Source organism: Arachis ipaensis, chromosome B9, assembly GCF_059453495.1.
Source record: "Arachis ipaensis isolate K30076 ecotype BB chromosome B9, ASM5945349v1, whole genome shotgun sequence".
Taxonomy (NCBI): domain Eukaryota; kingdom Viridiplantae; phylum Streptophyta; class Magnoliopsida; order Fabales; family Fabaceae; genus Arachis; species Arachis ipaensis.
The window spans coordinates 12748316-12892494 of record NC_142444.1 but is presented as its reverse complement, the minus strand read 5'-3'; the positions used below and the strand labels follow the sequence as shown (position 1 = coordinate 12892494).

General features: G+C 31.8%; 7 protein-coding genes, 1 long non-coding RNA gene and 13 pseudogenes across 15 annotated transcripts; 8 read left to right on the top strand and 13 right to left on the bottom strand.

Annotated features, from left to right (window-relative positions):
- Positions 1 to 10954: 10954 nt before the first annotated feature.
- LOC107616737 (uncharacterized) lies at positions 10955 to 14053 on the top strand. 5 transcript variants are annotated; one of them, XM_088500145.1, is made up of 9 exons: positions 10955 to 11399; positions 11887 to 12036; positions 12203 to 12422; positions 12526 to 12651; positions 12756 to 12812; positions 12904 to 12997; positions 13120 to 13366; positions 13565 to 13645; positions 13745 to 14053. In XM_088500145.1, the coding sequence occupies exons 7-9, from the start codon at positions 13151 to 13153 to the stop codon at positions 13901 to 13903; spliced, it is 456 nt and encodes a 151-aa protein (XP_088356271.1). In that variant the 5' UTR covers positions 10955 to 11399; positions 11887 to 12036; positions 12203 to 12422; positions 12526 to 12651; positions 12756 to 12812; positions 12904 to 12997; positions 13120 to 13150; the 3' UTR covers positions 13904 to 14053. The 5 variants fall into 5 exon arrangements, with proteins under 5 accessions (XP_088356271.1, XP_016174156.1, XP_088356273.1 ...); XM_016318670.3 differs by having other exon boundaries at positions 12203 to 12651; XM_088500147.1 differs by having other exon boundaries at positions 12203 to 12651; positions 13113 to 13366.
- A 9833-nt stretch (positions 14054 to 23886) lies between these two features.
- LOC148543783 (uncharacterized) lies at positions 23887 to 27098 on the bottom strand (annotated as a pseudogene).
- A 3563-nt stretch (positions 27099 to 30661) lies between these two features.
- On the top strand, positions 30662 to 33233 carry LOC107617490 (protein FLOWERING LOCUS T-like). Its single transcript, XM_016319258.3, has 4 exons — positions 30662 to 30862; positions 31804 to 31865; positions 32047 to 32087; positions 32995 to 33233. Exons 1-4 carry the CDS (start codon positions 30662 to 30664, stop codon positions 33231 to 33233), a joined length of 543 nt encoding a protein of 180 aa, XP_016174744.1.
- Positions 33234 to 35920: 2687 nt separating this feature from the next.
- Positions 35921 to 44767, top strand: LOC107617489 (UMP-CMP kinase 3). Of its 2 annotated transcripts, XM_088497962.1 has the most exons (10): positions 35921 to 36401; positions 37393 to 37447; positions 37787 to 37841; positions 40660 to 40777; positions 41434 to 41590; positions 41685 to 41765; positions 41852 to 41959; positions 42049 to 42120; positions 43536 to 43581; positions 44441 to 44767. In XM_088497962.1, the coding sequence occupies exons 2-9, from the start codon at positions 37418 to 37420 to the stop codon at positions 43542 to 43544; spliced, it is 630 nt and encodes a 209-aa protein (XP_088354088.1). In that variant the 5' UTR covers positions 35921 to 36401; positions 37393 to 37417; the 3' UTR covers positions 43545 to 43581; positions 44441 to 44767. The 2 variants fall into 2 exon arrangements, with proteins under 2 accessions (XP_088354088.1, XP_088354089.1); XM_088497963.1 differs by lacking the exon at positions 44441 to 44767 and having other exon boundaries at positions 35993 to 36401; positions 43536 to 43764.
- Positions 44745 to 55060, bottom strand: LOC107617488 (phragmoplastin DRP1E). Its single transcript, XM_016319256.3, has 15 exons — positions 54647 to 55060; positions 54432 to 54495; positions 54185 to 54292; positions 53824 to 53925; positions 52790 to 52840; positions 52643 to 52704; positions 52146 to 52236; positions 51995 to 52059; positions 51603 to 51797; positions 51401 to 51520; positions 51243 to 51313; positions 50303 to 50528; positions 50161 to 50211; positions 49637 to 50074; positions 44745 to 45129 (listed from the first exon to the last, which is right to left on the bottom strand). The coding sequence occupies exons 1-15, from the start codon at positions 54788 to 54790 to the stop codon at positions 45001 to 45003; spliced, it is 1917 nt and encodes a 638-aa protein (XP_016174742.1). The 5' UTR covers positions 54791 to 55060; the 3' UTR covers positions 44745 to 45000.
- A 2516-nt stretch (positions 55061 to 57576) lies between these two features.
- Positions 57577 to 59592, top strand: LOC107616731 (F-box protein SKIP23). 3 transcript variants are annotated; one of them, XM_021111366.2, is made up of 2 exons: positions 57577 to 57984; positions 58275 to 59592. In XM_021111366.2, exon 2 carries the CDS (start codon positions 58337 to 58339, stop codon positions 59417 to 59419), a length of 1083 nt encoding a protein of 360 aa, XP_020967025.1. In that variant the 5' UTR covers positions 57577 to 57984; positions 58275 to 58336; the 3' UTR covers positions 59420 to 59592. The 3 variants fall into 3 exon arrangements, with proteins under 3 accessions (XP_020967025.1, XP_016174151.1, XP_088355975.1); XM_016318665.3 differs by having other exon boundaries at positions 58240 to 59592; XM_088499849.1 differs by having other exon boundaries at positions 57841 to 57984; positions 58359 to 59592.
- Positions 59593 to 70190: 10598 nt separating this feature from the next.
- On the bottom strand, positions 70191 to 72200 carry LOC148543782 (receptor-like protein EIX2; annotated as a pseudogene).
- A 1501-nt stretch (positions 72201 to 73701) lies between these two features.
- LOC148543781 (uncharacterized) lies at positions 73702 to 84215 on the bottom strand (annotated as a pseudogene).
- Positions 84216 to 84281: 66 nt separating this feature from the next.
- On the bottom strand, positions 84282 to 86134 carry LOC148543780 (uncharacterized; annotated as a pseudogene).
- A 151-nt stretch (positions 86135 to 86285) lies between these two features.
- LOC148543779 (uncharacterized) lies at positions 86286 to 88218 on the bottom strand (annotated as a pseudogene).
- A 141-nt stretch (positions 88219 to 88359) lies between these two features.
- LOC148543778 (uncharacterized) lies at positions 88360 to 90307 on the bottom strand (annotated as a pseudogene).
- A 141-nt stretch (positions 90308 to 90448) lies between these two features.
- LOC148543777 (uncharacterized) lies at positions 90449 to 92396 on the bottom strand (annotated as a pseudogene).
- A 34-nt stretch (positions 92397 to 92430) lies between these two features.
- Positions 92431 to 94407, bottom strand: LOC148543776 (uncharacterized; annotated as a pseudogene).
- A 5480-nt stretch (positions 94408 to 99887) lies between these two features.
- Positions 99888 to 100481, top strand: LOC148543775 (uncharacterized). The gene is made up of 2 exons (XM_088498712.1): positions 99888 to 99925; positions 99995 to 100481. The coding sequence occupies exons 1-2, from the start codon at positions 99888 to 99890 to the stop codon at positions 100479 to 100481; spliced, it is 525 nt and encodes a 174-aa protein (XP_088354838.1).
- A 4610-nt stretch (positions 100482 to 105091) lies between these two features.
- Positions 105092 to 106177, top strand: LOC107615028 (putative F-box protein At5g55150). Its single transcript, XM_021111752.2, has one exon. The coding sequence runs from the start codon at positions 105092 to 105094 to the stop codon at positions 106175 to 106177; it is 1086 nt and encodes a 361-aa protein (XP_020967411.2).
- A 4576-nt stretch (positions 106178 to 110753) lies between these two features.
- On the top strand, positions 110754 to 111427 carry LOC107615029 (uncharacterized). Its single transcript, XR_015900002.1, has 3 exons — positions 110754 to 110825; positions 111202 to 111256; positions 111356 to 111427. It is a non-coding gene; the product is annotated as an uncharacterized LOC107615029 (long non-coding RNA).
- A 217-nt stretch (positions 111428 to 111644) lies between these two features.
- On the top strand, positions 111645 to 112828 carry LOC107615030 (putative F-box protein At5g55150; annotated as a pseudogene).
- Positions 112829 to 114530: 1702 nt separating this feature from the next.
- Positions 114531 to 118564, bottom strand: LOC107615031 (uncharacterized; annotated as a pseudogene).
- A 171-nt stretch (positions 118565 to 118735) lies between these two features.
- Positions 118736 to 124490, bottom strand: LOC148543774 (receptor-like protein EIX2; annotated as a pseudogene).
- Positions 124491 to 140479: 15989 nt separating this feature from the next.
- Positions 140480 to 142728, bottom strand: LOC148543773 (receptor-like protein EIX2; annotated as a pseudogene).
- A 908-nt stretch (positions 142729 to 143636) lies between these two features.
- The window catches only part of LOC148543772 (receptor-like protein EIX2), a 2611-nt pseudogene continuing 2068 nt past the window's right edge, over positions 143637 to 144179 (bottom strand).

Below are 144179 nucleotides of genomic sequence, written 5' to 3'. Positions count from 1 at the left end.
TGTCGCTTTTACTAAATACGGAAAAATCTTAACCTCATATTATCGACGAAAAGATTGTCGATTTTATTTAACATTTATCGATGGTTTGACATGCCGTAGATTTTATTAGATTTTTGAAAAAACGACAAGTTTAAAAGTAACATGTTGCGCCGTTGATTTTACCGTTGATTTTCATTGCCCGTCGATTTTAACGGTATTTCTTGTAGTGATGATTATAATTATTATATTTGTTATGGTTCTAAAATTTTAAATATATTTAAATAATATAATTATTATTTGAGATTCTTAGGGTAGTTAATACACTTTTTTTTTTGCCTAAATTTTAATTTTAACATAAATCTAATCTATGGATTTAAAATCTTGAACAAAGATACTGTGTATATATTTATCATTAGATTTAAATTAAATTTAAAGTATATATCAGCGTGGTAATAAAATTCTCATATTTTACTCATACGCTTTATCGTCAAGCAAATATTATGTTAAATTTTCTTGAAGAAATATTAGTGAACACATAATAAAAAGGATAACAAAAATATAGAAAAGCAACATCATTTCTTAAAAAGATATTTTTTAATGTACGGAATCAAAAAAATATAAACACAAACATTTGTAAAAATATATTTATTTTGTCCATATTTTTAAAAATATTAATTAGTTGTTTTTGTGGGTATTTAAAATTTAAAAGTGTGGTTTTCATCAATTATTATTACATGTTTTTTTCGTCATGTTATATTTAAAAATTGCAAAAATTTAAATTGTAAATATTAAAAAAGAAATTTCATCTATTTTTTTGTTCATTAAATAAAAGCATTTAAAAGTTTTTATTGATAATAAACTTATCGTGTTTACTAAATTCGATGTTAGCTAACTTCTAAAGAAAATTGCTTTAGATTCTCTACTAAAGCTTATTCAACTCTATACAAATACACTTTAAATAAGAGATAATAATAGACAAACTTTTTTTATTAAGGTAAAATCAAAAAATAATTATGAATATATTATAATGTAACGTATTGTATTATGTATATTCAATTTAAGATAGGTAACGTGTATTGTTACTATTATTATTATCTTTATTGTTATTAACGTTACATTAATAATATATAATTACAGGGTGTTGGAAAAGGTAAAAAAAAAATAATAAATAAAACACAGAATATGAAAAGATAAAAATTCGGTACTTTTTATTTACAAGATAAAAAATAAGGAACCACTCAGATAAAGATGTTGAAAACGTCTTTTTATAAGGATATTTTTTAATAATTAAAATTTAACACATACAATCGATTAAATTATGTTATTTTTGTCAAAATTAGACTAGATAAATTGACTTGACCGAAAAATGGTGAATCAAATCATGAACTGGTCTAAATTAATATTATTTTTTTATAGAAAATGACTACAATACCCTATTATAGAAAATTACTAAAATACTTCTATTATATATATTAATTTTGAGAATCCTAAATTTTAGTCTTTTATTTTTCTATCGTAGGGTTAGAATTTATAATTTTTAAAATTAATATATATATATATATATATATATATATATATATATATATAAAATAAGAGTATTTTAATCATTTTCTATAATAAAAGTATTGTAGTCACTTTTTATAAAAAAAAATAATATTAATTTAGACCAGTTCAAGATTTGATTCACCATTTTTTCGGTTAAATCAATTTATCTAGTCTACTTTTGACAAAAATAACATGATTTAATCAATTATATATGTTAAATTTTAATTACTGAAAAACATCTTTAAAAAAAGACGTTTTAGGCGTCTTTATCTGAGTGGCTCCCTAAAAAATATTCTTATAAATTGAAGTTCCTTCTTTCATAAAGTAGACATCATAAAATTCCTAATTTTGTTGGTAACAGCCTAACAACTATCTTTTCTTTTTTTCTTCTTCATATTGTTCCCTGCTGACTTCATCGGTCTCTACTCTGCATGTTCCAACAAGAGAAGACTTCAGTCATTTTCCAAAAGGTGATTCAATTTCTGGTTAGTTTCTTGTTATAATGCATCATTTTTTTTCATTTAGTTCTTCCCAGCCTTTTGTGTTGTACATTTTCAAGCAACACTCTTGTTCGTTTCTTTCTATTCGTGTGCAGAGAAACAAAACAAGCTTTTTAAACACTAGTTCGCTACCATGAGTATTATTGCATGTAGAAGTGATCACAAAAGGTAGACATTACATTGTTTGTTGCTTCTTTTAATGATTTCATATTATGTGTTGTAAATATGCTGAATGGATTTGATTTAGGCATTTTTTCGCTACAAGACAACATTGACCCGGTGATAAAGATTTAAGATTCATATTTGGTGTATACAAAGGACGCGTACAAATTTAAAATAATATATATTTTGTGTATTTTTTTAATAACTATGTAGAAACAGATAAATTACATATAATACAAATAATAAAATTTATCATAATAAAATAATAAAATAAATATATGTGATAGCTATCCTTTTTTTAGAGTGATGTGATAATTTCAGATAAAATAATTGCTAAATATGGTGCTGAGTTAAAAAATGAAATTATGTTGATTGATTACCGTGACAATTGTATTAAGGTTAAGATAAAGACCCGATGAAGAAAAATCTGGATACCTTCATATGAGGTAAAAAAGTTAATTACTTTCTATAACTTCAAAAGTATAGTATGGGCGTACTTAATGTATGTCATAAGTGGAATCTTTTTTGTGGCTCTTGTGGATAAATGATATGGTCAAATCTATTTGGATTTTTATGAATCTCATTATGTTAAAGATATTATTGGGGTATTTTTGTTGAAAGTAATTCAAGATAAGTTAGGTTTAAACTACTTTGAAGCATCTAAAAATGTTACTTCTAATATAGAAGAGGATGGAGGAACGCATAGAAATATAAAAATGTTAGAATCTTTATAATTTTTTTGTTTATTTTTATTGTTGACTGTATGTATGTTATATCTTAATTATTGTAGTTATTAACATATTTATTTCTAAATATGTCCATAATTCATTGTATAATATGATTTTGTTATCTGCTTTTTTTATTGTCTATCTTTTTTTCTTATTTTTGGGTTTTTTCATTTTTTTTGACTAATTGCATTTGTAGTTCTAGGTTCCAAAGAATTGCCAATAAGAAGATAGTTCAAAACGTACCTAGATCAACCAAGAAAACATGTGTTGTTCTAGTGGGATTTTGTCATAATATGTAGTCTTATATAACATTAAGAATATTGAATGTTAGTTTTTTTTTTCTTTTAACAAAATTTTTTGTTTATTATTGATTATTGATTTTATATTTATTCTATATTTATTTTTTCTGAGAGTTTATCCACACTATGTTCTCTTGTTGAACATTCAATTTTTAATTTGATTTCCAAATATTATAGAGAGTACGATACAAATAAAAGTACCATAAAAAATAGATCAACAAAAAAAACAAAGGTATATTGATTTTTTTTCTTATTTAATATCATACTAGTATTATATATGTTCTTGATTTTGTCATTGTCTATATAAAGTTATTGTTAGATAAGTATGTTACAAACAAAGTGTATTGAATAAATGAACTACTTTGTATTTTGGGATATTTTGCATAACATTATCCTACATTGTTCATTGTTGTCATTTTAGTTTAATATTTTTTTTTTGTAAATTATCATTGAAATAAATAGATATGTTGTTCTACATCACTGCAAGGCCTTAATTAAATATGACATCAAAGCCGATCGATTTGTAAGCTTTTATAATTATAATTTCGTAATTATTGGTTACTTTATTTTTTATGGACTAATTATTACTTTTTTACGCCGTATATCCCATATCACTTTGTTAGGTTACTACTTGATACTGGTGGATCAAAACACTGAAAGTTGATTGTTGAACTCTCAAAGAATGCTAAAAGTTTTGGAATGAATGTACTGACAAGTAAAAACAGAGAACAGAGAACGGAAATACAAAATTAGTACTAAGTGAAAAGATTTTGTGAAAATGCATAAACTTAAAACCACATATTCATGTGTTTTTAAGATGGTTTCAAAAGAAGATCATCTAATTCAAGTTTATGTAACTAGAAAGTAATTATTTAGGTGGTTTGAAACTTTCTGATATTATTTTAAGTTTATGCATTTTCACAAAAAAAAATTTCTTATGACCAATTTTGTATTTTCGTTCTCTGTTTTTACTTTTCAACACATTCATTCCAAAACTTTTAGTATTCTTTGAGGGTTCAACAACTAATTTACAGTATTCTGATCCTCCAATATCAAGTAGTAACTTAGCAAATTGATACGGGATATAATGTATAAAAACAAGTAATAAGTGGTCCATAAAAAATAAATTAATCAATAATTATGAAATTACAATCATAAAAACTTACAAATCGATCGGTTTGAATGTCATATTTAGTTAAGGTCTTGCAATGATGTAGAACAACATATCTGTTTATTTCAATGATAATTTACAAAAAATATTAACAGATTAAAATGACGACAATGAAAAATGTAAGATGATGTTATGCAAAATATCTCAAAATACAAAGTAATTCATCTATCCAATACACTTTGTTTGTAACATACTTATCTACCAGTGACAAAATCAAGAACACATATAACACTAGTATGATATGAAATCTGAAAAAAAATCAGCATACTCTGTTTTTTTTTTTTTTTTTTTTGATCTGTTTTTCACAGTACTTTCATTTGTAAAAGAAAAAAAAATATAAAAATTGAATGTTCAACAAGAGAACATAATGTGAATAAATTCTCAAAAAAATAAAAAATAAATATAGAATAAATATAAAATCAATCATTAATAATCAATAATAATAAAAGAATTTTGTTAAAGTAAAAAAAAAAAACTAACATTCAACATCCTTATTGTTATATATAGTTATGCAATAAGACTATATATTAGGACAAAATTTCACTACATTAATACACTTTTTTTTTGTAAATCTAGGTACGTTTTCAACTATCTTTTTATTGACAGTTCTTTGCATACCATAACAAATGCAATTAGTCTAAAAATGTAAAAACCAAAAAAAAAGACAATAGAAAAAACAGATAACAAAATTATATTGTTCAATGAATTATAGACATATTTAAAAATTAATATGTTAATAACTACAATAATTAAAATATAACATATATAGTCAATAATAAATATAAACAAAAATGTTGTGAAAATTTTAACCTTTTCATATTCTTATGCGTTCCATCCTCTTCTATATCAGAAGTAACATTCTCGGATGCATCAAAGTAGTTTAAACCCAACTTATCTTTGATTACTTTCAACAAAAATACTCCAATAACATGTTTAACATAATGAGATTCATAAAAATCCAAATGGATTTGATCATATCGTTTATTCATAAGAGCCACAAAAAATATTTCACTTGTGACATACATTAAGTATACCCACGACATGCTTTTGAAGTTATAGAAAGTGATTAACTTTTCTACCTCATGTAAAGGTATCCAAATTTTTCTTCTTCGGGTTTTATCTTAATTTTATACAATTGTCACGGTAATCAATCAACACAATTTCATCGTTCAACTCAGCACTATATTTAGCAATTATTTTCTCTGGAATTAACACATCACCTAAAAAAAATAGTTATCACATACATTTATTTTATTATGATAAATTTTATTATTTGCGGTATGTATAATTATATACTTTGTGTATTTTTTAATAACCATGTAGAAACATATAAATTTTATTTGCGGTATACATATTTGTTTACTTTGAATTGAATTGCACAAACAATTTTCAGCCATAGCAATACAACTTCAAGTGTTAAAGTGTCAATAAAGCCAGCAACATATGATTTCCAGCCATAGCAATTAAAATAAATGCAAGCAAAAAACTATGAAACAAAGAAAAGATGGGCATACTATATTTATGTTCGGAAAATGAGTTGATCCATGAGCTACATATGATTTAATAGCATAATCATAAAGTGAAAAGAATAAAAAGTATGCATTGTGCTATACCTTGCCATGACACAATCAATATTTTGACAAAATCTGCTTAGGAGCTTTAACCAAAAACATCAATCTGTTTATTACCAAGTAAAATTCTAAGAGATTAGACAATGCACCAATATTCTATCCATCATGTATAAAACAATACAGAAAGTAATGAAGAAGTGCTCTCTTTTTAATTTTAATTTTTTGATATTGTAAACTCCACTTCTTTTCACATCCATTCATTCTTCCTACTACTTATCTTCTTTCATAATATTTTTCTACAATAACCCAACTAATGGACAATAATTCTAACTCTAAGATGGTCGCAATCAAATTTTATGCACAAAAAACATGTAATGTGACACTGTAATGCATCATCAGAGTATAATAGATTAAATCAAAGGACTTCATGTTTGAGAATCATACATAAACTGACATGCTTTTCTTCTAAATTATACTTCTTTAGAAAGTTCTTTTTCTATTTGTTAGTTAGAATTTCATGCTTTGGCTTCAATAATACTTTGTAATATTAACAAGCAAGTCTGTGATCTGAACCATAAGAGGAAAAAGTTGCATGACGTTGTTAACTTTGGTAAACACAGATAAGAAAATGATAACTAATTATTTTATACATGTCACTATAATATGCTAATTATTTTAAAGATTATGTTGCACAATTCTAAAGTAACAAGATTAATGTGCACATGAACAAAAAATAAAGATAGTTTTTATTTACCTTTCTTAATTTTCCTTACAAAAGTGAAGGGAAAGAGAATATTATCAAAGACAGTAACTAATATGAAAGATAGCTTACGAACTAGCTCAATTTTGCTTCTGAGTCTCTTATTCAGTTGGAGTTTTAGCTGAACACTGTCTCAATTTATATCAGTAAAAAGCATTTTTATTTTGATACATACATTACTATTATTATTATTATAAACTTGAAATTTAATTTACTTGCAAACCTAGCCACCAGACTAATTAGTAACAGACAACTGCAGATTTTACATTGTTAAATTAAAATCAACTGCAACGAAGAATAATTGAATCAGACAACTATACTAAAATAGCATGCATCTTCATCAATAACATATAGCACGCATGTTATCAAATCACAATTCACAAACCCATATTTCACAGATTATTGTACCGAACCCCAAATTAAAACCCCTAAAATCGGAATCCTAAACCTTTGAAATTTCAGAACCAAATGGAAATCAATACATACCTATTTGACGATGTGAGCACAGAGAAGACGATGAGAAGCACAGAGATGACGATGGTGAGGGCGGTGCAACGATGATCAGTGCAGGACGATGAAGAGGAGCGACGGTCAGTGTAGCGATGTGGTGAGTGGTGAATGGGGCGACGGTCAATGGCGACGGTGAGAATGGCGAAGGTGATGATGTCAATGGTGAAGGGTTTACGCGCGAAGGTGAACTGGTCAGTGCAGCAATGTGGTGAGTGGCGAGTGGTGAGTGGCGGTGAGTGTTGAGTGGGGGGTGACGGTCAATGGCGACGATGAGAATGGCGAAGGTGATGAGTGTAGATGGTGAAGGATTTGTGCACGAAGGTAAGCTCTCTGAAAGTGGAAGGCGCGATCGAATTGAAGGTGTGTGTGCTTTTGGGGGGAAGGGGAAAAAAATTCACTAAGTGTCACCATTTGGCCCTAAATACATTAGTCATTACTTTTGAAGCGTATCCAAAACATAATAAATAAGTTACCCTTTAAAAATGCTCTCTTTGGTACGAAAAGTGTATCTATAGATATCAACATAAGGCTACGCTTTATAAGTGATTTTTATTGTATCTAAGACTACATGTTGTAAATAATGTCACAATTGTGTTTTCTATTCTCTTATAAAAGGGTAATACGGAGAAAAGCGTAACCTATTCATAATTTCGAATGTAACTTAAAAACTGTGTGGCTGAATGGTTTTTTTTTTTGTAGTGTATTTAGTATTTTTGAATATTTATTAAGTGAATTCTACGGTGTTTATAACTTGGTGCCTAACTTATTTTTTATAGTAAATTTTGAATATTTAATAATTATTTACTTTTATAGTTTTAAACTTAAATATTGATTTTTAACCATTTTAGTAAATTAAACAAATATTTTTAGGAATCATAGCAATCACGTATTTATTATAGGATATTACGTCTATATTATTTCGATTCTCTTAGCACCTATAAATATCCTTCTATATTGTATCATTCTACACAACTTGAATACACACAAACCTTTTTTCTATTGCTCTCTCTTACCTTTCTAACATGGTATCAGAGCCATGGTATCCTCCTTGAAGAGGATAAGTTATTTTTCTTTTGAAGAAATTACCGTACTTTTCATACTTTTCCTCTGTGCCATTTTTTTTTCTTGTCTTTTGTCATTGCTTTGATACTTTTTCACCTCATCGATTAGCCTATCTTCTTCGTCTTGTATCTTTCCGAGTCTAATGAATCAAACATCACTATTATCCGCTGCTTATCTATTCTCATGGAGAAACCAGATATTTTTCGTCACCTTCCGACAGTTCGCATCTTTCGGCATTTTACCATCTCTTTGTAGTTTGCCACCTTTCTAGTAGTTTTCGGGTAGTTCGCCATCTTTCTGACAGTTCTCCATCTTAATTTTTTTGGCAGTTCATCACTCTTGTGGTAGTTTTGTCTCCGCTTTCTTGTGGCAATTTCGTCTATGCTTTCTTTGTGGCAGTTTCATCTGCGCTTTTCTTGCACCAGTTTCATCTGCACTTTCTTTCGGCAGTTCCATCTACACTTGTTCCATCAGTTTATGCAGTTTTTTTTTATTTTGTTGTTTTAAATAAGTTTCAAACTCAGGTTGTCACTTGAGTTTGAGAGATGATGTTAGAATATATTAAGATCAATTAACTTTCATTAGAATTATTTAGCATATCTGAATATTTATTATAGAATATTACGTCTTTATTATTTCAATTCTCTTAGCATCTATAAATACCCTTCTATATTGTATTATCTACACAACTTGAATATACATAAACCTTTTTTTATTGCTCTCTCTTACCTTTCTAATTAACAATACTAAAGGTGCCAAACTAAATTTGGTTTCTTAAGGAATTTAATTTGGTTCCCTAATAAAATAAATTTTATAGACGTGGATGGCTTTATTTATTCTATTAAAAAACCAAATTAACTTTTATTTCTCAATAAAATGTGACAAAACAAACACAATGTATCATATTCCATTATGCCTATATTCTACAATTTAATATTTTAATTTACTAAATTATATTTATACTTAAAAAATAAAGAACTGGCCTAACAAACACTACTAGAAATAGGATTTTTTCGGACGAAAATTTCAAACGAAATTTATTCCGTCTGAATGACTTTTTTATTTCGGACAAATTTGAGACAAATGTTGAACAACTTTTAGTGGAGGCATTGGAATAATATATTTTGTCCTAAATTTGTCTAAATTTTGTCCCAAATTTTGGCGCCAAATTTTTTGTGGATGGCGCCAAAATTTTCATACAGATTAGTAACACATTTCGGACAAAAGCTATAATTCGTCTGTATTTCATCTGAATAACTTTAGACAGATTTTGGACGCATTTTGAAAATTGTTAATTCTATCCCAAATTTGTCTATAATTAGTCTTAAATATTTTTACTATAGCTAACCCCTTGAAATAGGCAAAATTTTTTCGCACAAATTTGGAACGAAAATAGCATCATTTGTAAATTTCCGTATGAAAGTGCATCAGTTTTCAAACGGATTTTATATGTTTATTAAAAAATTATAACATTTAGTATAAAAATAATGTTTATACTTTTAAATTTGTCTATGATTTATCCCAAATATTTTTACTATTTCAAATAAAATTTCTTTTCCTTAAAATAACCTTAATTATATATAACTTATAAAAGAGTACACTTTTTGTTTCTAAAATTTAATTCCAAAACTTTTTGATCAAAATATGAAATAATCATCGTATTGATTAATTTCTCATTTATTATTATACATGTTCATAGCCTAACCCAAAACACTAAGCTAGATCTATTAAGCTTAAAGGCCCACCAAGGACTTCGTTCTACCTGACCTCCTAAGAGGTCAAACATATAAAAACTGAACTAAACTACTTTTTCATACAACAATTAAAAAAAAACGCTTAGTTTTAATATTATTGCAGTAAAATTAGATACCAATTTAATCAAACCATAAAAACTGATTTTTAACAAACTAATTTTTATAAATAAAGAAAAAAAAATAAGCATTAATACACACAATGATAGTTACTAAAAAAAGAACTTACTTATATAGAGTTTCTTTCAAGAGACCTCTTTAACAAATTAATCCACATATCGAAGTTCAAAAGAAGAATTCACCACAATTCCTACAACAAGATTTTATATATATATATGTAAATGTAGCTTCATATATGAATTTATCTATTGATTAATGATTGTGTCACGCAAGTAGGAACTATATAAACACCTTCAAGAATTTGAAAAAAAAATTACTTATAATCTTAATTGAAACCTATCACTAAATAGAACATTTATATGCAATTAAACACCTTATCTATATATATATTCCATATTTTCATGCTTTTTTTAATAATTATAAATATTTTTTTTAAATATATTATAAATATCTTTAGCTAGCATTAATATTAAATTTAATTTTACTAAATATTTATTTTTTAAAATTATTAAATAATAAAATTAAAAAATATAACTTAAAATTTAAATAATTTAAAATTAAAATTAAATTTAATTTTATTAAATATTTATTTTTATGTACCAATGTTCTAAAACTTATCTTTTGAATACTAATGATATAATTTTTTTTTTAATTTGTTGGTAAAGTTTAGATATAATTTAATTTTAAAATTTTAACATATGTAGTTGTTTCAAAACCACCTTTCTACTCTGCGCCAAAAAGCCAAATTTTATTCAAACCCGCCCTTTTGTTTCAATTTTTATCTTCTTCTCAAAAACTGCCCTGCCTCCTTACGGTTTTCAGAGAGGCTTCACTCACTCACACAGTCACACTTCTCTCCTACCTGTGGCCACCATCGATCTTCCAGGTCGCACTCCAGCCAACCTCCGCCCTTGCAACTCAGGCGACCTCTACCCTCTCTCGTTCTTCGTGCTCACAGATTAGAGAGCCCTAACTCGCTCACCTGCTCTGCCCTGTGGCCACCGCCGCGCCGCTGATCTTCCGGGTCGCACTCCAGCCAACCTCCGACCTCGCAACTCAGGCGACCACCACCCTCGTGGTTCGCGTTCACAGGTAATAGCTCTCACCCGCTCACACTGCTCTGCCTCCTGCATGTGGCCGCCTCCTCCGATCTCTCGGACCTCGCACCGCCACCAGCCTCCAACCCTTGCCACTTTGCGTCTTTGTGCGACCTCTGTGGCTCTGTCAAGTCCCAATTTTTTGTGAGTAGTGATGTGATTCTTGTTTGTTTCTTTGTCAATTTGCTTGTTAATGATGGTTCTCGTTATCAGACTATGGCTTGGATTTTTATCAATGGTCCTTTGGTCTTTCTAAGGATAAAATTAGAGTACTATTAAAAAAGTTAGGGTTTGTTCTTAACTCTTTGGATATGAGTGATAATCTCTTCTGTTTTGCATCTATTGGATGTCTTTTATTTCATTCTTGTTTCTCCTTTTCTATCACCATTTTAGTCATTATTTTCATTCGTATATACATTCTTTTAAATCTTTCACCATTTAAATTCTTTTTCTTGTTTGTCTTTACACTTTTTGCAGTAACATTTCATTGTCTTCATTTTAGTATTCATCGTAATTTTAGCCAATATTTGCTCATTCTAAAATTTTTCATATGTATGAAAGTTTAGCAAACTGTGTTTATGTCTTAACATTTCTGCCGGTTGATTACTAATATAACTACCGTAACTAACAGTCTCCGACAACCATTATTCCATTCTTCGGAGATCAATTCTTTTGGGGGGATAGAATCTATCAAAAAGGGCTAGGTCCAGCACCAATTCCAATTTCTCAGCTCACTCTTGAGAATTTATCAAATGCCATAAAGTTCATGCTCCAGCCAGAGGTAACTACACAATCTATGACTAGCATTGAAATTGAAAATGGAAACATCTATATTTTCTTGAATGTTAGATTTACTGGTTATAAAATTTAGGTCTTTTTTTCTTATGGTCATGGTTTTTGATAGATTTAATGGTTAGGTCCACTCGATTCTAATAATAAACCTTCAGGTGAAGTCTCAAGCAATGGAAGTTGCAAAGTTGATTAAGGATGAAGATGGTGTTACTGCAGCGGTTGATGCGTTTCACCGGCATCTACCTTCTGAGCTACCGCTTCCAACACCATCTCCGGTGGAGGATCACCCAAATGCTTTGCAGTGGTTTTTTTCTTCAAATATCCAAGTGGTGTTGTGTGCCTTGTGGTGGTGTATAGTGTTTTTTTCCCCACTCAGTAAAGTATTTTCTTTTATTCATTATATAGCAATGGACATATTTTTAGCTGTGCGTGCCTGTATAGCTTAAACTACATATGTACTCATTACCAAATTTTACAGGTGCTCATTGTTTTGTATGAGACATTCCGAATGCATTCGTCAAAGTTTAGCTCTAGTGGCTCTCGTGACCTCCTTATCTGTGATGAGGCTCACAGACTAAAGAATGATCAGACGATAACAAACAGGGTACTGTACAAAATTTCTCCAGTTTAAAGGCATGTTTCTGACTTTTGTTCAAGGCACCTTGATGGCTGTGATTCTGAGTTTCTCACCTATACTTCCTGAATCAGGCATTGGCAGCTCTTCCATGTAAACGTAGAATTCTATTTTCAGGAACTCCTTTGCAGGTGAGATTCTACGCATGTATAGCTCTTTGTGTTTCGGGCTACAATCCTAAATAACCATTTATGTTTATACTTTTATGGACATATTTTGCAGAATGACTTGGAGGAATTCTGTGGAAGTTGAGGCTGAGAAACTACTAAGATGCATGGAATGAATATTATCAACAGTGTCAGACTTTTATGATACTGTAATGCATTATGTTTCTAGTTCCTTCTTACTGCTTGGAGTATTGAATTTCCTAAATATTTCTTGTATAATATTCAAATTTCAGTTAAGTACTTAAATCTCTGTCTCTCGCCAAGGTTGCAGCAGCAGAGGCTGAGCGAGAGAGAAACCAGTGATGGATTGTTTGTCACTTCCATCGTTCATTTGGATTCCATCAACATCTAAGTATGAAAAACACAGCAACCATCAAAAGAAGTTCCGAATTGCGGTGTCTAGGAGAGACACTGACGCTGAATTTTCTTTGTCCTTTTCTTGTTTTCCTTCATTCAATGCTATTCACAAAACAGTTCCTTTGGCTGCTTCAATCGCAATTTTCTCTGGTCACCCCCTGGTACTTTTTTCATAGACCTTTGCTTGTTTGTTATTTCTATAGCAAAATTGTCAAAGACATTACTATAGCAATACCTAAAAAAAATTAATGTTTTTCCCCTCCTGATGAAAAGTGTTTTATTGAAATTCTAACTTTTATATATTTATCGTTATGGGAAGTATTTGCTTGTATGCTTTTTTATCTTAATTTAGTTTTCAGGACATATTGAAGAAAGCTCAGCTTCTTTCCCCTCGTGCTATGGTTGTTGATTCAATACAAACTCTTGATCTTATTAACACTGTTAGTAATTTTCTTTCAATTTTATTAACACTTTTCTTTTTCTACCATTTGTCAATATCTTTGAATTTAACATTTTGTTTTGATTTATGTATTCTCAAGTGGTCAGAGCAAAATGTTAAGTTGAATGATGCTGAGGACAAGTTAAAAGATCAAGAACATCAACTAAAGGTTCAACAGAAAAGAATTGGTTCTACTAAAAAGACAGATGAGCTTGGGACAGGCTCTAGTAATGATGAAGATGATAACATAAGTGATTGATGTTAGGAGGATATGTTTTTTCTGATTTAAATTAAGAAATTTTTAGGTGAATTAGTTAGTATATCTTATTTTATTCATGATATTTGACCTTTTTAAAGGCTTCCTTTGTTTTAGTTTAAGTATTTTTTTTTCTTATTTAGTTTGATTACATTTATGGACAAAAGTATTTTAATAATAAATATTTTTTTTAACTATTTTATGGTAATTAACTTTTTCATGATTTTATTATGTGTTTATAATTTCGATGATGTAATATGAAAAAAATTATTATGATGGTCTTAATATAGAAAGCAGATTGAATACAATTTATTTTCTAAAATATTTATATATTAAATAGTAAATTATTTTGTATGAAAATTGTTTGAAATATTATATTAAATTTGTAGAAAATTTGTGTGAATATAATTTTTTGTTTTGTATGAAATTTGTTTCAAATACGTAAATTCTTTTAAATTAAATTTGTCTGAAATTTAATTGAAAAGAAATATTTGATTTGTCTAAAATTTGTTCGAAAAAAATTTGTTATATTTGACTAAATTCGTTAGAAATTTGTTTGAAATAAAATATATTTTTTGTTTGAAATTTGTCTAAAATAAAATATTTTTACGTTTGAAATTTGTCTGAAATACATTGTTTTTATATTGGCTAATCTGTCTAAAATTCGTCTAAAATACATCTTAATAGTTAGAAATCTAACAGATAAATACTTATTCGAAATTTGTCACAAAATCGTCTGAAAAAAATTTCGGACGAAATTTCAGACAAAATATAAATTAGCAACAAGGCTTTTTCGGACAAAAAAAATTCGTCCAAATTTTGTTTGAAAATTTTTTTTTGTCTCTAATTTGTTCAAAATTCGTCCGAAAAAGCCCTATTTCTAGTAGTGAAACACCTCTGCAAACATTAATTGAGAAAATAAAATTTTAATTTACAGTTAGAAAAATAATAATTTAAAATTATTTTATTTATTTAATATTCATAATTTCATGTAACATCTATAATTATATATTTATTATATATAATATTACTCAATTATTCTAACTATAAAAAATACAAAAAAAAGTTATATAATAATTAAGAAATATAAAATAAAATAATTTTAAATTATTTTAAACTGATTTTATATTAACTCTCAATATTATTGTTAATTTTAAGAGCAAATACCTTTTTTAAACCCATTCTTTTTGAAAATAGACAAGGGACAACCTAATGTTTGGAAAATGCTTTTGTGCATTTAGATTCTATAATTTATGTTACAAACTAACAAAGAGAGAAGTCACCAAAAAAAAAAAAACTAACAAAGAGAGACACTAGCCACACTCTTTGTGGTTGATTACTTAATTAATGTCTTTTTTATTTTATTAAAGTATCCTTCATTCATTAAGATAAATACCAACAAAAATGTCAGTTGCCACTTGCCACACCCATATTTAAAAAATTATACTGAGTAAATTACTAATTCCGCCCTCGAATTACCAGAACGCTGACAAAAATAACCTCCACTTTTATTAACGACAAAAATACACTTAAAATATTGAAAAACGTTACAAAAATACCCGACCGTAAATAAAAATCTATTCCGTTAACAGAATTGGCTGAGCTGTCAAATGGATTCTGTTACAACTCTTCCTCTGCTTTTCTTCATTCTCCCTCCCTCCCTCCCTCCTCAATGCAACTACAACAAAAATAAACATCATCTGCTGTCACTCTTTTTCTCCCTCAAACCTCCCAGAAGCTGCTGCAAGCTGCAACCACAACAACAACATATCTCAGTCACTCCGAAATTGCAACAACGACAACAACATCATCTTCCTAGCTGAAACTCCTGCAACAACAACATTTTCCTCATTATTTCTCTCCTAAAATATGATGTCGCCTCTTCTTCCACGGTTTCTCTCCCTCAAGTACGACAATGGTCTTGCTCTGTCATCTTGCTCATCCACTTCTCCTTCTTCGATTCTTCTCTCTCGCCGCCTCTCTCTTTCTCTCTCCTTGTTGTTCTGCTTCTCTCTCTCCTCAATGACGGCACCTGCAGTGATATTGTCCTCTCCTCCCGTCCTCCCTCACTCCCTAAAGCAATTACAACAACAATAAGCAACATCTCAGTGACTCCCTCCCTCTTCGAAAACTCCCAGAATATACCTTACGCCTCACCCTCTTCATCTCAACCACAGTAATAATCAGCCATAAATTAGTAATAATCCTCCATAATCAGCAATTTTACAATTTTTCATTATATATTTTTAATAATCTAATAAAAATAATAGAATCCAAAGAGAAAGAATGAAAAAGAGAGAAGCTGAAGAGATAGCTCCTCACTGCCCTAGAGAGAGAGGGACTATCCACTGCTGGCTTACTGCGAGAGAGGAGAGTAAGGCGCTGCAAGACAGGTTTTTGACAACAATGGAGGGGCGGCGAGCAAGCAGTGACGGCGATGGCGAATCTGAGAGGAAAGATCGAGAGATCTGCTGAGAGAGTGAAGAGGGCAAGGAACTGTGAGATCCTCTTCTGACGACAACGGAGGGGCAGCGAGTAAGCAACAGTGGCAACAACGAGGTTCTGCCGTTGAAGACAAAGAGACAACGGCGTGAGTCGATGAGAAATTGTTCTGTATATTGGAGAAGTGAAAGTGAGAAGAAGGAAAAAGAAAAAAACGAGCGGGGAGTGGGGTGTGAGAGCGTGAGATAGAGAAGATCGGAAGGCAGCAGCCATAGATTCAGAGTGAGAGTGAAGAGGGTGAGGTGTAAGGTCTTTTTGGGAGGTTTGGAGAGGGAGGGAGTGAGGGAGAATAAAGGAGAAGCAGAGGAAGGAGTGTAACGGAATTCGTTTGACAGCTCAGCTAACTCTATTAACGGAATAGATTTTTATTTACAGTCGGATATTTTTGTAGCATTTTTCAATATTTTAGGTGTATTTTTGTCGTTAACATAAGTGGAGGTTATTTTTGTCAGCGTTTTGATAATTTGAGGACGGAATTGGTAATTTACTCAATTATACTACTTAATGTTAAATTTTACCTATTGTTACGTTACAGCCATTTCTAATTTAATAATTTGTGTTGAAATTAATATAAAAAATTATTTTTTTAATTTTTAACATATATATTTAATTTTCTTTTGATTTGAACTAATATATAGAGTTAAATACAATTTTGGTCCTTAAGAGGTATAGGTTAAAAAAAATTTTTCAACTTTTTTTTTTAACATACAAAATCGTCCCTAAGATTTAACTTGATTTTAAAATCGTCATTCGGACTAAAATACCTTTCTCATTCTTCGCCAAAATACTCAATTTCTATTCTTTTTTTTTCTTCTTCTCCATTACAGCAGCATCTCTTTTTTTTTTCTTCATCACAACATTAGCGACAACAATAAAATTAGAAGCAAAAATAATGTATAAAACATAAAAAATAGAAACAGAAATGAAGCAGAAATAGAAGTAGAAGAATCAACAACAGCAACAAAATCAAAAGCAGATGAATGGAATCAGAATCAGAAGCAGAAGCAGAAGAAACAAAAATAGAAGAGCAATGGAATCAGAATCAACAACAACGGAATCAGAATAAAAAACAATGTGGTTAACAAAATCAATGTAATTAACAAAAGAAACAGAAGCAAAAGAATCAACAAAATCAACAAATTAGAAGCAGAATTGGAACCCTAGGGAGGACCAGCAGCGAGGACCAGCGGCGTGGACCAACGGCGAGGACGCAAAGTAGCAGCGGCGAGAGACGAGGAGCAGCGACGAGAGACGAGAAGCAGCGGCTACCGGCAAGCAAGCTAGGAGGAGGAGCATAAACAGCAACGCGGCGAATGTCTTCCCTCGCCGATCTGCTGGCGTCAACTTCGAACACTGGCGCATGAGCAAAAACGGTGACGTGGCGTGTGACGTCCATCCTCCTTCGCCGGCATCGTCGCCACCTTCCTCTTTCCCTTTCTTCTTCTTCCGTTTCCCCTTCTTCTTCTTCTTCTTTCCTTCCTCGTGGTTCTCTTTCTCTCTCTCTCATCTGTTCTCTTTCTTTTTTTTTCCTTTTTTTTATTTTATAATTTTTTTGTTAGGGATAATTTGTTGCAAAATTTTATGATTTAAGTAAAAATGACGATTTTAAAACTAAATTAAACTTTATGGACAATTTTGTATGCAAAAAAAAAGTTAGGGATAAAAAAATTTTTTTACCTAAAGACTAAAATGTACATAATTCATACTATTCAATTCTTCACTTTTCGCTAAAAATATTGTCTCTTAACGTTCTTTAAATTCCAAAAATGTGATCCTCCAACTTGATTGGGTTTTTGTCTTGTTTATTTTAGTGGATGTAACACTCAACTGTAATCGAAGAATGTTTCTTGCATCAAAATGATGCAACAATTTTTCAATTAAAATAAAGTATTTATACACTAAAATTTTATTCTCATAACTTTTTAGTAAAGTATAGCTTTTTTTCCCCCTTAAAAAGTAATTAGTATAGTGTAATTTATTGTATTTTTTTTTAGTGATTAGTAATTCGTATAGTGTAGTTTATATCATGAGAAATCAATATTATCACTTGATGGATAAAATTAACAACGACAAATAACATAGAATACCTTTAAATTATAGAAAAACCAAAACAAACTTTTTTTTTATGAGGAGCACAACAAAAACATATATGTATGGGTATAAAAAATTTATTGAAAGCCAAATAAATATGTAATAATTACGAATTCGAAAACCAAAAGAAAATTAAAGAATACTGATTTACATTTAAAAAAAAATGCTAACATGTTTATATTTTTCCAATTGTATGATACATTTTGCTGTAGTGTAATCGCTTATCTTATCAAAAATAGGACTAACTCTTTAGCATGCATGTTTAAAAACATATTTATTTTTATTCAAAATACATGTTTAGTATTTATTTATATCATATTTATTGGTTTGTGAGTAACAATGGATGTGAACTACTATAAGAAAAAAGGTTTGTTACCACATTTTTTTTTGTTATACTTCGAAAACGTGGTCAAAAGATTTAATATTTAGCTTGCCATTTGTATTAAAAGATTTTGCTTATGGCTCACAACAGGGTCCGGACCAAAATCTGATGAGAAGACGATGTATTCCGATCCATTAGGACAAGGCTAAAAGCATTCTCTGATTAGTTGCTAAAAATTATAGTATCGGACAAACTTGATGCCATCTTTCCAACTGTGCTACACGCCAATACGCACCATTGGTTGAGGAGTTGTGGAATGATGCAGTCATTAAGGCTACATATGCAAGATGAAGTGAATTAGAAATGTTACCTAGTGTTACTAATTATTTCTTAAAGCGGGTAAGATGAGTTTTATTTTTCATCCGTATTTTACGTGTGTTCTTATAATTTAATTGTAAATTACTGTTTACGAATTTAATTTTTTATTCTACATATGCTGAATGGTGCTGCTGGAAAAATAGATCATAAAAAAAGGAAGTAAAGACTATTTCTTTATAACAAATGTTGTAAGGCTAATACTTTTTGTTGAAAAGTCTAGATGTTGTTTAGGAATTAGATTAGATTTTTTTAATATAGAATTGTAATTTTTTTAAATGTTTATTTTGGAAGTTGAATTTATATTTTTTTAAATGTTTCATTCATATTTTATTATATATATAATTCATATAAATCAATGGAAGATTAATTTTTTAGTGTTTTATTTTATTTTAAAGATTAACTTACTAATATTTTTATTTTATTTTCTATTTTTCTTTTTTTATTTGAAAAGGATTAGACTATGCTTTGAAAGTATAACGATAAGTTTTCACTTTTTGGCACACTTTAAAAGCGTGGCTGTATATCCATTTTTCAGCATGCTTTAAAAGCGTGGTTGTATGTCTACTTTTCGGCACGCTTTAAAAGCTTTGCGACAGGGTTATACATATAGCCATGCTTTTAAGCGTGCTAATAGATAAAAGCGTGGCAAAAAATAAAGCATGCCAATAGTTTGATAAAAGTGTAGCGATAGAGCAATTGGCACGCTTGTAGATGTGACCCTTTTAAAAACGTGTCTATAGTTCAAAAAGCGTGGCGAAAGACTATCGCTACACTTTTTTAAAATTTTTGCCACGCTTTAAATCTTGGTTTTCTTGTAGTAAACTATCAAAACAAGTGTTTATCAATTTTTATAGAGTTTAATTTTGATGTATTAATATAGTAATAAATTTTACACAGTCATCCATGAGATTTATGTGTTAAGATAACTTTTTAATTAGTAAGTTTGAAAATTTGCTATTTTTATCAATGTGATGATGACTATTAAAAAAAATTATTTTTAGTGATCATTTATTTTGCTTTTAACGTCAATAAAAATAGCCACTAATATATTTACCGGCAATTAGATATTAGTTGTCTTATAATTTATCGCTAAAAGATTTTAGCAGCAATTATATAATTGCCAATAAAGATCTTTTTAATAGACGTAAAAAGTATATAATTGTCATTATAATATATAGTAATCGTAATATATAATGTCGCATAAACATAAGTTAAATAAGGCATATAGTGGTCATTATGTTATTAGCTTATTGCCACCAAAATTAAATTTTGTTGTAGTGAATACAAAAATAGAATATTAGATAACTGTATGTGTAGAATTCTTTTACATTATTAATGTATGAAAATTAAATTTATTTTTATAAAGTATATTTATTCATTTTTGTTCAAAATAAATATTAATTCGTCTCTATTTATCATATTCATAAAGAAGAATAAGAGATTAAAAAGGTTTAAACAAGAAAAATGAATATATAATGTGAAAGAGAGGAGAAAAATAAATGAATAAAGAATAGAATTGAATAAAATAGAGTAGAAATGAATAAGAGAAATGAAAGGGGAAAAAAGAAAAAAGTATCATCTATAATTATAAAAGAATTAAGAAAAGATGTGTATTTTTGAATCTTCATTCAAAGTATCTGTCTATACAGTATAACTACAAAAAGTCAAAAAAGAAGGCTTTGTATGGAAAAAGTTTTGTCTGGTCCGTTAAGAACCGTGTCAGAATATTTCAACTGTGTAGTGGATGTTGGTTCCGAACATGGGGTATTAACGTAATTGTGTTACATGTGCCCCTTAATTTAACGTAATTGCAAACCGGTCCGGTTGAATCAGTGAATTGAATATTGAGTAGGGTGCTGATTTTTTTTTTTTTTTTTTTTGTCTTGGGATTAGGGTGCTGATGAATGTGAAATTTTTTTTCTTTTTTGTTGAATGTAGTTTCTTTTTGTATGGATGAATGAAGATAAAAGGTTATTGGGTCTTGTGAGATTTTTTAATAACCGGACCTTTATGACAAAAAATAACTAATTATAGTCCATTGACTCAGACTATTGTAAAGAGATTGATTTGGACCTTTTTTTATTTTTTATTGGACCCAGTCGAATGATAAAATAGTAGTTGTTTGAAGTATATATTTACACATATCCAAAAAAAAAAAACACATAAATAAAGGCAGTCTAGTAATAATGTCCGATAAAAAAAAAAATATTACAAGACCAGAATAGATTACTAGGAGGAAAGAAAAAGATATACTTTAATGTGTCAAATGTATTTAAAAAAAAGGCTAGTGAATCTTAAATTCTTAACATGATTCTTGAATGGTTAGATAGAGAAGATAAAAAAAAAATCAATTACAAAAAAATCATATCATTCTAAATGGCAAACTCTAAATTACTATGGAATTACCTAAATTAGTGGAGAATCAATCTTATTTGTAATTTGCATGAGGTTCTTAAAACATTTGATGGTTATCAGTGGCTAAAAGAAGGGGGTTGAATCTTAGCCCCCTCTTTACTTGACAATACTTGCTGGTCTTTGAAACCACTTCTAAAATTTTTTTGTCTTTTTATCTCGTAACTAGCCACGGGACTTTTTCTTTTGTCTCGTCCCCAGCCACGAGACTTTTCTTTTTGTCTCGTCAGTCAACACGAGATATTTTTGGTTTTATCTCCTGTGCAACAGAAACAGAAATGGAGTAGAAGAGAGAGGAAATTACACCCAGATATATCCTGGTTGAGCTGCTAAGTGCAGTGCAGCTTACATCCAGTCTCCATCACAACTATGATGGAATTTCACTATAATCTTCATGATTACATATACCAATTCTCCCTAGGAACTACCCTTCCTATCCGGGACAAGTCCAGAATCTAAACCCCAACTGAACTTGACTTGGTCACTGCCAAGCTTTCACTGCAAAGTGCTAACCCAACTTGCAAGGGATTCTCACAGAATCATGAAACACAACACAGATATACAAAGGACCTCTAAGAACATCTATGGCTTTTTCTTTTAATTTTGCACTCTCTGCCTTTTTTCGCTCTATGGCTTTTTCATACAAACCTCACTGTTTGCCTTTTCCATGAGACTCAAGACATGACAAAATTAAACAGAAAAATTACAAAATGAAAAACATTGAAGGAGAAGAAATTCTGTTAGCTTAGAGAGCTATAGGAACTCTGTGCTCACTCTTTTCCTTTCCTTGAATCAAACCCTGACAGTTCACCTTTACTTATAGGGAGAAGCCTCCAAGGTTGAAACCAAACAGACCAAGCCAATCTTCTTCTTCTTCAACTAGAACCGGTTCGGCCAGAGAGAGAGAAGAGATAACACATGCAAAACCCAACATGCAATTACCTCTAGTCCTTCCTTGGTCATCAATCTTCATCAATCCGAGCCCTTCATCCTTGCCTTGCTCTCCAAGATGAACTTCTGGCTCTTGATGCTCCATGATGATGATAGCTTCATTTGCTCCAATCTCTGCCTCCTCCATCACGTAGCCACTGTAGCTACCTCCTGTGATGGTTGAGCAGAATCAGAGACAAGTCATCCTTCCAAGATTCTTCTTCTCTGACCGAAATCTTCTTCAACCATTTTTAGTATGGAGAAGTCAAGATCTCTTCACAAAATCTTACCACAAGTGAATGAGAATGTTAGCCACAGCATACTCTTAGTTTGCTTTTTCTTGCCATCATTGTGATGGTCTTGTAGCGTGCATCTTCATCTCTTCGGTGTCTAGCCATAGCCTCCATGCTTTCTCTGTAATGATATGACTGAAGGTAGAAGAAAGATGAGAGAGAAGATAGAGCCAGAAGAAAAGCAATTAGATGTAATTGAACAAATTAATTGAAATGGGATTGCTTTTACTTCCCTGAGTAGCGTGTAGCATTAAAGCCATTCATCAAATCAATGACAATTTCTCTCTCATAGTTTCCATGCATGTATTAACTTCACTTTAATAAAATTTGAATTCCACCACATGGTAAAAATTGAGATCCGTTGGAGGCAAAATATTTACTTTCCCTCAATAGGTTTCAGACCAAGTATTGGATCTTTGGTTTAATATGGGCTTAATGATGATGTTAATAGAAACTGGCCCAATTAAACAATTTAGCCACCATTCATTTCATACAAGGCTGAATTTTGATTTCATACTGGACTTTGGTTTTTCTTTTCTATTCGGCCCAAGAAACAAAAATTTATTTCAGCCATGGTCTTATCAATTTAATACTAAGGCTGAAAAATTGGCCCAATAAAAACCTGCATCAACAAAATTATTAATTAAACAAGTATGAATTAAGATCAAATTAATAATTTTGTAAATAATTATACTAATAATGTTTAGTCATCATAAAAATTAATTTAGAATTTTTCAAACTCATCAACATTTTTTTGAAAATTAAAAACACACCAATCATGTCCACCATATATGTAGTCTAAAGTTATCTCTTTTCACCTATCATCTGCAAAGTAGATTGAGTTTGCATCACACTCCAAGCAAGCTTTAACATCCATTGATACAGACTCATTAGCACCCAAGAACAGAATTTTATCATGTAAAAATCTCATCTTTTTCTATTTCTTGTCTCCAATATCAAGCTTATAAGCAGTAAAAAACTTTGTTCTATAAGAACAAATTAATGGTTGTGTATCCTCAGGTGATAAAAGATCTCCTTCTTCTACTACCAACCTGTCATCATTCACAAAATTTTCAATAAACTTTATCACCAACAAGATTTCTTCTGCAAATACCACAAAGTACAAATTTTTGAGAAGTTATCTCCTAAATATGGTTTCTCTTCTTCATAATTTGCCTCCACATTTGGTGTTAAAAGAATCAATCTTTTAGGAATTTGCCCACAAATATTCCAAACTTCAACAGAACTATCTTGTATCAAAGCATAAAGATAGTTGTTACTGAACACAACGTCACAATAAGATTGCTTATTATCAGAGAGCTCAACCCAAGTTGCAGAATTGCAATAAGTAATTTTGTAGTTGGAACCATATATGATAGCAAGAATGTAGTTTGAAGATGAGGAACAACACATCAAGATTACTTTGACTATGAATATTTTTCTTAAGTATTCAGCAAAGTAAGAATATGTGATAGGGTACAAGAATGAAAGGGGAAGAGGTGGTACATTAATGGTAGTGGAAGAAGAATAGTTTAGAAGAAGTGAAACTCTATTCTGATCCAAAAGCACAATCCAACCATGAGAAGAACCAACACACCATGCTCTAACATGACCCTTCAACATGTTCTTCCATTCATAACGCTTGTTCTCTAATAAACTGAAGATGCTTCGATCAACAGTTATAGGATCATCATCATCATCAAGGATCGAACTCTTGACTTTTCGGATCTAGCGCTCTAATACCATGTCATGATACCACTCATCCCAAAAGTTTCAGCTGATGACAAAAGGTAACACTAATGGTTATATCTCTAATACTCCCTAAACCTCCATTGTACATATTGTATAAATATTCCATTAGCTCCTCATACTTTTCCAATAAATAAATACTATAAATGTTGCCTATTTAATTTATAAAGCAACGCTTTTTCGCATGTATCTTAAATTGATCAAAGAAAACGTTTGTAGTATGTTGGTTAACAAAGAGTTGCAATAATTTTATTTCTTTGCAACAAATCTTAAATGTTGCTTTTGACTATTTTAGATAACACTTTTTAAAGGTTATTTATATTATATGTTGTAATAGCTCAAAAATATTGTAGTGACCTATACACTTGGCAACATTCTAAAAAGAAAAAATTGCAATTTTATTTTATATTTATAAATTGTAACATATGTAATTAATAATAAATAGTTTTAGTAACTAAAAAATGAATAGTAAAATTAACTCAATAAAACATAATAAATAGTTACAGACAGTTAACTTTTAAAGTTAGTTAAATAGTTAATAATCAAATTAAAATTTAATTTTTTAAATATAAATATAATTATTAGTATTCTTTTAAAGTTAGTTAAAATAAAAATATATACTATCGATATTAATATATTAATATTTTTTATTAAAATAATCTTATCTATATTAGTAATTATCTTGGATAAAAAATATTTATACCATAAATGTTATAAGAAATAATATTTAATAATTTTTGTCAAGTGAATTTTTTAATATATTTTTATTGTGAATAATTATATTTTTTAAAATAAAAAAATTAGAGAGAAAATTTTGTTTCGAAATTTTTGTGTACTTTTTAAATATTTGTTCAGATGTTGTTACAAAAATTTAGGTCACATAAATAAGTTGCTTGCTAATTATGAAAGTGATTTTGTTACTTATAAAAAATATAATATTTATTGATTCTTTTAATCGTATTTTTAAATTATTTAGGGACTATTTTGTTGATATCTTTAATCTTTTTGTCAGCGGCTGAATTTTTTGAGTACTGAATTGGTAGTTAGTCTAAATAATTATTTAGAAACACACAGAGAATAAAAATATTTAGATATATTAAAAATAAAAAATTAATTATAAATTATATTTTTTATTATTCTAAATTAATAAGACTAAGTTTTATGAAAAATTTATTTTTTTATTATTTTAGATTAATTATAAATTATTTTTTTATAATTTATTATTCTAGATTAATTATAGATTATTTTTTATTATTCTAGATTAAATATAAATTATTTTTTTAAAAAGACTAAGTTTTATGAAAAAATCGTCAACAATTTTATGACTGATTTGTAAATATAGTTTTTTATTATAAGTTTTCATCACAGAGAAGATAGCTGTCATTTTTTGGGATTTTTGCTAGACCGTCACTAATGTTAAATAACAAAAATAATAAATTAAAAGGGCTCTAAATTTTTTTTTCTACACCTACGTAAGACATAAATAACAACCATTATTCACACGGGTATTATTCATCTTAAAACAAATTAATAATTAATTAATTATCATTTAAAATATACAAATAATAATTAAAAATTAAATACTATTCCATTTAAATTAATAAACAAAATTTTGAATGTAAATATAAAAAATTAAAATTTGATAATTTGAATTATATCTATTTAAATAAATTCATAAAAAATATCATTTTAAAATATTTTTAATTTAAACATAGTTTTTCTATTTAAAATAGACTTTCAAAAATTATATTTAAACTCAAAATACTATGATTTAAATTTTTTAATTTATTTAATTTAAAAAATTAAATAACTAAAAAAATATTCTTTTTTAAGAAAAATAAAAGCTATTAATTTTTTTTTATTTGAGAAAAAAAATTTCAGTGAATTTTAGGATAATAATAAATAGAATAGAATAGATTAAGATCCATCCAAATTCTACCCATAAATTTAAACATTTGAATTTAAATTCTATTCACACTCTAAATTTTTTAACTCGGCCTAAAAAATAAATTTATTTTCACTAAAATATAATATTAATCAATATTTTCATATTTCATAATATTAAATATTCTTTATTTATTATTAGAAAATTAAATTATCAATTACCTTAATATTATTATCAGTTTTCTTTTCTTTTTATCAATATAAAAAAAATAAAGAAATAACCATTTTTTTTTTATCTAAATTTGACATTTACTTATATATATATATTGTTCTTCATAAATTAATTTTACTAAATACATATTTATTACAATACAAGTCCACATTTTTTTTACCAAATTCAAAGTTTTGACTCCATCTATCAATGTAAGCAAACTAGCTGAATAGGCTCACCTGTCCCACATTTCTATGCACCGTTAGGTTATTAGCAGAATTTCATCTCTACCCTCTATTGCACTATGTCAATTGGATCATTCTACAATTCATTTATTATAATTTCACAAACTTAAAGGCCACTCACGCAATATAAAAAGTAGTGTACTGAAATTACCACAACCACAAAAATAACATCTTCCTCCATAGTCCTTAGGCTGCGATTGTTTTCAGAGACAGGACAAAATATGACACTGAGACAGAGACAATAAGATGGAGACACTAAAAATTATTGTTTGTGTATTGTGTTTGAATACGATATACAAAAGACACTACTAATGTAATGTCCAATATTATGTTTGGATACACTTGGACAAGACTAAAATATTATATGAAATGACTAAAATAACCATATAATTTCAAATTTTCTACATCAAATACAAACTAATTTAATAGAAAATGAGAATACGTAGGAGTACAAACAAAACTTGAAAAAATGATTGAAAATAAAAAAATATATAATAGTATTTATATTAAAATAAAAATTATAAATATATTTATTTTATTTTTAAATTTATTATTAATATGTAGGAATACATATGGTTAAGATTAATAAAAAATAGATTTAATAAAAAATTTTGTTTAGGTTAATAAGCCAAATTAATTTTAATTAAAAAATCAGTTTTAAAAAAAATCCGTTTTTACATGAAAAAAATAGTTTTTGCACATAAAAATTTATTTTTATTTAGAAAACCAATTTTTTTTATCTAAAAATTGATTTTTCTTTAAATTATATAAAATCAATTACAACTTATAAATTATTTTTTAGCGTTTTAAAAGATCAATTTTACCTTTAATAATATTTATCTTTCAAAAGTTTTAAGACTAATTATAGGAAAAATAAGAAGGGATAATAGTGGAATAATAAAAAATATCTATGGACAAAAAGGAAAACAAAATTTATAAAAAAGTCCGTGTCCACTCTTCCAAATTTCGTGTCCATCATTGTCCTTTGTAAAAGAGTGGACACAAAAATATAAAAAACTGTCTTGGAGACAATGTGTTCCATGTCCATGTCGCTGCTTCCAAACACATTTTAAACATATACTGTCCATATCTCTATGTCCTGTCTTCGAAAACAAACGCTACCTTAAAGAACATGAGTTTACTTTCCTCATCATAGACAATTTCCTTCTTTACAAAATCAAACCAAAAGTCCAAAATAAAACAAATATAGTACTAAAAATACCTATGAAGTCACTAATCACGACGATAAACCAATCTATTATTTAGAAAAAAGTCTAGGAGACTAGATTTTGTAGTTTTTAGTTATTAATTAGCCATCAATGATATTTTTAATGGTGTAGAATCATTCAATTTTCTTTTGATGATTAAGTACTTACCAAAATTTAACAAAAATACTGCCCCCTAACACTCCTCATTATTTAGACCTTACAACATAGATATTTAATCCACAACCAACTAGAATATGTTTGATAGACTAACATCCATCTTCACAAGACCCAATTGAGTAACATATTCAATTCTTTCAACATTTTTTTATTTATTATTAGTTCATTAAAGATAATTAATATATTCCTGACAATATTTTTTTTCAACTATGCATTACTCAATTATATCATCATTCAAATGGTTAATAATGAAACCAATTGTTGTGAAACATATTTAAAATACGAATGGTAAAATACCTGTATTTTTTTTATATTTATATATGTAGTTTTTATTTGAATATTTATCTAATATTATATGGAGAGAAGGACTATTGTCACACCTCAATTATAAAATTTTTACTTAATTATCTTAAATTACCTTTCTTTTTATTTTACAACCTAAATTAATAATTTATTAAATAAAGATATAATATTATTCAAATTTATTATCACTAATACTATTGAATTAAATAAATATTATTTCCTTTTTCTTTTTAAAAATGCAATAATAATCATCTGTATAATACATAGTAGGAAGTATATGTACATAATAATAAAAAGAACAATTAACAAATGAATTATAAGATACAACATATATATTCATTAAATATTTTTTCACTGTGCTTATGCAATTTAAACTAGCAGCAAATAAACTAAAATTATTAAAAAAAATTTATGTAAATTTAGTTATTTTACTTTATAATTATATGTTTTTTTAGGAAAGAATTTTATTCTAGCACCTAATAAATGAAAGAAACGAATTATGTTGTGGCTGAAATTTAATTAAGTTTAAAAATTATTATTAAATTTTTTTATTTAACTCAATTTTTTCATGTGTAAAAAGAAATTATTTGATTTGATTTTATTTTATATTTTCTTAATTCACCCGGCTTCAAGCTATGTTCAATTGTTCATCATCATATTCATATACCAAGTACTAACCGGCAGCTGCTCTTTGGTCATTACCCTCTTTTTTTTTTTTAGGCTATCATTCCAAGGATCAATTGGGAATTGTCATAGAAGCTAGCTGACAAAAGTTTAACCTACTATTTGCAGACCGATCCTTGTTTTTCTGGTTATTTTCATTTATTTCCTGATCCTTTAAAGTCCGGATTATTCTTTCACCACCGGAAAAAAGCTTCCTATAAGAATTATGTATTTGAATAATTCCGAATGTACGTGCAAGTGTGCAACATGCATAGTTAGATACTTAGATTAGGGTTCACATGTATCCACGTGCGCTACAGTGTCTGTATGTGAGAAAGTATCTATAATTCTATATACTACACTTTATTTGAGATTGTTTGAAATCGTTAAAATAAGACCGTCTTTTACCCAAAATATTTACAATAATACTAGGGGACAGCAAAAAATCAGTCAAATATTTTTGGGTAAATCTAAATTCTCTATGTGAATGGTGTCTATATTAGGTATTAGCATATTTATTTTCTTTGTAAATTGAATGGTTCTAAATCTGTTTTCTGATTTATCATGTTTTAAACATTTAGAGAGAGAATGAAGATAAAGAGACGGAAGCTAATTGAATCAAGTTTTCGTGATTCACATTGCAATGATACTGAACGTATCTCCTTTTAATTTGAATGTGATGAAACATTTAATAACTAATATTTTAAATCATAAATAAATAAAATTAATTACTATATTTATAATTAACTAAGTTGTTTCTTTCTTCGCTAATTTGGAGTTGGTTCCATACTTTTCTAAATATTTATGTTTCAATAAAAATTTTAAAATAAATGATCATTAAAAATAATAATTGAATCTAAAAAATATTTTTAAGTAAAAGCAATATTTTAAAACTTATAATTATAAGTAATTAAAAAGTTTATTTTTCTAAAGATGATAATGGTTTTTATTAATTTGATTTCAAGTATAAAATATTAAATAATATACAGAATTATTTTATATCTATTTTGTAATTATATAACTTAAAAGTGGTTTCTTTTCACACGTTCTAAATACAATATATTATTTTAAAACCATTATTTCAGCTAAAGTATTTAAATATAAATTGATTGTCACATAAAAATATATATACAAATAAAATTACTTAAAGAAATTTCATTTTTCAGCAATTCCAAACACGAATAACATTATTTCTTTTATTTCTTTCAACTTTTTTTTTTCTCTTTGGTAGTCACTACAAAACTCAAAAGGAGACACGCACCCCTTGAAACTATAAATAGCTAGCCCCATATATGTTATACCAAATATAATAATAAACTCGTAGAATAACATCAAAACAATTTAATTATTTGATAGTTAGTATTAGATTTGCACTATACCAAAGTTCCAAGCCATGCCAATTGTTAGTAAGGACCCTCTTGTAGTTGGGCGCGTGATTGGGGATGTTTTAGACCCCTTTGAAAGTTCTATTCCAATTAGAGTTACTTACAATAATAGAGATGTTTGCAATGGCTGTGAATTCAAGCCTTCTCAAGTTGTCCACCAACCAAGAGTAGCCATTGGTGGAGTTGACCTCAGAAACCTCTACACTCTGGTAATTTACTACTATTTTCTTTTGGACACGTGTTAGATTCAACAGTTATCTCAAACATATTAAATCGTTCAATGTTTTTACTTATTATTTTTATTTAAAGATAAAATTTAGGTACGAATTATGTTAAGTAATTTAGTCAAATATATTAAACTATTTAACAATTTTTAGCTATAGTCTTCATGCGAAAGAAGATATTTTTGTGTGAGCAAGCACTAATTTTTGAGAAATAGAAAAATTATGTTTAAAAACGGATCATAAACAACATCGTAACAAATCAGTTTGAGTTAGTTGAATGATTAATTCATTCATCTGCTTAAATAAGTATCAGGAGTTTAAATTTTATATTGGACATAAATTAATATATGACACATTAATCATTAGCTTCTTACACCAGAAAATTTTATGAAAAAAAAAAAAAAACTATATCTTAAGACAAACTAAGGTCGATCTCCTGAAACTAGAACTTAGAGAACCTCAGCTCCACTTCCAATGAACATGGCTCTGCCTTTGCTCAACACCGCACTCTGTCTTTACTTATGCTTTTCTATATATACACATGCCGCATGGAAGAATAAACATCTACAACAATATATAGACAAGACATTGTGAAGAAAAAAGAAACAAACTACTTGTGTAGACAATCTCATTCCTCTTTCTTTATAATTTGGTATTTTATTTATTGGAAAAAAAAACAATATGACAACTTTTGGAATTAAAAGTACTTCTCTCGTTTTTATCGTAATTATTGTTGGGTATATATAATTGCGTCTAATATAACATTTTCATATGTTAGATATAGAACTACTAATATACTTAAGCATATAGCTAAAGCTTGTCAAAAATTGAAAGAAAAATAGTTATGGCATGGGATTATATATGTTTAAAACAAATTAAAGTGATTTTAATGACTTAAATTAATTTTTATTTGATTTTACTTACAGGTTGCTGTGAATCCAGATGCCCCTAGCCCCAGCAACCCTAGTTTGAGGGAACACCTACATTGGTGAGTCACAATAATTATGGTGCAAAATTTGCACACTAATTAAAGAAGACTAATGGTACATGATTAAATAAAGATTAAACTATATTACAACAATTCACGTCTTAAATCAATTATATATATATATTTAGCTTAATACTACTTTTACTTATGTAATATCTCTTTTTGTGTTTATTAACTTCAGGCTGGTAACTGATATTCCTGCCACAACTGGACCTAGTTTTGGTACGTATAATTGTTGTGCATCTATTTAGTCTCTAAACTTACACGTGATTTTGAGATTAGTTATTTAAAATTTTAATTGTTTCTATTTTATTTTCAAACTTTACAAATGTGACTCACATTAGTTCTTTGGATAAATTTTGGTATACAGGTTAATAGAGCACTAATATAGACTACTAGATGTCATGTTGAAATGGCGTCGTTTTGATTTTTGTGCTCAATAGCCCAAAAATAATGTTGTATTCTGAGACTAGTTCTCTAAAATTTTAATTGTCTTTATTTAATCTTCAAACTTTACAAATGTGACTTACATTAGTTTTTTGGACAAATTTTAGTATACAGATTAATAGAGCACTAATATAGACTGCTAGATGTCATGTTGAAACGGCGTCGTTTTGATTTTTGTGCTCAATAGCCCAAAAATAATGTTGTATCACTTTCTTTGAGAGGAAAACTTTTAATAAACACCACTTACGATGTTATTTTTTGATTATTTGAGTGCCAAAATAAAAACAATGTCATTTTGCAGAATTTGGCGTAGCATCTCAGAATTCTGTTAATATTTGTATGTCAAAAGTTGTCCTAAAAACTAACATGAGTCGCATTAATAAAATTTGGAGACTAAATAAAAATAATTAAAATTTTCAGAGATTAAATTAAAATTGGAATGTAAATTCGAGAATCAAATTGAAAATCGTGTCGTTTATTTAGTATAATCTCATTAACATAAAAATTAGCCCTATAGGTATATATAATACATGGACCATTTCTTTTGAAAACATATATACAAATTAAATGAGTTTGTCAGAAAAATATAATGTAATACGTAACAATTTTACCAAAGTACAACAGGTAATTTATTTAATTAATGAGGTTACTAATAAAATGGAATAAATACAACTATGAACAGGTAACGAAGTGGTAGCATATGAAAGTCCACGACCAACGTCAGGAATTCATCGAATCGTGTTTGTATTATTTCGTCAATTGGGTAGGGAGAAGGTTTATGCCCCTGGTTGGCGCCAAAATTTCAACACGAGAGAATTTGCGGAACTATACAATCTTGGTTCGCCTGTTGCTGCTCTCTATTATAACATCCAAAGGGAGAATGGCTCTGGTGGCAGGAGATTATATTCATCATCATCATAATTACATAAATAATAATAATAATCAACAATAATAAATGACTACTTTCTTTTTGGTCCAAACTCAATATAGCTGTATGCATAAATTGAACCCAGCCTAGGCTACTGCACGGTTCATTCTTTACATGTTGTGTATTGGCAACAAAAGTTATAGTATGTTGTTCGATTTTAAAAATGCTATTTATATACTAAAATCAGCCATCAATGTATTTATGCATAAATAAATGTATGGTTCAATTTATTTTTAATGTGTATTTATATTCTAAGCTTCTACTTTTTCTCTGTCGAACAATCTCTCACTTTCGAACTTCCATAGGAGAATACTCGCACCGCATTTTGATAGCTTAGTTCAGCAAGCTCTTCTTTCGTAATCTCTGGCATTGATGCAACATAATCAAGTATCTGCAACAGGAATGAATTGAAGAGTATAAATACATAACCACAAGAGAGAGAGAGAGAGATTCATTTCTATGTGCTTATGAGATCCATATTACTTATTACAACAACCAACTCACCCCACATACAAACCCACATATCTCTCCCCCTCGCCTTCGGCATGCTGAGTAAACATCCTATAATTTGAAGAATGGTTTTGGATGGATTTAATAAGCCAATTCATTTTGCATTGTTACCTACTTTCAAACATGGGATGATTTGATTCCAAGAAGTAAGCCTACTGTCTTATTTTGTGCTAGCTTCACGGATGGAAATATTATCTTTTGGTTATATATCATTGTCCAGGGTTTTCATTATTCCTTATAGTAATAAACAAAATATATACATGATTAAGAGAAAAAAATCACAATCCATTCGCATAAAACATATACAACTACATGGCTGAGTTTTTATAATTGATCTCAACACATTACCATCATTTCCTAGAATACATATACATTACTGTTGTAAATGCAATTAACATTGCCAGCAAAAAACAGAGACTACGAACTGATTTTCTCCTTTCTTTGATTATCCTTCAATTCACTCTATTTGTTCCAATCTGTTTTCCAACACCATCATTCTTTCTTCAATATATTTGTTTTCTTCATAGTCAAAATATTTAGAAATCAGCTCATAGAGCCACACAAAATAGTGTGTGTTTGGATTGTGGTTGGTCAAACTAGAGTTTGAATAAAAGTGATTTTATAGAATTGATTTTGGATAGAAGTAAGTTTATGTCAACATAATTTATGTTTGGCAATTTTTTACCAAAATTGATTTTGATAAAATAAATATTGTTTGGATAATATTAGTTAAAATCACTTTTAGATAGATAATTACTTAAAAGGACATGACATTAAATTATAATATTTTTTTTATACATGTTTAATTTTTTTTATACTTTTTTCTTATATGTTTTTTATATAGTATATTTTTAATACTCTTAGTACTCTTTTTTAGTACATTATAATTTTTAACTATTATTATTATTTATGATTAATTTTTTTATTTAATTTATTTTACTTAATAGGATCAATAAATTCTATTATAAAAAGATAATAATAAATATAATACACAAAAATTATAACTATAAAAATATATAATGTCAAATAAAAAATTAATAAAAAATATAAATAATAAATAATAAAAAAAGAGTTCAAAATGAGAGAAATAATAAGAATTCTATAAATAATGCAATAACATGTATAAAGGATAAAGTTGGTAAAACAAAAATAAATATTGAAGGTATTGGCTAAAAGCACGTTAGTGCAACGGAGAAGCTAGAAATTGTTGCTTCTTGTAAACGTGATTTTATGAACAAAATCACTTCTGCGTTTGTAGAGAAGAAATTTAGCCAAACAAAAAAGTGAAGCTTTCAAGAAGCTCTAACGTGCTTTTTTCCTTCAAACGTGGTTACCAAACACACCCATAGTTGTTGTGTGGTTGTTTAGTCTACAATCAATTATTATGGTCACAATTAGTTAAGACACACAACTAAGTTCAAAAGCAAATACATATCAAAGATGGAAGAACACTTACACAATAGTAGCAATAATAACAAAAGATCATGTCTGAATTCTTAGATGTCCATCATAGTCTTCTTACTATCACGACAAGTCTGAGACGTTGAAGATTGCTTTGTATCATTCATAGTTGCTACTTCTTGTGTTAGGATTAGGGAGAGGTGGACAAAGACGTCGTTTTCCTGACCGAGGAGGGGAATAATAGTTTCAACCAAGTCGTTACTCTCTGCTTAGGACGTGTACATGCCCGCTCACATGATTAATGTCACGTTTTCCGTCAGCTCTTTAGTCTTTACGGTGAGATCTAATGGACTTAAATGTCTAATTAAAAAAAGAGAAAATGTCAATTTATCATTTTCTGAATATTAAGGCGCACAAAATTAATTTAGATTGTTTGAGAAGTCAATTTAAACATCCGCTTAAGTAAGGGTTGAAGGTTCTTGTACATGCAACAACCTATTAAAGTTCTTAGTCTATCAGATTAGAAAACACCATGAACAAAAAAAAAATATTAAAGTGCAACTTTTTATTCAAAAAAGAGAAAGAGACTGAAAATAATATTTATTTTAATTTTAATACCGTTCCCAGAAAAAAATTACACAGGTATCTAATATCTTGAAAATTAACTATTTTGTATACCAATTGCATACATAAATAATTAAATGGCTAGGTGCATTCAGATTAATTTTTTGAAAATAAAACGGAAAATAGGACATGGAAGCCAGAGAATGGAATTTTATGAGCGGGATCTGACGTACTGTGTCTTCCTCTATATAGATCGAAATCCAAATATTATTGTGTTATGGATCGGATTCCTAATAATATTTTGTATTTATTTATTCAATTTAATTACGAGAGGGTGGGTTCTGTTGCGTGGATGTAACGGCTACAACCTACGACACTTTATTTGGGGCGGAAGCATCAGCTCCCACCACCAACAAGGAAGGAAGGGAGGCCAACGTGCTCTTTGCTTTTCAGACATAAAATAAAATAAAATAAAATAAAATAAAAATGAGCAAGAACCGGTACTTTTCCAAATTTGCCCCTACCGACTAAAACGACCTTCATCAACCTCATTCGTTGAGTCCTTCCTATAAATTCAAGCATCAACCATCCACGTTCCTCAGCGCATTTTCGCATCTGACTCCTTTTCCCTCTCTCTCTATAGATCCCTTTTTGTCCCCCTTACTCTTCGTCTTTCTCTCGTTAAGGTATGTTTGCTCTCTGAATCACGTTTGAATTTACGTTTAATTTCACCTTCGTTTAGTGGTTTTTCTGTTGATTCCGTTACTCGCTGTTCGAATTTCGCCGAGATCCGAGTGCACTGCTTTTGGATCTGTGTTTTCCACTTGTTTTTTGTTCGTTTCTCGATTCTCTTGATTTGTTGGACATTGCTTTGTTCTGTTAAGATTGCATGCAAAATCTATCATTTTATTTTTGCTGCGGTTGAAGATTTTGCTGGATTTCAATAGTAGAAACGGAAGTTGATTAGAGGATTTGTGATCTAGCGTTCATTTTTGTAGTAGTTTTCTTTTCTCAGTAGTTTATGGTCCCTGGTTGGTACATTTCATCTGAATTGTCCGAGTTTCAGTACCTGAGCGTTATTTTGCCGCTTTTCTTTAGATCTAAGTTTTGATCTGTTGAACAATCAATGATCTTTGTGAATGAGTTGAGAATTTGGTGAACAGATAGTAGTGATAAGAATGATAACCTGTGAATCTATAAGATCAAAAAGAAGTGTAGCGTCGCTAACACACTACTATTATCTTATGAAGTGGTGGTTGGATGATAGAAGGGGTGTGATATTGATTTTTTAATCAGGCTAATGCCATCTTATACCAGCAAGTTGCAACAAAGTCAAGTATTTTTCTTTTCCAGTATCAAGTCTCCTGTTCTTCGATTTAGCATTGGAAATTATACTCATATTTATTAATTTTTATGGATCAAGTGAGATTATATATTTTTCAAAAGAAATGTTAAATCTGTTTGATTGTGAGTTTTGTTCCCTTATCAAATTTACTTTTTGTCATTGTAGAACAAGCTTTGCTTTTTGGCATCTTCCTTATACTATCTTTTGAAATACTTTAGTAGATAATATGTCTGTCCAAATATGGCTATCAACATGTGAAATAACTTCTGCAGTTTAAATTCTACTTGGCTCATCGTTAAATTTGTGGGTTTTTTTTTGTTTTTGTTTTTCAGTTAAACACACTTTAGTAAGGTACTTATGGGAACTGTTGTTGAAGCTGCTAACAAGGTATTCTCAGTTGTTTTACCTTTGAACTTGCTTTTAGAATTTATCTACTTGGATCTTTTTTCTTCCAATAATGTGATCTGTACTTAGATGGGTTCTGTTTATAAATGTTATAATACACATTACCAAGAGAATTTTAAGGTTTAAATTTCGAAACATAGTTTCCATAGGCAGACTGCTGTTAGCTATTCCTTTGTTATGTCTTGTGGGGCTGTGGACCACTTTCTTTTGCATTGTTGAGATCAGGTCACTTTATTGTATTCCAAACATAACTGATCTCTGATCCCTTTCTTTTTTTTATTTTTGATTTTTTTCCTTTTTCTCCCCTGCATTTGATTATAGGGTGCAAGCGGAAGCATTCTACAGAAAAGAAATCCTACAATCGTTTTTGTGTTAGGTGAGCTCTCATTAATTGCATTGAAAGTCAAGGGTTTCTTTACCTACAATGCGAGAATAATTGGCTTGAGCTATTCTTTTAAGCCACTTAGTTATGTCTTATATGAACCTAATTATTATAATTGTTATTTCAAACATTCCAATACTACTTCTCAAGTTGGTGCATTGATGTCATATACACCATACTTGCTGCAAACATGGTTTATCGGATGACCGCTAAGGGATCATAAGTGCAGTGGAAATTTCTCTAGACTTTCCTCAAAAGTGGCAATTGGTTTTAGCATATTTTATTCTTTTATGGAATATTTGATTCGAAGCTATATACAAGGCTGTTCAATTATGGAACACAAGCTTCATAGGTTGTCACTTTAATTGCCTATCTTTTTTGACAATTCTTTTAGCAACATCATTTCACATTACAATGCAATTGCTCAATACTCAACTTCAGCACTTGATTAAACAATCACAGAATGCTTCATAATTTTCTGAGATATGATATACCTCCAAAGAGAAGTGCACGCAAATTCTAAGGTTGAGGGAAGGTTTGTGATTACAAATTAACCCTCAGCATATATTTTTAATAATTTTTTCCCCCAGAGTTTTGTTGATGTATCTAATTACTAGGATGGCAAAATTAATGTTTGTTCAAGTTATTAAAAAATTCAGCTTCCAAATCATTTTTCTTGAAGTTTTTCTTTACAATATGTAGGTGTATCAATGGTCTTCTAGTTACTAGGATGTCAACAGTAATGTTTGTTCTAGCTATTAAAAGGTTCAACTAGTCATGTTGGTCTAGAAGTTTGACTTTGCAGTATGTTGGTGTATTAATGGGCTTACATCCTATCTGCTAGTATCTAGGAAGTATTGAAGCTTTTACACGATCCTGAGTCTGAAATTGGTTGAAGAGGTATTGCTGCCTCTACCCTTCAATACTGGTGGAATCTTTCCCGACTATACATAGTGATGAAGTTCACTATGGACATGCGAAAATGTTGTACACTAATACTAAAACATTTGAACTAAGTGTGAGGTAATTGTTTGAGAACGCATAATTATACAACTTACAAACTAGTCCATATTCCCTGAACAGAAGATCTAGGCAATTGTTCCATACAGACTTACTTTTGCATGTCTTCGTGAAAAAAGGCATTTTTGATGGGAGCAAATAGAGGTGCTAGTGGTGGATAGCAGCCAATCTAAGAAGAAAATGGACAGGCAATTTCAAACATTGGATAGAAACTTTACTATACTCGAACCATGTATATGATATAGCTTTTTTGGAAAAAGGATTCAAGCTTTTGTGGGTAGTGACTAGTGAGCTTGAAAGGGGGATGTAAGAATAGTTTTGATGCCACAAAAATAAAAAAAAAAATCAATTACCAAGGTCCAAGTGATAGTCGACAAATACAAGCAATCTCACTCAGCGAGATGCGTGGTAAAAGGATTAGGCTAGGAAGGAAACTGCTCAATGACAGACTAGATATTAATAGAGGTGCTAGTGGTGGATAGCAGCCAATCTAAGAAGAAAATGGAAAGGCAATTTCAAACATTGGATAGAAACTTCACTATACTCGAACCATGTATATGATATAGCTTTTTTGGAAAAAGGATTCAAGCTTTTGTGGGTAGTGACTAGTGAGCTTGAAAGGGGGATGTAAGAATAGTTTTGATGCCGCAAAAATAAAAAAAAAAATCAATTACAAAGGTCCAAGTGATAGTCGACAAATACAAGCAATCTCATTCAGTGAGATGCGTGGTAAAAGGATTAGGCTAGGAAGGAAATTGCTCAATGACAGACTAGATATTGTGTTTGGCATTCACGCGATAGTCTCATTCAGGATGATGTGTAATTGGAAAGAATCTAAGAGAGTGAGATAGAGAGAAAGGAGAGTTTTCTCGAGAGTGTGAATATTATGATATTATGATTATGATGATTCGGTGCTTATACAGGGTGCATTGGTGGAATAGTACAGAGGCAGTGGTGCAATTGCACACACTAAACCAGTTAGAGAATTGTGAGTTTTGTTAGGGGAGTTATCCTAGTTGGTAGATCCGTAACTACTTCTAGCTAACTGTTCCTAACTGCCTCTACCTTTTAGGCTCTTCTAGATGCTATCCCTAACTCGCTCTATTATATACAACCAATATCCTTAACCTGACACAAGGAATATTCTGCTTTATGTTCTAAGCCGCACCATCCTTGATTCATGAATCTTATTAATTTATTTGTCACTTCCAACATACCAACATCTTTAGTCATCTAATGATGCTGGCTCTTTGTAATCATATGTATCAGATCTTCGCTATGTTTTAACTTAACATCAGTAAGATTCTAATGGATAATAAGATTATACATTCTTTATTCGAATTATTATAACCTACATAAAATGCTGTACTGTGGGATTTGGAATGTCTTTTCAATACCAATCTTTCATGTTTGTTGTTGCCAAACCTTTCAATGGCCTTTCTCTGTTACTTCAAATCACACATTTATTATCTGTGGTTGTTATGAACTTCAGCTAGAGTGATCCCTTGAAAAACTGCTTTTATTGTTGCTTTGTTTTGTTTATGAAAAGCGGCTTTGTAACTAAGACAATAGAATTTAGGAAGGGAAAAAAAAATTACAGCCTTGGATCTTAGTTTGACATTGCTTCCCATGCGATTGAGCAAGTTGTAATAAGTATTATTTTTCTACAAGTTACCAAGTCCCAACTGTTTCTATTTATCAATAACCATATATAGAGAGTTACTTATCACCGGTTCATGACCTCATGCTCATTTATAATTGACATTTTCTGACTTCTAAGTTGATTTTACAGGTGGGCCAGGAAGTGGAAAGGGCACCCAATGTGCTAACATTGTGGAGCACTATGGGTATACTCACCTAAGTGCTGGTGATCTTCTACGAGCAGAAATAAAATCTGGTTCTGAAAATGGGTATAGTTCCTTCGCTCCATTTGATATGATAGTGAATTAGCGTTAGGTTAATAGTTACGTTGTTTTGAACTTAATCTTCTTGTCTCTTTACAAGAATAAGTGGTTAGATCAATAGGTTGAGCCTTGGCACAATGATAATTTGTCTGCTTTTGGGGTTAAGGTTGTATATCTGCACTATCAAGACCTCATTGTCGGGAAGTGAGTGCATTGCGCTACTAGTCCTGGGATACACGTATTATTTTATGATAGTGAATTAGCGTTAGGTTAATAGTTACGTTGTTTTGAACTTAATCTTCTTGTCTCTTTACAAGAATAAGTGATCAGATCAATAGGTTGAGCCTTGGCACAATGATAATTTGTCTGCTTTTGGGGTTAAGGTTGTATATCTACACTATCAAGACCTCATCGTGTCGGGAAGTGAGTGCATTGCGCTACTAGTCCTGGGATACACGTATTATTTTATGATTTTGTGCATTTGAATAAATCTTGCTAGAATTGGAACAGAACGTGTAGAATGAGAAATTATAGTGAAATGGTATCTTAAAATTCAACTAACAGTTCTGATGCTAATGCCATCTCTTTTTGTTGAGTTTGTGTTGCCTATATATATCTCTTATCATTTTTGCATTTATCTTCTGATGTTTGACAATTGACAGTACAATGATTCAAAATATGATTAAAGAAGGAAAAATTGTTCCATCGGAGGTTACAATTAAGCTTCTGCAACGAGCAATGGAGGAAAGTGGCAAGGACAAATTTCTTATTGATGGTTTTCCTCGTAATGAGGAAAACCGAGCAGCATTTGAGAAAGTGGTAATTGTTAATTCTATTAAATATCTTTTCATTTGTGATTGTTTCCAGTATGGTTGTGCAATCTTGTATTTTGACAATAAACTATGGTCTGCAGACAGGAATGGAACCATCTTTTGTCCTGTTTTTTGATTGTCCAGAGGAGGAAATGGAGAGGCGACTTTTAAATAGGAACCAGGTTTGGGCTCTTTTTCCCTTCCCTTTATATAATTTGTTATAGTTCAGTACTAAATAAATAGCAAATGCTCTTTTTTGATAATAAAGGGGAGAGAAGATGACAATATTGAAACAATAAGGAAGCGGTTCAGGGTTTTCTTGGAGTCTAGTGTCCCTGTGATTAGTTATTATGATGCAAAGGGTAAAGTTCGTAAGGTAAATGATATTTTGTACTTCTACTGTCTCTTTGGTAAGCTTCTTGCTTCCAATTTGTACTAAGGGCGTATCATACTTTTCTGTCATAGATTGATGCTGCAAGACCTGTTGAAGAGGTATTTGCCTCAGTTAAAGCAATTTTTGAACCAAAAAATGAGAAGGTAAACCATTATGTTCGCATTATGTCAAAACTTTATATGTACAAGTTCCATTTTGCAGTGAAGAGAAAATTAATAAGTCTGTGTTGTCATCGTTGTTAATTAGGAATGGGTTATTGAAAAATTACAATATGTTGTGTACTAAAATTTATCTGCTAACTCATGCCAGTGCTATGGGTGTGTGAAAATTGTACAACATTTATAGGTGGATATATATATATTTTTTTCACTTGTACATATTATAATTAATAAATGTTTAAACATCTAGAAGTAATTATTTATTTATTTATTTTTTAGCTTTTACCGACCTCATTTGAAAAGCTAGGTCTCAGTGAGAAAATATAATAATTAAGGAATGGGAGATCCAAGTTAAATAGAGCATCATAACATCATTATTTTTTTGTGTGTGGACAAATAAGTTCCCAACCAAAATTAAGTACTTATAGGGACTTATGTGTCTCTAAGGAAGATGGTCAACGACTTATTTGTCTTTTATTATTATTATTCAAGTGGTACATGCGTGGTTCCTCTTGAGCAATCTCTAGGATTTGAGTCTTGTCGATTAAAAGAAACCCCTACTGGGAGAGCTAGCCCCACCATGGCATGGATATTCTTGGCTTAAATAGGATTGTCTCCTATGAAGAATACTTGTAGTTTCGACCAAAATGGCATAAGATTATTTCATTCCCAAGGAATACTCCAGTTTAACATACGGTCATACGAATGCATTAAGCATGCTTTGAGTCTTGTCGATTAAAAGAAACCCCTATTGGGAGAGCTAGCCCCACCATGACGGGGATATTCTTGGCTCAAATAGGATTGTCTCCTATGGAGAATACTTGTAGTTTCGACCAAAATGGCATAAGATTATTTCACACCCAAGAAATACTCCAGTTTAACATACAGTCATATGAATGCATTAAGCATGCTTTTGAAACAAGACAAGGAAAAAAAGTGATAAATTTCTAGAGTAGCAAAGAAGACTCTTAACCTCTAAAGTTTAAACTTCTCTAATTGAACTAGTTCTCTTATCAATTGTTGTCACCATTGTATAAGTGTGAACCCTTGGTTGAATGTTGTTGACTTAAATTATATGCCAACGTGTAACCAGTTAGATATTAGATGTTTGAGGATCTGCCTACAATTACTGGGTTCTTAATGAAATTGCACACTATTAAAATTGTTATTAACCTCAGCTGAATCGCAACTCACTGGTTGAACAAACTTGAAATAAAATTTTGCATATCTGCAGTTCAACACCTTTTTTTTTTTTTTATAATATAGTTTTGCTTCTCTGATGTGTAGAAATTACTCTCACATATACAAGGCAAAAGCATATTGAAATTATAAGTGAGACTGTTTAATTGACAAATCACGGTCATGCTATCGAATTTGATGTTTCTCTCTGATTTTTGTAGGCTGATTGAGCATCTTGCATCCTTGGATTCATGCTGGAATCTAGAGGTAAAGTTGCATTCTGAATGACAAGAACTACCAAATTTTATTTATTTTTTAACAGATGTATTTCGAAATTCCATTTCAAGTTTTTTGATGTTTTAGTGGAAGCAATTAAATTCTAGCAGGTAAGATATAACCAATTGAAAGTTACTCTCTGAAGTACATATAGCAATAAATTAGTAGTTCAATTTCATTTTAAAATGCTATTTATTTAAACCCCTGATGTCCTTCCAAGTGGTAAGGTATAATACTTTCTAGGTGTAACCTTCCAGATGTGTCTAGACAAAATCTGTTAGGACAAAACTGCACACACCAGCTATCTTGTTTTATACTCGCATGATATTTGTAATATTGTTGTAAGCGCTGAAAAGCAAAGTATATTCTTTCAAGATTGATAAATGAAAGCACATAATTTCGGTTATTCTTACATCCTGTTCTGTTCTTTTTAGCTACAAAGAATATATTCTGATAAGATTGGTAATAAAGATTCATGATTTCTGGTTATTATCAAATGTTGAAACATCAAGTTTACTGTGATTCTGTGGAGGCTCAAAGTCTTTCGCATCTTTGGAACCGTAGAAGTCAATTTCTAATTCATGCTTATTTTCATGTGAAGTGATAATTAAATCTTTAGATAATAATTTAGTCAATCCTATCAAATTATATAACGATTCTTAACTATCAACTTTATATGAAAATAACTGCACGTGAGTATTCACCTATTTTCATTATATATAAATGGCCATTATATGCAAATTGATGGGAAGTTACTTCATTCATTAAAAAATAGTTAAATTTTGTGGATGATACTAAAGTATCTCTCGCGTGGATAGTGATTTTTTGTTTAACTGCTGTTTTCTTTCAGGTTTTACTATTATATTATTGGCTGCTTCTTCGTTGCCTCACATTTTGGTATTAAAATATAGAAAATTGTAGTTTATTAGTTTATACCTGAGATTATCCCCTTCTTATGTTGTACCGTGTTGACTTATTCGTTGATTGTTCCAATAAAGCATTTTGTGTCTACTCTCGTAGTTCATATGGCTCCTTTTAAAGGTGTAATCTCTCTTCCCCTCTCCTATTATTATTTTTTGGATAATTCAGATAGAGCCACAAAATAGAACTTTTATCATCTTTCTAATGTATTATAAATTTGTACAACATTTATGTTATTAGCACCAGTTAACTGTCATTGAATGAGTTTAGAATTAAGAAGTTCGTACAAATCTCGTAAGTCACTTAATAATGTAGGAGGCATAAAACAATATGTAAATTTCATCTTAAATATCAATCCAAATTCCAAACTCCTAGGTACGTCACTCACCACATTAACCCCTAAGAATAATCTGAGCTATCAAAAATAATAATACAAAAACAATCGATGTTATATGATACAAGGCAATGGGGACAGCGAGGTAGGCATTCTCATCTTGCCCAAGAAACAGAATCAATTTCGTCCCTTGCTGCCTTATATAGTTCGAGCCTTTTAGCACACTGTTTTCTCCTCTCCATCAACGCAGGATCTTCATCTAACAAATTTAATAGCTGTTCAGCCTGCACAAAACACCAAAGACAAAATCAGATGACCTTGTAAATCATTAGTCAATACGGAAAAAGTACTACATATATTCCTACAAAATTGAATGGAACTCATAAAAAGACCAGGTGAACTCCACATTTCACACAATGACTCGATCTATCTATTCTTAATATATAAAATTTATCCACATTACTTTTAAAACATTTTTCTCGTCCTACTAATGCCATGTCAAGTTGTCAACATCGCTTATTTGGCAAAACTTTAGAATCAACCACTCAATTTTTGCTAAATTAAATATTATTTCCAAATCAGCAAAATATATGTATACAATAGAAATATATGCAAATTAGGTGCTAAATTACCAATGACAATAATTAGAAATTAATAGTGTCTCACCAAATTTGTAACCTACAAAGACATTGAATCTATATTCCTATATTTATTATATCTTACCATTATAAACAATACAATAAATAAAATTATTAATCTCTATAAATAACTCATCAAATGTAATAAACATCCATATTACAAATGTCATAATAATATTATTAATCATAATAAATTTTACATTATAAATATTCAAATTTCATACTATTTGAACTACTTATATAAGTCTCTTATCACTATTCTTTCAAATAATATCAAATTTAGCAAGAAAAATTTATTTCCAAACTATACGACATCTCAAACTTACTCAACAAACAGACAATTGGTTGGTTTATTAAAGTTCGCGTGGTTCGTCTATAGAAAATATTAATACCCATAAATGAAGAAAAGTCTCTTTGCTTAAAAATGATTATATTAGATAAAAAGGTACAAAACAAACATATTTATTGTATTTTTAAATTGAATTTACAAAAAAAATACTTTAATTATTTTTGTTGTTTATACTTTTTATATTATTTTATAATATTTTATATATAATTGTAATTTAATATCGTTAAAATTATACTTTTTTTCAATATGCTATTCATTGTTCCTTTTCTAATAACTTAAAAAAAAATAAATGTAATCAATTTTTTTTTACTAATTATTAACTATGATTTACTAACACTGCAGGGAAACACCTCTTCATGTAATTGCGAAAAAAAATATGATGAACAAATTCGAACATTTGTTACAAAAAGAAAAAGTCTATACTATAAAAAAAATTGAAAATAAAATATGCAAATGATTTGTATAGACCAATTAAAAATACAATGAAAGCAAACTTTTTACTCACAACTATTGGGAAAGAAATTAAAGATCCAATTTTAAACATTCCCCAATACTATTTTGAATTTGAATCATTTGAGACACTGTCTAATAAAGTGAGTCAAAAAAACATATTAACAGGTAATTTTACTTTATACTATTTTAATTATTCTTATTAAAAATAACTTATTCAAAAAATTTCTATACATTTTTATTCTTTTTATTGTAGATGTCGATTAGAAAGCTGTATGCACTAAGAGAAAAAAAAAACAAGTAGATGCTAAAGGAAAACCACAAAAATACGAAGAATGAAATTAATACTAAAAGAGAAAAAAGATATACAAACAATCTATTTTCATTTACATATATAGTTATTAACAAAATACTAATAATTTTAGAAACATCATGTTAAAAATTACATTGTGAAAATCCAACATTTAAATCTTTTATATTATAAATTATTTTAAATAAAATATCTTTTAAATTTAACTTTAGTTTACACATATTTAATTTAATTCTACAAAACATAACAATTTTTAATATTTATTATATACTATCATTAATTTACCGCCCCGTGATGCGCAGATCTCATTCTAGTTTTCTTAAAAGCAAAATCCATGAGCGCAGAGATAGCTTTTCTCTTTCCCCCAAGATACATTTAAAGATGCATCTTTTTGTTCCTGATATGATTTTTTCATATCTAGAATTTTGGTTAAAAAGAGAGACCCTTCCATGGCTCCCAAAAACAAATATAATCAATAGTAAAATGGACAATTAATAGTCAAGGATGAGTACCCTCTTGGTCCCCAAGGATTGGGTTAGGGGTGTACAAGACCCGATCCGGCCCGAAGATTCGGACCGGGTCCAATGACTTCGGGGCTAATTTGGCCCGGCTTGACTCGAGGTTTCAACAGATGATCCCGGTTATTTATTAAATCGGGTTCGGGCCAAGTCTCGGGCCACCCGATCCCAATCCGTTGGACCCGTGTAGTTGTTTGTTACTTAATATTTTGTTGTTATTAGTTGGTATGACAATATAAATTATTATTATTATGTTAATCTTGTGTTGGTTGTTAACTTTGTTTTAATTGTCTTTTGAGCTTTGAATGTTTAATGTGTAATTGATATAATTATTATTATGGAACTTTAAATTATTATTGTTAGATTCTAAATTATTATGTGAATGTTGCAATGTTATGGAATAATTATTTTCTAAAATTTAGAGGTTCAAAAGATGTAGAATCTAATTTTTTTGTGATATCGTAATAAAGATCAAGACCCGGGTTTCACTCGGCTTAAGTGTGGCCGGAAAATAACACGATTTCATCGGAGGTCTAGAATCGAGTAAGAATCTCATAAATAGACCCGGTCATTATTTAGGGTCGGGTTCGAGTCTCCTTAAACCCGACTTCACCCGGCCCCATGTGCACCCCTAGATTGGGTCGAAATCAAATCATCCCTAGTCCTTTTTTTTTTTTCGAAATCGGCTCCAACATTAAAATTATTTTTAAAATCACCCTTTTATTAAAAAAAAAAATCATTTTAAGACTATTTTACCATTTATAAAATTTTATTTTTCTCACTCTCGACCTCCCAAAATACCATTGGAAACAGAGACAAAAAAAACCAATGAAGAGAAGGGAAAGAAAGAGGGATAGGAGAAGTTAACGGCGGAGCAAGGAGCCACCGCTGTTGCCACCGTCAACTATGGAATACGAGAGAAAATGGCGCCAATGGAGAGAGAAGCAGATCGGAGAAGAAAGGAAGAGAGAGAGAAAAAGTTGAAGCAAATGACGGCGGCGATGGCAGTGAGAAGGGCCGTCATCGCCGCGGAGCTCGCCAGAAGAAGAGTGGTAGAGGAGAGAGAGGAGACCGAACCAGAGAGAAAGAGGGAGAGTTCGTAGAGAAGGAAAGGAAAGAAAGAGGCGACGGCGTGGGAAGCCACTGCCATCGCCGTCACTGCTGCAGGATAAGGCGTGACCGCCGGCGCCATGCTATTCTTCTTCACCTCCTTCCTCTGTTTATTATTGATGGAAGTGTTTTATTCCATTCTGTGTGAATGATTGCTGTTGTTGATTGTTGATCGAAGTGTTCTTCTCCCTCTATTCAATTTTCATCTCCTCTGTTCTGTTTGGGTAAGGATGAGAGGAGAGGTATTTTTTTTAGAACAATGCTATGTGGCGGGTAAATATTATTATTTTTATATGGCTAGTAAATATTATTATTTTTCTGTTTGGATAAGGATGAGAGGAGAGGTATTTTTTTTAGAGCAATACTATGTGGTCAGTAAATATTATTTTTTCGTCAACACTTAGTCAGCAAATAATTTGCCTCTATATTTATAGATACTTTGTGCCCAGGTATATAATTTATACTTATATTTATTAAAGTTTTGCACACATAAATTAATATATTTTGCACCAATAAGTCAATATAATTTGCACCCATATTTTTTCAGAAATTGCACACATAAATTAGTAAAATGACAATTTAGTGTTTGTGCTGGTCAAACAATGACAAAAAATACTAAAAGTTATTGGCTCCTAAGAGTTTTTTTTTCTCTTTTTTTAATTATTTTCAGCGACAATTTGGTCCAAAAAATACTAAAAGGGGTGATTTTGAAAATAATTTTAACATTGGGGACAATTTCGAACTAAAAAGAAAGCTAGAGACGATTTTGATTTCGACCCAAAACCTTAAAAACCTTAGGAACCAAAAGAATACTTGTCCCTAATAGTCACAAACTCAATTTGAACGTTTATTTTAGGCTAATTTTTTTTTATATTGTATAAATATATGTGTAATACATTGTTATGGGAAGATTAGGTGTTTTTTTTTATATGGTGTTTCATTCAAATCGGACGGTCCGATTTGTTTGAAAAAAAAGTAAAATACAAATCGGAGGGTCCGATTTGTTTGATAAAAAAAAAAACTACAAATCGGATGGTCCGTTTTGTATTTTTTATTTTTTTTTATTTTTTGAAATAGAAATCGGACGGTCTGATTTCAAAAGTAAAAATTTTTTTATTTTTAAAAACACAAATCGGACCATCCGATTTGTGATTGTTGATTTTAAAAATGAAACAACTCGGAGGGACCGATTTGTTCACACCATAGCAATGAAAAACTCATCTCTTCTCCCATCATTGTGAGATGCACTCAGCTCTCCTCCACACAAAAAATAATAAGCGTTTATTTTATCCTATTTTAAATGTTTGTATTGTCTCTTAATAGGAACATGAAACGATGAGCAAAGTCAGGAATCAAAGCTATGGCAGAGGAGATTTGTCATTGAAGGCGAGAGTGAAACAGAGTGAGAAAGCGTACCTCTTTCTTCCCCATTTGTACATAGAAACGATTTAGCAATGCCAGCTTTGCTTCTCTAACTTGACAATAAACCACCGCCTTTGGAATTGTGTTCCTGAGTGTGTCTGACACCATACCAATATAAGATAACACGTTTGATCCAATCCTCCGGAAATGGCCCTCTCCATAACGATCGACATTTGGGCCAGCATACCGATCCCCATCTGGCGCAGCTGGATTAGCGGATTTAGTTGAACTAGGTGGATTAGCTGAATTAGGTGGATTTCCAGCTCTCTCCACTTCCTGAGGAAGTTTCCGGAAGAACTCCACAGTGAGATATGAAGACTCCATATCCACAAGCCGAAGAGTTGCCTTCTTACTCTCTTCACGGAACCTCTCTAAAGCCTCATTTGTAGCAGCAGCTAATTCGGCTTGAAGAGTTGGAAAACGCTTTAGTTCCTGTTTAGCAAAAGATTCATAGGCTTTTACAGACCATTCAACCTACATGAACATAATAACTACAAAATAAAATCCACAAACATTACCTCGGTTTCAGCTATTGATTTTCTCACAAGTTCTTTCAAGACATAGTGAACCTACGTTGAAATCATACACACCCAGCTTAATTCTTTTAGTAAAGTTAGCTTTAAAATAAGAACTACGCAGAATAAAATCATGATTGCTTACTGCATCAACTGATGCCTCAGCTGGACCTCTGAAGTAACTCAGAGCCCCTTCAATCAGGCGCCGGTACCCTTGCTCTGGGGCAATTAAGTGAGGCTGGTAACCATCAGCTTCTGACACCACTTTCTTCACATTCTGAAGAGAAAGATGTCGGTCAAATGGTAGTTTCCGTAGAGCAGCAGGAAGCTGATTGTCAAAGACATTGTATATCCTGTCTCCTCCTGCCCGCCTAAGACAATAAAGCAGAAAGATCATATCTTCAACCACTGGATACCAAGACACTTCATGACAATTATTCAACATTTATTAGGCATGTCTAGGTTGTAATCTTTGTCATTCAGAGCTTTTGTAAACACACACGACACGAGTTTATTTATTTCAAAAATTATCATTTAAATATCCTAGATATTAACGTAAATAGAAAACATAGTGATTAACATTGGTTAACTTTATAGCAAAATAAGTGAAAGAAAGGTTGTAAAAATATATCGCAATATATTTTTACAACTCATATATTAATCAATTGTTATGTTATGCCATACTTCAACCATATGTCTATTCTTTCGTTGTTTCACATAATATACATACTAAATTTGTAAAATTAACTTATTGATTGAATCAAACTCTTATCAATGTTGATATAGTTTATGTTTCTTATACAACTATGATATATGAGTTTTTTAAGAGCATTACCAGCTCCAATACTAATCCAAGACTTAAAAGGTTCAATATAATAAATTAAGAACTATTGCAATTGAAAAGTGCCGTGGATCTTAATTTCTAATTTAAAAGACTAAACTCAAACACCATAGAAATATGTATAAAACCATCAAGGATAAGTCAAGAACAGTCAAGTTGCTATCCCAAAAACTATCAACTCTAAAAATTTATGAGAAGCCAGTAATTATAGAGTATAAATTGAAAATGATAGCATATATTTTACCCTCCATCTAAATGCTCCTTGAATATCCGTTCAAATGCACGGCAGAGGTCGAGGATGGTGTATAGTTGAGCCTAAAACCAAAAATACAGTTGAAATATTCTTCCGAAGAACATTGTAGAGATATTTTGCTCATCTATTCACAAATTTAAACCACATACCCCAGCATCCATAGAAATTGGTCTCCCAATACGATCCATCTCTGCTTCCAGCTCTTCGATGGTTTTGTTTATCAAAGATATAATACTAGGTATCTGTGCCCTAATTACTGACTCCAAGTACTGTAAAAAAAAAAATCTAACATAATTATGCTGGCCCTATCTCTTTAAGAGAATGAGAAATAGCAGCTACCAGAGAGCAAACCTGAGAGAGAAGTTTTGCAAGGTATTCTGAACCCATTTTATGTGCCAAGTGCCCATACTCAGGACTGGTGGCAAAATACTCTCGCTCCTTGCGCCTAGAAAAAATCATATCAACGTTTCTATTGATATCAGCTTGGGATCGATTTACTATACCAACCCAAGGATGTTGCAGACGATAGGATCTTCCTTCAAGGACCTTGATGCAATAAAAGGGTAACATCACAAAGTAAATTATAAGATTGTAGTCTCATAGGTTCAATCTTCAAACTTCCAAGAATTTCAAAGGGATATATTTCACAGCTGCATGCGCGCGCGCGCACACACACACACACACACACACACACAGAGAGAGAGAGAGAGAGAGAGAGAGAGAGAGAGAGAGAGAGAGATTACATCCAATGCATTAGTTCCTTTGTCCATCAAATCCAGCTTTGTCAACACTCCGAATGTTCTCTCACCTGGACAGGTTGCAGACAGGAAATTAGTGAAAAACAGACGTCAGGGCTTCAAGCAAAAGGAACAAACAATTACTCCATGTAAGTACCTGATGGGTCCACTTCCCTTGCAATTTTAATAGCATCAGAAGTTGCTATATCTTGATTGGCCGGAGATATTGCCAGTATAATACAATTTGGCTGTCAAAACGCATTAAATATTGGTTAATGGCATCTCAATTGCAGACTAAATGATTCATCAACAATACAAAGTCACAAAATGGTTCCCAGAGGCAGAGAGAAACACAATAAAGGTGTCTTTTTGGAAACAAGGAATTCATAATTGTCACCCAGTGCAATAATAAATATAAAAAAGAAACGCATGCTAAACGAAAACAAAAATCTAAATCTAAAATTTAACACCAGTATAAGAGGAAATAATAAAAGCATTGCAATACTACAAATAAGTCATTGACTCCCTAAGTCTTTATGACCTTATCAAAACAATCTACACAAACTGAAGAAGTACCCTTTTATATTTTTCAGTTTTGTCTTCTATATATACACACACACATACATATATTCTTAAAAAAAAATTTCATTTTACCTTCTCAATGTAAGATCGGACCATATTTTCAATGTCTTGAACAATACTCTCCTGCTGTCCTTCTGTAAATGGCATAGTAATCAATGACTGCAAACTATAAAGGAGCAAAATATCATACCATATAAAGCAATTGAATGCAAATCATACCTACAGCAACTTTAGTCAACCCTGGTAGATCAACCAAAGTTAGGTTGACAACTGCTCAAAAAAAAGAGAAAAAAGGATAATTTAATTAGGGGGGGAAAAAAAAGAACAGCAAGAATAGTTATGTAATAGCAAATGACAATTTAACTACTAGTTCCAGCTTATGCAATATGATAACACTTTACAGGAATATAAATACCAATGTAATTAACAAAAGAAAGAATACAAATATAATGTACAAAAAGAAAATAATAAAGGGAAAAAGACGACGATGCAAATTAAATAAATGAAATTTAAAAGCTTTTAAGAAGTGCCATTGTTATAATCTAAAATACAACAACAAACAGAGAGATTCACAATCATATTTGCAAATGAGGTAGCTGCATCTTAGTCAGAAAAGGGTTACAGTGTAGCTCCTACTAAAGGAGGTACTAACCATTCTATATAGAGCAGCTTCCGAAGAAGTAGAAGGTCCTGGCAATGTCTCTAGGTCTAGAATACAAATATTTAACTCTAGAAATACGTTAAGTTGGTCACTTTTATTTTTATATTTGCTGCACAATATTCATTTCCTAAATGTTTCCATGCTCACCTAGATTCATAGAATCTGGCAACATCTCTAAAAATTTTTAAATTTCAGGGACCACAATCATCTTCGTTTGTGAGTTGTGATTTGTTCTACTTTTCCTTAGTTGAATCTGCTTACTTATTTACTTTCCCATGAAAAAGAAATGTTAACAATGAAGCGACTCAGTAAGGATGAGATTTTGTTATATTGATTGATAACCAGAAGATTAGCTACTGTACATTTTCTTTACTTTCAATAGGGTAGGGAATATTATTGCCTCTGATTTTGGACTCTCTTCTCCATTACAATATAGTATCCTCAGGAATTCAAAGAGGAAAAAATATACCAGCTTAAAACAAAAAACAATAATAAAACAAAAACAAAAGCACAAAAATCAAACTGGAGTTACAGCAAACAACCATCTAGTGAATATTTCGGAGAGTTAAAGACAATAACAATTAGTGCGCACCTTTTGGAGAATAAATGCTAAGATGAATCGGAACAGGGGATATTTGTTTCGTCTTTCCTGTCAATCTGTCAGTTTCATCCTGAATTTCCTTACGCACTAGAGCTGCAATAATAATAGTAATAATAATAATAAAAATATATAAATAAATAAATAAATAAAATTAAAAAAAAAAAGTATAGATAAGAAGGCATGAACATTTCTTCAATTCTGTAACAACTAACAAGTAAAGCAGTAACCACTATATTTCTATAATTAGCAAGTGTCCGCTACACTACAAGACCGCTCGTTGAAAGCATCAACATGGAAAATTGAATGCTTGAGTACATTATATGGAAGTAACAAGGTGCATTCGGCACGTTACCAAAATCGGTTAACTTTCTCCCAGGCATGTGAAGAAACTCAGCATAGTCTTGTGCATCACCTTCCACCTGATGAAGCTGCAACACCAATGGACGCCTTGTCACAATCCCTGCAATTCAAACACAATTCAAATTCGTTCACATAAAAACACAGAACCGCCAAACAAATCACAAATCTAGAACAAAAAAATAAATAATTGATAATTAAATAAATGAATAAAATAAAAAACGAAGTAGTAAATAACAAACCTGATCCTCTAGGCAGAAAGTCACGGCCAACAATGCTCTCAAGAACCGAAGACTTTCCTGAACTCTGCTCACATTTCCAAAATTAGAAAGAAAAAAATCAAGAAAACGGAGAAAATTAGAAAACGTAAACGAAATTCCATTTCCAACGGTTTTCTCCGCCACAACAAATAGTTAATTTCAAAGAAAAAAAAATCGACGATGATGACGATGATGACCTGGCCACCAACCACGGCTACTGAGGGAAGAGCTTCCCAGAGAGAAGAGAAGGCGTTGTTGTCAGCGCCGCCATAATCGCCGAGAACGGTGCAAGCTCTCTGAATTCTGTTAACCAAACCAATCAAGCTCTCCATCGTCGCCATGTTAGTTCTTGAACGAAGATCACGCTTACTCTTCAGCTACTTCAACAGCAGCAACCTTTCTCCTCCTTCTACTGTGAATTCTGAAAACCCTAGATTCTAAGTCACGAGCTGTTGACGTGAAGAGTAAGAGAGAAGAAGCGAGGTAGAAGAAAGAACGAAAGAGAGAAAGAAAGAGAGTTCTAGAGAGAGAAAATTCGTGCAATTTTTGCGCCTTTTTTGGACAAAGTAAAAGAGTCACGTACTCGGACCGGTTAGAGAGGGGGGTTATGATATGTTGGTTAAGAATTTTTTATAATATTTATAAAAAAATTATTTTTAGTGTAAAAAAGTTTTATAGTTATAATTAACTTTTAAATTTATTTAAAAAAATTTAAATATATAAATTTAATTGAATAATTATGTAAAATTTTTTTATATTATTAATGTATTAAAATTAATATCTATTTATGAAATATATAATTAAAATTAACATTATACTCTTTTTTAATATTTTTCAATGTAAAATATAAAAAAATAAAATATGTAATTAATTAAAAAGTATTATTAAAAAATAAAATAAATGATTTCACTATGATTAGCATAATTATAGTTACCTTATTAATATAGTATAATAAACGATAATTAATTAATTGTAATAATTGTATAATATTTTTTAGTTTTATATCAAACAAATGTACTGTATAACCGTATAATAAAATGGGAGAGAAGGAAAGAGGATTTGTTGAAGTTTGAAAGTTCAAAGTTTTGAATAGAAAAGAGTTTGGAGGAGTGTAGGGGATGATGATGATGCAAGTGTGGGGACAGTTGTTTTGAAAACAAAATATGGTCAAGCCTCGGAACAATGGCGGCGCAACGAGTTCAATTCCATGCCTTTCGTTATTTTCGTCTTTCTTAGAAGGTTCCGTCGCGAGTTTCTGGAAGAAGACAATATTAAGTAAATTCTTAAAAAAAAATTGTGATGGATTTATTGGTTTTTGAAAAATAAAAATACAAATTACATCGTTTAAAAATTATATTACCGATATATCTCACACATTATTGACAGAGACATATAAGGCTATTGTAAAATTTTTCAACGGACATTTTTTAATAAAATATATTCTTGATTTATTGGTCTATGTTATAAATATATGGTCGAAATTTAGACATGTTAGTTTTTATAGATTTTTTTCAGATTTGAATTTTGGCCTATTTAAAAATTCTATAAGTTCACAAGCTTATTTAAAAATTGTATTTTATGAATTATAATTTAAAATAATATATTTAAAAAATATAAATTGACATTCGATGCGTTTTAAAATTTATAATTCATGAGTCAGACATCATATTTATAATCTATAAACATATTTTTTTTTAACAAAAAACACTACAATTTTAATTAGCCATAACTATTAAATTTTTTAGTTTTGTTTTGAGTTTACCGTGAGGAAATAGTTGAAGGTCTAAATAAAAATAATTTAATTTTTTTACAAAAATAATATTTTAACAAACCAGATCCATGAGTTTTATAGATTTTTTTAAAGCATAGGTTCTGACATTTTTAACTAATAAAATTTAAAATAATTTAATTTTTTTTTACAAAAACGCTTCCAATCTTATCTCTATTGTATTTAGTTTTGAGAATAAGAAAAAATAAGACACCGAAAATAAGACAATATAAAAGACGGATTATTCTCTACATATAAGTTATTTACACATACAAGTTCATACAAGTTATTTATATTGTGTTGTTTAAGAATTTTTTATGTATGTGTATTGATAAGTTCTATATAATTCAAAACTCTTCCTCTTCTTCCTTGCATTATAAAAGTGGATTTTATTGAATTAAGGTTAACTTGTATAAACTTGTATGTCAAAAAGACTTGTATGTGTAGCAGGTCTCATAAAAGACAGATACAATATGTTTTTGTATTTTATTTGATAATAAATTAAAATAAATTATAAAAATTTAATTTATTATTATTTTTCTCTATTCAAAAAATTTGAAAAAAAAATATAATTATAAAAAATTAATAAAAATAATAAAAAATAAAAAATAAGTTGTATTTTTTAGTTAATATTTTTGTGTAATGGTCACACGATGCATTAATCGAGTGTTTCTGAACACAAATATCTCTCATATTTTATCTACTAAATACAATTTTATATTTCTATATTTATGTCTTAATATTCCGTACCTATAAACAAATACCGCCTAATATATAAGATCTAAAAAGAAAACATCTATTGCATAAACACCTCAAAAAATATTTTTGAGTTAACGCCATCAGTCTACTTAAAAAAGATATGAAGATTTAGTTCAAACACCTCACAAGTAAAAAATATATCATCATATAATTTCAAAAAACAAAATAAACGTTTAAATCAATAAATATATTTTAGCTTTAAAATTTAAGATAATAAACTCATAATTTCTATCTCAATTTAAAGAATAAAGTAGAATTATAACTTATAAAATTGTAAGGCGTAATGTAAACATGATTTGTATATTCTAAAAAAATATTTAAAAATTTTGATAGCATAAAAATTAATTTATAAAAAGTTTAGCTAATCAAACTTACAAGTTACAAACACAACTTCAAAAGAAAACATTAAATTAAATCCAATGATTCAAGAATAGCAAAAGCAATTAAGCAAAGATTTCATAACATACCAAAATTAATTAAAAAATAACAAAAGCAAATGAGCAGAGATTTTAGAATATAACAAAAATTCAATAATTCACCAACAATTATTATCTTGATATACATGTACTATATAAAACCTTAGAAGAGAGAGTTAGAAATGTTTAGTTTTTCTTTATTTTTGGCCCTTAAGCACCTTTTGACTATCAGAAAATATAAAAACTTGGAAGAAACCAGCAAAAGAGGAGAGGAGGGAGGCAAGTCATGCGAAGTCGCTGGCGGTGGAGGCGCCGAGACCGATCCACGGAGAGAGCCAGAGTCAGACAGATCGCTGCGGGAGGGAGTGGAGCTTCGAGTCTGCAGCCGTACGGAGGCAAAGCATCATTAACCAATGGAAGTCTTCGCTCAGGCGCTGGTAGGGGAGGGAAGTGCTGTTTGAATCGCAGACTGAAGCCGGGTCGGGTGGAGCTTCTGTGTTGGTTGGGTCTGGGCCAGGTTGTTGGCCCGTTGCACTGAAGCCGGGTCGGGTGGTGCTTCTGTTTGAATTGCATAATCGTACGATTTTGCGAGGTATGTTGCCATTTTGACTCCCTTGCTATAATGTGAGCATGTTAGTTAAGTGTCAGGCCGCTTGAGGAGTTGAGGTCGTTAAGATTGACATATTTTTTTACCGGATCTTTTTTAATCTTTTTCAACAATATTTTATCTTATTAATGATATTTTAATCAGATTTAAGATTTAATCTTTTTTTAAGTTTTTTAATCTTTTTTAATCTTTTTAATCTTTTAAGATTTAATCAGATTTTAGTTTCCTATTTTAATGTAGATATCTCAGTCTATTTAAAGTCTTAATCCTCACAGTTCTCTTCCATGAAATTAAAGAGCGTCAAAAAAGAAGAGTGAAAAACAATACTCACACTTCAATGGCTTCTCCTTCTCTCTCAGTTCCCTACGCTCTTCTTCCAAGCCTTCAACAAACACACCTCATTGATGATGATGATCCTATAACTGTTGACCGAAGCATCTTCAGTTTATCAGAGAAAAAGCTTTATGAATGGAAGAACATATTGAAGGGTCATGTTGGAGCATGGTGTGTTGGTTCTTCTCATGGTTGGATTATACTTTTGGATCAGAATGGAGTTCCACTTCTTCTAAACTCTTCTTCTTCCACTACCATTAACGTACCACCTCTTCCCCTTTCATTCTTGCACCCTGTCACATATTCTTACTTTGCTGAATACTTAAGGAAAACCTTCATAGTCAAAGCAATCTTGATGTGTTCTTCCTCTCCCTCAAGCTACATTCTTGCCATCATATATGGTTCCAACTACAAGATTGCTTATTGCAACTCTGCAACTTGGGTTGAGCTCTCTGATGATGAGCAATCTTATAGTGACATTGTGTTCAGCAACAACTATCTCTATGCCTTGACACAAGATGGTTCTGTTGAAGTCTGGAATATTTGTGGGCAAATTCCTAAAAGATTGATTCTTTTAACACCACCTGTGGAGGCAAATTATGAAGAGGAAAAACCATATTTAGAAAATAATTTCTCAAGAAATTTATACTTAATGGTATCTGCAGAAGAAATCTTGCTGGTGACAAGATTTATTGGGAATTTTGTGAATGATGACGGGTTGGTAATAGAAGAAGGAGATCTTTTATCATCTGAGGATACACAACCATTGATTTGTCCTTATAGAACAAAGTATTTTAGTGTTTATAAACTTGATATTGAAGACAAGAGATGGAAAAAGATGAGATCTTTACATGATAAAGTTCTGTTCTTGGGTGCTAATGAGTCTGTATCAATGGATGCTAAAGCTTGCTTAGGGTGTGAAGCAAACTCGATCTATTTCACAGATGATAGGTGGGAAGAGATGACTTTGGACTACATGTATGGTGGACATGATTGGGGTGTTTTCAATCTTCAAGAGAAATGTATTAAGAGCCTCATGCAATGTGCAAATAGGATTGATCCTCCACCAATTTGGGTAGTTCCATAGTAATTTAGAGTTTGCCATTTAGAATGATATGGTTCTTTTGTAATTGATTTTTTTTTTTTTTGTTTCTTCTGTATTTGACAATTCAAAAAATCATGTAAAGAACTTAAGATTCACTGACTGTTTTTAAGTACATATGACACATTACAATATATCTTTTTCTTTCCTCCTAGTAATCTATTCTGGTCTCTTTATGGTAGAAACCTGTGTATTATGTGGTACCGTAATCACCTTTTCTTTTTTACTTATAATTTAAAGAACATCATAAGCAAATTGAATTGAACAGTGTTAAGCATTGTGTGTCTCTTATTATTCATGCTTACAATAAATGAAGAAAACATTTGGTTTCATATATATCGGAATGGGAAAGGAAAAACTATTGTTGTTTCTTGACTAAGGTCAATGTATTATTGTTGTACTTGTATATGCAGCAATCGCAGTTGCTGATATGGTGTTCTGTTTTAACTCATCACCTTATTCGGTTATTCCACTTATATTTGGTTTTGTGTTTATGTTTTGCTGCTTTACACAGTCATGGAGTTCTATTCTTGCTACTCCTGAGAGTGTAGAGGTGAAGTTATGATTGGATAACTAAAATTACTACATAAAATATTTTTGCACTTGACAGTGGTTAAAAAAAAAAAAGGTATTAAATCTATATTTTTTTAAATTATATTTTGAATAATTTCTAGAGGTTGTTGTTATGCTGGGCTGCTCTTTAGTGGATGATGTTGGATTGCGGTATCAAAAGAGTTTTGAGGGTAAAAGGAGTTTGATATTAGAAAGGAACAAACAAAGTGTAAACCTTTTAAGTTATTGATAGCTTGGATTGGGAGCTATGTATAAAGTAGCTTTGTTATCACATTATTGTTTGTGAAATCCCTCCAAATTGAATTGCCAATTTTGCTCTGAATCAAAGCTGCACTACATTAGACCAAGCTATGTTGACAGGAAAATTGAGACCATATAGGACTTTGGATTTCAATGAAGTTGTAAGCCAAAAACCACTAGCATTTATGTTGATATTTACTGTATTGCTTTATTGCTTCTTTGATTTTATTTTTATTGTTGCAGTGCTGGAATTGGGGTTCTCAATGCTGCAAGAAAAACAATCGCAAGGATGTTGGGGAATAATGAGATTGCTTATGAGAGTGCAAAGAGTCAATTTTGGGTCGTTGACGCAAAGGTATTGTGTTTCCTGGTACTTGTGGTTTAATTCTTGTTTTCCCTATTGGTATAAAATAGTTCTTTTTAGTTTTGATAATTGATGATTTATACTTATGTTACATTAATTAAATACTTACATTTTTAGTTTAGTTCTTGTATTTTAAATACTTATTTTATCATTAATTGAACTGATTACCCTGTCCAGCTGCAATCTAATAATCATTGATATGACATACATTTTAGAAGTTAATTTGTAAACATTTTAAAAGTCCAAAAATGTTTTAAAAATTCAGAAGGGAAAAAGAAAAAAACTCACTTGCTTTCTATCATGATATGCCAAAATGCATTCATGGTTGAAAAGTTTCTAATACGCCTCCTCACATAATAGGCAATCTTTTTGTCTTGAGGCATGGACAAAATTGCACAGGTCCACAGGAACCTTGTGTTAATTTTGATATTTATTCATAAGAATGGGAGAAACAGAAATTGAAATTTATACATTTTTGTCTCAGAGGCTTTGATATTATGTTATGAACCATCTCTTCCAAAACTTAAAACTGTTAGGTAGTATATCTAATGGAAAATCAAACTTATTTAACCCTATTTTATTGTATATATTTAATGAGTTATTATTTATTCAAATGTCCTGTAAATGACTTGTTATTTAAAACAATTGATATCATTAAATATACATACTTGTTTTGCCTTTTTCACAATGAAAGCATTTTATTCTTTTATCACACTGGCTTGCTTTAGATTCCGGTTTTGATTAGTCAATGATTCACTGTTTTTCATCTTAAACATCACCTCACTTTCCCTGTTTTAGCACTTTTGAAGATGTCAAAAAATATTAGCCCGTAAAATTTTAAGTTTTTAACTAGAGTTAGATTTTTGGCAGGTTTTTATGGATTACAATGTCTTATTCAGTTTGCTTATTGTTTTTACCAAATATAGGGGTTAATCACTGAAGGACGGGAAAATATTGATCCAGATGCCCTACCTTTTGCAAGAAATTTGAAAGAAATGGATCGTCAAGGACTCAGGGAAGGAGCAAGACTTGTGGAAGTGGTTTGTGAAAATTATCTCTTTACTTGATTTACCAATTTTGAAAATCAGTAATCACAATATGAGATTGATCAATGTAATAATATTGACAGTTTTTCCCTCTAGAATGTCGAGACTAGTTTCACTCAGTTTTTGCCCTGTTTAAGTAAAGAGGGCAATTCGGTCAATTTCCGAATTTCAAGTTCCAATCTTTCAATGCTTCATATATTTTTTTTTCTTGTGTGTATTGTTTGCGCAGCTGAGTGTTAAAGTCGTTATCTTTCTTCTCAATTTTGATTTTTGAATGCATGGTTCATTGCAGAGGTTCCTCTTTGTTTGATTTGATATTCCTCTTTTGCATTCTCTGCTTCTGAGAGGTGAGTTTTTGAATAACTGTTTCTCTTTTTTATTAATCTCAAACGGGTTTTCAAATTCAGATTGTTTCTGGCAGCTGGTTTCATTGGATTCTCTCTGTCTGTCTCTTAATCCCAATTCAACCATTTTATTCAATTTCAAAAAGATTGTAACTTTGTTTCTGTGTTTCTCATGGTGCATGTGGGTTCTTATACCAGCTAATTTAGCTCTGAACTTGATTGTATTAGGTGAACTTCTGAAAGCTCAATTTTATATTTTTCGACATTAAGCAGTGCGAATTTCACATTAGATCATCAATTCTTTTTTAAAAATAAAAAGTTGTGTGCAGCATTGCTCTGAAAGTTTGTGGGTTTCTCAAAACTGGGTGATCTTTGTCTTTTCCTTTTTTTCCCCCTCAATGGTCTTTGTGGTGCATGCATAGAAAGAAGTTAGTTATTTGTTTTGATTTCCTCCGTTTTTGATTCAGACAAATCTCTGGTTTTCCCCTCTTTGGTTTGTGTTGTTCTTTCTTGGTCCCATCACGATGATCATGGAGCTGATGGTGGAATGTTATTCATGGAGATTTGAGCTCAAAAGACCAAAACGTCTTCATCCTCATGCATCACACCGGTGGTGCCCACACAGCTTCCACTGAGACCATCCGTAATGCCTTCCAAATTGAATTCCAAAACATCTCAACACAAGAAAGAACTTTTGGATTAAACATGGCTATACATAATAATAATAATAATAATAATAATAATAATAATAAAAAAAAAAAAAGGATTTGAATATAGTATTGAAAATTCATATTTTAAATTTAAAATTTTTAATCCAAAACAAACTTTTAGATAGATTTAAGAAATTTTAGTTTGCATATTGGAAGCATAAAACTGCATAGTTACTCTACATTTTTAAACGCGGATAGACTGACTCTACAAAGACTGACTTCACATTTCTAGAAGCGAATAGACTGACTCCACAACAACTTGGAATTGGCCCTGATAATTTGTTATTTGAAAGATCCAATATCTTTAGAAAATCAAGCTTGCATATTGTAGTAGGGATATTACCACTAAATAGGTTGGATCGTAATTGGAGTGTAATTATATTTTGTCCCACCCAATTTGATATAGCTCCTGAAAAATTATTTTCACCTAAATTAAGAATTCGAAACTTTTCACAAATTTTTAATGAAACGGGCACTTCTTTAGATAATCTATTATTGAATAAACTAAATGAAACTAGGTTGGACAAAATATTAATTGAGTAGAGAATTTGGCCTCTAAAATTATTGCCTTCCAAGTTAATATATTCCGATGATTTTCAATGAATCCAATAATTTGGAATCTCTCTTGATAATAGATTATGAGAGAGATCCAAATATTTCAAATCATTTTTTTCTTTTGTCTTGCGACATAAAAAATGAGAAATGGTTCTAGACAAAGAGTTGTAGGATAAATCCAAAAGAGTGACATTTGGAGATATTTGAGGCACATTACCTCTGAAATTATTGCTACTTAGCATGAATAGTTTAGAATGAAATAACGCATTCGAAATACTGCAATTGATTGAACTATTTTGCAAAACAAGATACTCAACTTGATCAGAAAAAAATTTTCAGAACTTTTCACTTGGTTCTAATGGGGTTCTTGAATTCAAAATGTTTAAAAGTGGCAGCGAGTCCTGTCTATATATCCATGAAGGAAGTTTGGGCCTCACAGCATCCAATATCAAAGTTTGGAGTTGAAAAGGAGGAATTCATTGAGAATCAAAGTTAAACAACAATAATTCTGAGCCAAATCCTAAATATTCTAGGTTTGAAAAGGAGTGAAAAAAATTTTCAGAAATATTGCCAGTAAATAAATTTGATTAAAGTGATAAACAAGTTAAAGATGACAATTTTTTTAAACCTGTAGGAAAATGACCTGAAAATAAATTTCTAGGAAGATACAGGATTTTTAATTTCTCAAGTTGACCCACCCAATTTGAAATGGATCTATTGAAATCATTGTCATCCAAAAAAAAAAAGGAATTAAGGCTTTGAAAGTGTGGAAATGTTTGAAGAAGTTGGCCTTGCAATGAATATTTTAAGAGAAAAATAACTAATATACCAGAACTGAAATTGAAAATCCAGTTTGGTAACTTAGCTGGAACAAAATCATTGTTGGAAAGATCAAAAACGTCAAGTGCAGTAAAATTGGCGTATTGCAGGGATGGATAAATGTCCCGAAGTCCGCAATACTCCAAATATAACTCTGAAATAGAAGGAAGCAATCTAACTAACTGAAGCCAATTAGTTTCATCTTAAAGATTAATTCCAGTGAGGTCCTGATACTGCAGAAAGGAAAGATTAGAAATCCAATGAAGCATATGATCAGCTTTAAGATTGCCATTATCTGACAAATCAAGGTAGTAGAGGTTGTTGGAAGAGTTTTCCCCCTGACTATGATAATGGATGATGCTGATGTCATTGTTGCCCAACTCCAAAAAACTTAGAAATTGAAGCTCAAATAAAGAAGAGATGTTGAGCTCACCTGTTAGGCAATGCAGTTTGTTAACATCATTACCATAAACATTGTTTTTGTCCTTCTCATCACAAGGAAGGACTTTTGGATTACACATGGCTCTACAAAATAATATAAAAAAAACAAAAGGATTTGAATATAGTATTGAAAGTTCATGTTTTAGATTTAAAATTTTCAATCTAAAACAAACTTTAGATAGATTTGAAAAATTTTTGTTTGCATATTAAAAATCTGAAATATGGGGATATATATAGCAAATTTGGAAGCGTAAAAGTGCTAAAACTGCATAGTTACTCCACATTTCTAAACACGGATAGACTGACTCCACAAAGATTGACTCCACATTTCTAGAAGAGAATAAACTGACTCCACAACAACTTGGAATTGGCCATGATAATTTGTTATTTGAAAGATTCAATATCTTGAGAAAATCAAGCTTTCATATTGTAGTGTGGATATTACCACTAAATAGGTTGGATCGTAATTGGAGCACAATTATATTTTGTCCCACCCAATTTGATATAGCTCCTGAAAACTTATTTTCACCTAAATTAAGAATTCGAAGCTTTTCACAAATTTTTAATTGAACAGGCACTTCTCCAGATAATCTATTATTGAATAGACTAAATGAAACTAGGTTGGACAAAATACTTATTGAGTAGGAAATTTGGCCTCTAAAATTATTGCCTTCCAGGTTAATATATTCCGATGATTTTCAATGAATCCAATAATTTAGAATCTCTCCTGATAATAGATTATGAGAGAGATCCAAATATTTCAAATTATTTTTTGCTTTTCTCTTGCGACATAAGAAATGAGAAATGGATCCAGACAAAGAGTTGTAGGATAAATCCAAAAGAGTGACATTTGGGAATATTCGAGGCACATTACCTCTAAGATTATTGCTACTTAGCATGAATACTTTAGAATGAAATAACACATTCGAAATACTGCCATTGATTGAACCATTTTGGAAAATAAGATATTCAACTTGATCAAAAATAAATTTTCAGAACTTTTCACTTGGTTCTAGTGGGATTCTTGAGTTCAAAATGTTTAAAAGTGGCAGCGAATTTTGTCAATATATCCATGAAGGAAGTTTGGGCCTCACAGCATCCAAGATCAAAGTTAGGAGTTGAAAAGGAGGAATCCATTGAGGATCAAAGTCGAACAACAATGATTGTGAGCCAAAAGCTAAATATTCTAGGTTTGAAAAGGCGTGAAAAAATTTTTCAAAAATATTTCCAGTAAAAGAATTTGATTCAAGTGATAAACAAGTCAAAGATGATAAATTTTTTTAACCTGTAGGAAAAGGACCTGAAAATAAATTTCTAGGAAGATACATGTTTTTTAGTTTCTCAAGTTGACCCACCCAATTTGAAATGGATCCATTGAGATCATTATCATCCAAAAATAGGGAATCAAGGCTTTGAAAGTGTAGAAATGTTTGAGGAAGTTGGCATTGCAATTAATTTTTTGAAAGGAAAATAGCTGATATACCAAAACTGAAATTGAAAATCCAGTTTGGTAACTTAGCTGGAATAAAATCATTGTTGAAAAGATCAAAGACGTCAAGTGCAGTAAAATTGGCGTATTGCAGGGATGGATAAATGTCCCGAAGTCCGTAATACTCCAAATATAACTCTGAAAGAGAAGGAAGTAATGTAACTAACTGAAGCCAATTAGTTTCCTCTTGAAGTTTAATTCCTGTGAGGTCCAGATACTGCAGAAAGGAAAGATTAAAAATCCAATGAAGCATATGATCAGCTTTAAGATTGCCATTATCTAACAAATCAAGGTGGTGGAGGTTGTTGGAAGAGTTTCCACCCTGACCATGATAATGGATAATGCTGAAATTATTGTTGCCCAACTCTAAAAAACCTAGAAATTGAAGCTCAAACAAAGAAGAGATGTTGAGCTCACCTGTTAGGCAATGCAGTTTGTTAACATCATTACTGAAGGATTACCATGTGTTCATAACACGCAGCGGAAGAAAAGAAAGTAATTATTAAAGATCTATTTTGTGCTTAAACTTTTATTCCAATAATAAATATATAGTAGATCAGATCTAAATACTTGAGTACGCTAGTAAAAATCTTTTTCTCCTTCGATGGTACGAAGGCGCTATGCGTATCCACACCAAAATCAACCTTTGCCGTCAACTCTTTGACCAATGGCCATCTGATATAAATTGAGAAACCTCTTGCAACTCTTTGCATGCCATAAAATTCTTCTCCAAGAATTAGGCTCACATACATTTATGTGTGTAGAGGTAAAGGAATAAAACTCTTGTTATTCTCTCGTCTGTCATTCCTTTACTCTTGGCATACATATATATAGTATGAGATTTGTTACTGATTTTAAATTTGAATCTTAATTCAAATTTAAATCATATCTTGAAATTCTAAATCTGAATCCTTCAAATTTATGAATCATATCATAACTCAATTTGAAAACAGAATCAGTTAGAATCTCATCCAAATTTAGAAATAGAATAACTAATTATTCTCAAATCTCATTTAATATTCTCAATCATCATACTATTATTATATTTTTGGTGCTATCAAAGAATATAATAATATTCCATTTGAATTAATATAATTATTTATTTGATCAAATCAAAATAATAATTAAATAATTCTACAGCAAAGATTAGAACACTCGTTAGTGTGTGACCCCATAGGTTCAATACTAAGCGGATAGTAAATTAGTCATACTAAATTTACTAATCAAGGTTGGCATCTAGCAACACTCCTCAACGACCCGATAGTATGAAGTAATATATTTTTACTAAGAACCTTAGAAGAACAAAGTATAATTCCTTCTATCTTTCCAGCTCTTGGTTAACCTTTAGAGTATGGTTTAATTGTCAAACTCTAACTTGTTACCATTATTATAATGAACTGTGAATAAACTAAGAAACTCATTTCTTCATTCATTCAATCCCCTTGGACAAGATTTTATTCATCTCAGTCATCATAATCAGAGCTCAAACTCTTTACCGAGAGTTGACGGATTTCTTATTGACTAATCATTAATTCTACAAGTATTTAAATCATACTCAATATCCATTCAACTAGCACCCTAGGGTATTAGGTGTCCGGAATCAAAGTATAATAAATACATTGTTAATTACTATGACAGTCGCAGGTCAAAGGAAACTCTATTACTATGTTCATCTTGAGAATATCCTATTAACAAATATGCGGTAATTATAACCATTAGGAATTCTCAGAGTGAGTCAGTTCAATGGTCATATCTCTATATGCACCATCTATATATATATATATATATATATATATATATATATATATATATATATATATATATATATATATATATATATATAAAATTTAATAAATGAGATCTATTAATCTTCATCCAATGAAGACCATTATATATATATTGATCTATCCGGATTATTAATGTCATTTTTAATAATCCTCTGATCAAGAACAATTTAGATTAAATTATAAAAGATTTATCTCTCAATATTATGATCATTATCACAATGATAAATCTCTAAATTTAATCAAGGACCTTATTATATTAACATTTTAATATAATAACAATAACAAATTATTTGACACATGATTGATTGGATTGTAGTCATATTGCTTATTCCCAACAATTACCATCATAGTTGTCAGAACCGACCCGGTGATCGAACCGGTCAAGTCACTGGGTCACTGGGTCACTGGTTCAACCGCTGGGTTACTGGTTGAACCGGTTGACTCGGTCCTATGTAAATAAAAAATAAAAAATAGTTAAAAGTTTAAAATTAAAATTTAAAATACATATTTTTACTAACATTTTAAAATATCAAGTTATTTTAAAACAATATGGAACATGAACAATAAATATTTTATTATTTTTACTCTATCATAAATATTTTTATTTTGTTTTTATATTAAAATAACTATTATTTTTAAATTTTAATAATTTATTAATTAGTTTATATCTTTTATACTATTATATACTACAAGTATTTATTAAAAAATAATATTAATAGATATTATATAATTATAAAAAAATAAGTGAGTTTATCATTATTGTTAAATAAAAATATAATTAATTTAAGAAGGAGTGAATTTATAATTAAAATTAAAATAAATTAAATAAAAGTAAACTATTTGATAGAAGATATCTATATGTATTATAATTTGCATATGTTTTAATCGAAAACATAATGGTCTGGTGGTTGTGGAGCATTTTGGTTTCCTTGAGGACAAGGGTTCGAACCCTACCTCAAGCATTTTGGAAATATTTTCTTCCAAACGGTTCGGTCAGACCACCTCACCGGTTTTGACCGGTTCGCACCGGTTTTGACCGGTTCGTACCGGTTCACACCGAGTTTGACCGGTTCAATTCCTTGTGCGGTTCAAACACTGGACCGGACCGGTATAAGGTCCGGTTCACCGGTTTTCCGGTCGAACCGGCCGGTCCGGTCCGGTTTTTACAACTATGATTACCATAAACAGGATAAATTTGATGACAAGTAAGACTGAGCCCCGTGACTTTGCTAGTAGTGTTGTCACAATGTACTGCTCTCCATTGGCAACAATCTTTTCTTCCAATGGACCATAAAAAAGTATTTCGGAGGGATCAATAGCTCCATGTTTGAACATGGTTAATGTGTTTTTGTCCTTCTCATCACAAGGAAGGACTTTTGGATTACACATGGCTCTACATAACAATAATAAAAACGGAAGTGGACCGCACACAAAACTTACACGGGCTTCTCGTCGTAAACGCCGCCCATATACTACGAAAACTAAATTATGAACCCTGCGAGGTGGACGTTAAGAATGTAATGTCTATCTTCCTCGTAGATTATGAAACAACTGACTACCTTAGCTTACTCCCCCACTTTGTACGGGCTGACCCTCCTTCCCCCACCCTTTTACAATTTATAGAAACTTGGGAGGACTTTATAACAACCACCCATACGGAATTCCTTTCAAATATTTTGGGGACCCCATTTTTCTAGTTTTCGCGCATTAAGCTCATGAATACGTTTTTTGCTAATATGATGGCCGGTCATAGTTCAGTAAAGATTTTAAGTGGGTCCTCTTGGACTATGCTATGTATGAATGATCTTTTCTATTTCATAGGAGATCTTGGTCCTTTATTTATAATTCTTGCATTAACCGGTCTGGAATTAGGTGTAGCTATATCACAAGCTCATGTTTCTATGATCTCAATCTGTATTTACTTGAATGATGCTATAAATCTCCATCAAACTTTCTTGTAATTTATAATTGAACAAAAGCGAGGAGCGAACTGCGCCCCAAACTTCATTTGTCTTCGCCATCATGACATGGAATTATGGGCTGTTGGAGGAAGGTGTCCAATTCCGGAGCAATCGACTACAGCAACGATTCCCTCTTATTGGTAAAGTTTTCAGTCTCTATCGAGAGAGAGAGTCAAGGGTAAGATAAGGCAAGTGTAGGATTGTAAAAGCCGTTTCAAGACAGGTCTATCTCTGAAAATGGAGTGCACTGTCGCCGTTGAGCTTTGTGAGAAAGTAGAACCTCCGCTACATCCTGAGAACAATGGATCGACGAAGAAGGTGAAGATAAGAACTGAAAACAAAAATATTTGAATATAGTATAGAAAATTCATGTTTTAGATTTAAAATTTTCAATCCAAAACAAACTTTCAGATAGATTTGAGAAATTTTAGTTTGCATATTGGAAATCTGAAATATAGGGATATATATAGCAAATTTGGAAGCGTAAAAGTGCTAAAACTGCATAGTTACTCCCCATTTCTAAACACTGATAGACTGACTCTACAAAGACTGACTCCACATTTCTAGAAGTGAATAGACTGACTCCACAACAACTTGGAATCGGCCGTGATAATTTGTTATTTGAAAGATCTAATAACTTTAGAAAATCAAGCTTGCATATTGTAGTGGGGATATTACTACTAGATAGGTTAGATCGTAATTGGAGGGGAGTTATATTTTGTCCCACCCAATTTAATATAGCTCCTGAAAACTTATTTTCACCTAAATTAAGAATTCGAAGTTTTTCACAAATTTTTAATGAAACAGGCACTTCTCCAGATAATCTATAATTGAATAGACTAAATGAAACTAGGTTGGACAAAATACTTATTGAGTAGGGAATTTGGCCTCTAAAATTATTGCCTTCCAAGTTAATATATTTCGATGATTTCCAATGAATCCAACAATTTGGAATCTCTCCTGATAATAGATTTTGAGATAGATCAAAAGAGTTCAAATGATTTTTTTTCTTTTGTCTTGCGACATAATAAATGACAAATGGATCCAGACAAAGAGTTGTAGGATAAATCCAAAAGAGTGACATTTGGGGATATTCGAGGCACATTACCTCTAAAATTATTGCTACTTAGCATGAATACTTTAGAATGAAATAACACATTCGAAATACTGCCGTTGATTGAACTAGTTTGGAAAACAAGATATTCAACTTGATCAGAAATAAATTTCCAGAACTTTTCACTTGGTTCTAGTGGGATTCTTGAGTTCAAAATGTTTAAAAGTGGTAGCGAGCCCTGTCTATATTTCCTTGAAGGAAGTTTGGGCCTTACAACATCCAATATCAAAGTTTGGAGTTGAAAATGAGGAATCCATTGGGGATCAAAGTCGAACAACAATGATTGTGAGCCAAAACCTAAATGTTCTAGGTTTGAAAAGGTGTGAAAAAAATTTTCAAAAATATTTCCAGAAATTGATTCAAGTGATAAACAAGTCAAAGATGACAAATTTTTTAAACTTGTAGGAAAAGGACCTGAAAATAAATTTCTAGAAAGATACAGGTTTTTTTGTATCTCAAGTTAACCCACCCAATTTGGAGTGGATCCATTGAGATCATTGTCATCCAAAAATAAGGAATCAAGGCTTTGAAAGTGTGGAAATGTTTGAGGAAGTTGGCATTGCAATGAAGTTTTTGAGAGAAAAATAGTTGATATACCAAAACTGAAATTGAAAATCCAGGTTGGTAACTTAGCTGGAATAAAATCATTGTTGGAAAGATCAAGGACGTCAAGTGCAGTAAAATTGGCGTATTGCAGGGATGGATAAATTTTTCGAAGTCCGTAATACTCCAAATATAACTCTGAAATAGAAGGAAGCAATGTAACTAACTGAAGCCAATTAGTTTCCTCTTGAAGATTAATGCCAGTAAGATCCTGATACTGCAGAGAGGAAAGATTAGAAATCCAATGAAGCATATGATCAGCTTTATGATTGCCATTATCTGAAAAATCAAGATAGTGGAGGTTGTTGGAAGAGTTTCCACCCTGACCATGATAATGGATGTTGCTGAAGTTATTGTTGCCCAACTCTAAAAAAGATAGAAATTGAAGCTCAAACAAAGAAGAGATATTGAGCTCACCTGTTAGGCAATGCAGTTTGTTAATATCATTACCATAAACAGGATAAATTTGAGGACAAGTAAGACTGAGCCCCGTGTCTTTGCCAGTAGTGTTGTCACATTGGACACCTCTACATTGGCAACAATTTTTTTTTTCAACGGACCATAAAAAAGTATTTCGGAGGGATCAATAGCTCCCTGTTTGAACATGATTAATGTGTTTTTGTCCTTCTCATCACAAGGAAGGACTTTTGGATTACACATGGCTCTACATAATAATAATAAAAAAAACAAAAGGATTTGAATATAGTATTGAAAATTCATGTTTTAGATTTAAAATTTTCAATCCAAAACAAACTTTCAGATAGATTTGAAAAATTTTGGTTTGCATATTGAAAATCTGAAATATAGGGATATATGTAGCAAATTTGGAAGCGTAAAAGTACTAAAACTGTGTAGTTACTCCACATTTCTAAACGCGGATAGACTGACTCCACATTTCTAGAAGCGAATAGACTGACTCCACAACAACTTGGAATTGGCCCTAATAATTTGTTATTTGAAAGATCTAATATCTTGAGAAAATCAAGCTTGCATATTGTAGTGGGGATATTACCATTAGATAGGTTGGATCGTAATTGGAGCGCAGTTATATTTTGTCCCACCCAATTTGATATAGCTCCTGAAAACTTATTTTCACCTAAATTAAGAATTTGAAGCTTTTCACAAATTTTTAATGAAACAGGCACTTCCCCAGATAATCTATTATTGAATAGACTAAATGAAACTAGGTTGGACAAAATACTTATTGAGTAGGGAATTTGGCCTCTAAAATTATTGCCTTCCAAGTTAATATATTTCGATGATTTCCAACGAATCCAACAATTTGGAATCTCTCCTGATCATAGATTTTGAGATAGATCAAAATAGTTCAAATTATTTTTTTTCTTTTGTCTTGCGACATAATAAATGACAAATGGATCCAGACAAAGAGTTGTAGGATAAATCCAAAAGAGTGACATTTGGGGATATTCGAGACATATTACCTCTGAAATTATTACTACATAGCATGAATACTTTAGAATGAAATAACACATTCGAAATACTGCCGTTGATTGAACTATTTGGAAAACAAGATATTCAACTTGATCAAAAATAAATTTCCAGAACTTTTCACTTGGTTCTTGTGGGATTCTTGAGTTCAAAATGTTTAAAAGTGGCAGCGAGCCCTGTCTATATTTCCCTGAAGGAAATTTGTGCCTTACAGCATCCAATATCAAAGTTTGGAGTTGAAAAGGAGGAATCCATTGAGGATCAAATTCGAACAACAATGATTGCGAGCCAAAACCTAAATAGTATAGGTTTGAAATAAATTTTCAAAAATATTTCCAGTAAAATAATTTGATTCAAGTGATAAACAAGTCAAAGATGACAAATTTTTTAAACTTGTAGGAAAAAGACCTGAAAATGAATTTCTAGGAAGATACAGGTTTTTTTGTATCTCAAGTTAACCCATCCAATTTGGAGTGGATCATTGAGATCATTGTCATCCAAAAACAAGGAATCAAGTCTTTGAAAGTGTGGAAAAGTTTGAGGAAGTTGGCATTGCAATGAAATTTTTGAGAGGAAAATAGCTGATATACCAGAACTGAAATTGAAAATCCAGGTTGGTAACTTAGCTGGAACAAAATATTTGTTGGAAAGATCAAGGATGTCAAATGCAGTAAAATTGGCGTATTGCAGGGATGGATAAATGTCCCGAAGTCCACAATACTCTAAATATAACTCAGAAAGAGAAGGAAGCAATGTAACTAACTGAAGCAAATTAGTTTCCTCTTGAAGATTTAATGCCAGTGAGGTCCTGATACTGCAGAGATGAAAGATTGGAAATCCAATGAAGCATATGATCAGCTTTAAGATTGCCATTGTTTGACATATAAAGGTGGTGGAGGTTGTTGGAAGAGTTTCCACCCTGACCATGATAATGGATGAAGCTGAAGTCATTGTTGCAAACTCCAAAAAACATAGAAATTGAAGCTCAAACAAAGAAGATATAGCTCCTAAAAACTTATTTTCACCTAAATTAAGAATTCAAAGCTTTTCACAAATTTTTAATTAAACAGGCACTTCTCCAGAAAATCTATTATTGAATAGACTAAATGAAACTAGGTTGGACAAAATACTTATTGAGTAGGGAATTTGGCCTTTAAAATTATTGCCTTCCATGTTAATATAGTACGATGATTTCCAATGAATCCAACAATTTGGAATCTCTCCTGATAGTAGATTATGAGAGAGATCCAAATATTTTAAATTATTTTTTTCTTTTGTCTTGCGACATAAGAAATGAGAAATGGATCCATACAAAGAGTTGTAGGATAAATCCAAAAGAGTGACATTTGGAGATATTCGAGGCACATTACATATGAAATTATTGCTACTTAGTATGAATACTTTAGAATGAAATAACACATTTGAAATACTGCCATTGATTGAACTATTTTTTGAAACAAGATACTCAACTTGATTAGAAATAAATTTTCAGAACTTTTCACTTGGTTCTAATGGAATCTTGAGTTCAAAATGTTTAAAATTGGCAGCGAGCCCTGTCTATATATCCGTGAAGGAAGTTTGGGCCTCACAGCATCCAACATCAAAGTTTGGAGTTGAAAAGGAGGAATCCATTGAGGATCAAAGTTGAACAACAATGATTGTGAACCAAAACCTAAATATTTTAGGTTTGAAAAGGTGTGAAAAAAATTTTCAAAAATATTTCCAGTAAAAGAATTTGATTCAAGTGATAAACAAGTCAAATATGACAAATTTTTTAAACTTGTAGGAAAAGGACCTGAAAATGAATTTCTAGGAAGATACAGGTTTTTTTGTATCTCAAGTTAACCCACCCAATTTGGAATGGATCCATTGAGATCATTGTCATCCAAAAACAAGGAATCAAGGCTTTGAAACTGTAGAAATGTTTGAGGAAGTTGGCATTGCAATGAAGTTTTTGAGAGGAAAATAGTTGATATACCAGAACTGAAATTGAAAATCCAGGTTGGTAACTTAGCTGGAACAGAATCATTGTTGAAAAGATTAAGGGCGTCAAATGCAGTAAAATTGGCATATTGCAGGGATGGATAAATGTCTCGAAGTCCGCAATACTACAAATATAACTTTGAAAGAGAAGGAAGCAATGTAACTAACTGAAGCCAATTAGTTTCCTCTTGAAGATTAATGCCAGTGAGGTCCTGATACTGCAGGGAGGAAAGATTAGAAATCCAATGAAGCATATGATCAACTTTAAGATTACCATTATCTGACAAATAAAGGTGGTGGAGGTTGTTGGAAGAGTTTCCACCCTGACCATGATAATGGATGAAGCTGAAGTCATTGTTGCAAATTCCAAAAAACTTAGAAATTGAAGCTCAAACAAAGAAGAGATGTTGAGCTCACCTGTTAGGCAATGCAGTTTGTTAACATCATTACCATAAACAGGATAAATTTGAGGACAAGTAAGACTGAGCCCCGTGTCTTTGCCAGTAGTGTTGTCACATTGGACTCCTCTACATTGGCAACAATTTTTTTTTCAATGGACCATAAAAAAGTATTTCGGAGGGATTAATAGCTCCCTGTTTGAACATGATTAATGTGTTTTTGTCCTTCTCATCACAAGGAAGGACTTTTGGATTACACATGGCTCTACATAATAATAAAAAAAACAAAAGGATTTGAATATAGTATTGAAAATTCATGTTTTAGATTTAAAATTTTCAATCCAAAACAAACTTTCAGATAGATTTGAAAAATTTTAGTTTGCATATTGAAAACCTGAAATATAGGGATATATATAGCAAATTTGGAAGCGTAAAAGTGCTAAAACTGTGTAGTTACTCCACATTTCTAAACGCGGATAGACTGACTCTGCATTTCTAGAAGCGAATAGACTGACTCCACAACAACTTGGAATTGGCCCTAATAATTTGTTATTTGAAAGATCTAATATCTTGAGAAAATCAAGCTTGCATATTGTAGTGGGGATATTACCACTAGATAGGTTGGATCGTAATTGGAGCGCAGTTATATTTTGTCCCACCCAATTTGATATAGCTCCTGAAAACTTATTTTCACCTAAATTAAGAATTCGAAGCTTTTCACAAATTTTTAATGAAACAGGCACTTCTCCAGATAATCTATTATTGAATAGACTAAATGAAACTAGGTTGCACAAAATACTTATTGAGTAGGGAATTTGGCCTCTAAAATTATTGCCTTCCAAGTTAATATATTTCGATGATTTCCAACGAATCCAACAATTTGGAATCTCTCCTGATCATAGATTTTGAGATAGATCAAAATAGTTCAAATTATTTTTTTTCTTTTGTCTTGCGACATAATAAATGACAAATGGATCCAGACAAAGAGTTGTAGGATAAATCCAAAAGAGTGACATTTGGGGATATTCGAGACACATTACCTCTGAAATTATTGCTACATAGCATGAATACTTTAGAATGAAATAACACATTCGAAATACTGCCGTTGATTGAACTATTTTGGAAAACAAGATATTCAACTTGATCAAAAATAAATTTCCAGAACTTTTCACTTGGTTCTAGTGGAATTCTTGAGTTCAAAATGTTTAAAAGTGGCAGCGAGCCCTGTCTATATTTCCCTGAAGGAAATTTGTGCCTTACAGCATCCAATATCAAAGTTTGGAGTTGAAAAGGAGGAATCCATTAAGGATCAAATTCGAACAACAATGATTGTGAGCCAAAACCTAAATAGTCTAGGTTTGAAATAAATTTTCAAAAATATTTCCAGTAAAATAATTTGATTCAAGTGATAAACAAGTCAAAGATGACAAATTTTTTAAACTTGTAGGAAAAAGACCTGAAAATGAATTTCTAGTAAGATACAGGTTTTTTTGTATCTCAAGTTACCCCACCCAATTTGGAGTGGATCCATTGAGATCATTCTCATCCAAAAACAAGGAATCAAGGCTTTGAAAGTGTGGAAAAGTTTGAGGAAGTTGGCATTGCAATGAAGTTTTTGAGAGGAAAATAGCTGATATACCAGAACTGAAATTGAAAATCCAGGTTGGTAACTTAGCTGGAACAAAAAATTTGTTGGAAAGATCAAGGACGTCAAATGTAACACCCTAATATTCAAATCCTTATGCTCGAGTCATAAGTCAATGATATTACGGTGGTACGACTCTCAGGTGGATTTTTAATAAATAAATATAGGTAATTTCGAAAGGAGTATTAATCGAGAAGCCTGAAAAGAGTAGAAATAAAATCGCGAAGACGTATCTCTCACGTTTCGACAACAAAAGATAAACCGTGAAGCCGAAAACGATATATGGACAAGGCGTAGAGGAGATTAAGAGATAGATAACAGATAGATATATATAACATAAGTAAATAGCTACTAGTCGCGACCCGCGAAGTTTAGGTCGGCTAGAGTACATTATGAAATTAGTTGACAACAGTATATCCTAATCTCTCCCGAAGGAAACATGAGAGCCTCTATAGGCAAATTCAAAGAGTTCAATACATAATATAAACTTTCCAAAACAAAGGTGGAGAGATTCTAATCAAAACACAAAGTAGAGGAAATAAAGATCTTCGCCGTCTCTCAGACGACCCACAACTCACTTCTGAGCACCTGGACCTGTATCTGAAAAACAAGAGATATATACGGAATGAGAACCCCGGGCCCATGGGTTCCTAGTACGGTAAAAGTGCCAAATAAATTCAATGTACTGCAACAAAAACTCACTAAGCATCCTAAACTTCTTCACCAATTATTCATCCTAGGTTCTCGCTAATCCATGAATAGGCAACTGTCATAAGGGAGTGCTAAATTCAATTCATGTTTCACATGTTTCCCAACTCGCTGACTCTTCCACGAATCAGACTCAGAATCATAAGCAAAACCATCACCAGTTGTTCTGCCTCAGCAGTTCTATATCAATACATCATCATGCAATCGCATCATCAATTCATCCCATCAAGAACAGCCCTCACACCCACCGACACCAGCATGAGGGGCCTCTCAGTTGTACAAACACAAGCAATACAGGCAAGTAATACACAAACATGATACAAGTAGAACAAGTAGCATATAGTCAGGTAACATGGCATATATGATGTAGAAATCCAAGACAAATGGTAAACCCAAACAATTCAAACATATGCAAATGATGAATGCCTGCCCTATGGCTGATGATATCATCTGTCGGTTATATAGCCAACCCAACATGTCCTGGTAGCTAACCATTGGACAGAAACACCCCTTGCGGAGCAAGTAGGTTTGAGCTACAACCCCCTTGCTACTGCCCGCTCAACCCAGAGCCAGTGAAATAATCACTACTGCGGCTACTACCCAGGCGGGTGTCTAAAAGCTCAACCTGGAGCGAGTGGATTCACCACTACTGCCGCTACTACCCAGGCGTCGCAATCTCTGACCTGGAGCAAGTGGGACGAACCACAACCCTTGCTACTACCCAGGTATCTCAAGCATTGGCCCGGAGCAAGTGGGACGAACCACAACCCTTGCTACTGCCCAGGCATCTCAAACATATATTCATTCAATCTCAATTCATATTATCAACATTCATTGTTACCAAATCTCAAACATTAACTTGGAGCAAGTGGGACGAACCACAACCCTTGCTACTACCCAAGTATCACAAATAAACATTTATTCATAATCACCCTTCATTATTATCAATCCTCAAACAATGACCCGGAGCAAGCGGGACGAACCACGACCCTTGCTACTACCCAGGTATCACAAATACACATTTATTCAAAACCCCATGATTAAACTCGTTTATCATAATCCTCCTTTCCCGTCTCATACCCGGAGCAAGTGGACAACGCCACTGCCTACTACCCGGGGTCGCACATCACATTTCAATATTTTTTCATTATTATCCATTTAACATATTCATTCATTAATCATATATGCATTTATACTCAGCCATAAACAATAATGGCTTTGCCGTAACCCGGCAATAACTCAGCCATCCGGCTCATGGTCCAATCAAGAACGGGCCATTTATCAATAAATATAGCCCTCCGGCTCATGGCATACACGGTACTTCCACCGTCATCCTCCATATCTCATATAATCATCTTTGATCATCATTGATCATAACTTTTCCCCTTGCTTCACTCGCAAGTTATCACATCCCCTAGCTCATTGCTAGGCATATCAGAATGATTTAATACATAAGAGGTGAGATCGGAGGCTTAGAAGTATGAGATTTGGCTTTTAAAACTCAAAAATCAACTTTGGCATGAAAACAGGGCCACGCGTACGCGCACTCCACGCGCACGCGTGGATGGCCACAAAACTCATCGACGCGCAAGCGTCATACGCGCGGACGCGCGGGTTGAAAAATAGCCAAACGACGTGCAAGCGTCAGCCACGCATACGCGTGGGTGCTCTTGCGCCCCAGGCACAAAACTGGCACAACTCTCGGGAAAATAGCTGGGCATTTAGTGCAGCGCATCGATGTGCCCGCGCACACCACGCGCACGCGTGGATAGTGCCTTCTTGAAGAACGACGCGTACGCGCCAAGTGCGCCTACGCTGGAGGGTCATTCTGCTAAAAATTTTCTAAGTTAAAAGCTGCAGAATTTACAGATTCAACCCCCAATCTTCCGACGGACATAACTTTCTCATTTTAAATCATTTTTCACCCGTTCTTCAAACGGCATGGACATCCCAGATCCAATTTCATTTCTAAACAGATTTGGCACAAAACAGAGATCCGTAGTCCAAGTTATGTCCCGTCAAAGTATGCCCAAAAACCATGTTTTCATACAAAACCACTAGGTGCCATTTTCAAAACAAGCCATTTTCAACTCTTTTCAAAATCAACCAAAACATGCCAATTTCAACCCTTTTTGAAATCAATCAAAATATACCAAAATCCACATCAAGCCATCCTCAACTCACACATTGACACTTTACCAAAAATTCCCAAAACCACATCTAACCATTTTAACACTTCTCAATCAAATGGCTAAAGGACAAACACAATATCATGTCATACATCCTTCCTCATCCCAATTTCCAATAATACCATTTGCAATCAACCATCATTATACGTAATCAAAATCATACTCACTATCACGTGATTTCACCCACAAATCAACCTTAATCATTCCCCAAGCATATATCACAACATACATATCTCTAATGCATCATCATACCATCAAGGCATCAATAATCATAATCACATATATGATCACATAATATATCTCAACCGAACCAAACATACCTCGTCTACATAATTTTACCCAAAATTACCAAATTCCACACTTCAACTTCTCAAACCTTATTATTCAATAACCAACCTAATCATTCATATATTCATTATCTGAAATTCATCCAATCACTTGTGCCATCATACAATGCACACATCGACTTATCTTTCTTACCTCTTTCCGGCCTCCGACCCAAAATTCACGGCCTCCGGCCCAATTTTCACAATTTAAATGCATAAACCACAAATCAATACTCATTACCCAATACATCAAATTCTCAATACACCAAGCATACAAGGTCACACAATTCTCAACCCAATAATTGATTCACATTACATATCAACTATGCATATTAGCACCAACCATTTACACAATCCAAACTTAATCCTAGGGGCATCTAGCCTAGGAATTCTCATCACAACACACGGTACTTAAATGAAACTTAAACCGTACCTCTTGTAGCCAAACCAATTGAGCCTCTTCTTTGGAATTCTTCATCAACCTTAGCTCCAAGCCTTACCAAAGCTCCTCAAGCAATACCAATCTCCCAATTGTGCCCAACATCACCAAATACACTAACATAACCAATGTCACATACATACATCAACCTAGGGCTCATAAAAATGACAAATCACAAGGGTTTGAGCACTTCTTACCTCAGCCCATATGAAGTAGGGATAGAACCCACTTAGAATCCATGTTGGAGTATCCCTAAACACCCAAAATCACAAGATTTCAACACTAACTACCCAAAAACGTGTAACAGTGGGAAATTTCGAAAACTGGGCAGAGATGAATGAAATACTCACCACCAAACTTAGATAGAATTGTAGAGGATGATAAGAGCAACGCGTGGCCGCAAACGGCTCGTCAATCGGAGCTCCGTAGCTCAAGTTATGGTGGTTTGAAGATCAAAGAGAGTTAGGTTTTCTCTCTTCTCTTCTCTCTTCTCAAATCAGCGCCCCAACCCTTCTTTTTAGGGTAAAATGAGCTGAAATGCTCACAACTAATGTTTATATATGTTGGGTCTTGGGCCCACTTAGGTCCGGTTCACTTATTTTTGCCCATTGGCCCAATTTTGGGCCAAAACCTTTAAGATTAGCGCTCTAAATCGCACTTTAAATATTTCTACCTTCCCTAATTATAATTCCTCATTTCTTAGTCTTATTTACCCATAATCAATTTCCTCAGTTGTAGTACCAGATAGATCTCAGCTGGTACTGCCGGTCAAAATTCCACTGCGCACTTTTACGCAGAAAACTATATTTTCCGACTCGGAAAAATTCACTGAATCCAAATATCATATTTAAATTATCAAATTCCAATTGCCAAATCTTCCAACCATATTCGCTCCTATTTAACTTATTATTTACTAAATTTTGGTTAGACCGGGTATTACATCAAATGCAGTAAAATTGGCGTATTGCAGGGATGGTAAATGTCCCGAAGTCCACAATACTCTAAATATAACTCAGAAAGAGAAGGAAGCAATGTAACTAACTGAAGCAAATTAGTTTCCTCTTGAAGATTTAATGCCAGTGAGGTCCTGATACTGCAGAGATGAAAGATTAGAAATCCAATGAAGCATATGATCAGCTTTAAGATTGCCATTATTTGACAAATAAAGGTGGTGGAGGTTGTTGGAAGAGTTTCCACCCTGACCATGATAATGGATGAAGCTGAAGTCATTGTTGCAAACTCCAAAAAACATAGAAATTGAAGCTCAAACAAAGAAGAGATGTTGAGCTCACCTGTTAGGCAATGCAGTCTGTTAACATCATTACCATAAACAGGATAAATTTGAGGACAAGTAAGACTGAGCCCTGTGTCTTTACTAGTAGTGTTGTCACATTAGACTCCTCTACATTGGCAACAAACTTACAGATAGATTTGAGAAATTTTAGTTTGCATATTGAAAATCTAACATATGGGGATATATATAACAAATTTGGAAGCGTAAAAGTGCTAAAACTGCATAGTTACTCCACATTTCTACACGTGGATAGACTTACTCCACAAAGACTGACTCCACATTTCTAGAAGCGAATAGATTGACTCAACAACAACTTGGAATTGGCCCTGATAATTTGTTATTTGAAAGATCCAATATCTTGAGAAAATCAAGCTTGCATATTGTAGTGGGGATATTACCCCTAAATAGGTTGGATCGTAATTGGAGCGCAATTATTTTTTGTCCCACCAAATTTGATATAGCTCCTAAAAACTTATTTTCACCTAAATTAAGAATTCAAAGCTTTTCACAAATTTTTAATTAAACAGGCACTTCTCCAGAAAATCTATTATTGAATAGACTAAATGAAACTAGGTTGGACAAAATACTTATTGAGTAGGGAATTTGGCCTTTAAAATTATTGCCTTCCAAGTTAATATAGTACGATGATTTCCAAAGAATCCAACAATTTGGAATCTCTCCTGATAATAGATTATGAGAGAGATCCAAATATTTTAAATTATTTTTTTCTTTTGTCTTGCGACATAAGAAATGAGAAATGGATCCATACAAAGAGTTGTAGGATAAATCCAAAATAGTGACATTTTGGGATATGCGAGGCACATTACATATGAAATTATTGCTACTTAGTATGAATACTTTAGAATGAAATAACACATTTGAAATACTGCCATTGATTGAACTATTTTTTGAAACAAGATACTCAACTTGATTAGAAATAAATTTTCAGAACTTTTCACTTGGTTCTAATGGAATTCTTGAGTTCAAAATGTTTAAAATTGGCAGTGAGTCCTGTCTATATATCCGTGATGGAAGTTTGAGCCTCACAGCATCCAACATCAAAGTTTGGAGTTGAAAAGGAGGAATCCATTGAGGATCAAAGTTGAACAACAATGATTGTGAGCCAAAACCTAAATATTCTAGGTTTGAAAAGGTGTGAAAAAAATTTTCAGAAATATATCCAGTAAAAGAATTTGATTCAAGTGATAAACAAGTCAAAGATGACAAATTTTTTAAACTTGTAGGAAAAGGACCTAAAAATGAATTTCTAGGAAGATACAGGTTTTTTTGTATCTCAAGTTAACCCACCCAATTTGGAATGGATCCATTGAGATCATTGTCATCCAAAAACAAGGAATCAGGTTGAAACTGTAGAAATGTTTGAGGAAGTTGGCATTGCAATGAAGTTTTTGAGAGGAAAATAGTTGATATACCAGAACTGAAATTGAAAATCCAGGTTGGTAACTTAGCTGGAACAAAATCATTGTTGGAAAGATTAAGGGCGTCAAATGCAGTAAAATTGGCATATTGCAGGGATGGATAAATGTCCCGAAGTCCGCAATACTCCAAATATAACTCTGAAAGAGAAGGAAGCAATGTAACTAACTGAAGCCAATTAGTTTCCTCTTGAAGATTAATGCCAGTGAGGTCCTGATACTGCAGAGAGGAAAGATTAGAAATTCAATGAAGCATATGAACAACTTTAAGATTGCCATTATCTGACAAATAAAGGTGGTGGAGGTTGTTGGAAGAGTTTCCACCCTGACCATGATAATGGATGAACCTGAAGTCATTGTTGCAAACTCTAAAAAACTTAGAAATTGAAGCTCAAACAAAGAAGAGATGTTGAGCTCACCTGTTAGGCAATGCAGTTTGTTAACATCGTTACCATAAACAGGATAAATTTGAGGACAAGTAAGACTGAACCCCGTGTCTTTGCCAGTAGTGATGTCACATTGGACTCCTCTACATTGGCAACAATCTTTTTTTACAATGGAGTATAAAAAAATTACTCTGGAGGGATCAATAACTCCATGTTTGAATATGATTAATGTGTTTTTGTCCTTATCATCACAAGGAAGGACTTTTGGATTACACATGGCTCTATATAATAATAATAAAAAAACAAAAAGATTTGAATATAGTATTGAAAATTCATGTTTTAGATTTAAAATTTTCAATCCAAAACAAACTTACCGATAGATTTGAGAATCTTTAGTTTGCATATTGAAAATCTGACATATGGGGATATATATAACAAATTTGGAAGCGTAAAAGTTCTAAAACTGCATAGTTACTCCACATTTCTAAACACGGATAGACTGACTCTACAAAGACTGACTCCACATTTCTAGAAGCGAATAGACTAACTCAACAACAACTTGGAATTGGCCCTGATAATTTGTTATTTGAAAGATCGAATATCTTGAGAAAATCAAGCTTGCATATTGTAGTGGGGATATTACCACTAAATAGGTTGGATGGTAATTGGAGCCCAATTATATTTTGTCCCACCTAATTTGATATAGCTCCTAAAAACTTATTTTCACCTAAATTAAAAATTCAAAGCTTTTCACAAATTTTTAATGAAACAGGCACTTCTCCAGAAAATCTATTATTGAATAGACTAAATGAAACTAGGTTGGACAAAATACTTATTGAGTAGGAAATTTGGCCTTTAAAATTATTGCCTTCCAAGTTAATATATTACGATGATTTCCAATGAATCCAACAATTTGGAATCTCTCCAGATAATAGATTATGAGAGAGATCCAAATATTTCAAATTATTTTTTTCTTTTGTCTTGCGACATAAGAAATGAGAAATGCATCCATACAAAGAGTTGTAGGATAAATCCAAAAGAGTGACATTTTGGGATATTCGAGGCACATTACATATGAAATTATTGCTACTTAGTATGAATACTTTAGAATGAAATAACACGTTTGAAATACTGCCATTGATTGAACTATTTTTTGAAACAAGATACTCAACTTGATTAGAAATATTTCAGAACTTTTCACTTGGTTCTAATGGAATTCTTGAGTTCAAAATGTTTAAAATTGGCAGCGAGCCCTGTCTATATATCCGTGAAGGAAGTTTGGGTCTCACAGCATCCAACATCAATGTTTAGAGTTGAAAAGGAGGAATCGATTGAGGATCAAAGTTGAACAACAATGATTGTGAGCCAAAACCTAAATATTCTAGGTTTGAAAAGGTGTGAAAAAATTTTTCAGAAATATTTCCAGTAAAAGAATTTGATTCAAGTGATAAACAAGTCAAAGATGACAAATTTTTTAAACTTGTAGGAAAAGGACCTGAAAATGAATTTCTAGGAAGATACAGATTTTTTTGTATCTCAAGTTAACCTATCCAATTTGGAATGGATCCATTGAGATCATTGTCATCCAAAAACAAGGAATCAAGGCTTTGAAACTGTAGAAATGTTTGAGGAAGTTGGCATTGCAATGAAGTTTTTGAGAGAAAAATAGTTGATATACCAGAACTGAAATTGAAAATCCAGGTTGGTAACTTAGCTGGAACAAAATCATTGTTGGAAAGATTAAAGGCGTCAAATGCAGTAAAATTGGCATATTGCAGGGATGGATAAATGTCTCGAAGTCCGTAATATTCCAAATATAACTCTGAAAGAGAAGCAAGCAATGTAACTAACTGAAGCCAATTAGTTTCCTCTTGAAGATTAATGCCAGTGAGGTCCTGATACTGCAGAGAGGAAAGATTAGAAATCCAATGAAGCATATGATCAACTTTAAGATTGTCATTATCTGACAAATAAAGGTGGTGGAGGTTGTTGGAAGAGTTTTCACCCTGACCATGATAATGGATGAAGCTGAAGTCATTGTTGCAAACTCCAAAAAGCTTAGAAATTGAAGCTCAAACAAAGAAGAGATGTTGAGCTCACCTGTTAGGCAATGTAGTTTGTTAACATCATTACCATAAACAGGATAAATTTGAGGACAAGTAAGACTGAGCCCCGTGTCTTTGCCAGTAGTGTTGTCACATTGGACTCCTCTACATTGGCAACAATTTTTTTTTCCAATGGAGCATAAAAAAATTACTCCGGAGGGATCAATAACTCCATGTTTGAACATGATTAATGTGTTTTTGTCCTTCTCATCACAAGGCAGGACTTTTGGATTACACATGGCTCTACATAATAATAATAAAAACAAAAGGATTTGAATATAGTATTGAAAATTCATGTTTTAGATTTAAAATTTTCAATCCAAAACAAACTTACAGATAGATTTGAGAAATTTTAGTTTGCATATTGAAAATCTGACATATGGGAATATATATATATATATATATATATATATATATATATATAACAAATTTGGAAGTGTAAAAGTGCTAAAACTGCATAGGTACTCCACTTTTCTAAATGCGGAGAGACTGACTCCACATTTCTAGAAGCGAATAGACTGACTTCACAACAACTTGGAATTGGCCTTGATAATTTGTTATTTGAAAGATCGAATATCTTGAGAAAATCAAGCTTGCATATTGTAGTGGGGATATTACCACTAAATAGGTTGGATGGTAATTGGAGCCCAGTTATATTTTGTCCCACCTAATTTGATATAGCTCCTAAAAACTTATTTTCACCTAAATTAAGAATTCAAAGCTTTTCACAAATTTTTAATGAAACAGGCACTTCTCCAGAAAATCTATTATTGAATAGACTAAATGAAACTAGGTTGGACAAAATACTTATTGAGTAGGGAATTTGGCCTTTAAAATTATTGCCTTCCAAGTTAATATATTACGATGATTTCCAATGAATCCAAAAATTTGGAATCTCTCCAGATAATAGATTATGAGAGAGATCCAAATATTTCAAATTATTTTTTTCTTTTGTCTTGCGACATAAGAAATGAGAAATGCATCCATACAAAGAGTTGTAGGATAAATCCAAAAGAGTGACATTTTGGGATATTCGAGGCACATTACATATGAAATTATTGCTACTTAGTATGAATACTTTAGAATGAAATAACACGTTTGAAATACTGCCATTGATTGAACTATTTTTTGAAACAAGATACTCAACTTGATTAGAAATAAATTTTCAGAACTTTTCACTTGGTTCTAATGGAATTCTTGAGTTCAAAATGTTTAAAATTGGCAGCGAGCCCTGTCTATATATCCGTGAAGGAAGTTTGGGCCTCACAGCATCCAACATCAAAGTTTAGAGTTGAAAAGGAGCAATCGATTGAGGATCAAAGTTGAACAACAATGATTGTGAGCCAAAACCTAAATATTCTAGGTTTGAAAAGGTGTGAAAAAATTTTTCAGAAATATTTCCAGTAAAAGAATTTGATTCAAGTGATAAACAAGTCAAAGATGACAAATTTTTTAAACTTGTAGGAAAAGGACCTGAAAATGAATTTCTAGGAAGATACAGATTTTTTTGTATCTCAAGTTAACCTATCCAATTTGGAATGGATCCATTGAGATCATTGTCATCCAAAAACAAGGAATCAAGGCTTTGAAACTGTAGAAATGTTTGAGGAAGTTGGCATTGCAATGAAGTTTTTGAGAGAAAAATAGTTCATATACCAGAACTGAAATTGAAAATCCAGGTTGGTAACTTAGCTGGAACAAAATCATTGTTGGAAAGATTAAGGGCGTCAAATGCAATAAAATTGGCATATTGCAGGGATGGATAAATGTCTCGAAGTCCGTAATATTCCAAATATAACTCTGAAAGAGAAGCAAGCAATGTAACTAACTGAAGCCAATTAGTTTCCTCTTGAAGATTAATGCCAGTGAGGTCCTGATACTGCAGAGAGGAAAGATTAGAAATCCAATGAAGCATATGATCAACTTTAAGATTGTCATTATCTGACAAATAAAGGTGGTGGAGGTTGTTGGAAGAGTTTTCACCCTGACCATGATAATGGATGAAGCTGAAGTCATTGTTGCAAACTCCAAAAAGCTTAGAAATTGAAGCTCAAACAAAGAAGAGATGTTGAGCTCACCTGTTAGGCAATGTAGTTTGTTAACATCATTACCATAAACAGGATAAATTTGAGGACAAGTAAGACTGAGCCCCGTGTCTTTGCCAGTAGTGTTGTCACATTGGACTCCTCTACATTGGCAACAATTTTTTTTTTCCAATGGAGCATAAAAAAATTACTCCGGAGGGATCAATAACTCCATGTTTGAACATGATTAATGTGTTTTTGTCCTTCTCATCACAAGGAAGGACTTTTGGATTACACATGGCTCTACATAATAATAATAAAAACAAAAGGATTTGAATATAGTATTGAAAATTCATGTTTTAGATTTAAAATTTTCAATCCAAAACAAACTTACAGATATATTTGAGAAATTTTAGTTTGCATATTGAAAATCTGACATATGGGAATATATATATATATATATATATATATATAACAAATTTGGAAGTGTAAAAGTGCTAAAACTGCATAGGTACTCCACTTTTCTAAATGCGGAGAGACTGACTCCACAAAGACTGACTCCACATTTCTAGAAGCGAATAGACTGACTTCACAACAACTTGGAATTGGCCCTGATAATTTGTTATTTGAAAGATCGAATATCTTGAGAAAATCAAGCTTGCATATTGTAGTGGGGATATTACCACTAAATAGGTTGGATGGTAATTGGAGCCCAATTATATTTTGTCCCACCTAATTTGATATAGCTCCTAAAAACTTATTTTCACCTAAATTAAGAATTCAAAGCTTTTCACAAATTTTTAATGAAACAGGCACTTCTCCAGAAAATCTATTATTGAATAGACTAAATGAAACTAGGTTGGACAAAATACTTATTGAGTAGGGAATTTGGCCTTTAAAATTATTGCCTTCCAAGTTAATATATTACGATTATTTCCAAAGAATCCAAAAATTTGGAATCTCTCCAGATAATAGATTATGAGAGAGATCCAAATATTTCAAATTATTTTTTTCTTTTGTCTTGCGACATAAGAAATGAGAAATGCATCCATACAAAGAGTTGTAGGATAAATCCAAAAGAGTGACATTTTGGGATATTCGAGGCACATTACATATGAAATTATTGCTACTTAGTATGAATACTTTAGAATGAAATAACACGTTTGAAATACTGCCATTGATTGAACTATTTTTTGAAACAAGATACTCAACTTGATTAGAAATAAATTTTCAGAACTTTTCACTTGGTTCTAATGGAATTCTTGAGTTCAAAATGTTTAAAATTGGCAGCGAGCCCTGTCTATATATCCGTGAAGGAAGTTTGGGCCTCACAGCATCCAACATCAAAGTTTAGAGTTGAAAAGGAGCAATCGATTGAGGATCAAAGTTGAACAACAATGATTGTGAGCCAAAACCTAAATATTCTAGGTTTGAAAAGGTGTGAAAAAATTTTTCAGAAATATTTCCAATAAAAGAATTTGATTCAAGTGATAAACAAGTCAAAGATGACAAATTTTTTAAACTTGTAGGAAAAGGACCTGAAAATGAATTTCTTGGAAGATACAGATTTTTTTGTATCTCAAGTTAACCTATCCAATTTGGAATGGATCCATTGAGATCATTGTCATCCAAAAACAAGGAATCAAGGCTTTGAAACTGTAGAAATGTTTGAGGAAGTTGGCATTGCAATGAAGTTTTTGAGAGAAAAATAGTTCATATACCAGAACTGAAATTGAAAATCCAGGTTGGTAACTTAGCTGGAACAAAATCATTGTTGGAAAGATTAAGGGCGTCAAATGCAATAAAATTGGCATATTGCAGGGATGGATAAATGTCTCGAAGTCCGTAATATTCCAAATATAACTCTGAAAGAGAAGCAAGCAATGTAACTAACTGAAGCCAATTAGTTTCCTCTTGAAGATTAATGCCAGTGAGGTCCTGATACTGCAGAGAGGAAAGATTAGAAATCCAATGAAGCATATGATCAACTTTAAGATTGTCATTATCTGACAAATAAAGGTGGTGGAGGTTGTTGGAAGAGTTTTCACCCTGACCATGATAATGGATGAAGCTGAAGTCATTGTTGCAAACTCCAAAAAGCTTAGAAATTGAAGCTCAAACAAAGAAGAGATGTTGAGCTCACCTGTTAGGCAATGTAGTTTGTTAACATCATTACCATAAACAGGATAAATTTGAGGACAAGTAAGACTGAGCCCCGTGTCTTTGCCAGTAGTGTTGTCACATTGGACTCCTCTACATTGGCAACAATTTTTTTTTTCCAATGGAGCATAAAAAAATTACTCCGGAGGGATCAATAACTCCATGTTTGAACATGATTAATGTGTTTTTGTCCTTCTCATCACAAGGAAGGACTTTTGGATTACACATGGCTCTACATAATAATAATAAAAACAAAAGGATTTGAATATAGTATTGAAAATTCATGTTTTAGATTTAAAATTTTCAATCCAAAACAAACTTACAGATATATTTGAGAAATTTTAGTTTGCATATTGAAAATCTGACATATGGGAATATATATATATATATATATATATATATAACAAATTTGGAAGTGTAAAAGTGCTAAAACTGCATAGGTACTCCACTTTTCTAAATGCGGAGAGACTGACTCCACAAAGACTGACTCCACATTTCTAGAAGCGAATAGACTGACTTCACAACAACTTGGAATTGGCCCTGATAATTTGTTATTTGAAAGATCGAATATCTTGAGAAAATCAAGCTTGCATATTGTAGTGGGGATATTACCACTAAATAGGTTGGATGGTAATTGGAGCCCAATTATATTTTGTCCCACCTAATTTGATATAGCTCCTAAAAACTTATTTTCACCTAAATTAAGAATTCAAAGCTTTTCACAAATTTTTAATGAAACAGGCACTTCTCCAGAAAATCTATTATTGAATAGACTAAATGAAACTAGGTTGGACAAAATACTTATTGAGTAGGGAATTTGGCCTTTAAAATTATTGCCTTCCAAGTTAATATATTACGATGATTTCCAATGAATCCAACAATTCGGAATCTCTCCAGATAATAGATTATGAGAGAGATCCAAATATTTCAAATTATTTTTTTCTTTTGTCTTGCGACATAAGAAATGAGAAATTCATCCATACAAAGAGTTGTAGGATAAATCCAAAAGAGTGACATTTTGGGATATTCGAGGCACATTACATATGAAATTATTGCTACTTAGTATGAATACTTTAGAATGAAATAACACGTTTGAAATACTGCCATTGATTGAACTATTTTTTGAAACAAGATACTCAACTTGATTAGAAATAAATTTTCAGAACTTTTCACTTGGTTCTAATAGAATTCTTGAGTTCAAAATGTTTAAAATTGGCAGCGAGCCCTGTCTATATATCCGTGAAGGAAGTTTGGGCCTCACAGCATCCAACATCAAAGTTTAGAGTTGAAAAGGAGGAATCGATTGAGGATCAAAGTTGAACAACAATGATTGTGAGCCAAAACCTAAATATTCTAGGTTTGAAAAGGTGTGAAAAAAATTTTCAAAAATATTTCCAGTAAAAGAATTTGATTCAAGTGATAAACAAGTCAAAGATGACAAATTTTTTAAACTTGTAGGAAAAGGACCTGAAAATAAATTTCTAGGAAGATACAGATTTTTTTGTATCTCAAGTTAACCTATCCAATTTGGAATGGATCCATTGAGATCATTGTCATCCAAAAACAAGGAATCAAGGCTTTGAAACTGTAGAAATGTTTGAGGAAGTTGGCATTGCAATGAAGTTTTTGAGAGAAAAATAGTTGATATACCAGAACTGAAATTGAAAATCCAGGTTGGTAACTTAGCTGGAACAAAATCATTGTTGGAAAGATTAAGGGTGTCAAATGCAGTAAAATTGGCATATTGCAGGGATGGATAAATGTCTCGAAGTCCGTAATATTCCAAATATAACTCTGAAAGAGAAGCAAGCAATGTAACTAACTGAAGCCAATTAGTTTCCTCTTGAAGATTAATGCCAGTGAGGTCCTGATACTGCAGAGAGGAAAGATTAGAAATCCAATGAAGCATATGATCAACTTTAAGATTGTCATTATCTGACAAATAAAGGTGGTGGAGGTTGTTGGAAGAGTTTTCACCCTTACCATGATAATGGATAAAGCTGAAGTCATTGTTGCAAACTCCAAAAAACTTAGAAATTGAAGCTCAAACAAAGAAGAGATGTTGAGCTCACCTGTTAGGCAATGTAGTTTGTTAACATCATTACCATAAACAGGATAAATTTGAGGACAAGTAAGACTGAGCCCCGTGTCTTTGCCAGTAGTGCTGTCACATTGGACTCCTCTACATTGGCAACAATTTTTTTTTTCCAATGGAGCATAAAAAAATTACTCCGGAGGGATCAATAACTCCATGTTTGAACATGATTAATGTGTTTTTGTCCTTCTCATCACAAGGAAGGACTTTTGGATTACACATGGCTCTACATAATAATAATAAAAACAAAAGGATTTGAATATAGTATTGAAAATTCATGTTTTAGATTTAAAATTTTCAATCCAAAACAAACTTACAGATAGATTTGTGAAATTTTAGTTTGCATATTGAAAATCTGACATATGGGAATATATATATATATATATATATAACAAATTTGGAAGTGTAAAAGTGCTAAAACTGCATAGGTACTCCACTTTTCTAAATGCGGAGAGACTGACTCCACATTTCTAGAAGCGAATAGACTGACTTCACAACAACTTGGAATTGGCCCTGATAATTTGTTATTTGAAAGATCGAATATCTTGAGAAAATCAAGCTTGCATATTGTAGTGGGGATATTACCACTAAATAGGTTGGATGGTAATTGGAGCCGAATTATATTTTGTCGCACCTAATTTGATATAGCTCCTAAAAACTTATTTTCACCTAAGTTAAGAATTTGAAACTTTTCACAAATTTTTAATGAAACAGGCACTTTCTCTAGATAATCTATTATTGAATAGACTAAATGAAACTGGGTTGGACAAAATACTTATTGAGTAGGGAGTTTGGCCTCTAAAATTATTATCTTCCAAGTTAATATATTCCGATGATTTCCAATGAATCCAACAATTTGGAATCTCTCCTGATAATAGATTATGAGGGAGATCCAAATATTTCAAATTATTTTTTTCTTTTGTCTTGCGACATAAGAAATGAGAAATGGATCCAGACAAAGAGTTGTAAGATAAATCCAAAAGAGTGATATTTGGGGATATTCGAGGCACATTACCTCTCAAATTATTGCTACTTAGCATGAATACTTTAGAATGAAATAACACATTCGAAATACTGCCATTGATTGAACTATTTTGCAAAACAAGATATTCAACTTGATGAGAAATAAATTTCCAGAACTTTTCACTTGGTTCTAGTGGGATTCTTGAGTTCAAAATGTTTAAAAGTGGCAGCGAGTCCTGTCTATATATCCATGAAGGAAGTTTGGGCCTCACAGCATCCAAGATCAAAGTTAGGAGTTGAAAACGTGGAATCCATTGAGGATCAAAGTTGAACAACAATGATTGTGAGCCAAAACCCAAATATTCTAGGTTTGAAAAGGGGGTCCAGTAAAAGAATTTGATTCAAGTGATAAACAAGTCAAAGATGACAAATTTTTTAAACCTGTAAGAAAAGGACCTGAAAATGAATTTCTAGGAAGATACAGGTTTTTTACTTTCTCAAGTTAACCCACCCAATTTGGAGTGGATCCATTGAGATCATTGTCATCCAAAAACAAGGAATCAAGGCTTTGAAAATGTGGAAATGTTTGAAGAAGTTGGCCTTGCAATGAATTTTTTGAGAGGAAAATAGCTAATATTCCAGAACTGAAGTTGAAAATCCAGTTTGGTAACATAGCTGGAACAAAATCATTGTTGAAAAGATCAAGGACGTCAAGTGCAGTAAAATTGGCGTATTGCAGGGGTGGATAAATGTTCCGAAGTCCGCAATACTCCAAATATAACTCTGAAAGAGAAGGAAGCAATATAACTAACTGAAGCCAATTAGTTTCCTCTTGAAGATTAATGCCAGTGAGGTATAGATACTGCAGAGAGGAAATATTAGAAATCCAATGAAGCATATGATCAGCTTTAAGATTGCCATTATCTGACAAATAAAGGTAGTAGAGGTTGTTGGAAGAGTTTTCACCCTGACCATGATAATGGATGATGCTGAAGTCATTGTTGCCCAACTCCAAAAAACTTAGAAATTGAAGCTCAAACAAAGAAGAGATGTTGAGCTCACATGTTAGGCAACGCAATTTGTTAACATCCTTACCATAAACAGGTTAAATTTGAGGACAAGTAAGACTGAGCCCCGTAACTTTGTCAGTAGTGTTGTCACAATGTACTCCTCTCCATTGGCAACAATTTTTTTTTCCAATGGATCATAAAAAAAGTACTCCGGAGGGATCAATAGCTCCATCTTTGAACATGATTAATGTGTTTTTGTCCTTCTCATCATAAGGAAGGACTTTTCTATTACACATGGCTCTACATAATAATAATAATAATAATAATAATAATAATAATAATAATAATAATAATAATAATAATAATAATAATAATAATAAAAACAAAAGGATTTGAATATAGTATTGAAAATTCATGTTTTAGATTTAAAATTTTCAATTCAAAAACAAACTTTCAGATAAATTTGAGAAATTTTAGTTTGCATATTGGAAATCTGACATATGGGGATATATATAGTAAATTTGGAAGCGTAAATGTGCTAAAACTGCATAGTTACTCCACATTTCTAAAAGCGAATAGACTGACTCCACAACAACTTGGAATTGGCCCTAATAATTTGTTATTTGAAAGATCCAATATCTTGAGAAAATCAAGCTTGCATATTGTAGTGGGGATATTACCACTAAATAGGTTGGATCGTAATTGGAGCGCAATTATATTTTGTCCCACCCAATTTGATATAACCCCTGAAAACTTATTGGGCAAAATGCCATATTAAACCAAATGGAAGAGAAAATTACGTGATTCTACCAAAACAAAAAATATAACATGCATCCGCGAAAAGCATATTTTAATATAATTCGAATGAGGTTTGTTTGAATTATGCATGAGTAGATCCAAGGAATAATTCGAATCATATTAATTCGAACTACATGCAAACGTGACCCACACTAGTTCGAATGAGGCTGATTCGAACTAGCCCACCATGTTGACATCCATAGTAATTCGAAATAGGTTAATTCAAATTGCACACATAGTAATCCATACAATTATTTTGATACCCCAACAATTATATCAACTAACTTGAATGACATTATACTGTGCATGTTGATTTGTTTTGTTACTCCTTCGCTTGCATCATAGCTGAGAAATGTTTGTGATTAAGATTCAAAGCACCATCTTCTAAACTCAAATGAAAATCATAGTGTAAAATGTTGCCAATAGATGAGAGGAGATTTCGATATATAACTTGTCATGACTGATGTACCTTTAATATATGGTGAATTATACTCTACCCTTTCTAAAATAAAGGGTAAATTACCCCTTGTGATTTATACCGTAATTATTCATAAATTATTCTTCTACCAGAGCTCCAAGATTCATGTTATCTTCTTTTTTCTTTTCAATTGAAGCGATGTTTCTCTTGAAACTTGATAGTAGTGTCATTTTCATAATCCGCACCAAATACACCTCTTCTTTTCCAATTTTAAAACCATAATTTCTCTCAAAACCAATCACCATTTCCAATTAATTAGGTTAAGATTTTGAACTTGTTCACATGCTTTCAATCTCCCATTTCAACGAGCACATCTATTAATTTTTCATCTCTTTCCTTCCTAAGATTTTTTTCCTAGTATTTTTTCTTAAAATTCAGTCGGATCAACAATGATACTCCTTTTCAGATAACCAACTCTCATAGCCTTGTATAACTATATAACAAAAACAAACCAAAATATTAGTTAGTCATAAAAACAATGAGTCAATAATTATCATCTTAGAATTTTTATTATCTGAATAATGATTGAAAAATAATTTAAGAGCAATTAAAGATAAAAAAATAAAATAAAATACTTTGGTGTCTCCTTTCACACACCAATTACCATTATTTTTAATTAATATATCACAAATTTCTATCAATTTTTTAGTTCTCTCATTTTTAGGATTTTCTAGCAATCGTATTAGAAATAGCAATTAGATTTAAGGATCTTATTCGAACTTTGGAACTCTGGTTGAAAGATAATTTATCAATAATCATTGTATATGCCACAAGAGATAATTTACCCTTTATTTTAGAGAGGGTACGATAGAGTTCACCTTAATATATACTGTATTCTCTTATTTTGTCCTGTTTCAAAATTCTAAGCCTTTATTGCTGTTTTTTTGATAGAATGTGATAATCTAAGAATCATGATGATCAAACTAACTTTTAGTTCTTCGTATAGTAACTTAAAATATAATTATAAATAATTAATTTTATATAATTTAGTATACTAAGAAGTACTCATAAAAAATATTTATTATTACACGATCGTACAATTTCAGTGTTAATTCTTTATTCAAAAAGTTATAGATAATTTTTATTAATTTATAATGTTTTTATTATGATTTTAGAAATTTCTTAAATTATATTATTTTAAAAAGGAGCCACTCAGATAAAGATGTCTAAAACATCTTTTTTTAAAGATGTTTTTTAGTAATTAAAATTTAACATATATAATTGATTAAATCATGTTATTTTTGTCAAAATTAGGTTAGACAAATTGATTTAACTGAAAAAATGATGAATCAAATCTTGAACTGGTCTAAATTAATATTATTTTTTTATAAAAAATGACTACAATACCCTTATTATAGAGAATAATTAAAATACTCTTATTATATATATTAATTTTAAAAATTCTAAATTCTAACCCTACGATAGAAAAATAAAGGACTAAAATTTAGGATTCTCAAAACTAATATATATAATAGAAGTATTTTAGTCATTTTCTATAATAGGGTATTGTAGTTATTTTTTATAAAAAATAATATTAATTTAGACCAGTTCAAGATTTGATTCACCATTTTTCGGTCAAATCAATTTGTCTAATCTAATTTTGACAAAAATAACACGGTTTAATTGATTATATGTGTTAAATTTTAATTATTAAAAAACATCTTTATAAAAAGACGTTTTCACCATCTTTATCTGAGTGGCTCCCAATTTAAAAAAGCACTCAATATTTTTTAGATAAATCATTTGCTTCATCGATATTATTTAACTAATATTTTAACTAAGTTGCCAATTTTAGTTTTCTGGTGCATCTAAGTCTTATATTTTTTTACAAACATTATATCGATTAGTATTTATAGTATATTAACTTAAAGTATATAATTAATATTAATATTTTTTTACTATTGGAGTATATAAGTAATAATTAAATATGCTATGGAGCGAGATTTATTAGTGTTTATCATAATTAGCTTAGCGATGTAAATTTTAGGATTCATCAGTTAAAAATAAGAGTTTGTATAATTCTTTTATTATTTTATATATTCGTAGTTTTTTCAGTTTCGTTGTGAATTACGACTTTAATTTTTAGTTATTTCTGAATTCTTGATTTGTATTTATGGTGGTTAACTTAGCAATAAAAACTTAAGGGTTCACCAATAATATTATAATTTTGTAAATTATTGTCAAACTCAATGTGATTTCTTAGGCTTAAAATAATGAATATAATAGCATACAATTAATTTTATACTCTCTCTTAAGTTTTAGTGGACAGTTGTACACAAAGATGAATTATTTGGATAATACATACAAAATTATGTTTCTATTTGATCTTAAGGAAAAACAAATAAAATTTGTATGATTAATTGACACCTTAAAATAGGGTAACGTCCAACTTAAAAAAATTTACTGCTATCAATTACAAGCAAATTTTAGTGTCATATAATTTATATAAAAAATATTAAAATATAACTAAAATTATTTGTTTAAGTATATTAAAATATAACTATTATTTATAAATTATTTCTATAAAAGATATTAAAATATAACCAATATAGCTTAGTGATCGAAATCTAACTGTTCACAAGTTAAAAACAAAGATTTGTATCATTCTTTTAGTTCTTCATATAGTAACTTAAGATATAATTATAAATAATTAGTTTTTTTGAAGTCGATATGGACACTATAAATTTTTTGTTATGTCCTTTGGTTTAACTAATGCTCCAACTGCTTTTATAGACTTGATGAATCGTGTATTCAAGCATTTTTAAGATTACTTTGTGATTGTCTTTATTGATGACATTTTATTGTATTCCAAGAGTGAGGAAGAATATGAGCATCATCTAAGAGTTATTTTGCAAATTCTAAGAAATCACAAACTTTATGTAAAATTTTCTAAGTGTGAGTTTTAGTGGGGCCAAGTAGCATTTTTAGGCCATGTTGTATCGAAAGATGAAATTAAAGTGGATCCAAAGAAAGTGGAAGCCGTCTAACACTGGCTAAGACCTACATCAGTAGAAGAGATTCATAGTTTTTTAGGATTGGCAGGCTACTACAGACGTTTTGTCAAAAATTTCTTAAAGATATCAACTACTTTGACTAAGTTAACTCAGAAGAATGTAAAATTTAAATGGACTGATGAATGTGAACAAAGCTTTCAAAAGCTTAAGAAGTGTTTGACTACTACCTCAGTTCTAGTTTTATCTTCAGGATCTGGAGGATATTCGGTATATTGTGATACATCTCGGGTAGGACTTGGATGTGTTCTTATACAGCATGGTAGAGTCATCGCATATGCATCTAGACAACTTAAGAAGTACGAGCAGAATTACCCAACTCATGATTTAAAAATGGCAGCAATAATTTTTGCCTTAAAGATCTGGAGACACTATCTTTATGGTGAAACATGTGAAGTTTATACAGATCACAAGAGCTTAAAGTACACCTTTCAACAAAAAGATCTTAACTTCAGACAATGTAGATGAATGGAGTTGCTTAAAGATTACGATGTATCATCTTATACCATCCAAGTAAGGCTAATGTTGTTGCTGATGCATTGAGTAGAAAATCCATGTGTAGTTTAAATCACATTGCTTTATCAAGAAGACATTTAGTGCAAGAGATTCACAAGTTAGAATCTGAGAGTGTATACTTTAAGCTTGAAGGGTCAGGGCCATTCCTAGCTTATGTACGATCTCAGTCCTCTCTAATAGAACAAATCAAGTTTGCGCAAGGTGATGACCCAAAGTTAAGAAAGCAAATAGAAGATGTTCACAATAGGTAGTACTCAGATTTTTCTCTTGATCAAGGTGTTTTACGTTGTGGTAACCGTTTATGTATGCCAAATAATAATGACTTAAAGAAAGCTATTATGGAGGAGGCTCACAATTCTAAATACACCGTTCATCTAGGCACTAATAAGATGTACCAAGATTTGAAGCAATTGTTTTGGTGGGAAGGCATGAAAAAAGGCGTAAGTACTTTTGTTTCTCACTGCTTGACTTGTCCACAAGTTAGCTGAACAAAAAAATCTGCAGGGTTGCTACAACATATTGAGATACATGAATGAAAATGGGAGAGAATTACCATGGACTTTGTAACAGGTTTACCTCATAGTTTTAAGGGCTACAATTTAGTCTGGGTGATAGTAGATAGAATGACAAAGTCAGCTCACTTTTCCTGTGAAAACTACTTATACCGCAACCCGATATGCTAAGCTTTATGTTGATGAGATATTCAAATTTCATGGAGCCCCCGTGTCTATTATCTCAGATTGTGGGCCACAATTTAACTCTTATTTTTGGAAATCCTTTCAAAATGCGCTTGGAACAAGAGTAGATCTTAGTACAACCTTTCATCCACAGACGGACGGACAATCTAAGAGAACAATTTAAATTTTGGAAGATATGTTGAGATGTTGTATTTTAGATTTTGGTGAAAATTGGGACAGCTACTTACCTTTGATTGAGTTTTCTTATAATAATAGCTACCAAGCCAATATTCAAATGGCACCATTTGAAATTCTTTATGGAAGGCGATGTAGATCACCAGTTGGATGGTTTGAGGTTGGTTAGGCCAAACTGTTGGGACCCGATTTGGTACAATATGCGATTGAGAAAATTCGCGTGATCAAGGAACGCAGCTCAAAGTAGACAAAGGGCCTACGCTGATCATAGGAGACGTAACTTAGAATTCTCAGTGGGTGATCAAATTTTTTTCCGAGTGTCACCTATGAAGAGTGTGATGAGGTTTGGCAAAAAGGGTAAGCTTAGTCCTCGCTATATTGGTGCTTTTGAGATCTTGGAACTAGTAGGCACAGTAGCGTATCGTTTGGCATTACCACCTGATTTGTCTATGATTCATCCAGTATTTCACGTGTCTATGTTACGTAAATATCTTCACGATCCATCTCATGTACTAACTCCCGAATCAGTGTTATTGAAAGAGGATCTATCATTTGAAGAAGAACCTATTACTATAATTGATCGACAAGTAAGAAAGTTACGCTCTAAAAAAGTAGCTTCTATAAAAGTGGTCTGGAAGAACCATTCAGAGAAAGATGCAACTTGGGAACCTGAGAATATAATGCACGATAAATATCCGTATTTGTTCGAAACTTAAGGTATTTTTATGTTTGAAATTTGGGGACTGCATTTTTTTAAAGATGGGGAGGTTGTAGCCTTAAAAAAAACTAGAGTGAGACCAGCGTAATGCGCAGAAAGGTAGATTATTTATACTATATAGTGTATTTTAATAATAATAATTATAAAAATATGTTAGAGAACATATTGTAAATAGATTTTGAATTTATTTATTTTTAAAAAAGACATAGGTTATTTATATTAGAATTATATAAAACTGTATTTTTATTTTTTTTCATTTTTCGTTTTGCATTAATTGCTACACTTTGTCTTTTTTTACGTTTTTTATTTGTTTGTAAATAAAAATGTTATATTAAATTTAAGAAATCTTTTACAATTAGTATGAGAGATTAATAAATGAAGAATAGTAAGAGTTTCAACATGTATAAGTTGTAAAATTTGAATATTTGTAACTGAAATTTTTTATAATTATTATTATTATAACACTTTTAATGTATGTTTATTGCATTTAATTAGTACTTGATGTTTCAATTGAATAATAATAGATAAGAGTTTTTTGTTTTAATTTTTTTAAAATATTTTATTTTAATAGTAATTTGTTGATTTTCATCTTTTGTCAAGTCATTAACATTGCTGATGTGGTATCATTAGCAAAGAAAAGATGGCTTAAAGTCATTGTGGAGAGAGTTGGTATCAACTTTTATATATTACTATATAGTATATTTTAATAAATGTTATATTAAAAAATTTAGAGAACATATTATAAATAAATTTTGAATTTATTTATTTTTAAGAAAGACATAGGTTATTTATATTAGAGTTATACAAAACTGCATTTTCTTTTTTTTTTTTTTCATTTTTCGATTTGCATTAATGGCTACACTTTGTCTTTTCTTGCGATTTTTTTGTTTGTAAATAATAAAAAATAAATGAATGAGAATGAAAAACATATAAAAATGTTATATTAAATTTAAGAAAGTTTTGACAATTAGTATAAGAGATTAAGAAATGAAGAGTAGTAAGAGTCTTAATATGTATAAGTTGTAGAATTTGAATATTTGTAACTGAAATTTTTTATAATTATTATTATTATGACACTTTTAATGTATGTTTATTACATTTAATTAGTACTTGATGTTTCAATTGAATACTAATAGATAAGATTTTTTGTTTTAATTTTTTAAAATATTTTACTAAATAGTGATTGGTTGATTTTCATCTAGCAATTTTGGATATTAACTCTTTCGTTCTGTCATTACCACTGCAAATCCTTTTACAACAAAGAGAATAAGACATGGTCAAAGAATGATAATCCATTCCAAGTAAATTGTGGAAGTAATACTGCCCATGTGGAATAACAATTTGAAAAAGAGGAACACGTAAATGTAAATTGTGGAAGAAGTACTCCACATGTAAAATAACAATTTATAATTTGATAATGAAATATTGCAATCGATAGTATATAGGGAGCAATAATTTTAAATGCACATTAATTTTGGTTGTGACCGTTGGACAGAACTGTTTAAAAAAGAGGAATACATAAACTTGTGCTACTTGCAATGAGTTCACAATTAAAATGTTACTATTTATAACAAATAAATAGGGCTATTGAAAATGATATTAAACAATGAGAAGAGTAAACAGCAAAGTTGAAAATCTTTAGGAAGATACCTGGGACAAATTTCCTACGTTGGTGGCGCCGAATGGTGACGTTGGTCTGAGACCCAAAATCGAGTTCTGGCAGGAAAACCGCAAGAGGAGGAATGGAGTTTGCCCTGATTTTTGCAATTTATGCAATGCGGCTCCGCCAGAGATGGACATCGCGATGTACAATTTGTTTTGAGGAAAAAGCAATGGCTCATGGGGCCGGAAGAGAATGGAGGAAATAGGATGGGACCTGAAGAGGATGGAGGAAATAGGATCTTGGTACGGAGAGGTGGTAAGAGGGTGATGGTTTGAGAAAGGTAATAAGCTCTTTGGTTTTGACTTTTGAGAGCTTTTTGTTGGGGTAAATGTTAATTTGTGTTTTTGTTGTTTCAGAAATAAGGATTGATTTGGAAAAAGTTAATTTGTTGGGTTTTATTGTGTTTTTTAGTTGTTTTTTTAATGTGAAAATAAAAGTTGATTTAGCAAGATTTGAATGGTGGATTCTAAAATTTTGCCAAGTAAGCGTTGGTGCTGACATGGCGTTAGTAGAAGAAGAGAAATAACTTAGAAGCAATGTGGGTAAACCTATGTACCTACTTTTATATATTAAGAATAGATGATGGGCCAAGTCCATAATTTTTTCTTATTTTCCTTCTGTTGCAACGGCATACACACACACTCTGAAAGCATATACACATACATGTCATGACAAAACTAATCAACATAGAAAAGTTTGAATGGTGTAGATCCTCATACGGCCTATGGAATACATGAGCAACAAGAATTTTGAAAATTTATCAAAATTAGCTTTAAGTGGAAGATTGTGAAAATTAATAAAGTTAATTTTAGAAAATAAATAAATAAATAATAACTAAATAAAATGAAAGGTAATAAACAATTCTAATTTATAACCTTAGAATTTTAATACTTGAAAAAGAGAAGAATTATATACCTCTAATTGGCAGATGGTTCATATTGAAGAGACTCACCTATAAATTAAGTTTTTCTTTAATTCATTTCAATCAAGTCATCCAGATAGAATAACATATTAACATAATATTTCTTTGAGTAGTTTTCTCCTATATATATAGAAAGAAGTGTATTCTTTTTTTGTCAAGAGAGAGTGTTATTATAATCTCCTTGTGATAAAGAGAAGTTGTAATTCTCAAAGAAAGTTATTCAATTGTTTTCATATTTTATATAAATTTCTAATTTTTCATCTCTATATTTTGCTGTGTCATTTGTCTAGTACCTAACAGTGGTATCAGAGCCAAAGGTTGCTGATTGATCATTTTTTTTTCTTCCGCTGCAAGTTACTACATAAAAAAAAATGGCAGCAAAGTATGAAATTCCAAAATTCAGTGGGGGTAATTTTTCTATATGAAATTTTTTTTTCTATAAACTCACTCTGTTATTCTTTCATTTTTTTTTAGATATGGATCTTGATCCTAATCCAACTTCATCAGTTTCACTCTAGTTTTGTTTGTGTTGGTGAGCCCTTTACTGTGTAAGGACTTGATATTTTGTGTAAATAACTTTAAAGCTCTTTAGACTTATTAAACTGCTCAATGTGACACAGGCAGGATCCGATTTTAGTGGCTTCAGTATGTTGCTTTGTAACTATTCCAGTAAATGAATCTAATAGACCATGCTTTACTGTAAATATTAAAGTCGAATTTATGTAAATATGCTGAATATGTTTTAAATATGATGATGAGAATGTGTTGCCTTTTAGTATAATTTAAAATTTTATTTATTCTATTTTTTGTAATATCGATTTTTGAGGCTTGCTTTAAAAGATTTTTCTAAGTGTCAGTCATGATGGATACACAATATCTCTATCCATATCTCACCCGTCAAATACAATTTTATGTCTCTGTTTTTGAGTCTCAATGTCCTATATAATGCAGTCTAATATATAAAATCTAAAAAAAAAACATTTATTGCATAAACCTCTGAAAATAGATCGGTCTACCTCAAAAGATATGAAGATTTAGTTCAAACACCTCACAAGCAAAAAACATATTATCATATCATTTTAAAAAAATAAACGTTCAAATTAATAGATGCATTTTAGCTCTAAAATTCAAGATAATAAACTCATAATTTCTACCTCAATTCAAAGAACGGAGTAGAATTATATCTTATAAAATTATAACACATAATATAAACATGACTAATATATTTTTAAAAAAATATATTTAAAAGTTTTGATAGCATAAAAATTAGTTTATAAAAAGTTTAGCTAATCAAAGTTACAAGTTACAAACATAACTTCAAAAGAAAACATTAAATTAAATCCAATGATTCAAGAATAGCAAAAGAAAAATATAAAAACTTAGAAGAAACCAACAGAAACAAGAATAGAAGATTGCAAGAAGCCGGGAAAAAAAAAGGCACAATATTTTGAATTAGGGTGGTGATATGTCATTAACGTTCCACATGCTTATCATTAACGGAAATTATTTTAACTCATTAATTTTAAATCTTTTAGGACTAATTTAATTTAAAAAATTATTTGAACAGATGTTACGAACGACTCATATTTGAAAGACTAATTTCATCATTAACCCTTCTGAATTGACTTGATAGCAACACCAACTACCAACGCAAGAATGAGGCGATGATGAGGGTAGTAGTCTAGTAGAGTACGAGGAGACTGGAAAGACAAAGGCATTGCTGCACCACAAAACAGGGTAGCAGAGAAGGAGACTCCAAAACTCTCCCAGACAACAACAACTGTCCCTTGCTATAATGTGACCATGTTAGTTAAGATTCATATATTTTTTTATCGGATCTTTTAATCTTTTTCAACAATATTTTATCTTATTAATGATATTCTAAGATTTAATCAGATTTTAGTTTCCTATTTTAATGTAGATATCTTACTCTATTTAAAGTCTTAATCCTCACAGTTCTCTTCCATGAAATTAAACAGTGTCAAAAAAGAAGGGTACGATGAAAAACAATACTCACACTTCAATGGCTTCTCCTTCTCTCTCAGTTCCCTACGCTCTTCTTCCAAGCATTCAGCAAACACACCTCATTGATGATGATGATGATCCTATAACCATTGATAGAAGCATCTTCAGTTTATTGGAGAACAAGCGTTATGAGTGGAAGAACATGTTGATGGGTCATGTTGGAGCATGGTGTGTTGGTTCTTCTCACGGTTGGATTGTGCTTTTGGATCAGAATGGAGTTCCACTTCTTCTAAATTCTTCTTCTTCCACTACCATTAACGTACCACCTCTTCCCCTTTCATTCTTGCACCCTGTCACATATTCTTACTTTGCTGAATACTTAAGGAAAACCTTCATAGTCAAAGCAACCTTGATGTTTTCTTCCTCTCCCTCAAGCTACATTCTTGCCATCATATATGGTTCAAACAACAAGATTGCTTATTGCAATTCTGCAACTTGGGTTGAGCTCTCTCATGATAAGCAATCGTACTGTGACATTGTGTTCAGCAACAACTATCTTTATGCCTTAAAACAAGATGGTTCTGTTGAAGTTTGGAATATTTGTGGGCAAATTCCTAAAAGATTGATTCTTTTAACACCAACTGTGGAGGAGAATGATGAAGATGAGAAATCATATTTAGGAGATAACTTTTCAAGAAATTTGTACTTGGTGGTATCTGCAAAAGAAATCTTTCTGGTGATAAGGTTTATTGGGAATTTTGTGAATGATGATGGGTTGGTAGTAGAAGAAGGAGATCTTTTATCATCTGAGGATACACAACCATTGATTTGTCCTTATAGAACAAAGTATTTTACTGTTTATAAGCTTGATATTCGCGACAAGAAGTGGAAAAAGATGAGATCTTTACATGATAAAGTTCTGTTCTTGGGTGCTAATGAGTCTGTATCAATGGATGCTAAAGCTTGCTTGGGGTGTGAAGGAAACTCAATCTACTTCACAGATGATAGGTGGGAAGAGATGACTTTGGACTACATGTACGGTGGACATGATTGGGGTGTTTTCAATCTTCAAGAGAAATGTGTTAAGAGCCTCATGCAATGTGCAAATAAGATTGATCCTCCACCAATTTGGGTAGTTCCATAGTATTTTAGGGTTTGCCATTTAGAATGATATGGTTCTTTTGTAATAATTTTTTTTTCGTTTCTTCTCTATTTGAGAATTCAAAAAATCATGTAAAGAACTTTTTTTTAAGTACATATGACACATTACAATATATCTTTTTCTTTCGTCCTAGTAATCTATTCTGTCTCTTTTTGGTAGAAACCTGTATATTATGTGGTACAGTAATATATTGTCTTTAAGAACATATGACACATTGCAAGTTACCTTTAGTTTATTGTCTCACTTAATCTCTCTCTCTCTTCCACTTTTATACTAATATATCTCCCCGTTACTTATTCCAATGATGTTATTGAATAGGGTTGTAATTGAGTTAAAAATAATTAATGGTGCAGTGCATGAAATTCAACCATCAAAGTGTCAAGTTTATGAGACAACTTTGTTTTTTGTACGTGTATGCCCTTTTCTTCACAACCATGTGATTAGAGACAATAGTAAATAAATGAATGACATCATTTGAGTATAGTTTCTGGGCCTTAGCCCAAACTTGAAGACATGGTTGTTGACCAAGTGATCATGTCCTTGCCCTTCAAACGAAAATCACAGAGCAGCATCTCAGGATTTTAAATATGATGTTAATAATATATTAAGGAACACTATATTCTTATATGTTTAATGTATTTATGATTCTTTGTCTATAATAATATATAGCATCTGTTGCTGTTGTGGATGAATTCATGGAGGCTGTCTTTACTCGCTGGCCAAAATATTTGGAATAGATATTGTAGCTTGAATTTGTTTTCAATTTTTGACCTTATTCACAGGGCCTACTGTTTTCTGTCATAAGGCTAATATTTATTTATTGTCGTGTGGCTGCAGTTTGAAGATTTTCGAAGCAAGTGGGCATTTAAGTTATTACAGCGGTACAGAATGTTCAATGATGATGTGCAGGTATAAATTCCTTTATATAAGATCATAAAATGTTTCATACACTCTCATTGATAGATTTTTAGAGATTGGAAAGCTATTATTCATTAATATTATTTATGTATGTATGATCAGATGATGTATAATTCATCCTTTGTAAATAATTGATGTACTTTTAATTTTTAAATATGTATATAAATGTTATGGATGCTACTTTTTGGGAGAAGCAATTAAATCTATAGTTTTCCTTTTAAGTATACCATGGCTTGGAGCTTTTGAAAAGGAGGGTCTTAATGTTGCAAGTTATGTGAATTGTTATAAATTTACCGATTTATGCATAAAGTGGAATTTTGTATAATGGTATCCCACATAGTTGAATAGGTGAACGTTTGCATGCAGGGAACTGCTGGTGTTGCAATTGCTGGAAGGTTAGTTAGCCATTTTGTGAAAGCATAAAATAGCATTTAGGATTTGACCTGAAAACTTTTTCTTATAGCACTACTAAGATGCAGTCTGCAATGCAAAAGTATCCTTAGGAGTTGATTGATAAAGAAATTTTTATCAAAGAGGAGACGGTGTAAACCACGTGCTATATTTGGGGACAAAACAAGAGCATGCACTTCTGAAACTTCCCGTTTTTGTCAATTCTGTCAGGAATGGCTGCCCGAAGAAAAATATAGTTCTTTGAGAATGTAGTTTTCAAAATGGATCTGTCTTTTGGTTTACCATAAATTTCAGAGTGCATGACTTTGTTGCTTCCGTGTTCTTAACAAGGTTGTTGGGATCTCAAACTTGTGTTCCAAAGTGTTTTGAGGGTAAAAGGAGTTTGATATTAGAAAGGAACAAACAAAGTGTAAACCTTTTAAGTTATTGATAGCTTGGATTGGGAGCTATGTATAAAGTAGCTTTGTTATCACATTATTGTTTGTGAAATCCCTCCAAATTGAATTGCCAATTTTGCTCTGAATCAAAGCTGCACTACATTAGACCAAGCTATGTTTGACAGGAACATTTGAGACCATATAGGACTTTGGATTTCAATGAAGTTGTAAGCCAAAAACCGCTAGCATTTATGTTGATATTTACTGTATTTCTTTATTGCTGCTTTGCTTCTTTGCTGCTTTGATTTTATTTTTATTGCTTTAGTGCTGGAATTGGAGAAAACATCCTGCGAAAAGTTAAAAGTTTTAAGTATCTTGGGTGCATCATACAGGATAATGGAGAGATTGAACAGGATGTAAATCATAGGATCCAAGCAGGTTGGTCAAAATGGCGGAGTGCATCTGGTTTTATATGCGACAAAAAAGTGCCTTTAAAACTTAAAAGTAAATTCTATCGCACCGCTATAAGACCGGCTATGCTGTATGGTACGGAGTGTTGGGCGGCTAAAGAGGAGCACGAACATAAGTTGAGTGTGGCAGAGATGAAGATGTTGAGATGGATGAGTGATCATACGCGATTGGATAAAATAAGGAATGAAGATATAAGGGAGAGAGTTGGAGTAGCACCCATTGTGAAAAAGATGGTTGAATCGCGTCTCAGGTGGTTTGGACATGTGGGAAGAAGACCGATAGAACATCCAGTCAGGAGGGTGGATGAGATGGAAGATGGACAAAGGGCGAAAGGCAGAGGAAGACCTAAGAAGACCATCCATGAGGTGGTCAAACGAGATCTACATATAAACGGTCTCTCTGTAGACATGATACATGACAGAGCACAATGGCGTCGTTTGATTCATGTAGCCGACCCCACTTAGTGGGACAAGGCTTTGTTATTGTTGTATTGTTGTAGTGCTGGAATTGGGGTTCTCAATGCTGCAAGAAAAACAATGGCAAGGATGTTGGGGAATAATGAGATTGCTTATGAGTGTGCAAAAAGTCAATTTTGGGTCGTTGAGGCAAAGGTATTGTATTTCCTGGTACTTGTAGCTTAATTCTTGTTTTCCCTATTGGTATAAAATAGTTCTTTTTAGTTTCGATAACTGATGATTTATACATGTTATATTAATTAGAGAAAAACCCAAATCAGCCCCTGACAATTACCTCGAAAGACAACGAGGCCCCTGACAAAAAAAAAACCCCAACCCGGCCCCTGACAAAAAAAATAAACCCAACCCGGCCCCTGACAATTACTTCGAAAGGACAACGAGGCCCCTGTGCCAAAAAAAAATCAATGTTATTTTTTTTGGCACAGGGGCTAATCTGTCCCAAAAAAAATTTATCAGAGGCCGGATTGGGTGTTTTTTTTTTCTTGGGGGCCTCGTTGTCCTTTCGAGATAATTGTCAGGGGCCGGATGGGGTATTCACTCTATTAATTAAATACTTACATTTTTAGTTTAGTTCTTGTATTTTAAATGCTTATTTGATCATTAATTGAACCGATTACCCTGTCCCGCTGCAATCTAATAATCATTGATATGACATACATTTTAGAAGTTAATTTGTAAACATTTCAAAAGTCCAAAAATGTTTTAAAAATTCAGAAGGGAAAAAGAAAAAAACTCGCTTGCTTTCTATCATGATATGCCAAAATGCATTCATGGTTGAAAAGTTTCTAATACGCCTCCTCACATAATAGCCAATCTTTTTGTCTTGAGGCATGGACAAAAATGCACAGGTCCACAGGTACCTTGTATTAATATTGATTTTTATTCATAAGAATGGGAGAAACAGAATCACACTGGCTTGCTTTAGATTCCGGTTTTGATTAGTCAATGATTCACTGTTTTTCATCTTAAACATTACCTCACTTTCCCTCTTTTAGCACTTTTGAAGATGTCAAAAATAATTAGCCTGTGAATATTTTAAGTTTTTAACTAGAGTTAGATTTTTGGCAGGTTTTTATGGATTACAAATTTACAATGTCTTATTCAGCTTGTTTATTGTTTTTACCAAATACAGGGGTTAATCACTGAAGGATGGGAAAATATTGATCCAGATGCCCTACCTTTTGCAAGAAATTTGAAAGAAATGGATCGTCAAGGACTCAGGAAAGGAGCAAGCCTTGTGGAAGTGGTTTGTGAAAATGATCTCTTTACTTGATTTACCAATTTTGAAAATCACAATATGAAATTGATCAATGTAATAATATTGACAGTTTTTGCCTCTAGAGTGTCGAGACTAAGTTAGTATCACTCGGTTTTATATGGAAAAATTCATAGCACGAGTACGATGATCACAATAATTGTTCTCAGTCCTAGTTCAGTTAAGGTGCCATAAAATTGAAGAATGATGACTGCAGAATATTTGTTAGATTGCATGCTAATATTTACTATGGGAGTTATTAACTTGTAGACTCCTTATGTAAAGTTACAACATGCTCCTGTAATACTTATTTCTCTGAATTTTCTGCGTTTATGATGGTAAGAATTGCTGAGCTACTTCCTTAATACATTCTTGCTGAACTTCGGTAACAGGTCAAGCAAGTGAATCCTGATGTCCTTCTGGGATTATCTGCTGTTGGAGGGTTATTCTCAAAATATATCTTGTACTTAGATATTAGAGGCCCTCAAGGATTCAACATAGAACAAGACCAGCTATATTTGCCATGTCAAATCCAACAAAGAATGGTATGGCTATTTTATCAACTCTTGTTTTCTTAATATCACGTACTATTGCAGCGGAGAACATATGTTCATAATTGTTTCGTCTTTTGACAGCTGAATGCACCCTCGAAGTAGCATTCTCCATATTGGGTGACAACATTATTTTTGCAAGTGGAAGTCCGTTCAGGGATGTGGATCTTGGTATGCTACAACTATACAATCTCCCCGCAAGCTAATCTTTATAGTTTAATAGTACTTCCTTCATCTAATATCCTAATGCACAAAGTTTCCTTAATGGTTGCTGCAAATATACAAACCATGATAACCTAAGAAAGCATCTAATATAGGTTTAACTAATTTTTTAGGTGAGTAAAGTTCTTGTTTCTTGGAAAGCAAGCATTGTATTTTGTTTCACCTTGTTATAATTGATTTTTGTTCTGCCATGCCTTTGAACTGTACGTTTTAAATAACTAGTTCATCACAGAAGTGTCTTTTGTTTTCTTTATTTTCTCTTGGGGCAACTTACAGCTGCAACTTAACTACTTGAGGGTTTTTTTTTTTTTTTTTTTTGATGTAGGAAATGGTCGCATTGGCCACTGCAACCAGGGAAACAACATGTACCTCTTTCCAGGGTTAGTTGGAAATTTTACTTATAAACTGAAATTTCCTCTATGTTGTGCTGTTGTATTAAATATGGTTAGTTTTCTCAATAAGATATGTTTTTGTTCCAGCATTGGTCTTGGAACACTCTTGTCTGGTTCTAGAGTCATCTCTGATGGTATGCTACAGGCTGCTGCTGAGCGCTAAATCTTTCTACATTTAATAATTTTTTTTTTTTAAGATTTGGCATGAAAAGAATTTGCTGATCGGTATGAAAAGAATTTTAAGTACATATGACAGGCCGTTGAGGTTATTTAGATTGACATATTTTTTAACCGGATCTTTTTTAATCTTTTTCAACAATATTTTATCGTATTAATGATATTTTAAGATTTAATCAGATTTTAGTTTCCTATTTTAATGTAGATATCTTAGTCTATTTAAAGTCTTAATCCTCAAAGTTCTCTTCCATCAAATTAAACAGTGTCAAAAAAGAAGCGTAAAAAACAATACTCACACATCAATGGCTTCTCCTTCTCCCTCAGTTCCCTACGCTCTTCTTCCAAGCCTTCAACAAACACACCTCATTGATGATGATGATCCTATAACTGTTGACCGAAGCATCTTCAGTTTATCAGAGAAAAAGCTTTATGAATGGAAAAACACATTGAAGGGTCATGTTGGAGAATGGTGTGTTGGTTCTTCTCATGGTTGGATTATACTTTTGGATCAGAATGGAGTTCCACTTCTTCTAAACTCTTCTTCTTCCACTACCATTAACATACCACCTCTTCCCCTTTCATTCTTGCACCCCGTCACATATTCTTACTTCGCTGAATACTTAAGGAAAACCTTCATAGTCAAAGCAATCTTGATGTGTTGTTCCTCTCCTTCAAGCTATATTCTTGCCATCATATATGGTTCCAACTACAAGATTGCTTATTGCAACTCTGCAACTTGGGTTGAGCTCTCTGATGATAAGCAATCTTATTGTGACATTGTGTTCAGCAACAACTATCTGTATGCCTTGACACAAGATGGTTCTGTTGAAGTTTGGAATATTTGTGGGCAAATTCCTAAAAGATTGATTCTTTTAACACCAACTGCGGAGGCAAATTATGAAGAGGAAAAACCATATTTAGAAAATAATTTCTCAAGAAATTTATACTTAGTGGTATCTGCAAAAGAAATCTTGCTGGTGACAAAGATTTATTGGGAATTTTGTGAATGATGACGGGTTGGTAATAGAAGAAGGAGATCTTTTATCATCTGAGGATACACAAACATTGATTTGTCCTTATAGAACAAAGTATTTTAGTGTTTATAAACTTGATATTGAAGACAAGAGATGGAAAAAGATGAGATTTTTACATGATAAAGTTCTGTTCTTGGGTGTTAATGAATTTGTATCAATGGATGCTAAAGCTTGCTTGGGGTGTGAAGCAAACTCAATCTATTTCACAGATGATAGGTGGGAAGAGATGACTTTGGACTACATGTATGGTGGACATGATTGGGGTGTTTTCAATCTTGAAGAGAAATGTGTTAAGAGCATGCAATGTGCAAATAGGATTGATCCTCCACCAATTTGGATAGTTCCATAATAATTTAGGGTTTGCCATTTAGAATGATATGGCTCTTTTGTAATGGAATATATTTTTTTTGTTTCTTCTCTATTTGACAATTCAAAAAATCATGTAAAGAACTTAAAATTCGCGGACTTTTTTTAAAGTACACATGACACATTACAATATATCTTTTCTTTCTTCCTAGTAATCTATTCTGGTCTCTTTTTGGTAGAAACCTGAGTATTACAGTACAGTAATCACCTTTTCATTTTTACTTCTAATTTAAAGAACATCATAAGCAAATTGAATTGAACAGTATTAAGCATTATGTGTCTCTTATTTTTCATGCTTTCAATAAATGATGTTTGGTTCTCTACTCTGTTGTTCTTGATATGTTTTAAGTGTTTTCACCTTGTTGTTATGTCTTTATTGCTCCGATTCAGTAATTTGTTTTCTTTGCTTTTTATATGGGATACTTTTCATTGCATCACGCTCTGTTATTTAGCCATTGTTTTTTTTATCTTTGTTTTGGGATTGTCGATATTCGAATCTGTAGCGTCTCGAGTTTGTGTCCGGTCTTCCTCGTGTTAGCTACGACATCCAAGCAGGTTGGTTTTTCTACATCTTTGAATTTCTTATTGTATTATTTTTTATCTTCAACATTGAGGTTGGATTTCAGGTAAAGTGGTATCTTTTGTGAACTTTTATGTCAAGAATCGGAGAAGCTGCCAAGAATCAAGCTCCTCTTAACCCTAAACGCACTATCTTCGATGTCAAGCGCCTCATTGGGAGGAAGTATGTCAAATTCAATTTTTCTAATTACTTTTTTCTTTCCGAAGTAGTTGCTAAATCAGTCATTATACATTTACGTATAAATATATGTGTTGTTTGTTATGATTAATTTGGTAGCTGATTTTGTCTAGAAAGATCTAATAGTTTGTTGAATTTGGTTTTTAACGTGAAAAGGTTTGATGACCCTGAGGAAAGCCTTATATTCAGGTCCAAGTCAAAGGTGTTTAGCCCCGAAGAGTATTAACTAAGATGAAGGAAACCGCTGAATCTTTCTTGGGGAAGAAGATAAAATCCGCTGTCATCACTGTTCCAGGTACTAGTTGCTCAGTTACTATTACTTTACTATTTCATAATGATTTTGATTAGAATGTGGCTGTGGCTACGGGAGTAGGATCTAACTAGTTAATTTGGTTGATTAACGTAATTCAGCATATTTCAATGATGCACAAAGACAAGCCACCAAGGATAATCAATGAACCAACAGCGGCTGCTATAGCATATGGTTTGGACATTCTTGTCTATGATCTTGGTGGTGGTACTTTTGATGTTAGCATCTTGACCATTGATAATGGTGTGTTTGAGGTTTTGGCTACAAGTGGAGATATACATTTAGGAGGAGAGGATTTCAACCACCGCCTCATGGATTATTTCATCAAATTGATAAAGAAGAAGTACAACAAAGACATCAGTAAGGATAACAGGGCAATTGGGAAGCTCAGAAGGGAGAGTGAGAGTAGCCAGCACCAAGTCCGGGTTGAGGTAGCACTAGGATTCCCAAAGTTCAACAGCTATTAATGGATTTCTTTCAGGGCAAGGAACTCAATAAAGGTATCAATCCTGATGAGGCTGTTAAGGTGTTCCGAAGCAATAAGAGTTTGAACAATGAGATTTCTTGGTCCCATCACGATGATCATGGAGCTGATGGTGGAATGTTATTCATGGAGATTTAAGCTGAGAAGACCAAAACGTCTTGATCCTCATGCGTCACACCGGTGGTGCCCACACAGCTTCCACTGAGGCCATCGTAATGCCTTCCAAATTGAATTCCAAAACATAATTAATATGATTTTGTCCTCCTCAAATCTCATCACAAGGAAGGATTTTTGGATTACACATGGCTCTACATAATAAAAATAAAAAAAACAAAAGAATTTAAATATAGTATTGAAAATTCATATTTTAGATTTAAAATTTTCAATCCAAAATAAACTTTTACATAGATTTGAGAAATTTTAGTTTGCATATTGAAAATCTGACATATGGGAATATATATAGCAAATTTGGAAGCGTAAAAGTGCTAGAACTACATAGTTACTCCACATTTCTAAATGTGGATAGACTAACTCCACAAAGACTGACTCCACATTTCTAGAAGCGAATAGATTGACTACATATTTCTAAATGCGAATAGACTGACTCCACATTTCTAAATACTTTTTGAGTAGGAAATTTGGCCTCTAAAATTATTGCCTTCTAAGTTAATTTATTCCGATGATTTCCAATGAATCCAACAATTTGGAATCTCTCCTGATAATAGATTATGAGAGAGATCCAAATATTTCAAATTATTTTTTTTTTGTCTTGCGACATAAGAAATGAGAAATGGATCCAGACAAAGAGTTGTAGGATAAATTCAAAAGAATGACATTTGGGGATATTCGAGGCACATTACCTCTGAAATTAGTGCTACTTAGCATGAATATTTTAGAATGAAATAACACATTCAAAATACTACCATTGATTGAACTATTTTACAAAACAAGATACTCAACTTGATCAGAAATAAATTTCCATAACTTTTCACTTGGTTTAAATGGGATTCTTGAGTTCAAAATGTTTAAAAGTGGCAACAAGTCCTGTCTCTATATCCATGAAGGAAGTTTGGGCCTCACAGCATCCAATATCAAAGTTTGGAGTTGAAAAGGAGGAATCCATTGAGGATCCAAGTCAAACAACAATGATTGTGAGCCAAAACCTAAATATTCTTGGTTTGAAAAGGTGTGAAAAAATTTTCAGAAATATTTTCAGTAGAAGAATTTGATTCAAGTGATAAACAAGTCAAAGATGACAAATTTTTTAAACTCCTAAGAAAAGGACCTGAAAATGAATTTCTAGGAAGATACATGTTTATTAGTTTCTCAAATTGACCCACCCAATTCGGAATGGATCCATTGAGATCATTGTCATCCAAAAAATAAGGAATCAAGGGTTTGAAAGTGTGGAAATGTTTGAGGAAGTTGGCCTTGCAATGAATATTTTGAGAGGAAAATAGCTGATATACCAGATCTGAAATTGAAAATCCAGTGTGGTAACTTAGCTGGAACAAAATCATTGTTGGAAAGATCAAGGACGTCAAGTGTAGTAAAATTGGCGTATTGCAGGGATGGATAAATGTCCCGAACTCCGTAATACTCCAAATATAACTCTGAAAGAGAAGGAAGCAATGTAACTAACTGAAGCCAATTAGTTTCCTCTTGAAGATTAATGCCAGTGAGGTCCAGATACTTCATAGAGGAAAGAGTAGAAATCCAATGAAGTATATGATCAGCTTTAAGATTGCCTTTATTTGACAAATCAAGGTGGTGGAGGTTGTTGGAAGAGTTTTCACCCTGACCATGATAATGGATGATGCTGAAGTCATTGTTGCCCAACTCCAAAAAAACTTAGAAATTGAAGCTCAAACAAAGAAGAGATGTTGAGCTCACCTGTAAGGCAATGCAGTTTGTTAACATCATTACCACAAATAGGATAAATTTGAGGACAAGTAAGACTGAGCCCCGTGACTTTGCCAGTAGTGTTGTCACAATGGACTCCTCTCCATTGGCAACAATCTTTTTTTCTAATGAACCATAAAAAAAGTACTCCAGAGGGATTAATAATTCCATGTTTGAACATGATTAATGTGTTTTTGTCCTTCTCATCACACACATGGCTATACATAATAATAATAAAAAAAAAACAAAAGAATTTGAATATAGTATTAAAAATTCATGTTTTAGATTTAAAATTTTCAATCCAAAACAAACTTTCAGATAGATTTGAGAAATTTTAGTTTGCATATTGGAAATCTGACATATGGGGATATATATAGCAAATTTGGAAGTGTAAAAGTGCTAAAACTGCATAGTTACTCCACATTTCTAAACGCGGATAGACTGACTCCACAAAGACTGACTCCACATTTCTAGAAGAGAATAGACTGACTCCACAACAACTTGGAATTGGCCCTGATAATTTGTTATTTGAAAGATCCAATATCTTGAGAAAATCTAGCTTGCATATTGTAGTGGGGATATTACCACTAAATAGGTTGGATCGTAATTGGAGCGCAATTATATTTTGTCCCACCCAATTTGATATAGCTCCTAAAAACTTATTTTCACCTAAATTAAGAATTCGAAGCTTTTCACAAATTTTTAATTGAACAGGCACTTCTCCAGATAATCTATTATTGAATAGACTAAAAGAAACTAGGTTGGACAAAATACTTATTGAGTAGGGAATTTGGCCTCTAAAATTATTGCCTTCTAAGTTAATATATTCTGATGATTTCCAATGAATTCAACAATTTAGAATCTCTACTTATAATAGATTATGAGAGTGATCCAAATATTCCAAATTATTTTTTTCTTTTGTCTTGCGACATAAGAAATGAGAAATAGATCCAGACAAAGAGTTGTAGGATAAATCCAAAAGAGTGACATTTGGGGATATTCGAGGCACATTACCTCTGAAATTATTGCTACTTAGCACGTATACTTTAGAATGAAATAACACATTCGAAATACTACCATTGATTGAACTATTTTGCAAAACAAGATATTTAAATTAATCAGAAATAAATTTTCAGAACTTTTCACTTTGTTCTAGTAGGATTCTTGAGTTCAAAATGTTTAAAAGTGGCAGCTAGTCCTGTATATATATCCATGAAGAAATTTTGGGCCTCACAGCGTCCAAGATCAAAGTTTAGAGTTGAGAAGGAGAAATCCATTGAGGATCAAAGTCGAACAATAATTATTGTGAGCTAAAAGCTAAATATTCTAGGTCTGAAAAGGAGTGAAAAAAATTTCAGAAATATTTCCAGTAAAAGAATTTGATTCAAGTGATAAACAAGTCAAAGATGACAAAGTTTTAAACCTGTAGGAAAAGGACCTGAAAACGAATTTCTCAGAAGATACAGATTTTTTAGTTTCTCAAGATGACCCATCCAATTTGGAATGGATCCATTGAGATCATTGTCATCCAAAAATAAGGAATCAAGGCTTTGAAAGTGTGGAAATGTTTGAGGAAGTTGCCTTGCAATGAATTTTTTGAGAGGAAAATAGCTGATATACCAGAACTGAAATTGAAAATCCAGTTTGGAAACTTAGCTTGAACAAAATCATTGTTGGAAAGATCAAGGACGTTAAATGCAGTAAAATTGGCGTATTGCAGGGATGGATAAATGTCCCGAAGTCTGTAATACTCCACATATAACTCTGAAATAGAAGGAAGCAATCTAACTAACTGAAGCCAATTAGTTTCATCTTGAAGATTAATGCCAGTGAGGTCCTGATACTGCAGAAAGGAAAGATTAGGAATCCAATGAAGCATATGATCAGCTTTAACATTGTCATTATCTGACAAATCAAGGTAGTGGAGGTTGTTGGAAGAGTTTTCACCCTGACCATGATAATGGATGATGATGAAGTCATTGTGCCCAACTCCAAAAAAATTAGAAATTGAAGCTCAAACAAAGAAGAGATGTTGAGCTCACCTGTAAGGCAATGCAGTTTGTTAACATCATTACCATAAATAGGATAAATTTGAGGACAAGTAAGACTGAGCCCCGTGTCTTTGCCAGTAGTGTTGTCACAATGGACTCCTCTCCATTGGCAACAATCTTTTTTTCTAATGGACCATAACGGATGGATCAATAACTCCATGTTTGAACATGATTAATGTGTTTTTGTCCTTCTCATCACACACATGGTTATACATAATAATAATAAAAAAAACAAAAGGTTTTGAATATAGTATTAAAAATTCATGTTTTAGATTTAAAATTTTCAATCCAAAACAAACTTTCAGATGGATTTGAGAAATTTTAGTTTGCATATTGGAAATCTGACATATGGGGATATATAGAGCAAATTTGGAAGCGTAAAAGTGCTAAAACTGCATAGTTCCCCACATTTCTAGACGCGGATAGACTGACTCCACAAAGACCGACTCCACATTTCTAGAAGCGAATAGACTGACTCCACAAAAACTTGAAATTGGCCTTGATAATTTGTTATTTGAAAGATCAAATATCTTGAGAAAATCAAGCTTGCACATTGTAGTGGGGATATTACGACTAAATAGCTTGGATCGTAATTGGAGCGCAATTATATTTTGTCCCACCCAATTTGATATAGCTCCTGAAAACTTAGTTTCACCTAAATTAAGAATTGGAAGCTTTTCACAAATTTTTAATGAAACAGGCACTTCTCTAGATATATAATCTATTATTGAATAGACTAAATGAAACTAGGTTGGACAAAATACTTATTGAGTAGGGAATTTGGCCTCTAAAATTATGGCCTTTCAAGTTAATATATTCCAATTATTTCCAATGAATCCAACAATTTGGAATCTCTCCTGATAATAGATTATGAGAGATATCCAAATATTTCAAATTATTTTTTTCTTTTGTCTTGCGACATAAGAAATGAAAAATGGATCCAGACAAAGAGTTATAGGATAAATCCAAAAGAGTGACATTTGGGGATATTCGAGGCACATTACCTCTGAAATTATTGCTACTTAGCACGAATACTTTAGAATGAAATAACACATTCGAAATACTGCCATTGATTGAACTATTTTGCAAAACAAGATACTCAACTTGATCAGAAATAAATTTCCAGAACTTTTCACTTTGTTCTAAAGGGATTCTTGAGTTCAAAATGTTTAAAAGTGGCAGTAAGTCCTGTCTATGTATCCATGAAGGAAGTTTGGGTCTCACAGCGTCCAAGATCAAAGTTTGGAGTTGAAAAAGGAGGAATCCATTGAGGATCAAAGTCGAAAAACAATAATTGTGAGCCAAAAGCTAAATATTCTAGATTTGAAAATGAGTGAAAAAATTTTCAGAAATATTTCCAGTAAAAGAATTTGATACAAGTGATAAACAAGTCAAAGATGACAAAGTTTTAAAATTGTCGGAACAGGACCTGAAAACAAATTTCTAGGAACATACAGATTTTTTAGTTTCTCAACTTGACCCATCCAATTTGGAATGGATCCATTGAGATCGTTGTCATCCAAAAATAAGGAATCAAGGCTTTGAAAGTGTGGAAATGTTTGAGGAAATTTCCTTGCAATGAATTTTTTGAGAGGAAAATAGCTGATATACCAGAACTGAAATTGAAAATCCAGTTTGGTAACTTAGCTTGAACAAAATCATTGTTGGAAAGATCAAGGACGTTAAGTGCCGTAAAATTGGCGTATTGCAGGGATGGATAAATGTTCTGAAGTCCGCAATACTCCAAATATAACTCTGAAATAGAAGGAAGCAATCTAACTAACTGAAGCCAATTAGTTTCATCTTGAAGATTAATTCCAGTGAGGTCCTGATACTGCAGAAAGGAAAGATTAGAAATCCAATGAAGCATATGATCAGCTTTAAGATTGCCATTATCTGACAAATCAAGGTAGTAGAGGTTGTTGGAAGAGTTTCCACCCTGACCATGATAATGGATGATGCTGAAATTATTGTTGTCCAACTCCAAAAAACTTAGAAATTGAAGCTCAAACAAAGAAGAGATGTTGAGCTCACCTGTAAGGCAATGCAGTTTGTAAACATCATTACCATAAATAGGATAAATTTGAGAACAAGTAAGACTGAGCCCCGTAACTTTGCCAGTAGTGTTGTCACAATGGACTCCTCTCGATTGGCAACAATCTTTTTTTCTAATGGACCATAAAAAAAGTACTCCGGAGGGATCAATAACTCCATGTTTGAACATGATTAATGTGTTTTTGTCTTTCTCATCACACACATGGCTATACATAATAATATAAAAAAAAAGATTTGAATATAGTATTAAAAATTCATGTTTTAGATTTAAAATTTTCAATCCAAAACAAACTTTCAGATAGATTTGAGAAATTTTAGTTTGCATATTGGAAATCTGACATAGGGGGATATATAGAGCAAATTTGGAAGCGTAAAAGTGCTAAAACTGCATAGTTACCCCACATTTCTAAACGCGGATAGACTGACTCCACAAAGACTGACTCCATATTTCTAGAAGCGAATAGACTGACTCCACAACAACTTGGAATTGGCCCTGATAATTTGTTATTTGAAAGATCCAATATCTTGAGAAAATCAAGCTTGCACATTGTAGTGTGGATATTACTACTAAATAGGTTGGATCGTAATTGGAGCGCAATTATATTTTGTCCCACCCAACTTGATATAGCTCCTGAAAACTTAGTTTCACCTAAATTAAGAATTGGAAGCTTTTCACAAATTTTTAATGAAACAAGCACTTCTCTAGATATATAATCTATTATTGAACAGACTAAATGAAACTAGGTTGGACAAAATACTTATTGAGTAGGGAATTTGGCCTCTAAAATTATGGCCTTCCAAGTTAATATATTCCAATGATTTCCAATGAATCCAACAATTTGGAATCTCTCCTGATAATAGATTATGAGAGAGATCCAAATATTTCAAATTATTTTTTTCTTTTGTCTTGCGACATAAGAAATGAAAACTGGATCGAGACAAAGAGTTATAGGATAAATCCAAAAGAGTGACATTTGGGGATATTCGAGGCACATTACCTCTGAAATTATAGCTACTTAGCACGAATACTTTAGAATGAAATACCACATTCAAAATACTGCCATTGATTGAACTATTTTGCAAAACAAGATACTCAACTTGATTAGAAATAAATTTCCAGAACTTTTCACTTTGTTCTAATGGGATTCTTGAGTTCAAAATGTTTAAAAGTGGCAGCGAGTCCTGTCTATATATCCATGAAGGAAGTTTGGGTCTTACAGTGTCCAAGATCAAAGTTTGGAGTTGAAAAAGGAGGAATCCATTGAGGATCAAAGCCGAACAACAATAATTGTGAGCCAAAAGCTAAATATTCTAGGTTTGAAAAGGAGTGAAAAAATTTTCAGAAATATTTCCAGTAAAAGAATTTGATTCAAGTGATAAACAAGTCAAAGATGACAAAGTTTTAAACCTGTAGGAAAAGGACCTGAAAACGAATTTCTAGGAAGATACAAATTTTTTAGTTTCTCAAGTTGACCCATCCAATTTGAAATGGATCCATTGAGATCATTGTTATCCAAAAATAAGGAATCAAGGCTTTGAAAGTGTGGAAATGTTTGAGGAAGTTGCCTTGCAATGAATTTTTTGAGAGGAAATAGCTGATATACCAGAACTGAAATTGAAAATCCAGTTTGGTAACTTAGTTTGAACAAAATCATTGTTGGAAAGATCAAGGACGTTAAGTGCAGTAAAATTGGCGTATTGTAGGATGGATAAATGTCTCGAAGTCCGCAATACTCCAAATGTAACTCTGAAATAGAAGGAAGCAATCTAACTAACTGAAGCCAATTAGTTTCATCTTGAAGATTAATGCCAGTGAGGTTCTGATACTGCAGAAAGGAAAGATTAGAAATCCAATGAAGCATAATATCAGCTTTAAGATTGCCATTATCTGACAAATCACAGTAGTGGAGGTTGTTGGAAGAGTTTTTACCCTGACCATGATAATGGATGATGCTGAAATCATTGTAGCCTAACTCCAAAAAACTTAGAAATTGAAGCTCAAACAAAGAAGAGATGTTGAGCTCACCTGTTAGGCAATGCAGTTTGTTAACATCATTACCATGAATACGATAAATTTGAGAAATTTTAGATTGCATATTGAAAATCTTACATATGGGGATATATATAGCAAATTTGGAAGCATAAAAGTGCTAAACTGCATAGTTACTCCACATTTCTAAACGCAAATAGACTGACTTCTCAACAACTTGGAATTGGCCCTGATAATTTTTTATTTGAAAGATCCAATATCTTGAGAAAATCAAGTTTGCATATTATAGTGGGGATATTACCACTAAATAGGTTGGATCGTAATTGGAGCGCAATTATATTTTGTCATACCCAATATGATATAGCTCCTAAAAACTTATTTTCACCTAAATTAAGAAGTCGGAACTTTTCACAAATTTTTAATGAAACAGACACTACTCCAGATAATCTATTATTGAATAGACTAAATGAAACTAGGTTGAACAAAATACTTATTGAGTAGGGAATTTGGCCTCTAAAATTATTGCCTTCCAAGTTAATATATTCCGATGATTTCCAATGAGTCCAACATTTTGGAATCTCTACTTATAATAGATTATGGGAGAGATCCAAAAATCTCAAATTATTTTTTTCTTTTGTCTTGCGACATAAGAAATGGGAAATAGATCCAGACAAAGCGTTGTAGGATAAATCCAAAAGAGTGACATTTGGGGATATTCGAGGCACGTTACCTCTGAAATTATTGCTACTTAGCACAAATACTTTAGAATGAAATAACACATTCGAAATACTACCAATGATTGAACTATTTTGCAAAACAAGATATTAAAATTGATCAGAAATAAATTTCCAGAACTTTTCACTTGGTTCTAGCAAGATTCTTGAGTTCAAAATGTTTAAACCTGTAGAAAAAGGACATGAAAACAAATTTCTAGGAAGATACAGATTTTTTAGTTTCTCAAGTTGACCCATCCAATTTGGAATGGATCCATTGAGATCATTGTCATCCAAAAATAAGGAATCAAGGCTTTGAAAGTGTGGAAATGTTTGAGGAAGTTGCCTTGCCATGAATTTTTTGAGAGGAAAATAGCTGATATACCATAACTGAAATTGAAAATCCAGTTTGGTAACTTAGCTTGAACAAAATCATTGTTGGGAAGATCAAGGACGTTAAGTGCAATAAAATTGGCGTATTGCAGGGATGGATAAATGTCCCGAAGTCCGCAATACTCCAAATATAACTCTGAAATAGAAGGAAGCAATCTAACTAACTGAAGCCAATTAGTTTCATCTTAAAGATTAATTCCAGTGAGGTCCTGATACTGCAGAAAGGAAAGATTAGAAATCCAATGAAGCATATGATCAGCTTTAAGATTGCCATTATCTGACAAATCATGGTAGTAGAGGTTGTTGGAAGAGTTTTCCCCCTGACTATGATAATGGATGATGCTGATGTCATTGTTGCCCAACTCCAAAAAACTTAGAAATTGAAGCTCAAACAAAGAAGAGATGTTGAGCTCACTTGTAAGGCAATGCAGTTTGTTAACATCATTACCATAAATAGGATAAATTTGAAGACAAGTAAGACTGAGCCCCGTGACTTTGCCAGTAGTGTTGTCACAATAGACTCCTCTCCATTGTCAACAATCTTTTTTTCTAATGGACCATAAAAAAAGTATCCCGGAAGGATCAATAACTCCATGTTTGAACATGATTAATGTGTTTTTGTCCTTCTCATCACACACATGGCTATACATAATAATAATAAAAAAAATAAAAGGATTTGAATATAGTATTAAAAATTCATGTTTTAGATTTAAAATTTTCAATCCAGAACAAAATTTCAGATAGATTTGAGAAATTTTAATTTGCATATTGGAAATCTGACATATGGGGATATATAGAGCAAACTTGGAAGCGTAAAAGTGCTAAAACTGCATAGTTACCTGACATTTCTAAACGCGGATAGACTGACTCCACAAAGACTGACTCCACATTTCTAGAAGCGAATAGACTGACTCCACAACAACTTGGAATTGGCCCTGATAATTTGTTATTTGAAAGATTCAATATCTTGAGAAAATCTAGCTTGCACATCGTAGTGGGGATATTACCACTAAATAGGATGGATCGTAATTGGAACGCAATTATATTTTGTCCCAACCAACTTGATATAGCTCCTGAAAACTTATTTTCACCTAAATTAAGAATTGGAAGGTTTTCACAAATTTTTAATGAAACAGGAACTTCTCTAGATATATAATCTATTATTGAATAGACTAAATGAAACTAGGTTAGACAAAATACTTATTGAGTAGGGAATTTGGCCTCTAAAATTATGGCCTTCCAAGTTAATATATTCCAATGATTTCCAATGAATCCAAGAATTTGGAATCTCTCCTGATAATAGATTATGAGAGAGATCCAAATATTTCAAATTATTTTTTTCTTTTGTCTTGCGACATAAGAAATGAGAAATGGATCCAGACAAAGAGTTATAGGATAAATCAAAAAGAGTGACATTTGGAAATATTCGAGGCACATTACCTCTGAAATTATTGCTACTTATCACGAATACTTTAGAATGAAATAACACATTCGAAATACTGCCATAGATTGAACTATTTTGCAAAACAAGATACTCAACTTGATCAGAAATAAATTTTCAGAACTTTTCACTTTGTTCTAATGGGATTCTTGAGTTTAAAATGTTTAAAAGTGGCAGCAAGTCCTGTCTATGTATCCATGAAGGAAGTTTGGGTCTCACAGCATCCAAGATCAAAGTTTGGAGTTGAAAAAGGAGTAATCCATTGAGGATCAAAGTCGAACAACAATAATTGTGAGCCAAAAGCTAAATATTCTAGGTTTGAAAAGGAGTGAAAAAATTTTCAGAAATATTTCCAGTAAAAGAATTTGATACAAGTGATAAACAAGTCAAAGATGACAAAGTTTTAAAACTGTAGGAACAGGACCTGAAAACGAATTTCTAGGAAGATACAGATTTTTTAGTTTCTCAACTTGACCCATCCAATTTGGAATGGATCCATTGAGATCGTTGTCATCCAAAAATAAAGGAATCAAGGCTTTGAAAGTGTGAAAATGTTTGAGGAAGTTGCCTTGCAATGAATTTTTGAGAGAAAAATAGCTGATATACCAGAACTGAAATTGAAAATCCAGTTTGGTAACTTAGCTTGAACAAAATCATTGTTGGAAAGATCAAGGACGTTAAGTGCAGTAAAATAGGCGTATTGTAGGGATGGATAAATGTCTCGAAGTCCGCAATACTCCAAATATAACTGTGAAATAAAAGGAAGCAATCTAACTAACTGAAGCCAATTAGTTTCAACTTGAAGAATAATGCCAGTGAGGTCCTGATACTGCAGAAAGGAAAGATTAGAAATCCAATGAAGCATATGATCAGCTTTAAGATTGCCATTTTCTAATAAATCAAGGTGGTGGAGGTTGTTGGAAGAGTTTTTACCCTGACCATGATAATGGATGATGATGAAATCATTATTGCCCAACTCCAAAAAACTTAGAAATTGAAGCTCAAACAAAGAAGAGATGTTGAGCTCACCTGTTAGGCAATGCAGTTTGTTAACATGATTACCATGAATACGATAAATTTGAGAAGTTTTAGATTGCATATTGAAAATCTTACATATGGGGATATATATAGCAAATTTGGAAGCGTAAAAGTGCTAAACTGTAGAGTTACTCCACATTTCTAAACGCGGATAGACTGACTTCACAAAGACTGACTCCACATTTCTAGAAATGAATAGACTGACTCCACAACAACTTGGAATTGGCCCTGATAATTTTTATTTGAAAGATCCAATATCTTGATAAAATCAAGCTTGCATATTGTAGTGGGGATATTACCACTAAATAGGTTGGATCGTAATTGGAGCGCAATTATATTTTGTCCTACCCAATATGATATAGCTCCTAAAAACTTATTTTCATCTAAATTAAGAATTCATAACTTTTCACAAATTTTTAATGAAACAGACACTACTCTAGATAATCTATTATTGAATAGACTAAATGAAACTAGGTTGGACAAAATACTTATTGAGTAGGGAATTTGGCCTCTAAAATTATTGCCTTCCAAGTTAATATATTCCAATGATTTCCAATGAATCCAACAATTTGGAATCTCTCCTGATAATAGATTATGAGAGAGATCCAAATATTTCAAATTATTTTTTTCTTTTGTCTTGCGACATAAGAAATGAGAAATGGATCCAGACAAAGAGTTATAGGATAAATCAAAAAGAGTGACATTTGGAAATATTCGAGGCACATTACCTCTGAAATTATTGCTACTTATCACGAATACTTTAGAATGAAATAACACATTCGAAATACTGCCATAGATTGAACTATTTTGCAAAACAAGATACTCAACTTGATCAGAAATAAATTTCCAGAACTTTTCACTTTGTTCTAATGGGATTCTTGAGTTTAAAATGTTTAAAAGTGGCAGCAAGTCCTGTCTATGTATCCATGAAGGAAGTTTGGGTCTCACAGCATCCAAGATCAAAGTTTGGAGTTGAAAAAGGAGTAATCCATTGAGGATCAAAGTCGAACAACAATAATTGTGAGCCAAAAGCTAAATATTCTAGGTTTGAAAAGGAGTGAAAAAATTTTCAGAAATATTTCCAGTAAAAGAATTTGATACAAGTGATAAACAAGTCAAAGATGACAAAGTTTTAAAACTGTAGGAACAGGACCTGAAAACGAATTTCTAGGAAGATACAGATTTTTTAGTTTCTCAACTTGACCCATCCAATTTGGAATGGATCCATTGAGATCGTTGTCATCCAAAAATAAAGGAATCAAGGCTTTGAAAGTGTGAAAATGTTTGAGGAAGTTGCCTTGCAATGAATTTTTGAGAGAAAAATAGCTGATATACCAGAACTGAAATTGAAAATCCAGTTTGGTAACTTAGCTTGAACAAAATCATTGTTGGAAAGATCAAGGACGTTAAGTGCAGTAAAATAGGCGTATTGTAGGGATGGATAAATGTCTCGAAGTCCGCAATACTCCAAATATAACTGTGAAATAAAAGGAAGCAATCTAACTAACTGAAGCCAATTAGTTTCAACTTGAAGAATAATGCCAGTGAGGTCCTGATACTGCAGAAAGGAAAGATTAGAAATCCAATGAAGCATATGATCAGCTTTAAGATTGCCATTTTCTAATAAATCAAGGTGGTGGAGGTTGTTGGAAGAGTTTTTACCCTGACCATGATAATGGATGATGATGAAATCATTATTGCCCAACTCCAAAAAACTTAGAAATTGAAGCTCAAACAAAGAAGAGATGTTGAGCTCACCTGTTAGGCAATGCAGTTTGTTAACATGATTACCATGAATACGATAAATTTGAGAAGTTTTAGATTGCATATTGAAAATCTTACATATGGGGATATATATAGCAAATTTGGAAGCGTAAAAGTGCTAAACTGTAGAGTTACTCCACATTTCTAAACGCGGATAGACTGACTTCACAAAGACTGACTCCACATTTCTAGAAATGAATAGACTGACTCCACAACAACTTGGAATTGGCCCTGATAATTTTTATTTGAAAGATCCAATATCTTGATAAAATCAAGCTTGCATATTGTAGTGGGGATATTACCACTAAATAGGTTGGATCGTAATTGGAGCGCAATTATATTTTGTCCTACCCAATATGATATAGCTCCTAAAAACTTATTTTCATCTAAATTAAGAATTCATAACTTTTCACAAATTTTTAATGAAACAGACACTACTCTAGATAATCTATTATTGAATAGACTAAATGAAACTAGGTTGGACAAAATACTTATTGAGTAGGGAATTTGGCCTCTAAAATTATTGCCTTCCAAGTTAATATATTCCAATGATTTCCAATGAATCCAACAATTTGGAATCTCTCCTGATAATAGATTATGAGAGAGATCCAAATATTTCAAATTATTTTTTTCTTTTGTCTTGCGACATAAGAAATGAGAAATGGATCCAGACAAAGAGTTATAGGATAAATCAAAAAGAGTGACATTTGGAAATATTCGAGGCACATTACCTCTGAAATTATTGCTACTTATCACGAATACTTTAGAATGAAATAACACATTCGAAATACTGCCATAGATTGAACTATTTTGCAAAACAAGATACTCAACTTGATCAGAAATAAATTTCCAGAACTTTTCACTTTGTTCTAATGGGATTCTTGAGTTTAAAATGTTTAAAAGTGGCAGCAAGTCCTGTCTATGTATCCATGAAGGAAGTTTGGGTCTCACAGCATCCAAGATCAAAGTTTGGAGTTGAAAAAGGAGTAATCCATTGAGGATCAAAGTCGAACAACAATAATTGTGAGCCAAAAGCTAAATATTCTAGGTTTGAAAAGGAGTGAAAAAATTTTCAGAAATATTTCCAGTAAAAGAATTTGATACAAGTGATAAACAAGTCAAAGATGACAAAGTTTTAAAACTGTAGGAACAGGACCTGAAAACGAATTTCTAGGAAGATACAGATTTTTTAGTTTCTCAACTTGACCCATCCAATTTGGAATGGATCCATTGAGATCGTTGTCATCCAAAAATAAAGGAATCAAGGCTTTGAAAGTGTGAAAATGTTTGAGGAAGTTGCCTTGCAATGAATTTTTGAGAGAAAAATAGCTGATATACCAGAACTGAAATTGAAAATCCAGTTTGGTAACTTAGCTTGAACAAAATCATTGTTGGAAAGATCAAGGACGTTAAGTGCAGTAAAATAGGCGTATTGTAGGGATGGATAAATGTCTCGAAGTCCGCAATACTCCAAATATAACTGTGAAATAAAAGGAAGCAATCTAACTAACTGAAGCCAATTAGTTTCAACTTGAAGAATAATGCCAGTGAGGTCCTGATACTGCAGAAAGGAAAGATTAGAAATCCAATGAAGCATATGATCAGCTTTAAGATTGCCATTTTCTAATAAATCAAGGTGGTGGAGGTTGTTGGAAGAGTTTTTACCCTGACCATGATAATGGATGATGATGAAATCATTATTGCCCAACTCCAAAAAACTTAGAAATTGAAGCTCAAACAAAGAAGAGATGTTGAGCTCACCTGTTAGGCAATGCAGTTTGTTAACATGATTACCATGAATACGATAAATTTGAGAAGTTTTAGATTGCATATTGAAAATCTTACATATGGGGATATATATAGCAAATTTGGAAGCGTAAAAGTGCTAAACTGTAGAGTTACTCCACATTTCTAAACGCGGATAGACTGACTTCACAAAGACTGACTCCACATTTCTAGAAATGAATAGACTGACTCCACAACAACTTGGAATTGGCCCTGATAATTTTTATTTGAAAGATCCAATATCTTGATAAAATCAAGCTTGCATATTGTAGTGGGGATATTACCACTAAATAGGTTGGATCGTAATTGGAGCGCAATTATATTTTGTCCTACCCAATATGATATAGCTCCTAAAAACTTATTTTCATCTAAATTAAGAATTCATAACTTTTCACAAATTTTTAATGAAACAGACACTACTCTAGATAATCTATTATTGAATAGACTAAATGAAACTAGGTTGGACAAAATACTTATTGAGTAGGGAATTTGGCCTCTAAAATTATTGCCTTCCAAGTTAATATATTCCAATGATTTCCAATGAATCCAACAATTTGGAATCTCTCCTGATAATAGATTATGAGAGAGATCCAAATATTTCAAATTATTTTTTTCTTTTGTCTTGCGACATAAGAAATGAGAAATGGATCCAGACAAAGAGTTATAGGATAAATCAAAAAGAGTGACATTTGGAAATATTCGAGGCACATTACCTCTGAAATTATTGCTACTTATCACGAATACTTTAGAATGAAATAACACATTCGAAATACTGCCATAGATTGAACTATTTTGCAAAACAAGATACTCAACTTGATCAGAAATAAATTTCCAGAACTTTTCACTTTGTTCTAATGGGATTCTTGAGTTTAAAATGTTTAAAAGTGGCAGCAAGTCCTGTCTATGTATCCATGAAGGAAGTTTGGGTCTCACAGCATCCAAGATCAAAGTTTGGAGTTGAAAAAGGAGTAATCCATTGAGGATCAAAGTCGAACAACAATAATTGTGAGCCAAAAGCTAAATATTCTAGGTTTGAAAAGGAGTGAAAAAATTTTCAGAAATATTTCCAGTAAAAGAATTTGATACAAGTGATAAACAAGTCAAAGATGACAAAGTTTTAAAACTGTAGGAACAGGACCTGAAAACGAATTTCTAGGAAGATACAGATTTTTTAGTTTCTCAACTTGACCCATCCAATTTGGAATGGATCCATTGAGATCGTTGTCATCCAAAAATAAAGGAATCAAGGCTTTGAAAGTGTGAAAATGTTTGAGGAAGTTGCCTTGCAATGAATTTTTGAGAGAAAAATAGCTGATATACCAGAACTGAAATTGAAAATCCAGTTTGGTAACTTAGCTTGAACAAAATCATTGTTGGAAAGATCAAGGACGTTAAGTGCAGTAAAATAGGCGTATTGTAGGGATGGATAAATGTCTCGAAGTCCGCAATACTCCAAATATAACTGTGAAATAAAAGGAAGCAATCTAACTAACTGAAGCCAATTAGTTTCAACTTGAAGAATAATGCCAGTGAGGTCCTGATACTGCAGAAAGGAAAGATTAGAAATCCAATGAAGCATATGATCAGCTTTAAGATTGCCATTTTCTAATAAATCAAGGTGGTGGAGGTTGTTGGAAGAGTTTTTACCCTGACCATGATAATGGATGATGCTGAAATCATTATTGCCCAACTCCAAAAAACTTAGAAATTGAAGCTCAAACAAAGAAGAGATGTTGAGCTCACCTGTTAGGCAATGCAGTTTGTTAACATGATTACCATGAATACGATAAATTTGAGAAGTTTTAGATTGCATATTGAAAATCTTACATATGGGGATATATATAGCAAATTTGGAAGCGTAAAAGTGCTAAACTGTAGAGTTACTCCACATTTCTAAACGTGGATAGACTGACTTCACAAAGACTGACTCCACATTTCTAGAAATGAATAGACTGACTCCACAACAACTTGGAATTGGCCCTGATAATTTTTATTTGAAAGATCCAATATCTTGATAAAATCAAGCTTGCATATTGTAGTGGGGATATTACCACTAAATAGGTTGGATCGTAATTGGAGCGCAATTATATTTTGTCCTACCCAATATGATATAGCTCCTAAAAACTTATTTTCATCTAAATTAAGAATTCATAACTTTTCACAAATTTTTAATGAAACAGACACTACTCTAGATAATCTATTATTGAATAGACTAAATGAAACTAGGTTGGACAAAATACTATTTGAGTAGGGAATTTGGCCTCTAAAATTATTGCCTTCCAAGTTAATATATTCCAATGATTTCCAATGAATCCAACAATTTGGAATCTCTCCTGATAATAGATTATGAGAGAGATCCAAATATTTCAAATTATTTTTTTCTTTTGTCTTGCGACATAAGAAATGAGAAATGGATCCAGACAAAGAGTTATAGGATAAATCCAAAAGAGTGACATTTGGGGATATTCGAGGCACATTACCTCTGAAATTATTGCTACTTAGCACGAATACTTTAGAATGAAATAACACATTCGAAATACTGCCATTGATTGAACTATTTTGCAAAACAAGATACTCAACTTGATCAGAAATAAATTTCCAAAACTTTTCACTTTGTTCTAATGGGATTCTTGAGTTCAAAATGTTTAAAAGTGGCAGTAAGTCCTGTCTATGTATCCATGAAGGAAGTTTGGGTCTCACAGCGTCCAAGATCAAAGTTTGGAGTTGAAAAAGGAGGAATCCATTGAGGATCAAAGTCGAAAAACAATAATTGTGAGCCAAAAGCTAAATATTCTAGGTTTGAAAATGAGTGAAAAAATTTTCAGAAATATTTCCAGTAAAAGAATTTGATACAAGTGATAAACAAGTCAAAGATGACAAACTTTTAAAACCGTAGGAACAGGACCTGAAAACAAATTTCTAGGAAGATACAGATTTTTTAGTTTCTCAACTTGACCCATCCAATTTGGAATGGATCCGTTGAGATCGTTGTCATCCAAAAATAAGGAATCAAGGCTTTGAAAGTGTGGAAATGTTTGAGGAAGTTGCCTTGCAATAAATTTTTTGAGAGGAAAATAGCTGATATACCAGAACTGAAATTGAAAATCCAGTTTGGTAACTTAGCTTGAACAAAATCATTGTTGGAAAGATCAAGGACGTTAAGTGCAGTAAAATTGGCGTATTGTAGGGATGGATAAATGTCTTGAAGTCCGCAATACTCAAAATGTAACCCTGAAATAGAAGGAAGCAATCTAACTAACTGAAGCCAATTAGTTTCATCTTGAAGATTAATGCCAGTGAGGTCCTGATACTACAGAAATGAAAGATTAGAAATCCAATGAAGCATATGATCAGGTTTAAGATTGCCATTATCTGACAAATCAAGGTGGTGGATGTTGTTGGAAGAGTTTTTACCCTGACCATGATAATGGATGATGCTGAAATCATTGTTGCCCAACTCCAAAAAACTTAGAAATTGAAGCTCAAACAAAGAAGAGATGTTGAGCTCACCTGTTAGGCAATGCGGTTTGTTAACATCATTACCATGAATACGATAAATTTGAGAAATTTTAGATTGCATATTGGAAATCTTACATATGGGGATACATATAGCAAATTTGGAAGCGTAAAAGTGCTAAACTGCATAGTTACTCCACATTTCTAAACGCGGATAGACTAACTCCACAAAGACTAACTCCACATTTCTAGAAGAGAATAGACTGACTCCACAACAACTTGGAATTGGCCCTGATAATTTTTTATTTGAAAGATCCAATATCTTGAGAAAATCCAACTTGTATATTGTAGTGGGGATATTACCACAAAATAGGTTGGATCGTAATTGGAGCGCAATTATATTTTGTCCTACCCAATTTGATATAGCTCCTAAAAACTTATTTTCACCTAAATTAAGAATTCGAAACTTTTCACAAATTTTTAATGAAACAGACACTACTCCAGATAATCTATTATTGAATAGACTAAATGAAACTAGGTTTGACAAAATACTTATTGAGTAGGGAATTTGGCCTCTAAAATTATTGCCTTCCAAGTTAATATATTCAGATGATTTTCAATGAGTCCAACAATTTGGAATCTCTACTTATAATAGATTATGGGAGAGGTCCAAATATTTCAAATTAATTTTTTCTTTTGTTTTGCGATATAAGAAATGAGAAATAGATCCAAACAAAGAGTTGTAGGATAAATCCAAAAGAGTGACATTTGGGGATATTCGAGGCACATTACCTCTGAAATTATTGCTACTTAGCACGAATACTTTAGAATGAAATAACACATTCGAAATACTTCTAATGATTGAACTATTTTGCAAAACAAGATATTAAAATTGATCAGAAATAAATTTTCAGAACTTTTCACTTGGTTCTAGCAGGATTCTTGAGTTCAAAATGTTTAAAAGTCGCAGCGAGTCTTGTCTATATATCCATGAAGGAAGTTTGGTCCTCACAGTGTCCAAGATCAAAGTTTGGAGTTGAGAAGGAGAAATCCATTGAGGATCAAAGTCAAACAATAATAATTGTGATCCAAAAGCTAAATATTCTAGGTTTGAAAAGGAGTGAAAAAAATTTTCAGAAATATTTCCAGTAAAAGAATTTGATTCAAGTGATAAACAAATCAAAGATGACAAAGTTTTAAACCTGTAAGAAAAGGACATGAAAATAAATTTCTAGGAAGATACAAATTTTTTAGTTTCCCAAGTTGACCCATCCAATTTGGAATGGATCCATTGAGATCATTGTCATCCAAAAATAAGGAATCAAGGCTTTGAAAGTGTGGAAATATTTGAGGAAGTTGCCTTGCAATGAATTTTTTGAGAGGAAAATAGCTGATATACCAGAACTGAAATTGAAAATCCATTTTGGTAAGTTAGCTTGAACAAAATCATTGTTGGAAAGATTAAGGACGTTAAGTGCAGTAAAATTGGCATATTGTAGGGATGGATAAATGTCTCGAAGTTCGCAATACTCCAAATGTAACTGTGAAATAGAAGGAAGCAATCTAACTAACTGAAGCCAATTAGTTTCATCTTGAAGATTAATGCCAGTGAGGTCCTGATACTGCAGAAAAGAAAGATTAGAAATACAATGAAGCATATGATCAGCTTTAAGATTGCCATTATCTGACAAATCAAGGTGGTGGAGGTTGTTGGAAGAGTTTTTACCCTGACCATGATAATGGATGATGCTGAAATCATTATTGCCCAACTCCAAAAAACTTAGAAATTGAAGCTCAAACAAAGAAGAGATGTTGAGCTCACCTGTTAGGCAATGCAGTTTGTTAACATGATTACCATGAATACGATAAATTTGAGAAGTTTTAGATTGCATATTGAAAATCTTACATATGGGGATATATATAGCAAATTTGGAAGCGTAAAAGTGCTAAACTGTAGAGTTACTCCACATTTCTAAACGCGGATAGACTGACTTCACAAAGACTGACTCCACAACAACTTGGAATTGGCCCTGATAATTTTTTATTTGAAAGATCCAATATCTTGATAAAATCAAGCTTGCATATTGTAGTGGGGATATTACCACTAAATAGGTTGGATCGTAATTGGAGCGCAATTATATTTTGTCCTACCCAATATGATATAGCTCCTAAAAACTTATTTTCATCTAAATTAAGAATTCATAAATTTTCACAAATTTTTAATGAAACAGACACTACTCCAGATAATCTATTATTGAATAGACTAAATGAAACTAGGTTGGACAAAATACTTATTGAGTAGGAAATTTGGCCTCTAAAATTATTGCCTTCCAAGTTAATATATTCCAATGATTTCCAATGAATCCAACAATTTGGAATCTCTACTTATAATAGATTATAGGAGAGATTCAAATATTTCAAATTATTTTTTTCTTTTGTCTTGCGACATAAGAAATGAGAAATGGATCCAGACAAAGAGTTATAGGATAAATCCAAAAGAGTGACATTTGGGGATATTCGAGGCACATTACCTCTGAAATTATTGCTACTTAGCACGAATACTTTAGAATGAAATAACACATTCGAAAAACTGCCATTGATTGAAATATTTTGCAAAACAAGACACTCAACTTGATCATAAATAAATTTCTAGAACTTTTCACTTTGTTCTAATGGGATTCTTGAGTTCAAAATGTTTAAAAGTGGCAGCAAGTCATGTCTATGTATCCATGAAGGAAGTTTGGGTCTCACAGCGTCCAAGATCAAAGTTTGGAGTTAAAAAAGGAGGAATCCATTGAGGATCAAAGACGAACAACAATAATTATGAGCCAAAAGCTAAATATTCTAGGTTTGAAAATGAGTGAAAAAATTTTCAGAAATATTTCCAGTAAAAGAATTTGATACAAGTGATAAACAAGTCAAAGATGACAAAGTTTTAAAACTGTTGGAACAGGACCTGAAAACGAATTTCTAGGAAGATACAGATTTTTTAGTTTCTCAACTTGACCCATCCAATTTGGAATTGATCCATTGAGATCGTTGTCATCCAAAAATAAGGAATCAAGGCTTTGAAAGTGTGGAAATGTTTGAGGAAGTTGCCTTGCAATGAATTTTTTGAGAGGAAAATAGCTGATATACCAGAACTGAAATTGAAAATCCAGTTTGGTAACTTAGCTTGAACAAAATCATTGTTGGAAAGATCAAGGACGTTAAGTGCAGTAAAATTGGCGTATTGTAGGGATGGATAAATGTCTTGAAGTCCGCAATACTCCAAATGTAACTGTGAAATAGAAGGAAGCAATCTAACTAACTGAAGCCAATTAGTTTCATCTTGAAGATTAATGCCAGTGAGGTCCTGATACTGCAGAAAGAAAAGATTAGAAATCCAATGAAGCATATGATCAGCTTTAAGATTGCCATTATCTGACAAATCAAGGTGGTGGAGGTTGTTGGAAGAGTTTTTAACCTGACCATGATAATGGATGATGCTGAAATCATTATTGCCCAACTCCAAAAAACTTAAAAATTGAAGCTCAAACAAAGAAGAGATGTTGAGCTCACCTGTTAGGCAATGCAGTTTGTTAACATGATTACCATGAATACGATAAATTTGAGAAGTTTTAGATTGCATATTGAAAATCTTACATATGGGGATATATATAGCAAATTTGGAAGCGTAAAAGTGCTAAACTGTAGAGTTACTCCACATTTCTAAACGCAGATAGACTGACTTCACAAAGACTGACTCCACATTTCTAGAAACGAATAGACTGACTCCACAACAACTTGGAATTGGCCCTGATAATTTTTTATTTGAAAGATCCAATATCTTGATAAAATCAAGCTTGCATATTGTAGTGGGGATATTACCACTAAATAGGTTGGATCGTAATTGGAGCGCAATTATATTTTGTCCTACCCAATATGATATAGCTCCTAAAAACTTATTTTCATCTAAATTAAGAATTCATAACTTTTCACAAATTTTTAATGAAACAGACACTACTCCAGATAATCTATTATTGAATAGACTAAATGAAACTAGGTTAGATAAAATACTTATTGAGTAGGGAATTTGGCCTCTAAATTTATTGCCTTCCAAGTTAATATATTCCGATGATTTCCAATGAGTCCAACAATTTGGAATCTCTACTTATAATAGATTATGGGAGAGATCCAAATATTTCAAATTATTTTTTCTTTTGTCTTGTGACATAAGAAATGAGAAATAGATCCAGACAAAGAGTTGTAAGATAAATCCAAAAGAGTGACATTTGGGGATATTCGAGGCACATTACCTCTGAAATTATTGCTACTTAGCACGAATACTTTAAAATGAAATAACACATTCGAAAAACTACCATTGATTGAACTATTTTGCAAAACAAGATATTCAAATTGATCAGAAATAAATTTTCAGAACTTTTCACTTGGTTCTAGTAGGATTCTTGAGTTCAAAATGTTTAAAAGTGGCAGCGAGTCCTGTCCATATATTCATGAAGGAAGTTTGGGCCTCACAGCGTCCACGATCAAAGTTTGGAGTTGAGAAGGAGGAATTCATTGAGGATCAAAGTCAAACAATAATGATTGTGAGCCTAAAGCTAAATATTCTTGGTTTGAAAAGGAGTGAAAAAAATTTTCAAAAATATTTCCAGTAAAAGAATTTGATTCAAGTGATAAACAAGTCAAAGATGACAAAGTTCAAAACTTGTAGGAAAAGGATCTGAAAACGAATTTCTAGGAAGATACAGATTTTTTAGTTTCTCAAGTTGACCCATCCAATTTGGAATGGATCCATTGAGATCATTGTCATCCAAAAATATGGAATCAAGGCTTTGAAAGTGTGAAAATGTTTGAGAAAGTTGCCTTGCAATGAATTTTTTGAGAGGAAAATAGCTGATATACCAGAACTGAAATTGAAAATCCAGTTTGGTAACTTAGCTTGAACAAAATCATTGTTGGAAAGATCAAGGACGTTAAGTGCAGTAAAATTGGCGTATTGCAGGGATGGATAAATGTCTCGAAGTCTGCAATACTCTAAATATAACTTTGAAATAGAAGGAAGCAATTTAACTAACTGAAGCCAATTAGTTTCATCTTGAAGATTAATTCCAGTGAGGTCCTGATACTGCAGAAAGGAAAGATTAGAAATCCAATGAAGCATATGATCAGCTTTAAGATTGCCATTATCTGACAAATCAAGGTGGTGGAGGTTGTTGGAAGAGTTTCCACCCTGACTATGATAATGGATGATGCTGAAGTCATTGTTGCCCAACTCCAAAAAAACTTAGAAATTGAAGCTCAAACAAAGAAGAGATGTTGAGTTCACCTGTAAGGCAATGCAGTTTGTTAACATCATTACCATAAATAGGATAAATTTGAGGACAAGTAAGACTGAGCCCCGTGACTTTGCCAGTAGTGTTGTCACAATGGACTCCTCTCGATTGGCAACAATCTTTTTTTCTAATGGACCATAAAAAAGTACTCTGGAGGGATCAATAACTCCATGTTTGATCATGATTAATGTGTTTTTGTCCTTCTCATCACACACATGGCTATACATAATAATAATAATAAAAAAACAAAAGGATTTGAATATAGTATTAAAAATTCATGTTTTAGATTTAAAATTTTCAATCCAAAACAAACTTTCAGATAGATTTGAGAAATTTTAGTTTGCATATTGGAAATCTGACATATGGGGATATATAGAGCAAATTTGGAAGCGTAAAAGTGCTAAAACTGCATAGTTTCCTCACATTTCTAAATGCAGATAGACTGACTCCACAAAGACTGACTCCACATTTTTCAAAGCGAATAGACTGACTCCACAACAACTTGGAATTGGCCCTGATAATTTGTTATTTGAAAGATCCAATATCTTGAGAAAATCAAGCTTGCACATCGTAGTGGAGATATTACCACTAAATAGGTTGGATCGTAATTGGAACGCAATTATATTTTGTCCCACCCAACTTGATATATCTCCTGAAAACTTATTTTCACCTAAATTAAGAATTCGAAGCTTTTCACAAATTTTTAATGAAACAGGAACTTCTCTAGATATATAATCTATTATTGAATAAACTAAATGAAACTTGGTTAGACAAAATACTTATTGAGTAGGGAATTTGGCCTCTAAAATTATGGCCTTCCAAGTTAATATATTCCAATGATTTCCAATGAATCCAACAATTTGGAATCTCTCCTGATAATAGATTATGAGAGAGATCCAAATATTTCAAATTATTTTTTTCTTTTGTCTTGCGACCTAAGAAATGAGAAATAGATCCAGACAAAGAGTTATACGATAAATCCAAAAGAGTGACATTTGGGGATATTCGAGGCACATTACTTCTGAAATTATTGCTACTTAGCACGAATACTTTAGAATGAAATAACACATTCGAAATACTGCCATGGATGGAACTATTTTGCAAAACAAGATACTCAACTTGATCAGAAATAAATTTCCAGAACTTTTCACTTTGTTCTAATGGGATTCTTGAGTTTAAAATATTTAAAAGTGGCAACGAGTCCTGTCTATATATCCATGAAGGAAGTTTGGGTCTCACAGCGTCCAAGATCAAAGTTTGGAGTTGAAAAAGGAGGAATCCATTGAGGATCAAAGTCGAACAACAATAATTGTGAGCCAAAAGCTAAATATTCTAGGTTTGAAAAGGAGTGAAAAAAATTTTCAGAAATATTTCCAGTAAAAGAATTTGATTCAAGTGATAAACAAGTCAAAGATGACAAAGTTTTAAACCTGTAGAAAAAGGACCTGAAAACGAATTTCTAGGAAGATATAGATTTTTTAGTTTCTCAACTTGACCCATCCAATTTGGAATGGATCCATTGAGATCGTTGTCATTCAAAAATAAGGAATCAAGGCTTTGAAAGTGTGGAAATGTTTGAGGAAGTTGCCTTGCAATGAATTTTTTGAGAGGAAAATAGCTGATATACCAGAACTGAAATTGAAAATCCAGTTTGGTAACTTAGCTTGAACAAAATCATTGTTGGAAAGATCAAGGACGTTAAGTGCAGTAAAATTGGCGTATTGTAGGGATGGATAAATGTCTCGAAGTCCGCAATACTCCAAATGTAACTGTGAAATAGAAGGAAGCAATCTAACTAACTGAAGTCAATTAGTTTCATCTTGAAGATTAATGCCAGTGAGGTCCTGATACTGCAGAAAGGAAATATTAAAAATCCAATGAAACATATGATCAACTTTAAGATTGTCATTATCTGACAAATCAAGGTGGTGGAGGTTGTTGAAAGAAATTTTTCCCTGACCATGCTAATGGATGATGCTGAAATCATTGTTGCCCAACTCCAAAAGACTTAGAAATTGATGCTCAAACAAAGAAGCGATGTTGAGCTCACCTGTTAGGCAATGCAGTTTGTTAACATCATTACCATAAATAGGATAAATTTGAGAAATTTTAGTTTGCATATTGAAAATCTGACATATGGGGATATATATATATATATATCAAATTTGGAAGCTTAAAAGTGCTAAAACTGCATAGTTACTCCACATTTCTAAACGCGGATAGTCTGACTCCACAAAGACTGACTCCACATTTCTAGAAGCGAATAGACTGACTCCACAATAACTTGGAATTGGCGCAGATAATTTTTTATTTGAAAGATCCAATATCTTGAGAAAATCAAGCTTGCATATTGTAGTGGGGATATTACCACTAAATAGGTTGGATCGTAATTGGAGCGCAATTATATTTTGTCCTACCCAATTTGATATAGCTCCTAAAAACTTATTTTCGCCTAAATTAAGAATTCGAAACTTTTCACAAATTTTTAATGAAATAGACACTACTCCAGATAATCTATTATTGAATAGACTAAATGAAACTAGGTTGGACAAAATACTTTTTGAGTAGGGAATTTGGCCTCTAAAATTATTGCCTTCTAAGTTAATATATTCTGATGATTTCCAATGAATCCAACAATTTGGAATCTCTACTTATAATAGATTATGGGAGAGATCCAAATATTTCAAATTATTTTTTTCTTTTATTTTGCGATATAAGAAATGAGAAATAGATCCAGACAAAGAGTTGTAGGATAAATCCAAAAGAGTGACATTTGGGGATATTCGAGGCACATTACCTCTAAAATTATTGCTACTTATCATGAATACTTTAGAATGAAATAACACATTCAAAATACTGCCATTGATTGAACTATTTTGCAAAACAAGATATTCAAATTGATCAGAAATAAATTTTCATAATTTTTCACTTGGTTCTAGTAGGATTCTTGAGTTCAAAATGTTTAAAAGTGGCAGCGGGTCCTGTCTATATAACCATGAAGGAAGTTTGGGCCTCACAGCATCCAAGATCAAAGTTTGGAGTTGAAAAGGCGGAATCCATTGAGGATCAAAGTTGAACAATAATGATTGTGAGCCAAAACCTAAATATTCTAGGTAGAAAAGGGGTGAAAAATTTTACAGAAATATTTCCAGTAAAAGAACTTGATTCAAGTGATAAACAAGTCAAAGATGACAAATTTTTTAAACCGGTAGAAAAATGACCTGAAAATAAAGTTTTAGGAAGATACAGGTTTTTTAGTTTCTCAAGTTGACCCACCCGATTTAGAATGGATCCATTGAGATCATTGTCATCCAAAAACAAGGAATCAAGGCTTTGAAGGTGTGGAAATATTTGAGGAAGTTTGCCTTGCAATGAATTTTTGGAGAGGAAAATAGCTGATATACTAGAACTGAAATTGAAAATCCAGTTTGGTAACTTAGCTGGAACAAAATCATTGTTAGAAAGATCAAGGACGTCAAGTGCATTAAAATTGGCATATTGCAGGGATGGATAAATGTCCCAAAGTCCGCAATACTCCAAATATAACTCTGAAAGAGAAGGAAGCAATGTATCTAACTGAAGCCAATTAGTTTCCTCTTGAAGATTAATGCCAGTGAGGTCCAGATACTACGGAGAGGAAAGATTAGAAATCCAATGAAGCATATGATCAGCTTTAAGATTGCCATTATATGACAAATCAAGGTGGTGGAGGTTGTTGGAAGAGTTTCCACCCTGACCATGATAATGGATGATGCTGAAGTCATTGCTGCCCAACTCCAAAAAACATAGAAATTGAAGCTCAATCAAAGAAGAGATGTTGAGCTCACCTGTTAGGCAATGCAGTTTGTTAACATCATTACCATAAATAGGATAAATTTGAGGACAAGTAAGACTGAGTCCGGTGACTTTGCCAGTAGTGTTGTCACAATGGACTCCTCTCCATTGGCAACAATCTTTTTTTCCAATGGACCATAAAAAAGTACTCCGGAGAGATCAATAACTCCATGTTTGAACATGATTATTGTGTTTTTGTCCTTCTCATCACAAGGAAGGACTTTTGGATTACACATGGCTCTACATAATAAGAATAAAAAAATAAAAGAATTTGAATGTAGTATTGAAAATTCTTAGATTTAAAATTCAATTCAAAAACTTTCAGATAGTTTTGAGAAATTTTAGTTTCCATATTCAAAATCTGACAAATGGGATATATAGAGCAAATTTGGAAGCGTAAAAGTGCTAAAACTGCATAGTTACTCCACATTTCTAAACGTGGATAGACTGACTCCACAAAGACTGACTCCTCATTTCTAGAAGCGAATAGACTGACTCCACAACAACTTGGAATTGGCCCTGATAATTTGTTATTTGAAAGATCCAATATCTTGAGAAAATCAAGCTTACACATTGTAGTAGGGATATTACCACTAAATAGGTTGGATCGTAATTGGAGCGCAATTATATTTTGTCCCACCCAACTTGATATAGCTCCTGAAAACTTATTTTCACCTAAATTAAGAATTGGAAGCTTTTCACAAATTTTTAATGAAACAGGCACTTCTCTAGATATATAATCTATTATTGAATAGACTAAATGAAACTAGGTTAGACAAAATACTTATTGAGTAAGGAATTTGGCCTCTAAAATTATGGCCTTCCAAGTTAATATATTCCAATTATTTCCAATGAATCCAACAATTTGGAATTTCTCCTGATAATAGATTATGAGAGAGATCCAAATATTTCAAATTATTTTTTCTTTAGTCTTGCAACATAAGAAATGAGAAATGGATCCAGACAAAGAGTTATTCGATAAATCCAAAAGAGTGACATTTGGGGATATTCGAGGCACATTACCTCTGAAATTATTGCTACTTAGCATGAATACTTTAGAATGAAATAACACATTCGAAATACTGCCATTGATTGAACTATTTTGCAAAAGAAGATACTCAACTTGATCAGAAATAAATTTCCAGAACTTTTCACTTGGTTCTAATGGGATTCTTGAGTTCAAAATGTTTAAAAGTGTCATCGAGTACTGTCTATATATCCATGAAGGAAGTTTGGGTCTCACAGCGTCCAAGATCAAAGTTTGGAGTTGAAAAAGAAGGAATCCATTGAGGATCAAAGTCGAACAACAATAATTGTGAGCCAAAAGCTAAATATTCTAGGTTTGAAAAGGAGTGAAAAAAATTTTCAGAAATATTTTCAGTAAAAGAATTTGATTCAAGTGATAAACAAGTCAAAGATGACAAAGTTTTAAACATGTAGGAAAATGACCTGAAAACGAATTTCTAGGAAGATACAGGTTTTTTAGTTTCTCAAGTTGACCCATCCAATTTGGAATGGATCCATTGAGAACATTGTTATCCAAAAATAAGGAATCAAGGCTTTGAAAGTGTGGAAATATTTGAGGAAGTTTTCTTGCAATGAATTTTTTGAGAGGAAAATAGCTGATATACCAGAACTGAAATTGAAAATCCAGTTTGGTAACTTAGCTCGAACAAAATCATTGCTGGAAAGATCAAGGACGTTAAGTGTAGTAAAATTGGCGTATTGCAGGGATGGATAAATGTCCCGAAGTCCACAATATTCCAAATATAACTCTGAAATAGAAGGAAGCAATCTAACAAACTGAAGCCAATTAGTTTCATCTTGAAGATTAATGACAGTGAGGTCCTGATACTGCAAAAAGGAAAGATTAGAAATCCAATGAAGCATATGATCACCTTTAAGATTGCCATTATCTGACAAATCAAGGTGGTGGAGGTTGTTAGAAGAGTTTTCACCCTGACCATGATAATGAATGATGCTGAAGTCATTGTTGTTCAACTCCAAAAAACTTAGAAATTGAAG

Excerpts from the sequence above, each read along its gene's own strand:
- LOC107616737 (XM_088500145.1), top strand. The coding sequence starts at position 13,151 with ATGGATTGTTTGTCACTTCCATCGTTCATTTGGATTCCATCAACATCT. Across the intron at positions 13,367-13,564 it reads TTTTCTCTGGTCACCCCCTG|GACATATTGAAGAAAGCTCA; the intron begins GTACTTTTTTCA and ends TTTAGTTTTCAG. Across the intron at positions 13,646-13,744 it reads CTCTTGATCTTATTAACACT|TGGTCAGAGCAAAATGTTAA; the intron begins GTTAGTAATTTT and ends TGTATTCTCAAG.
- LOC107617490 (XM_016319258.3), top strand. The coding sequence starts at position 30,662 with ATGCCAATTGTTAGTAAGGACCCTCTTGTAGTTGGGCGCGTGATTGGG. Across the intron at positions 30,863-31,803 it reads TCAGAAACCTCTACACTCTG|GTTGCTGTGAATCCAGATGC; the intron begins GTAATTTACTAC and ends TTTTACTTACAG. Across the intron at positions 31,866-32,046 it reads TTGAGGGAACACCTACATTG|GCTGGTAACTGATATTCCTG; the intron begins GTGAGTCACAAT and ends TATTAACTTCAG.
- LOC107617489 (XM_088497962.1), top strand. The coding sequence starts at position 37,418 with ATGGGAACTGTTGTTGAAGCTGCTAACAAG. Across the intron at positions 37,842-40,659 it reads TACAATCGTTTTTGTGTTAG|GTGGGCCAGGAAGTGGAAAG; the intron begins GTGAGCTCTCAT and ends TTGATTTTACAG. Across the intron at positions 41,766-41,851 it reads GACTTTTAAATAGGAACCAG|GGGAGAGAAGATGACAATAT; the intron begins GTTTGGGCTCTT and ends TTGATAATAAAG.
- LOC107617488 (XM_016319256.3), bottom strand. The coding sequence starts at position 54,790 with ATGGCGACGATGGAGAGCTTGATTGGTTTGGTTAACAGAATTCAGAGA. Across the intron at positions 50,529-51,242 it reads AAGGAGCATTTAGATGGAGG|GCGGGCAGGAGGAGACAGGA; the intron begins GTAAAATATATG and ends TTATTGTCTTAG. Across the intron at positions 50,212-50,302 it reads CTGAGGCATCAGTTGATGCA|GTTCACTATGTCTTGAAAGA; the intron begins GTAAGCAATCAT and ends ATTTCAACGTAG.
- LOC107616731 (XM_021111366.2), top strand. The coding sequence starts at position 58,337 with ATGGCTTCTCCTTCTCTCTCAGTTCCCTACGCTCTTCTTCCAAGCCTT.
- LOC148543775 (XM_088498712.1), top strand. The coding sequence starts at position 99,888 with ATGGAAGGCGATGTAGATCACCAGTTGGATGGTTTGAG. Across the intron at positions 99,926-99,994 it reads CACCAGTTGGATGGTTTGAG|GAACGCAGCTCAAAGTAGAC; the intron begins GTTGGTTAGGCC and ends CGCGTGATCAAG.
- LOC107615028 (XM_021111752.2), top strand. The coding sequence starts at position 105,092 with ATGGCTTCTCCTTCTCTCTCAGTTCCCTACGCTCTTCTTCCAAGCATT.